Raw genomic sequence first — 144,179 nt, forward strand, 5'->3', positions numbered from 1 at the left:
CAGGTTTGTTATAATACCACTTACCTTGCCCTGTAGAGCAGAATTGTGAGCAGCCCCTGTTAATTTGTGGTACCAGGAAATCAAAATTAAAAATTTATCATGATTTAACCCCCCCACACACACACAAATAAACACCCCACAATTTCTATACATTTCTTGTTATGCATCTGTCCTAATTGCCATATACAGTGGTACCTCTGGTTACAAACTTGATTCATTCCAGAGGTCCATTCTTAACCTGAAACCATTCTTAACCTGAGGTACCACCATAGCTAATGTGGCCTCCCACTGCCGCCGCACCACCGCCGCACGATTTCTGTTCTCATCCTGAGACAAAGTTCTTAACCTTAACTACTTAGGGGTTAGCAGAGTCTGTAACCTGAAGTGTTTGTAACCCAAGGTGTTTGTAACCCGAGGTACCACTGTAAAGCAGGATGTGGAGAATTTCCGTGTTTAATGCTTCCCTTTGGAGAACTGCCAAAGTGAAACCTTTTCCATAGGTGATTCATTATTTCTTCATTTGTTGGAAACATTGTGTGACAATTACAGGGGAAACTTTAGTTGTATTTTAAAAATATCTTTTCTGTTGTCTTCCTATTCTTCTGCCTTGTATGGAAATACCATTAGCTATTTTGCAGAATGGGTCAAGTAAGTTTAAATCAGTTATACATCACAAGTGACTTGGCTCAATGCAGACTATGTTACACAATTCAACTGAAAAAGTCAACTGGAACAGGAAGGGCAAAAGCCACACTTGATTGCAGACTGGCAAAAACAAAAAACACCTCCTTACATCCTTGAAACTCTTGCTTGTTATTTGCAGCTGACATTCTGCATTTGACACAAAGTTAACATTTCATTCAGGTTTACATTGAGTGTGAGGTGTTAAAACCTCCTTTTCCCTTTGCTCTCTCTCTCTCTTGAATTCCCCAGGGGGATGTTGGCAGCCTGCTAAAATATTCAATGAACCAAAAACATTCCAAAGAGCTGCAGGTCCCAACCTCACCTCCCACCCGCTTCCACATGCTGCAGCCCTAGAAGCAACTCCTGCTGCCATTACATGAATGGAGCTGCCAAAAATATATTCAGCAAAAAGGGGAGAAGTACAGTAGGCTGAACGGGGCTTTCCTTGACCCAGAAATCACTGTCATACTTTTGGTTCACCTGCTCAGTGGTTTGATCTATGGGACAGATAGGGAAGCTGTAGCCCTATAGATCGGAGTTGGGCCTGCCCCACACTACAGCACTTTAAAAGCCATGGTTTTACCCAAATAATTCTGGGAAGTGTCATTTGTTGAAGGTGTGGGGATATGTTGGGAGATTCCTATCCCCCTCACAGTACTACAATTCTCCAAGTTCCCTGGGATTTGAACAGGGCCTGATTTAGGTTTGATGAGGCCCTAAGCCACTGAAGGTAATGGGGCCCTTTATGTCCAGCTGTCCTTTGTCAACAACAAATTGTAGCTGGTTTTTTGTGTTGAATATATGCTATATGGTAATTTATTGACCTAATAGCTTCACACAGGAAAAGGTTAAATATTGAATGCCCTCCCCCTGGCAGTCTGGCTGGTGTCAACACTGTTGGCATTTCATGGAAGGCTCTTCACAGTTTTCTATATATTTATACATATAATTTCCATATACATTTATATTTTCAATCATACATTTTAAATACATGTGTGTAAGATATAATAACAATGTATAGTATGATATACTATATCATATATATGTTATTTAAAAAAGATAAAGGACCCCTGACAGTTAAGTCCAGTCGTGAATGACTCTGGGGTTGCGGCACTCATCTCGCATTACTGGCCGAGGGAGCTGATGTTTGTCCACAGACAGTTTTTCCGGGTCATGTGGCCAGCATGACTAAGTCGCTTCTGGCGAAACCAGAGCAGTGCACGGGAATGCTGTTTACCTTCCTACCAGAGTGGTACCTATTTATCTACTTGCACTTTGATGTGCTTTTGAACTGCTATGTTAGGAGCTGGGACTGAACAATGGGAGCTCACTCCGTCACGGGGATTCAAACCGCTTACCTTCTGATTGGCAAGCCCTAGGCTTTGTGGTTTAGACCACAGCGCCACCTACGTCCCTATATATATGTTATACTGTGACATATAATAATGTTACTTATTGTACTTAAATATGTTCCCTCTGCATCCATATAATCTTCCCCAAACAAACCTGAACAAAACCTGAAAACCTACCTAAAAGCATATAAATATATGATTATTCAGATTCATGTTTAAAATCATCCACTTGTGCAGATCTGGGTCTAAATATGGTTTTGCTTTCTGTTGCTTGATTCCCCAAACCAGTCCTTTTGCACACTGCCATTGAACAATTCAGCATCTTAACCTAACTTCAAAAACGTTATATCCACACAAAAAGAATACTGCCAAAGTAAGATCAGCTCACAAAAGGAAGAAATTAGAGGCCAGATTAAGAAAACTGCCCCCACAAAGACAAATGGATGGAAGGGACATCCCAACATCTTTGCTTTTATGCAGGAAGCACAGGTGGTCATCTAATGTGAGAGACAAGACAGGAAAGGCAGCTAGAGAGCTTCTTTCACCTGCCATCTCACTTCAAGTTATTTCAAATTTTACCTTTGAAACTGAAGTTGCCGCATATAGATTAGGGATTGGGAACTTCTGGCTCTCCAGATGTTGTTGGACTCCAACTCCCTTAAGCCCCAGCAAGAAGGAGCAATGCACAGGAATTCTGGGAGCAATATCTAGAGAACCACAGATTCACTGTCTCTGATACAGATGGTTCCCAGTGTTTAAATTGTATCAACAAGAGCCATATCCCAATTCAAGTCTAATTAAAGCAAAACTATCAATTTACACAGAGCCTGTATTTGGCTCTTTCAAAGAGGGTTGCAGCCAAAAAGAACCATAGCAATATCCAATGTTGCACATATTTATGCATAGGGGTTTGCAGCTGGTAGCCCACAGGCCAAATATAGCCCACTGAGGAATGCTGTCTGGGCCCCCAATTGCCCTCTTTCCTCAGCAAGATGATGAAAGGCAGGCAAACACAGAAGAGCCATTGAAGGAGAAATATTTCTACATTCCTCACCCAAAGGCATATTATTATCTCTGATTTTAGGAGATGGAAATATTTGCAGAGATGATCAGTTTTCCTATGCTAAACATAAACTTGAAATGCTACACAATTGGGGGGGGGAGATGGTCAGTATTCTGGCTACTTATGCAAGACAGGTTATATTTTCAGATACAAAACAAGAAAAATGCATTAGGCCTGATCTCTAAAGTGACAAGATCTTAATCTCATAACAGAGCAAATTCTTTCTACACAGATATATGAAGGTTATCTGCTAGATCTGCCATCATTTCATAAGAAGAAAATCTGGTTGCTGTTCCCAACCCTTTAACTCAATCTCTTCAGCACACCTGAAAATGTGGCTCCTGTGGGGAATCCTTCCCTGGTGCACTCAGCCCCCTATCACCCCAAAATTAGGCTTGAAAAAAGCCTTCTGTGGCCAATAGAAGGCTTCGTTAGTTTGTAAATATACTTGGAGAGCCTGAAAGGCTGGTAAACCCTGATGTAATGTGTCCATGCAAACCTGTGTATCATATCATATATAATTCTGTGTATCAAACAGAATTAGGAGCAGCTGCAACTCCTAGCGAGTGTACTCTTTTTGGAAAACCTGGCTGTCAATGTGAATAGTACTGGAGATAAAGAGCAATGAGGAATCAAACCTGGTGCTTGGCCAGAAAGACGGATCAAATATGCTACTGGTCTACCAAGCACGCTGTTGCCCAGTGGCATCCCTAATCAATCTGGCTGAGATACAGTGGTACCTCTACTTACGAATTTAATGCGTTCCGAACACACATTTGTAAGTCGAAAAAAATTGTAAGTTGAAACCCATAGGAATGCATTGGGAGAAAAAAATTTGTAAGTCGAAGCAACCCTATCTAAAAATTCGTAAGTAGAAAAAATCCTATCCAAACCGCATCCAAGATGGCGGATGGAGCTCCATTTGTAAGTAGAAAAATTCGTAAGAAGAGTTATTTGTAAGTAGAGGTACCACTGTAGTCTTTTCTTGCTGCTACCATATATGGAAAAGCACATGAATCTGACCTTTGAAGGGATTGTAAGTAAACCTTTTTCAAGTTACCAAACGTATGGACTCTTTCTATGCTAAGGGAAAATAAAAGTGCTATGGTGTTTGGGATGCAGTGTATATTTCTGGTCACTTCAACTCTAAAATGACATTGTAGAGCTGGAAAGGGTTCAGAAAGGGGCAACCAAAGTGACTCCCCCATGAGGAAAGGTTGCAACATTTGGGACTTTTTTTGGTTTAGAGGAAAGAGGAGTCAGAGGTGACATGTATAAGATTATGCAAGGCATTGAGAAAGTGGCCAGAGAAAAGATTTTACCCCTCTTTCTGCACACTAGGTTGAGATGTTCGCTGAGCTCTGCTATGACCCCCCAGGTCTCGCTCCTGGTCAGTTACTGCCGGTTCAGACTCCACTTAACTCATGTTTACTGGTATATCAAATTGGCCCTCATTAAAGGCTTTTTGAAAGTCCAAGTACGCTATGTTCGCTGGATCACCTCTTATCTATATGCTTGTTGACAGCACAGTCTTTAGCATATGTGCCGCCGGGGTGCAAAGATCCCCCCAGTGCCCCCGAATTTAGTTTAGCCCCCAAATTAACTTTTATTATGCTTATGTCAGACACCATGCTTACGCCTTATCTCTTGTTTATGAAAGAAGGGAGGGAAAAGAAACAAACTTTTTTATTTACTCATTTATTTACAATACACTTATACTTAAGTATACAACACCACCACACTTAAACTTATAAGTATTGTTTAGGCACCTACTTAGGAGAAACATCAGTCGTGTCACAGGTGCCGCTGACCCCGCTACCGTATAGCAGCTCAAAACAATGTGTAACATAATATTTTGATGTAAGAGTTAATTTTGCGTGCACGGCGCCGTTGTGAATGAAAAGCGCCGCTGCTGGTGCGCCATTGGTAAATTAGTGCACAAAGTCGAAAGTCCTTTAGTGAAACAGTAGGTATACATTTCGGTAATACCTAGGTATATATGTATTTTGTTTTTCTAGCTTGATCAAAATTATTTATTATTTCATAACAGGTAGATAGTTAAGAGCTTAGGCGGCTTCAATGGTGGGCGCCTGACGCCCCCCAGAATTTGGCGCCCAGTGCCCCTGGTAAAAGATGGCCCTGCTTGTTGACACTCTCAAAGAACTCTTTAAGAAATTTGTGAGACATGACTTGCCCTTGCAGAAGCTGTGCTGCTTCTGCTTCAGCAAGACTTCTTTTATATGCATGGCTATTTTATCTGTATCCCTACTTTCCACCAGTTTTCTGGGACAGACATTAAGCTGAGCATCCTGTAATATACAGATCCCTTTTTAAAAGATGAGTGTTACATTGGTTACTTTCCAGTGCTCAGGTCTGGAGCCTTATCTGATGTCCTTTTGGTGTGTGTGTGTGTGTGTGTGTGTGTGTGTGTGTGTGTGTGTGTGTGTGTGTGTACACTAAGGCTAAAATCCAACTTCAGCTACACCGAACGGAATCTATTTTACTTTCAAATAGTGACGCATTGTGTTATATTGACTCAGGACCACCAGCCAGCCTTCTCTCTTCCCTTTACCTTTGCACTGAAAAAAATCGCAGGTCAGGATTAGGAGCTTGTATTCTAGCTAGTAAATAAATAACCAGATCAGTAGCTGAGCCTGAATACAACAGGCGAGATTCAACAAAATCCCGTAAAAAAAAAATACACCCAGAAACGGATTCTTTCTCAGGCCGCCGCTTTCCCCAGACATCAGGGCGACGATCTGCCTTCTTTCCTTTCTGGAGCAGCTTCTGTGGAATAACAATAATCCTCCTTCGCTCCTCGCGGGCAGATCTCCCTAGCTTCCTCCCTTCTCTCCTCCAATGGGAAGCCGGACCCAGAGATCCAACTTCCCTGGGGAAGGGAGCGCGCGAGGAGGGCGCACGGGGTCTTTGCCCATCTCCTCCGCGCTTCCCAAGCGGCTCTTCCAGTCGCTCTCTTTCGACGGTGGGGCGGGGCTGGGATTTTCCTTGGGGCCGCCCCACCACGCTCGCCTTCCAATCGGAACGCCGTCGCTGCTCGCTGTTTTTTTTTTTTTTCCCGTCGCTGTCCAAACTTCCTGTAACGCTGCGGGAGGGAACCGGGAGCGGGAGTTCCCTGGCGGGAGATGCCTGAAGTTTGCTGGCAGAGGGGGAGGTCTCTGCGGCGGGAAGAGCGACAGAAGCACGTCGAAGGAGCCGATCACCCCCAAAATGGGCCTCCTCGAGCTGCTGTCCCCTGGCACCTACGGCCTGGCGCTCGCTACTGCTCTGGCGCTCTGGGCGCTCTGTGTTTTCTGCAGGCGGAAAAGGTAAGAAAAGCCGTCGCTCTCCTGGCTACAGGGGATCGCAGCAGGGTTGTTGAGATCCTGCAGGACTGGAAGACCCGGCAGAGCGGAGGCGAACTTGGATCCTGTTTCAAAGTTGACTCTGATGCACCAAGGTTAACTTTGCAGAAAAGGAAGGGGGAAAGAGAGCGATTGTGCCCCGTAAAGATTAGCAAATTTATAGATCCACTTAACGCTGTTATCTTTTTAAACTGGCACCACACACACGCATGCTCTCTCTTATTTTGAGTTTCCTGCAACGACCGGGGGCGATCTCTCTGCTGGGACGTTTCCTACAAAGAGGCTCCAGGTTTTACCATGGAGTGTTGTAGGTTGTGGGGGCCTGGCAACATGATTTGGGTGGCCCGGCCTTCACCTTTCCACAAATCCCCAGAGCTACACCACCGCGAGAGAGTGAATGAGAGGGATTCCAGACGGTTGCTCAATGGTCAAAAGGGGCGTTGGCAACAGGTTTTCTTTAACATATCAGATTTCCCCATGAAAGGGCAAAACTGGATGGAGTGTGCCGAATGCAGCCTGGCATTTTGATGCCAGCAATGTTGCTGCAACAAAGTTGGTGAATGCATGAGAAGCAACCATCCCAAAATAAGCACCCATCCCCAAGTGAAGCTGTAGTGGCCCACTTGCTTGTGTGCCCCTCCTCTGGTCTTTTTATTTCAGTTCCTTTCCTGATGACTCCTAGCATGGAATTTGCCTTCTTCACATCTGCTGCACACTGGTTGGCCTCTTCATCAGTCTATTTGCTGTGACCCCATGATCTCGTTCCTGGTCAGTCACTGCCAGCTCAGATCCAATGTGCATTTGTTTACATTGAATTGCATTTGCCATTTTCCTGTCCATTCACCTGGGTTGGAGAGATCCTTTTGGAGCACATTGCAATTCCATTTTTCTTTTAATTTTTTTGTTTTAATCATCCTGAACAATTTAATCAGCAAACTTGGCTGCCTCACTGCTCACCCTGTTCACCTTGAAATCTATATAATTTATGGACAAGTTATAAAACACAGGTCCTAATACCAATCATTGGATGCCCATGGGAAACCCACAAACCGGGCAGCAGTGCTACAGTGCTCTCCCCACTTGTGATTCTCAGTAACTGCTATTCAAATGCATACTGTCTCTGAAAGGGGAGGTAGAACATAGCTATTGTGGCCACAGATGACCTTATCATCCATACATTTGTCTACCAATACTTGTGGGACTCCACTTTCTACACCTCTCCATTGGGAGAACTGTCCATATGGTTCTATTCTGTGCTTCCTGATTCTTAACTACTTCCTGATCTATAAGAGGACCGCTCCTCATATTCCAAGACTGCCAAGGTTGCTCAGGATATTTGATGAGACATTTTGTCTAAAGCTTTTCGGAAGTTCTACTACACTATATGTCAACCGAGTCACACCTAGCTATATAGAATCTTAGAATCATAGAGTTGGAAGAGACCACAAGGGCCATCCAGTCCAACCCCCTGCCGAGCAGGAAACACCATCAAATAATTCTTGACATATACCTGTCAAGCCTCTGCTTAAAGACCTCCAAAGAAGGAGACTCCACCACACTCCTTGGTAGCAAATTCCACTGCTGAACAGCTCTTACTGTCAGGAAGTTCTTCCTAATGTTTAGGTGGAATATGTTTTTCCACCAAACATATCTTCTATATGCTTGTTGACATTCTTAAAGCATTCTACAGAGATAGTGAGCCAGGACCTGCAGAAGCCATGTTGGCTGTGCTTTGGTAGGCTTGCCATACATTACGAAAATTCTTGACATGTCCTTGCTTTCGGGTGTAAAAAATGTGTCAGGGAAAAATTATGCTGAATTGGCAAAATGTCATGGAAAACCTGGATATATGGCAACGCGATGGAAAAAGCAGTTCAAAAAGCTTAGATTTCCCCCCAAAAAGCTTATTTCACGGGTGTCAGGAATTTTACTTTTGGCAAAGCTTGTTCTTCTGTGTGCTTGGTTATTTTATCTTTAACAATTCATCTATTAGGCCTAGAACATCATTCCTTGTCACCACTTTTTGTTGCAGTTCCTCAGACCCTCTCTGCAAAAGTTAGTTCAGGCACAGCAATCTGACAAATGCTTCTCTGCATTCTCCTTATCCTCCTTTATCACACCTTTCACTCTTTTGTCATCCAAAGGCCCAGCTCCCTTCCTAGATGATAATCTATTGCTGATGTATTTAAAGCATTTTTTTCTGGTTCAGCTTCTATAATTTTAGCAATGTGCTCTTCATATTTAGCATCCAGGACGCGAGTGGCACTGTGGGTTAAACCACAGAGCCTAGGGTTTGTCGATCAGAAGGTCGGCAGTTCGAATCCCCACGACAGGGTGAGCTCCTGTTGCTCAGTCCCAGCTCCTGCCAACCTAGCAGTTTGAAAGCATGTCAAAGTGCAAGTAGATAAATAGGTACTGCTCTGGCGGGAAGGTAAACGACGTTTCCGTGTGCTGCTCTGGTTCGCCAGAAGCGGCTTTGTCATGCTGGCCACATGACCTGGAAGCTGTACGTCTGCTCCCTCGCCAATAATGAGCACTGCAACCCCAGAGTTGGTCACGACTGGACCTAATGGTCAGGGGTCCCTTTACCTTTACCTTTATACCTCGGTCCAATATACCTGAAGGAGCATCTCCACCCCCATCGTTCCACTGAGGTTCAGCGCCGAGGGCCTTCTAGCAGTTCTCTCGTTGCGAGATGCCATTACAGGGAACCAGGCAGAGGGCCTTTTCAGTAGTGGCACCCGCCCTGTGGAACGCCCTCCCATCAGATGTCAAAGAGAAAAACAACTACCAGACGTTTAGAAGACATCTGAAGGCAGCCCTGTTTAGGGAAGCTTTTAATGTTTAATAGATTATTGTATTTTAATACTCTGTTGGAAGCCGCGCAGAGTGGCTGGATAAACCCAGCCAGATGGGCGGGTTATAAATAATAATTTATTTATTTATTTATTTGTGTTCCCTATAACACCTCACCCCCCCCCCCAGGAAAGCCTTAGGGACCCGTAATGATTCCTTAGTCTAGGTTTTGCTTTTGTGATTCTCATCACAGGATCCCTTTTATAAGTTTGCTCTACTTCCCCGGCTTGCCTCTGAATTGTATAACCTCGGACTTCCTCCTTCAGCGATCCTCTGGCAGGTGTTTCCCTTGTTTTTCTTGTCTCTCTCTGGGCTGCTTCTCCTAGCTACTTATCTCTCCTTTCTTTCACCTCACCTGCCTCCTTGTGGTTTTGCTCCTGCTGCAATCACACGCCCCCATGCCTGCCTGCCAGCCTTTTATCGCACTGCTGTGAGCGCGTGAGAGCATTGCCCATGCTATCTTCACACCATGCCACTCCCTGTCCATGGAAGTCTGCGTGCATTTCTTTTGCAAGTGTTAGCTTCTTTTTATTCCCATTCCATTTTCTAAAGGAAGTCTTGCTTCTGGAAATGTACTTGACTCTGCTTATTATCCACGCTTGCTTACCTTCTGTTGTGGGGATGCAGAGGGGAAAGGATTGGAGCCAGAGGTTTCCCTGCACACATCCTAGAGTGGGCCAATGAGAATAGGCCATGTCCACACCTCCATGCTACAGAGGTGGCTCTGCTTCTTCCTCTGTGCTCTTGCCCAGAGGATGAGAAAAGATGAGAGGTTTGCTCCTTGCATGAGCAGCTGCTTCTGTCTCCCTCTGGTCAGAGCAGTGGTAGGGATTTGGCCATGTGGGACCCACCTTCTTTGCTGCACCATCCAGAAAAAGGCAGCTGGAGCTGGTTATATCCAACAACATTTGGACGACAAGAGTTTCCCCATTCCTGCCCTAGAACATTTCCTTCTTTGTGACAAATTATAGGTCTACTAACATCTCTTTTAAACCAAATGAGCCAAAAGTCAAACTCCACTTATATAAAACATCTGCGTCTGTATTCATATAGGATAGTTTTTCTGTTTTGATCCAATCTCAGAAATCGTGGAAAGATGTAGCCTTCTGTCTTTTCATTTTTATGCCTTCGTTTTTATTGCCAGAATACCAAATGTAAATATATGGTTTGTGGCCATTGATAGCCTCTCTGAATTTGTCTGCTCCTCTTTTAAGACCACTCCAAGATTGTGGCCCTCACTGCCTCTTGTGGTAGCAGATGCCATAGTTTAACTCTGTGCTGTGTGAAGAAGTACTTTTTGACATCATCTCTGATGGTGGCTCTTGAAGAACACCAGAATCCTACTATAGGTAGGAATACTGCAACCTCTCCAAATATATTCATAGATCTCATTGCCTCAATAGCTTTGGGTATAAAGCTTGAAACCAAAAACATAACACTGTGTTTTTGAGAGAGCAGAGTTGTGTACCATCTCAGTGAAAACACCATTCTGTGTTCTCAACTATGAGCATTTATCCAGCAAATACATTGTGGTCTTATTCTTAAAGGGAGATTGCCATGTTTTCTGCTTACTTTTTTTTTGTTTCACACGTGCCAGGGACTCTTAAAAAAAATCCATCTATGAATATGTAATTGTTTCAGGATGTATTAGAGTGAGTTAGATAAACTATTGCCTCATTCTGGTTTAGTGCACACATTTGGAAATCCTGTTTGTATATTTTTGCAGCCTTTGGAGAGTGTCTGGGCTATTGGTATTACTTTTGAGCCAAGAACGCTTCTGCCATTTTTACCTTTCAAATTGTGTCTTTTAATATCTTCAGAGGCTCAAATGGCCCATTTAGAGGAAGGATGTGAATGGAAAATGACTAATTCTATACCTAAAAGGATGTTAGATGTTTTTAATTGAAAGGAAAATAGCAAGAAGGTTTTACTAGGTTATAAAATGTTAACGGCAGAAGAGAGTGTAGCACTGAAAACACTCTATTTTCGTTGCCATGCCATAGTAATGTACACTACTTATTGCCTTTTTCATGATCGTTCTCATTCAGTAGCTTATTGCTTTTCATGCTAGGTCGTTTATGCTCGAGAGATTAGATTTTGGTAGGAACATCCACCTAGAGAAGGGGTCTCCAACATTTTTCAGCCCAAGGGCACAGCTGGAATTTTGAAAGAAGGCGCCACCACCTCTGGTTTCTCCCTCCCTCCCCACCTAGACAAAGTGTACATGCATATATGCACACAAAAAATGATTTAAGTATTTTATGAAGCATGGGGAGAAGTGAGATCCAGGAGAAATAAAATGGATCCTCTTGAATTTGCATGATTTTACACAGAGCTATCCCCTACCCAAAAGAACACCATCAAATTAAACTATACATTGGTAGATCGCACAGTAAAAATTTCAGAACTTGCCAGCACCACAAAAACACTAACAAAAGGCACACATTTTTTACACAAGAAGGCAAGAAAACCACACACAAAAAGCCACAGAACACATTTGTGGGTCAAGAGGTGACCTGATGACCCATAAGATCCCATGTTTTTGCTGCATGGCAACACTGAAGAGTACCATATCAGTAATTTTTAAATGTTTGTTCAATGTTAGTTGGGCTATATGTGTGTGTGTGAAAACTACACAACTTCAAGATGATTCATTTAACTGAATCCAGTCTGCGTGTATGCGTGCGCACACATGCAAATCTCTCTCACTTAGCATCTCACTTTCTTCCCTTTGCCACTCTCAGTCTCTCATTACACCCTCCCATCAGATGTCAAGGAAATAAACAACTATCTGACTTTTAGAAGACATCTGAAGGCAATCCTGTTTAGGGAAGTTTTTAATGTTTGATGTTTTGTTGTATTTTTAATATTTTGTTGGCAGCCGCCCAGAGTGGCTGGGGAAACCCAGCCAGATGGGCGGGGTATACCGGTAAATAATAATAATAATAATAATAATAATAATAATAATAATAATTTTCTCCAAGATCACCCTCTTTTCCTTCCTACTCCACCCTATCCCCTTTTCCTGGTCACTCTTCCCTCCGTTCAACTGGTCTGACCCTTAAAAACACTTAGACTGAAAAAGGAAGTGGGATTGAGTGGCATTCTTTCAACTTCCTCCTTCAGCTTTAGACACTTTCCAAGGAAGAAAAAAGGAGGCAGTGAGGGGAATTTAACTAAGGATCCTGAGTGCTCTGGGCCATAATAGAATGTGGCTAACATAGGCAGATATATTAGATGACACTTGGATGTCCTGCAAGATAATTATGTGCTAGAAGTTTGAGGGACAACTTGAAAAGTGTTATAAAAAGGACAGCACCATTTCACACAGTATCTCCGCAGCAAACCTCTTTAACAAATCAGTTCTCTCTGCATCCCCCGCCCTCCGCTTTAATCAGGTGGCTAAATGACATCTTCATAGTTTCTCCTGTTCAGCCAGTCAAGTTCTCCTCTGCCTCTCTTCTGAATGAACCTGACTTTTCATTCAAGCGACAAAATGAGTTCTGACCCATGAAATGTTATGTTATAGTATATTTCTTAGTCTGTTAAACTGCTACAAGATTAACGTGTATGGAATTAGCCCTGTTTATATAAACAGTGGAAAACCTGAGGCCCACCAAATAGTGTTGTACCACAACTCCCATCACTCCCAGCCAGCATGGCCAATGGTCTGGGATGATGGAAGTTGTAGTTCAGTAGCATCTGGGTGGCCACAGGCTACCATCCCTGATGCACCCACTTGAAATTTCTGGGGGACAAAACGGTGTCCCCAAATAACCCATTATTTGGGCAAAGGGATATTTTTGATAGAATTAGGAGAACATCTCCAATGGCTTGTAAACATCTTGAGACACGTTTCTCAATTCTGATCACATATATTACCACAATTTAATTAAAGTACGTATTTAATAAATATTTCTATTGCGGCTTGCTTTAATGTCTACTGACAATTACAAAGTAGGTGATTTATACCTAGAAAGTGATGCCAGTTTTGATTTCTTCATTCTCTAATAACATTGTCCACAGCCTTTTAAAATCTAAGGCTAAGTAGATTAATTATGTTGCAATATATATAATTATAAACACCACATTTAAAGTAACAAACAAACACGCTGTTGGGCAATGTTCTTTGAAGTGACATATCTATGTCCTTATCTGCCTTCGTTGTTTTTGTTCTGCTGAGTTTCAGGGAATCTCCCATTCAACCAGTTCTCTGGTTATTTCTCTCTCTGAACTTTTGTTGGTAATTTTTTAAAGGAATCTTTCAAGGTACCCTATTTTTACGGCAGGAAAACAAGTGTCTCTTGCCATTTTGCTTTTAATAGTAGCTATAAAAATAATTCACATTAAATAAACTACTTGGCTGACATCTAGCATGCTATGCTTTTGTGTTTGCACAAATCAAAACTGAGAAGAGTGCTGCTTCTTGATTTGCAGTACTAACTTGTACTTGTGAATTCACATCCAGGAATTCAGTTTTCTGTGGGATTGTTTGTAATAGATCCTTTTGTTTATTTTGAATGGTAGGTTCAGGTTTTGACCTGTAAGATGCTTCTGGAAAGTGAGTTGATAGGATGATCACTTTTTATAACAATGCACTATTAATCCATTAATGGGTAAATTCCAAAGGCTTTCAGTCCTGGTTTAAACCCTGGCAGTCTTGTTCGTCCTGAAGAGGTCTTTTGCCCTCTATAGGCATGATGTCACCACACATAAACCATGTGGCCAGTGTCAAATTTAAGCACCACTGGTTCATAGTCTTGCCATCTTGATATGACAGCAGTCTGTGTCCCCTGGTATGCTTGCATACGAGAGTCTATGATAAACACCTTTTAATACATGCTGACCATGTTTTGGAACCATGTTTTTGAGATGCTCACCATTTAAACCCATCTACACAGGAAATCTTTTGGAAACAAAATATACATTTAAAATTCCTCTGTACAGTACTGACATCAAGTTAGCCAATGGTTTTTTGTTTTTTTAAAAGATTTTTATTAAAGTACGATAATTTTTACATACATTATATTCTCCCCTTCCAATTTTTAATTTCCCGTACCATTTTTCCTTTCTCTTCCCACCCCCTCCCCCACCCATAATCCATTGGAAGGGTTCAAACAGTTGTCCTCAGCCACGGGCACAATGTCTTTAATTTCCACTGAATGTCTTCTGATCCAGTAGTTCTTATCCATCGAAGATTGGGGTTCCATCTGGTCCTTATAATAGTAGACTTGGCCCTCCAGGTTATTTCCTGTGGCATTACTGCCACAATGTCTGACTGAATAAATTCAAACAAATAATTAGTCCAGACCTCTACTGTCCATCTTTCCAACCTAAAGCTATTGTTGCCTTTCCTGCTAGTATCATTGCTTTGAAGGTGTGCTGGTCACCTTTCTCTATGGCCGTGTTTCCTAGTATACCCATTGTCATAAGATTGAAGTCTATAGGTAACTTCACTTTTAAAACTTCATTAATAACCTTAAGGATTTTATTCCAAAATCCCCCTACCTCTGGGCATTCCCAATACATATGGGAGAACCATCCTTTGGCTTGTTCACAGTGCCAGCAGTTAGGGTTCAGTCCTGGTATCATATTAGCTAGCTGGGCCGGAGTTCTATACCAGCCAATGGTTTTGTGCATGTGGCTTTTCTAGATTCTCTGAATTTATCTCATTCTTACAAGGCAGGGCAGCAAGATGGTTTATGCGCTCTCTACTATCTTGAAGATTGAAATATCCATACCCTGCCTTCCTATCACAAACCTATTCCTTGTGGCTCACAATATTTAGCAAGACAAAATGCTAAAATGGTATCTTTTATGCTATACATTATGTGTTATTTTCACTGGATTGAAGGGTAGTGTACGAATGTTTTAACCAACAAATAAATACAAGGTAATATTTAACCCAGCTTTTCCAGTCACAGAATATAACCTGAGATAGTGGTTGACAGAAACTAAATCTTGAGTCACTGCTTTTTAGATCCCCAAGCTGAAACCTCCATTGCTTTTTCTTTTCCTCCTAAGGAACATGTACCAATCCATACATAACTATGGAGATAGGAGAAAGAAGCTTTAAATAGTGATTAAAATGTCTGTTATATTTAGTGGTGACACCTCGTAAGGTGCCACAGATTTGCATTGCTTTTGTTTTATTTTGGAATAACCCTAACATTCTCCCTGCAAGAAGAGTTTTGGAGCCTATGTCTGTGTATCTTTATTTGTGCCTGTATAGGTATAACATTTATTTTTATTTCCATGTATATTTAAATCTCGTTCTTTACTCGTTAGTATGCCATGCCATATGGTACAGAGCTGTATGCCAGTTGATAAAAATATTCCGGGAACATAGGAAACTAGCAGTCGGTTCAAGAAGGGTGATGCTTCTTGACCAAATGCTTGTGGGCTTTTTGCGTTATTTTTAGCACTTGTGTGCATTTTGGAGCAGCAAAGGTTTGTCCAAGAGGACATCCTGTGTCTCGTGATTTCCTTAAACACATTCCTTTAATATTTCTTCCTCCCTAAAAATGCAAAGCAAATGCATTTACAAGCCATATTATAATGAAATTTCTTTGCAGAGGGAAAAAAATAATCTCGGTCTTGCTGTATTAGTCTTCTCATTCTTCCGTAATTACTGTACTCATTTTTGTCAATGGTGCATTTTTATTCCAAAACAAGGTACAAGTTGTGACAAAGAAAATAATTAACCTGTTCTTCACAGTCTCTGGTCCCAGGGGAGAGAGGGAAAACCCACAAAGTGTCAATCAATAAGGTGCCCCCAAAATTCATTCTTGTAGGCCCAGACCCACAAACTACAGGGATGGTTTGTGATCTGATGAACTTACAGAGCCTGACACTGAGTCTACTAGGCTTCCCATATATTTTTGTGGCTAATCAGGAGAAGGCATATTTGCATGCAGATGTTGCCAAATTGTCCATGGCCACTTTTCATGCTTCACAAAGTTGTTTGGGTGAAGGGCCCTGCAGCTAGCATGATAGGTAAGCTGTACATTCTTACTTTCCTGTGAAATTAAAGCAACCCAGTGAGGTATAGCATACCTGCCAAGTTGCTGTCAGAGAAATAAGGGACCGGGCTGGAAATAGCAGGCCGGAAGTAGCGCTGCCGCCATTTTGGAACTGGGCGGAGCATGCTCAGAAGTGACTTTTGATGCTGCTTTGCCCAGTTCCAAAATGGCTACCGCGCCAGAAGTCACACTGCAGCCATTTTGGAACTGGGCAGAGCAGCATCAAAAGTCGCTTCTGATCAGGCTCCGCCCAGTTCCAAAATGGCCACCGCGCCAGAATAAACCGGGGGAAAACAAGAAAATCCATTTTTTCAGCTAGGAACAGCTGGAAAAAACAGGGATTTCCCGGGGAAAACGGGAGATTTGGCAGCTATGAGGTATAGTGGTTAGTCAAAATCATTCCCTCCAACTCCTGGATTGAAAAATCTGGGATCAGCGGCGGCGCAGCACCGTAGGTCGCTTCTATGCATGTCCAGACATGTGTAGAAGTGACTTCCGGTGCTGGGCTGCCTGTGTCTGCATATCTGGGCACCAGAAATCGCTTCTGGGCATGTCCAGACATGCGCAGACAGACGGGAGCTGGGACATTGCCGCCGGCAGGAGCTTTACGGGATATTTATGGGATATAATCAATTCGGGATAACAGTGGGAAAGGGTAACAAAATATGGGGGTTTCCCACGAAAAACGGGAGACTTTGCAGCTATGCTCAAAATAGGAACAGGGAAATCCAGCTTTCAGTTCCCAGTCAGCCATGAAGTTCACTAGTTGGCTTAGTCTGAGAGCCTGCGATTGGCCCAAATGTACATCATGGGACACTTGGGCTCCTCTCTGAGCTTCTTGTAGGGTAAGGTTTGGTAGAAATAATTTTATTGTTATTATTTTAAGATGTTCATTTGTATTTTTATATTCATTTAGATGTGGAAGCAAGGAGAAATACTGAAGTTCATGTTGCCCTCTATGTTGAAAGTCTGGCATGAGTTATATAAAAACCTGCTGATGCCAGTACAGTCTTCTGAGCACTGCTGATACTGGTGATGGCAGAAATATATATAATAATAATTTTGACTCTGCTCTCTGGAAGGTGTGTGCCCTGTTCATTCTCTTCAGTATTTAATGGCCTCCATAATATTTTCATTCAACCCATGAACCCATCAGCAATTTGTTTTTACAGGTTAATATACTTACAAATGATTTTCTAATAGAATATCCTCATCAGAGGGCAGATTTATTAACACTCCTCCTCCTCTTTTGATTGTCTTTTTTAAACCCAGCTCCATGTATAATTTACTTCTTCCTTGGTGAGTGCTTAGTCTGAAGAAGGCTGTCTTGCTGAAATACTTGAGCTTAGACAAATTTGTCTTATTCTCCTGGGCAAGATATGTTGGCTCTAAGCACCAATTCTTTCTGAGGTGAACATTAATTTTAATTGAAATCTTAGTGAGGTTAAAACAGAAGTGAATGGGTTAAGAGTAAGAGCCAGGTTCAATACAAGTTTCAACAAGAAGTTGTCTTCAGTGAATTCCACCGTAAGTGCCTATGCAGGATAGGAATCTCTTTGAACGGGTTTTAACACTAGTTGCGATCATACTGTCAGTGGATATTCTTCCTTGGGACGAGATCTGTGAGTATGTAGAACTAATCTTTCCCCCCATGCTTCAAGTCAGAGTTTTCCAAACTGTGTGTCACGACACATTATTGTGCCGGCTGCAGTGTGTAAATGTGTTATGCTCCTCCTGGGGCTGGAAAGGGGTACGTTTAACCTCCGGTTTGTTAGTAAAACTGAATTACTGCATTGCGAAATGATGCATGCCTAACAAGTGTGTCACCAACATGAAAAGTTGGGAAAGCTCTGCTTTAAATGCTTGATACTGTGTTCTCTGAGCTGCCTTGAGCAGGGGAAATATATTTTAAGGCAGTATATAAATAAATGCCACTAACAATAATAAGGCCGGTCCTGCAACTCTATCCCTAAACAAACCTGTCTAGCTTGTTCAGGGTGATGTTTTAGAAGAGCTGGGAACATGGCTGTAGCTCAGTGTCAGAATATCTGCTTGGCATGCAGAAGATGACTGCTGCCAGTCAGTGGAGACAATACTAAGCTAACTAGACCAATGGTCCGGCTCAGTATAAAGCAATTCCCTGTGTTCACTTTCTGTCATTCCCAAGCAGAACTAGAAAAGACGCTCAATCTGAAATACTGGGAAACCACTGCCAAACGGTTTAGAGATTACTGAGCTAGAGAGACCAATGGTCTGGATTAGTAGAAGACAATTTCCTATTTCAAATCAGACAGCAATTGCTTGGACAAGACCTGTGAAACTGGTTCCGCCATGATGGTGCCAGGCTTTCAAACATTAATAAAACACTGAGGTAATGAATGAACAGGCCCCAACAGAAGAAGGAAGGTGATTCCCTGTTACTGCTGTCTAGTGAATTTTCCTTTATGTGCACTCTGGATAATTTATCCATATGTGTTACAATTTAATTTGTATAGAAATGCTGCACATTTTCTGGTGTATAAAAAACAGATTGCAAATGAAGCATAGTGTGTGTTGATCCAGTGAGCATGACTGTCTGGTTCTGCTTAAAGTACAAAATGAGAAGGGAAACATAAACAATAGACAACGTATTAACACATTTTAAATCATCTTGGAGTATGAACCCTGGGTGGTAGTTTTGGGAGATTTAAACCACAGAGTCTAGGGCTTGCCGATCAGAAGGTCGGTGGTTCAAATCCCCGAGATGGGATGAGCTCCCATTGCTCGGTCCCAGCTCCTGCCAACCTAGCAGTTCGAAAGCACGTCAAAGTGCAAGTAGATAAATAGGTATCACTCCAATCGGGAAGGTAAATGGCGTTTCTGTGCGCTACTCTGGTTCGCCAGAAGCGGTTTTGTCATGCTGGCCACATGACCCGGAAGCAGGACGCCAGCTCCCTCAGCCAGTAAAGCAAGATGAATGCCGCAACCCCAGAGTCGTCTGCGACTGGATCTAATGGTCAGGGGTCCCTTTACCCTTTACCTTTACCTTTACCTTTAGATAGAATCACACCTGGCACCCATGACAAGGCCTTTGCTGTCTTGAATCCAGGGTGTGTATGCACCATACATTTAAAGCACTATACATTTAAAGCACCATACATTTAAAGCATTGTGTGCGCGCACACACACACACATCCAGTTTGGGCAACCATAATTGATAGGTGCTTTAGTTACACATAGGGGAGAGGGACTATGCTGGGGACTATCCCCCAGCAAACTTGGCATTATTGGTACCATACATATGTTGAAAATAAACAAATGAAAATAAATAAACCTTTGCTTCTCCCGTTCCTTCTGCTGCTATACCTTTTTGTGCTTTACTCCTTGTCACTTTGCTGGATGAGGTGGGGAAAATGTAAGCTTGCTGATCCAAACTACTTCTGATATGCTTTCAGGCTTTTCAGAACCTTCTCCTTTTACTTTTGGTTTAAGTCATGCTTCCAGCACAAAGAGCAAGTGCCAAGCCCCTTGGCATATTCTGGAGGAGAGGTTTACAAGGCAAATCAGCTGCATTGCCCATAGAATATTTTGGTGTATTCTTTGCACAAAGACACAATTGTACTAGGCCTCCTCTGAGGCATGCAGAAATGAGGCTCAAAGTGCACGTGGTTGGATTCTGCTGTGCACTCAGCACAGCCAAGAAGTCATTGTGAAAGGTTTCCCTCCTTTATTTCTGTCCTTGGATCCCCACACATTCATAAGATCTGATCTTGCAGTTAATTATATCTTGGATTTGTGGGACTTTAAAAGAGCATAATGATGAACCAGCTTCTGCCCCTGGGGAACATCTTTCCATATATCTAAAGTTTTACTGTAATTACTTTTGATATTGCAGCTCATGACAATAGCAAAGGTGCCTTCTCCTTTATGTCCTCTTCTTGATCCAATAATATATTCAATTTTAGTAGATGATTTGGGTTCTCAGCATTGGCATTAGATAGCCATGGACATCAGCCCAACACATTCTCTTGGGGTTGCTATTTAAAGCTATTATCTGGAAAATATACTGTATCTCTCTGAAGGCTGGAAAGGGCGATTTATCCCACATGGTAGATTCAAATGTTTGCCATTATCTGCATCTTACTTGCTACTCCTTCCCAGATTATTTACAATTCTGTGGCATAACACTGGTTATTAAATGCATGATGATAATTTTAGAAAAGAAGCTACATGAATTTAAATCTGATTTCCACACTGAACTAAATCTGTTCAAATTATGTTCATTTGAGGCCTTTAAGAAATTGATTTTAAAAGTGTTTTCTGGCTTCAGATGTCTTTCATTTATTCCTCATAACAAAAATGGAAGGCTAGCTTATAGTGTGTTCTTGCATGTACATACATAAACACACATATAGACCCAGTTCAGATGTAATTTTATGATTTGCTCAAGCAAACCCTAATCTTCTCATGCCCAGGATTGCAAACCAGGTTTGCAGGGAGCAGACGAACTACTGGTCTAGATGTCATGGGAAGTTATGGTTTAAAAAACCATGAAGTCTCCCCTGGGTATATGAAGGAAGGAAGAGAACAGGGAACGAGAGTGAACAGTTTTATTTAAATGTAATTGAGGAAACATTTGCATTTTGGAGGCTAAATAAATCAGCTAAAGTATTTATTTAATACCGGTAGTCCTAGTGTGAATTCATGGGCATTTCTAGCAGATCCTTCCTCAGAATCAGGAGGCTGATGGAAAGCCCAACATGGGCCATCTAACTAAGCATGGAGTTGGACTTGGGACTTATGATGGAACCTGGAATCCACAGTTGCAGGAAATCTTGGACACGACAGTTAGAGAAAGATATTGAAGGTCCAAGCCTGGAACTGAAGGAAAAGAGCAGTCTTCAAAGTTGGAAAGGCAAGAGCCAGGCCAAGAGATATGAGTTGAGAACAGGGTATTCATTCAAGATCAGTTATAAACCTCAAGCAGAAAGTTAAGAAGAAGAAAATGGAGCTTGAATTAGAAGCAGCATTGGGTCTGAGGCAGACAGAGGTAAGTCTTTCTGTCTCTTTCCCCCATAGTGTTTTGATGATCAGCAGAAACATCAAGAAAGATTAGCCAATCCAAGACAAGAGTAGGGGCAACATCTGTGGTTGTTCTTGGAAGCAAAACCAAAATTGGTAGAGGCATGCTGGTTTGGCTGCTGTGCAATCAAGGAAAGGGGAAGGGGAGTCAGTGGGCCCCTACATTGGCCCTGCACTGCTTTGGTGCCTGGTAAAATGCAGGAACCTCGTAACCTCAACCTTCCTTCCAACCTTGAAGCTGGGGAGGGAAAACAGGAAGCTGCCTTAAACAGAATTGGACCAATGGTCCATCATGCCCAGTATTGTCTACACTGGCTGGCAGTGACTTTCCAGGATTTCAAACATGGAGCTGTCAGAGATTAAATCTGGGACCATCTGCATGCAATGCGGATGCCCTATTGAGCTATGGCCCTTTTCCTAAAAGGCTGGGGATTATATAAGAACTGTCAGGCTGACACATGCCACACTCTCAGCTCCAGGCTTGGGAGGAATGCCATGGGTTATCATGCCATTAGAGGATAATAAATAAAAAAGTGAAAGGTTGCACAGGAGCAACATAGAGTGCCAGGAACTCTATGTAACTTGCTGTGTTAGGTCAAGCGAGTCTCTGCTCAGGTTAAGGATTTCTATATTGGAGTGTTTAGAGTAGCAGTAAGCAGCATGGTGCCTGGGAGTTTTGAGGGGCAAGTAGAGCAGACAGATGATCTTGTACTTGAGACAGTAAAAAATAAGTTTTTTTTTGGGGGGGGGAGTCTGGAAAACATGATTAGAGAAATAGTTATTCTATTCCATTCTGTTCCATTCACTTAAATTGTGTTTCTGGTTCATATCCAAGGTTGCATTTCCTGGACAGTAGAAGTCCTCTTTGTATCATATGGTAGAAGAAGCTCCAAGCCCATGGAATCTTTTTGGGTAGAACGTGAGAATGGGTCAGGAGAACAATGTAACCATGTAGGAAACATACATTGCCATTGTATTTCTGTGTTGCACTTATGTGAGATGTGTAAAAGTTTCAACTGAAAGGAAGGAAACTGTTTCAGGCGATCTTGTTTTCTCATGCAAGTTTTCAAAAACAAAACAACAACCCCCCCGAAAAACTCACTCACAAACAAATCTCTTAACACAGCTATTTTTGTGGATTCCCCTTAGGATAAAAAGTCACACAGTGAATATCTTGCAAACATAATTGCTTTTTTATTTGTAACAGCCGCTGCAAACAAAATGATATTTTACATTACAAATTCTGGGCAGGCAGTCAGATTTTGAACTTTGGAACAACACAGTCTCTCTAACCACTTTTCCCAGATGACTGTTATAGCAACAGTTGCTTTTAAAGCATATAGCAACTTGCGCAAGTGAGGAATTTTGAGAGGTTTCATCCAACTACTTGGAGAAATTGTGTTGGCCAGGAGTTTAAATCTTTCCCCCTCTTCTCCAAGAAATTGTCCCCCAGTCCACCTGCAAATCCAAACCTACACTACATGGCACTGAGACCTGTTGAAGAAGACATGGAAACAATAAAATGATGGTGAGTCTCAAATTGACTTTTGGTGGAAGAGAGCATTGCATCCCAGCTGGCTATATGTGCTGCAGGAATTAATGGTGAACAGTATAGAGAATCTTGATAGTTCATTTATAGCATGTCTCTTATCTAGACCTCCCACAAACACCATGGTCTTGGTGGAAATCAGACAAATGCTAGATGCTTTTAAACTGTCTACATAAAATGCTTCAGGTTTTTAAGACCACACCATCCCCTTCAAGTGGCCACCTGTGATTTCCCGGGTAATTCATAAAACTTTCAGGTTTTTGTTGTTTAAAAAAGATGTGCTCCCTGATACTGTTTGAATCTGACACATTTAGTTATTGCTTTGAAACCTTTCAATATCCTTTCCCCAATTGTGGATAGAACTAGTATGATCATGGGTTCAGGAACTGCTGGACCAGGAACTGCAGCTGCCCAATGTGATGGATCAGTGAATTGAAGCTGGCAACTTGACTGGTGAAGAACTTACTGGGTTCACTCCCCTCACCCACCCAGGCTGGCCAATTGATTCTTCTGGGCAGGACAGAGTATATATGGGGCTTCTTGTTCTACTGAGCTTTGCTTAAGCAACTCATTGAGCTCTCATATGTTCCTGCATCCTTGCTTATTCCTTAGTCAGATTTTTGATACTGGACCCTGCTTTGTGATTTGTCATTGACTTTCATTGACTTGGCAGTAATTTTCCTTGGCCTGGTAATTGTTGTTCTCTTTGACCTCTGGTGGGAGGGCATTCCACAGGGTGGGTGCCACTACCAAGAAGGCCCTCTGCCTGGTTCCCTGTAACTTGGCTTCTCGTAGCGATGGAACCACCAGAAGGCCCTCAGCGCTGGACCTCAGTGTCCGGGCAGAACGATGGGGGTGGAGACGCTGCTTCAGGTATACTGGACCGAGGCCATTTAGGGCTTTAAAGGTCAGCACCAACACTTTGAACTGTGCTCGGAAACGTACTGGGAGCAAGTGTAGGTCTTTCAGGACCGGTGTTATGTGGTCTCGGCGGCCGCTCCCAGTCACCAGTCTAGCTGCCGCATTCTGGGTTAGTTGTCGTTTCCGGGTCACCTTCAAAGGTAGCCCCACATAGAGTGCATTGCAGTAGTCCAAGCGAGAGATAACTAGAGCATGCACCACTCTGGCGAGACAGTCCACGGGCAGGTAGGGTCTCAGCCTGCGTACCAGATGGAGTTGATAAACTGCTGCCCTGGACACAGAATTGACCTGCCCCTCCATGGACAGCTGTGAGTCCAAAATGACTCCCAGGCTGCGCATCTGGTCCTTCAGGGGCACAGTTACCCCATTCAGGACCAGGGAGTCCTCCACACCTGCCTGCCTCCTGTCCCCCACAAACAGTACTTCTGTCTTGTCAGGATTCAATCTTGATCTGTTAGCTGCCATCCATCCTCCTTGCTAAAGTAGATTGGAGTTGGACAGAGACAGGGGAAATAATCTGCAGCTACCATTTCCTGCAGCACCCCCACAGTGGTGTTGTGTTCAATTGCACCCTGTGTTTCCCACCTTGTCTTCTCTTACAGCCTTGGCACAAGTAAAAGATTTTGTATCTCTTCCTCTGTATTCCTCCATGGTGCAATACTGGAACAGCTTCCTTCTGTCTGTCTGTACCGCTGTGTCTTGGGGTCACCTCCAGGTTGCTTGTATTTTGCAGGAGGGATTCAAGCAGATATCAGAAACTTAAGTTTCTGAAATTAAAGTGAATTGAAGCACTCAGTTACTTTAATTTAACAAATCTACTTAAAACCAACCAAGAAACCAGACCTTTTGTGGTTAGGAGAGTGCTGGCAAAATGCACTGGAAAATGCATAATGGGAAGACTTATATGGTAAGCATTGCACAAGCAAATTGGGATGGGTGCTTGTTGTTTGTTTGTTTTGTTAAATAGTATACCACCCTTCATTTGAAAATCTTGAGGCTGTTCACAGCATAAAAATGCAAGATAAAATACATAATAAAACAAAAGCAAAGCAAAACAATAACCAATCTCCCACAAATGCATTTAAAATGATATAGGATGTTAATCAGCCAAAGGTCTGGTTGAAGAGGAATATTTTTTCCTGCTGCCTAAATGAAGACACTAGGCGAGCCTCTCTGAGGAGAGCTTTCCTCAAATGGGAAAAGACCTGCTCTCGTGTTGCCACACTCCAGACCTCTTGGGAAGGAGGCACACAAAGAAGGGCCTCAGAAGATGATAGCAGGGTCTGGGCTGGTTCATATGGGGAGAGGCAGTCAAGCTATTGTGGTTTTGAGCTACTTAAGTCAGTATAGGTCAAAACCAGCACCTTGAATTGGGCCTAGAAACTAATTGGCAGCCAATGCTTCCCAAGACATCCCTTGTTCTCTGTTGTCAGTAGCTGACCTCTCTTCCCATTCCTTCCTTGTTCACCCAATGCAGGTATGTGGCCCTCCAGATGTTGTTGTACTCCCGTTCTTAGTAATCCCAGCCACCATGGCCAATGTTGAAGGATGTTGGGTATTGTAGTTCAACTTCTGGAGAGCCACAGACTCTCTATCCCTGACCTAATACAATCTGCTGTTCCTATGAATGACCACGCCACTTCTGTGTCCTATACAATGTACCTAGCACATTCTTAAAGGTAAAGGTAAAGGGACCCCTGACCATTAGGTCCAGTCGTGACCAACTCTGGGGTTGCAGTGCTCATCTCACATTAATAGCCGAGGGAGCCGGTGTACAGCTTCCAGGTCATGTGGCCAACATGACAAAGCCACTTCTGGTGAACCAGAGCAGCACACGGAAACACCGTTTACCTTCCCGTCGTAGCAGTACCTATTTATCTGCTTGCACCTTGACATGCTTTCGAACTGCTAGGTGGGCAGGAGCTGGGACCGAGCAACGGGAGCTCACCCCGTTGCGGGGAGTCTAACTGCCGACCTTCTGATCAGCAAGCCCTAGGCTCTGTGGTTTAACCCACAGCGCCACCTGCGTCCCATTCTTAGCACCAATGGTGAATAGAGCAGTGGCAGCTGTTTCTTGAATGAACGGCAGAGGGCAGATCATACAGAAATCCTCCTTCTTGGAATTGCCCTGTCTCCACCAGTCTTGAGGACTTGAGGTCTATTTTGTCATATTACAGTGTTCTAAATCAGCAGCTATAATTTAAAAGGACATTGTCAACCCCTTTGAGGAGCTTAATGTCCATTTTGGAGCAATTGGAGGATATGAGTTATGACTATGGGAATTTAATTTCTGTGTTTAGATTGTAAAACCCACAGCATAAAAGAAAAACCCACCCTGAACTGCAGCTATCGAGTAGCATGAAAATTATTATCTCTCTGCTGAATTTTGTAACATGCCATCATTCTTCCTGCTCTGAACTCCTATATCACTAATGGATTGGAGTTGTAGTCTGGAAAGTCATGATTGTTTGTTTAAATCTTAGGCACAATAGGAGAAACTGTTTATGACCACTTGATCACCAGCCTGCCTATACATCCACGCTTGCATAGATGCATGTAAATTCAAGGGTCTATTTTGAACTGAAGGAAGTCACTGTCTTTTTAATACGTACCTGCCTCCTGTAGTAATTGAAACAGTGTTTGTATTTCAGCTGGACAGAATACTTAACAGGTTCTGAATACAGGCTCAAATCATTGTCACATGTGATTAACTCAACAGGGGGGGGGGGGAAATGGTGGAGGTTTAAAGGAGTATTCTTCTTAATTCCCCTACTTTCTCTCTTCCTCCAAATACATGAGAAATCAAAAGGAGACTGCTTGTTAAAGGACTCTTGTCTTACCCATGCCAACAGATCTACAGAACCTTGTTTTTCTAAAGAAAAGTTATTTGTGATTTTGGGCCAGGCTTTCTGCTGGTAAGCAGTACTCAGTAATTAAACAACAACAACTTATAAATGTGTTTGTGGCAGGGGGTGGGGTGAGGGGTTTTATTGGTTTGTGGTAGTGGTTTTTTCCTTGTTCTTGTTATGTATTTTGAGTTTTTATCTCGTATATTTATGTTGTGAACTGCCCTGAGATCTATGGATAAAAGGAAGTATACACATCTAATAAATCACTAAAAATAAGGAATCACAACTTTAATGAAGTTAATTATTCATACGTCTATGTCTTCCAAGGTTCTATAATGGATATTACCAATTATTGGGAAAACTTTTGTATAAAGAAGCTGGATTTTCAGGTAGCAAAATTTACCTGTTAATTTTCAATGGTTAAGGAAAAGCAAGATTTTTTGGAAATAGGGTAACATATATGCACATCAAATTTTACAAGGAATAGAAATTTGATACAGATTGTTACCAGTGCTAATATGGCAGCTTCTCTGTGAATATTCAGTGAATACTTCTGTGCAGAATTAGCCCCCTAGGGCATAGAAGGTTTTGGTGTATAAGAGTTGGTGCTAGGGAGTCACATGGATGAGTTATTGAAAGGACAGGGTTCAGGGGTACTGAAAAGGCATAAGATTGGTAGGCAAAGCTTCAGACCCTTCTCTGGGGAGGAATGGTTTCTAATTGGGACTGCGGCACAAGGGAACATTTAACATTATCTTCCAAGCTGCAGTTTCTGCAAAAAAAAAAAAAAGCTCCCTGTGCTGCAATAAGTGATGGGGGTGGGGAGGCTTCAATGGGAGCTCCCTGCCCCATTGCTAATTGCAATGCAAATATGTCCTTTTGGGGGTCAGAAATCACAGCTGAGGAGAGAAGGGTAAAAGTCGCAATTCAAAATCACCCACACAGGCACACACATTTATTAAGTAAAGCAGAATGTCCTTTGATCAGTCATTCTTTTTGGACCTGAAGAGGGGATTTACGTGGCCGTTTAGCGAGGGGCAACTTGACATTTGCTATAGCTCATCTCTACTCCCTTGTTGAGGGTGGAGCCACCTGTCTTGGCTGCGACTGCTGTTGCTTTGACCTGACAGCAACAGGAGGTGGCAGTGTCCCCCGAGAGAATCTGGAGCCAGAGGTGGAGCAGGCAATCCTATGGGAGGGGGTGACAAAGGTGGACAATCTTGGCCCCAGAGGAGGATGTGCAAGACTGTAGAAGAAAAAGAAAGAGGTCAAAAGAGCTGAAGGGGTGAGAGACAGAGGGTGGGAAGCTTATAGATTTAGGGGGTCTGGGTGTTCCATGCCTGGAGAAGCGCACAATCATCAGAAACCAACAGAAGAACTATCAACTACCAGTCTTTTTAGGGAAATGAAGAAAGGGATTCAAGATTGCCAGGAGTTGCAGAATGAGGATGAAGAAAACTGCTGGCTGCATGACATCACTCCAGTTCTTACCAGCAAGCCTTGAATCCCTCTTTTTCAGAAAAGGGAACATATGGCTGCTTATGACTGAACAATCCCTGGAAAGATGATGGCGAAGGCTTGTTCAGATGTTACAATGAACACAGTTGTGTCTATGCATGCACAAGTGTTTATGTGAAAAAGGGCACAGATATTAGGGTTGCCATGCATCCGGAATTTCCCAGATATATCCAGAATACTGCAGCCGCAAGCAGTGTCCAGGCGGAAATCGGCTAAATGTCTGGGAAAATCCAAACGTATGGCAGCCCATGACGCAGTGTCGTTTTTGCCGATTTTCCTCAGAAATAGCTCGAAAACTTTTCTGTCCTGATTTTGAAATATGGCAACCCTCACACATACTGATTTGTACAGCTCACCTGCTGTGCACACAAATTGTACACTTGTTGAATGTGAACACCCCACACATTTTACTCCTGCAGTATCTGTCCTGAAGAACTTTGTGGGTTCAATTAAAGCAAGCATCCCAAACTGCGGCCCTCCAGATGTTTTGGCCTACAACTCCCATGATCCCTAGCTAACAGGACCAGTGGTCAGGGATGATGGGAATTGTAATCCAAAACATCTGGAGGGCCGAAGTTTGGGGATGCCTGAATTAAAGCATGATTTCCTTGATTTCCTTAAGAAAAATTAAGAGGCATTAGGCATGGAATGCACATTTGCAATGAAGGTAAATGGCATGTACAGTATTGTTATATTCTTTTTTTAAAAAATTAAATGGTAGAGTTTTCTTTCCCTAAATACAAGCTGTCTGAAATCAATGAACATTTCCCTCCAAGTATTTTACTTCCCAATAAATTTTCTAAGAATTTGAGCACACTTAAAAGGAAGTGGCTCATCTGATTTCGTTGAAGCTACTTCCTCATAAGTGTACTTTAACTTTGTATGCGCCTTATTAGTTGTACTTATTAGTCACTGCCCCCTCCCCCCAAAGAAACTTAAAAAAATAAAAAAAATGCACATTTAAAGCCAAGTATAAAACAAACTAAAATACATAAGTAAAAAAATATTTTTAAAGATATAACCCCACACACTAAAAGATAAGCATTATTAGGAAGTAAGGTCCTTGGAAGGAAGGCTCACTGATTTCGGTAGAACTAAATTGGTTAGAAAAGGATTACCATTTATTTTAATATGATTCTGTTTTATGTGCTTTTTTAAGCCTTAATAAAGGTAAAGGGACCCTTGACCATTAGGTCCAGTCGTGACCGACTCTGGGGTTGCGCGCTCATCTCGCATTATTGGCCGAGGGAGCCGGTGTATAGCTTCCAGGTCATGTGGCCAGCATGACAAAGCCGCTTCTGGCAAACCAGAGCAGCACATGGAAACACCGTTTACCTTCCCGCTGTAGTGGTTCCTATTTATCTACTTGCATTTTGACGTGCTTTTGAACTGCTAGGTTGGCAGGAGCTGGGACCAAGCAACGGGAGCTCACCCCGTCACAGGTATTCGAACCGCTGACCTTCTGATCAGCAAGCCCTGGGCTCAGTGGTTTAACCACAGTGCCACCTTAATAGGATAATGCATATCAGGAAGTGTAAGAAATTTTGCAATAAAAAGCAAGTATAGTTTTCATCAATGTGCACAGTCTGTGCTGAACCCTCCTGCCACCCATCCAGACTGGGAGTAGGGGCTGATATGGGTGAAAGGCCTTCCCTGTTGGTATTTTAAAGAGCACCATTTCAGATCCCCCTAAATGAGAACAATGTTTGTCTCTCTGTCTTTCGTTCTGTCTGGCTGCTGTGTGTGCAAGAATATTGGAGAAAGAAGTCTGAGGTGCAGAAAATAGCAAGGGATCCAAACAACTTTCCTCTTGCTACCCCGAAACTACTTCTAAACGGGGCAGCTGCATGCAGTCTTTCTCATTCTGACAGATCCTGTTCTCTCCTGGCAGCAGAGGGCAGTATGGAAGTAACTCTGGGGTAGCAATACCCATGTTTCAAGAGCTCATGGGATATGGGACCAATGTTGGCAATGCCTTCTTGCTTGTAGGTTCTCTTGTTGGTGGATGTTTGTTCAGTAGATTTGGGTGCCAGATCTTTCATCCTTTGGTAGTGAAGTGGAACTATTCCTTTGCTGTTGAATGAACTGAGAAAATAGAGGACATTGGACTGACAAAGGTGGGCATCCTCTGAGCCAGGGGTCAGCAACCTTTTCAGCTGTGGGCCAGTCCACCGTCCCTCAGACCATGTGGTGGGCTGGACTATATGGGGGGGGGGGAATTGAACGAATTCCTATGCCCCACAAATAACCCAGAGATGCATTTTAAATAAAAGGACACATTCTACTTATGTGAAAACACGCTGATTCCCAGACCATCCATGGGCCAGATTAAGAAGGCGATTGGGCCGCATCTGGCCCACGGGCCTTAGGTTGCCTACCCCTGCTCTGAGCTCACATCCCCTCTCAGTAGATACTGGGTGGGCAGCCCCCATCACAGCAGAAAAAATTCTATAGAGCAGGAGTGGGGAGAATCTTGCTTGGAGGACATGTTTCTATTTAGCCAACTTGTGTAACAGTCGAGTCATTTAAATGCAAATCGATAAAAGATGAAAAATAAAAAAATTCCTTCAGTAGCACCTTAAAGACCAACTAAGTTTTTATTTTGGTATGAGCTTTCGTGTGCATGCACACTTCGTGTGCATGCACATTTAGCCGATTTCCGCCTGGACACTGCTTGCGGCTGCAGTATTCTGGATATATCTGGGAAATTCCGGATGCATGGCAACCCTAATATCTGAAGAAGTGTGCATGCACACGAAAGCTCATACCAAAATAAAAACTTAGTTGGTCTTTAAGGTGCTACTGAAGGAATTTTTTTATTTTACTTCGATCCAGACCAACACGGCTACCTACCTGTAACCGATAAAAGATGGTAAGTGGACCCAGCTTCCTTTTAATGGGCAACACACAAGCAGTGTAGTTGAAGCCAAGACAAATTTTTCCTTGTCAGCGTCACTATTTTGCAGTTGAACATTGTGGTTGTATGTTTTAGGCAGAATGTCTTTGTGTGCAGTGCGCTCACAACACTACCTTGGTTCCTCAAGACGTATCATTAAAATGCTAAAAAGGGTCATTGGTTGATGCTAAAAATGCATTTAAAAATTCTGTTCACATACAGTGGCTTCTTCTTCTTCTTTTTTTTATAAAAAAAACCAGGTCGTGTTGTAACAAAATTCTTTATTCAGTGAAAGGGTTTTGTTACAACAAGACATTTTTTTAAAAAAAAAAACTTTAAAAAACCAGTCTGATGTCACTGTGTATGAGCAGAATTTTAACATGTATTTTTTATTTTTTTGCATCAAAAATGCTCTTTTTCTCAGCTTTGTGATACAATGTCTTGAATAGTTGACTCTGGGGTTTTCACTAAACTGCCCATGAATGCTGAAACCATCTGTTTTTCTGGACGTTTGTCAGGGTGAGTGTGGCAGAGGCAGCTGTCTGAAAAGGGACGCTTTGGATGATGAACCAGACCATTGTTTCGGAGCAATTCTCTTGCATTCAGAGGCTCTACCCAAGCGTGCTATGGAGCAATCAAAATCAAACTATTGTTTGTACCGATCATACTGAACTGAAAAGAAGGTGGTGGGATGACCCCATTGTCGATGCAAAGTCTTGTTCAGAGCATCTGTATCCTGGCCAAGATGTAACCGCAGTAGGAAACACACTTGGAAGCTAGAGGGCTCATGCACCCGGTGGGGGGGGGAGAGAGAGAGAGAGAGAGAGAGAGAGAGAGAGAGAGAGAGAGAGAGAGAGAGAAGATCATGCCAGACTAAGCTCTAGCTCGAAGCAAAAAAACTGAAGATCCAGGTCTGCTGGCATTGCCAGCAGTTTCCCTTTGCAAAAATTGTTGACATTAGCACTTATTAATCAATTAAAGCGGATTGGTTTTGCTAAATGCAAACTGGAATTGCTATAAGCAGGATAATTACTAAATATATTTGCTTGGACTTCTAAATGTCAGCGAAGTGGAGGGTGGTGGTTTCCCCCCCCCCCCAGCATCGGAAAATGACATTTTTTTATTACTCATTAAGAACCATTCACTCCAGTTTCATGCACAATTTAAAGATTTCATAATTTATTTATGATAGAAACAGCGACTGAATCAAAACATATTGTCATGTTCGTTGCTCTATTAAATATGGCTTTTATAAATAAATCAAAATCCATGAAAGATCATCTTCAGCTTATTCAATGAAGGTTATAGATTTTAGTTTAGAATATAGCTGCACTTCATCCATTAACATCTAAGCTTTTTCAGTTGGCCTTGTCACTTCATTGCTTGCATACTAATATCTCCTCATATAAAATTTAATCTGTCGAACTAAATGAAGACATTAGTAGCTGAAAGACATCTTTCATTAAGCAATTAACAAATCTTTCTAACAAATCTACAAAAGCATATGTGTTTATATTTAATAAGTATTTGTATGATCAGGCAATTACTATACATGAGGACATCTTGTTTTTATTTAGTTCTGAATATTTCATATTTTAAGCTCCAATTAAAATGGCAGTAATGACTTGGTAACTATAACTATACCATAAAAATCAACAAATTTCATTGGAATGGATGAAGTTACCAGTCGTCTTCCAAACCAAAAATCAAAATAATCATGCAATTCTGACCCCAAGTTGTAACTTACTTGTTTTCTCACAGATTTCCACTACCAGACTTTATTTGTTGTTGAATGAAAATCCAAAGGCAGAAATGAGTCCCACAAACCTGACTCCAATTGTAGTTAGGTAATGTACACTGAGGTTAAATTAACCAATAATCTTTTAGTAACCAAATTGTAGCGGACTGTTCACCACACTGTACCCAGTTCTGCTAAGTCAGGGAAAAGCACATGGCAAATTCTTATTTGAATGGTAGCATCTCAGAATGCAGATAATGGATGGTATGTTCAAGTGACCATCAGGAAGCATGGGCCACATGGCCTAGATCGGCTGTATCTTGCCAGCAATAAAGAACTGAAAGCTATACAATATAAGTGCAGCAGTAAAAATTTAAAGTACGAACAACTTTGTGTTGGTAACACTAAATAAGGAAGGTGGGATGTACTAAAATGATGACCATCTGCACTGACTAACATGGCATTAAAATAGCTTTGCTAATGCTTTCTGCCTCGTCTAGTCTGTTTATATCAGTTTCTGTAGGGAGAGTGTCATGATTTGCAGATTTGTTTGGGTTATCCTTTTATCTGTTGCCATTGGTTGTACTTCATTTTCCCACCAGCATCGTCTGTTACCAGTGGGGCTCCCAGCTGATGAGATACTTGATAATGTCACTGGTAATCCTTTAGTTCTTCATATGAGATATAGGAACATATAAAACTGCCTTGTATCAAGTCAGCCCATTGGTCCATTAAGCTCATCATAGTCTACACTTGCCCCCAATGGCTCTCCAAGGTTTCACATGGGGGGTATTCCCACTGCTACCTTGAGATGCCAGGGATTCAACCTCTGACTTGGACCTAGAGAAAAAGCTGGGATATAAGTACAGCCAATCAATCAAATAATTGGAGCATTCCTAGCTGAGATGTTCCATTCTCCCACCCCTTGTATATCCAGGGGCGGAGCAAGGTGGGTGCAGTCCGTCCCGGGTGTCACCTCTGAGGGGGGTGACAAAATACTGTGCGGCACTCAATGTCTGTGAGAGATGCTGTGGCTTTCGGTCCGCCTGCCAGCTCCCCCTCAGCTTTAGGGTGACAGGCAGACTCCTCGTCGCAAAAAGCTCAACAACTCTGGCTCCCCCCAAAATATGAAAGAAAGTAAAAAAAAAAATCCATGTGGGGGGATGACAATAAATTTTCCATGCTGGGTACCACCTGACCTTGCTACACCACTGTGTATGTCCCCCACCTTTCCTGCCAATTTTTACATCATTAGTGCATTACCTAGGGAATTTTCTTGTCCACTGTCAAAAATTCCCTTCAGCAACCCCTTCCCCCATCCCAACTCTTGCTTGGTGTTCCCTGCCTGGCCCCCAGTCTAAAGAATGCATTCTGGAAGAGCTAATATCCCTTAAGAAAAAGAAAAAGGAAACTTGGAGAATAACCGCTCTGTACTTAAAAGTAAGAAACATTTCTGGTTACAACTCTAACCAAAAGTGGATGAACACCTACTGTATTCTTGTTTTGTTTTAATGCATTTTATTGTACATTATATCTTGTATGTTGTAGTTTCTGTAATTTGCTTTGGGATTCTTTCTGGCAGTGGTGCATGAATTGAATGCACTGAAATTGAATTGTGAATTGAAATTGAATTGAAATTATGGTAGGAAACTATGCACCAGAAGTCTAGTGAAACCAGCCACCATATTTCTAGGAGATCTCCAGTTTTGGCTTTAGAAAAGCAAATGAAGCTAACAGCCTGATGCAGAGAGAAAAGCCCAGAACCAGCCAGGTTGGAGAGGGTGCCAGTCCTCTATCCCTTTATCTGTATATTACTCTAGTAACCACACTGTCCCATCTGTCTGCAGTCACTGCCTGGAAGAAGCAGACAGCAGCTTCAGAAAGTCAGGTGAAGCAGTACTTATGCACACCATGGCTTAGAAGACAACAGGTGGATGCAAGTCAAGAACCATGCCCTTTCTTGCACACTCTCAGGGGTGAGGGACTTTTTTTTCACCCCAGGGGCTGCATCATCTGCTGGTCAACCATCTGAGGGTTGTATACCAGTACGTACAGCAACAGATGTGACAAAAGTTAGCCCTGCAAGAGTTAGAGGTTTTTGGATAGAGATACACGCATACAGCTCCATTCTTCATCCAAACAAGCATAGAGTAGGAGCAGTGAGAGGTGTGACCTACAAAGGGGGTGTGGCCTGAGAAGAATCACACAGGCTACATGGAGAGGCCCAGAGGTCCACTTTGGCCCAGGTCCTGAGACTTCTCTTGCAGCCTAAATCATGGCTGCATGTTGTACATGCACCAACACGTATCCTGGCATCTTCTTCATGAATTGGACGTTGAAGCCATAGTTTGAAGGGGGGTTGCAAATAATGTTTTTGAGAGAGCCTAATTTGCATTTGCTTGCTTGTTTTTATTAATATTTTTTATTGAAAGAATTACAAATAAAGTAAGGGTGGAAAAGAACAAAGATGTGTGTGTGTGTGTGTGCGCGCGCGTGCACACACACACACACACACACACAATATACTCCCATACATTCTTACATAAACTGATATAGTGTCATTATCCCAAAACATATATATATATATATATATATATGTTAATAGTCTACTATGTTCTGTATAAACTCATTCCAGATGTATAAACACATCTCTTGCTCATACCCTGACATCACTCAGATTTCCTGGAATGCTCCTTAGCCAATGGGATATGATTTAGACTCATGAAGAAGCACTGCTATTTGAAGAACAAATCCAGGCATAGGGGAATGACATCTAGGGACTTGATGATATCGGCACACATAAGCAGGTAAACACATTTGATATTAACTAACATGTAGTTAATTTTACATACATGAAACACATGTACAATGTTGTATCTGCACAGATTTCCAGTGTTTCTGAACTGAGAAATTAATTCTCAACAAAGTTGAATAGCAATCATTTCAAAGAATATTTTTGATATGAAGAGAAAAGCTGTTACTTGAAGGGTATCCCAACACATTTTAAGGTGCAATGGATGTCCTGTCAGAAATTTACAATACAAAATTGTTGTTGTTGTTGTTTAGTCATTTAGTCATGTCCAACTCTTCGTGACCCCATGGACCAGAGCACACCAGACATTCCTGTCTTCCACTGCCTCCCGCAGTTTGGTCAAACTCATGTTTGTAGCTTCGAGAACACTGTCCAACCATCTCGTCCTCTGTCATCCCCTTCTCCTAGTGCCCTCAATCTTTCCCAGCGTCAGGGTCTTTTCCAGGGAGTCTTCTCTTCTCATGAGGTGGCCAAAGTATTGGAGCCTCAGCTTCAGGATCTGTCCTTCCAGTGAGCACTCAGGGCTGATTTCCTTCAGAATGGATAGGTTTGATCTTCTTGCAGTCCATGGGACTCTCAAGAGTCTCCTCCAGCACCATAATTCAAAAGCATAAATTCTTCGGCGATCAGCCTTCTTTATGGTCCAGCTCTCACTTCCATACATCGCTACTGGGAAAACCATAGCCATAGAAAACAATACACAATGAAAACAATACACAATGGAAAGTACAAATGAAAACTGGGGGTGGCCAACAGATATGGCCTGATATGAAATGAAGCTTCCCAAAATAAGCATTAGTGTGTTGGTTGTCTGGAAAGTGGAATAGCTCGAAATTAAACTGTATCTCTCTAAGTGCTCTAGTCAGATTATATACCAAGAATGAAATGCTTGTAGCCACCAAGCTACTAATCAGGAATGAGGCCTTCCCCAAAGCTTGGATGTGTCTAGCAGAGGTAGGCAAGTGACTCATGGGGGTGGGGAGACCTACAGCCATGGAGTTATTTACATTCAGCCACCAAGGATTTCTTTCCACTTACAATGCATTTGTTGTTCTTGCATCCAATATGCAAGTGAAATTCTAATATTCTCAACCACACTGCTAAACTGGCTGACACAATGGTAGCTTTACCTCGTAGCATTCTTACTCAGCCGAAATAAGAGTAACAATAGTAAACAAATGATCTTAGTAAAAAAGTAGGACGGAAGGGTCCCAGTAGTACTGGAACAAGAACACAGCACATTTTCTGGGGTTAGCACCCATGTCCCTCTATCGAAGACAGCAGCATTATATCCATAAATCTACTCGGCCCTTGCATACAAGAGATAGCTCAGTAAGCATAGAATTGGGGAGTGAGTAGCACTTCCCATTTCACCTCTAGGGGTGGAATGTGATCCACCGTCCCTGAAACAAGTTGTGGTGAAGCAGGAATGAGAAACGCATGGCCCCACAGATGTTTTGGGACTCCAAACTCCATCAGCCCCAGCCAGCATGGATAATAATGATCACGAATGATGGGAGTTGTAATCCAATAACATCTGGAGGCCCACATGTTCCCCATCTGGAGGGTCCTTGGGTTCTAGGACTACTTCCTTTGTAGAATGTCTCTTACATGTCATGTGTTGTCTCACATATTCCTACAACTAGACACACTCCTTGCTATCTCAAATAGGATAACAACAACAGTGTGAATGTAACAAGATATAAAATCAATTAAGAGAGTTTAGTTTTAGAATGTCGCTGCTATACACAATTGCATTATCACGAGTGAACAGGCAGAAGGAAGTAAAAATAATTTTAATGACATAAAAACATAAGACAAGCCTTTCTGATCAGGCCAGTAGCCCATCTAGTCCAACATCCTGCTCTCACACAGGCCAACTAGATGCCTGGAAGGGCCCTGCAAGCAGGACACAGCACAAGAAAAGTCCCCCCCCCTCCACTGTGTTTTCCAGCAACTGGTATTCAGAGGCATTACTGCCTCTGACCTTGGAGGCAGCGCATAGCCATCATGGCTAGTATCTACTGATATCCCTATCGTCCATGAACTTCTCTTTTAAAGCCATTTAAGTTGGTGGTCCCCATTGCTTCCTTTTGTCTTTCCTTTTCTCCCACCTCTCCTTTTACCCATCAAGTTTGGGAGCTGCAACAGTGGCATTCTTCTATATCAATCAGAGGGTACCAAAAGCAGATGTGCAGTGCCTTTCAGGGGCTGAATGTTTCCCAAAGCAACTCTGATTGTGAGTCAGAAATAACCATAACCAAAACATTATCTGCCGTTTCAAAGGGGAGACTGTGATATGCAGCAAATAATTGAGAAACTGACTCGTTGAGCAATTAAAATAGAAAAGTTCTTCAATCAATGTGGCAGTGTATTTAACCGCATTTGTATTTTTCCTCCTGTCTGCAGTGATCTAGTCAATCCAAGTGACAAGCAAAACTGACCAGCTCTAGCATGGCTGCCTCCACAGGATGAACCGCATCTGTCATTGAAAAAAATAGGTTAACTTTAGGATTTCCTGCTGCAATCACAGCAAAAATAGTTTCCTAAGAGGTCTCTGAACTTGCTACACTTGTTAGTGCCATCATTGAGGGTATGCTACCATTGTGCCCCCCAATGCAATGGCTAAATTGTTTATTTTTGTATTTACAGCATTACGATCCTGTCAAGGGCAAAACAATTTTATTTCTGCAAGCATAAAAAAAACACGTTTCTGATAAAAACAGCAGTCCAACAGGCATGTATTATGAAGTTAATAGTCTGTCAAGACATTAACAATGTTGATTCCTGAAGAGAAGTCGAGAATTTTTAAAAGACAAAACGGTGTTTATCAGATGGGACAGATTGCTGCTTGTCTGACTGACTTAGTTTGTGTGACAGAGCTACGAGCTGCCTTTGGGTTCACAAGTCCTTCAAAACCAAAGATTCATGCTAATAGAAAGCTTTTCAGTGGAAAGCTCCCAACAATCTGAATTAAAGTTTTATTTATTGGCTTTGACCATCTACTTCTGTTATCAACCATAAGGGCCCGCACACTTCATCAACCCTCAACAATAGCCGCAAGCTTGGACAATCTGTCTTGTGTCTTCATTGGGGTAAAACTTCAATGGAGCAGCATCGATTAAAGAGCAACCCACGCATAAAATGGAAACTCATTAAAATGGACTTTTTCAAAAGGGGGAAAACCTCCGTTCCAATTGAATTGAACTGTTTTTATTTCGGAGATGAAAGGTCCATTACCCAGCTATACATTCATGTGGTCTTGGCTTAAGTGCTTTCTATTTGACTTCAAACTTTGGTTCCTTCCCATGTCTTTTTGAGGCTTTCAGAGCACAATGAGAATTCAATCCTTACTGCAGACAGTGTAAACCTTATAACAACAACTCAGGGACCTTTTATGTTTATCATTTCGGCGACATCTCTTTTATCTGGGTGACTGGGGAAAGAACAACGGGGCTGCTTTCACATGTATTTGTACAGATTTTTAAACGTTCTTCCAAATTAGATGGATGCCCTCTAAATAGTAGAGGAAGCTAAACATAACCCAGGTATAGTCATTTGCATTATAGATGGAAGACTGCATAAGCGGTAGACGTCAAGATAGCTTTTCTGAAGTGTTTATATGCAAACTGACTTGCAGCTTACTGCCTGAAAACCTCACCTTGAACTTATTATGAGGGCAATAATAATATAAAAACCACACTTGGTAACCTGCGCTACATGGAAACTTTTATTTAACACACAGCATGCCTGTAAGTGTGCAATCTACAAAGCATGATCAAAGCTAAGTAATAATATTCCAATTGCCTTCGAAGGAGATGATTGAACACTAAATGAAATGAACTATATTCTCAGTTACATACATATACTGAATGTCAAGGGAAATTTGTTTAACACTGTGCAGCTACAAAGAAATATTCACTGAGTCTGCTACTAAAGAGACTGACAGTGGAGGAAAATGAATCCAAAAACATTATTTAAAAAATCATTACATCATGTCCTTATGTGTTCAGATGCCTTTCAATATACAGACTCTTAAGTCCACTGCTAGTCGATTGTAAGCAATTACAATCTTTTTCAAAGTCTTGCTTTCAAACCTCATTATATAAAATATATACTCAGCCCAAACACACTATTAGGCAACAGGATCAGTTCACTGCAATGCTATAAAATGACTTCATCAAGAATTCAGAACCAAACCGGTTTGCTAACCAGCCGGCTGTGTAACATTGCCATTGACTTTGAAGACACAAAACTGCTAAAATATAATACAGCAAATTCAACTTTTTGACAACATCCAAGGCCAAAATAAAATACTGTACTCTGTACAACACACATTTTCAAAAGTAAATAGATCTGGAAGGTTAATAGGATATTCCAATTCTATTTTAATATAAATCTATATATTATTTCCTAAAGCGGAACAAGAGATAATAAAAAGTAAACACTCCAGGAACTGCTTACCGCTGCCCTGTGTGGCAAAAAGTGTCACTACTGCTTCTCAGTCTGGCCATTGGCTCCTTCTGGGCAGGAAGGTGTAGAAGATGCCTTGCTGACTCAATGGAACTTTGCTTGAGCATCAATGTCTTCTAGCATGTCTTGTGTTTCTGGCCTTGATTCAGTCCTGACTCCTGACTTGTTCTACTGGTCCGGCTTTCTGGTTTGCCATCTGACTCTGAATATGATCCTGACTTCTGGCTTAGTATTACTGATCCTACCTTCTGGTTTTCCCTTGGATTCTGATTGCCCTCGGATCCTGACTCCAAGTTCCAGGCTCTTCATTCTTTCCAAACTGTTACCCAGTGGAATGATTCCTTCTCATGATCTGGACACTAAGCTTCTGTTACTGCAGTCCAAGATTGCATTTTTTTGTTCAAGCTCAGTTTGTGGCCAGCTAAATTGTGACTGTAGGATTATCAAGCTTCTGGTTGCTTCTCAGTTTCTCTTACCAGTATTAACACAACTTTAAACCTGCCAACAGTCTAGCATTGGTACAGTCCCAGCCTTAAAATGGTACTCTAGAGCAGGCTTCTTCAAACTCTGCCCTCCAGATGTTTTTGGCCTACAACTCCCATGATCCCCAGCTAGCAGGACCAGTGGTCAGGGATGATGGGAATTGTAGTCTCAAAACATCTGGAGGGCCGAGTTTGAGGAAGCCTGCTCTAGAGTGCAGAGGTAGAAGTTGGAGATAGAAAAAGCCCTGGTTTAGATATTTCTAAATACTATAACTTTATCACAGGGTTTGGGGGTTACTCAGGATTTCATGTGGAAGAAAAAGAAAAACCAGCTGGAGATTGGAGTTTTATCATAGCCCATAGCCAGCGTGGGAGCAAGCATGTAACAGAGAATCTTCTGTCAACAGTTAGAAGAAAATGGTTCAGATATGCAAAAACCAAACATAGGATTGCACATCATTTGCTCCATGGGATCTATTACTATGACGAATATATCTCAGCTTGTCCTGGGCTGGGCATCACAGAGGGCATCACAGAAGCACATCATGATCAGGGGACTCGCCTCTAGGTCTCTGGACAGCCCAGGCTGTATATTGCGTACCATTCATAAACGTGGCGCAGCAGCAAAGTTTGGGTGTTACCATGAGATGCTTTAGAAATGTATAAAAGAGGGAGGTCCCAATAGACTCCTTTAGTTGGAGTCAGATACTTAGTACAGGTAGAACAAACAGGGAAAAGGTGGCAAGATTAGTATCCCCAGTAAACTGGGGGTGGAACAAAAAGTAATTTGGGCACTGAGATGAAGGAACATAGTTATAGATTTGGGATTCAGTCTGGATGATATCCATGGATCTCTTCCAAACCTGTGATCATGTGTAGGTGATGGTAGAATAGGTATATAAGAGGAAATAATCCAAAGCAGTTCCTTTGTTAAGTACTGCCATTTATGTTGCCCTTACTGAGTTGATAGTGACATCACCTTGTGAGATAATAGAGTGTTAGCTAATACTGGGAACTGGAGACACAGGGACATGTCTTACTCTGTGCTAGACCTAAAGCCGAGTTTGCGACTTTCCTAAAAACTTCATAGGGAGGCAAGATCTGCTGGAATGTTAATGCAGTGAGCTCCCTAATCTTATGTTCTGTCTACATTGCTCTTCATTCCATACTAGAATCACAAATCTTTTTATTGCTCAGAGACTGGTAAGTGGGTGAGCAACAATGTTATTGCTGTTGCTGTTGCTATTGTTAGTAATAATACTCTGTCTTTTCCCCTAATGGGACATAAGGTGGTTTACGGATCAAAATGGAGGTCACCATGTTGGCTATCCCTCTCCTAATGGATAACCATTATTTCTCATAATACTTTCTACAGAAGGAAACTTAACAACTCTTGTTTCCAAAACCAAACCTACCAGAGGTATCACTTAATTCTGAATTCCTAGGTGTGTTCCAGGTACTGATCCTCACTTGATGACTGCTTCCAACAAGTATGTGTGAGAAATCATCTATCTTTATCATATTCTGCTTTGGAAAAATAAGTTTTCCATTGTGAAACAATCACTTCATTGTGCAAATTTTACCCTGCCACACTTATTCATTGGCCGCAGTGGTAACAAAAAAGTGTTTCTAGAGACTATTTACAGTACAGCAAAAACATTTAGTACCAGTAGCTTAATCAAATGTAAGAACATCAGACAGATAGGGTGTTTTTTCAATTGTCTCATTTAGTTTTGAAACATAAGGCCCTGTTCACTTCATTTAAGTCTCACAATGAAGGGAAGCCTGATCAATCTGTCTTGTGTCTTCTTAGGGCGAGACTGCAATTGAGTGGAAGCAACAGATGAACAAAGCCCACATTCAAATCTGTAGCTCATTAAAATATGTTAAAAACGGGGTTAAATCTCAATTGTAAGTGAACAGTGGTTCGCTCCTTTCAGCTACATACATTTGATTAATAAACCATACATTCATTAGCTTTGAACCAGTAGTCTTCCAAGTTAAATTTGAATAAATAGCTCTACTGTTTAGACCTTTAACTAGCCTTGAAAAATGTTTAAGCAGGCAAAGTTTTCTCCTTTGGTTGTTTTTGAGAGTCGTCCCCCCCCCCCCCCAATACTAATGACAAGGAACTCAAGGAGAAATATATCAAAATGTCAATTCCTTTTTGTGTCTTTTCTTTTTCTGTGGGCATACAACTGAGTTTAGATAGATGATTAGATAGATAGATGATAGAGATGATAGATAGATAGATAGATAGATGATAGATAGATAGATAGATAGATAGACAGTGTTTTTAGAATGCATTCAGTATCAACTATTCCACAAAAACACTGTCTGTGAGGAGTGACTGTAGCCTGCTTGTAAGTGAGGGCCTAATCACATGTAGGAGATTAAGGTGAAACAGAAAAGCATGTTGCTTGGAGAGCTGTCTATAAGCCAAGGAGGAAAAGACATAGGACAGGGGTGGTCAATGTGGTACTCTCTAGATGTTAATGGACTATAGTTCCCAACCCTGACCCTTGGCCATGCTGGCTGGGGCTGGGTGCTCATGGAAAGCACCATGTGGGCCATCCTTGAAGTAGTAGAGGAAGGTTCTCCTGTGCTTTCCTTTGAACCCAAAGAAGCATGGAGACAAGGATGAGTTTGCCAGAAGTGGTATATGTGCAACTTCTGGACCAACCTGAAGGGCAGCCCCGCATGTAATGCTTTATATTGCTGAAGCTTCCAATGCATTGCTTTCTGCAGCCAGGCTACCCCTGCCCACAAATGGATCTAGCCATAGCTGGGAAATGGTGATCTTAGCCAGTCAGGCTGCCAGTGATGATGTTGGGCAAAGGATATCTCTCTCTCTAGCCCAAGTATGCACCTGCTCCTCTATAGAGAGTGCATCCCTATATAGAAAGGGCAAATTAAAATACAGCTCAATTCCTGGACCCAGGAAACACATCCACAAGGCCTTTGTCTCCTCAGAACACAACCGCAGCGGGATTGTGTATAATTACATAAAATGCTAATGAACACTATTTGAGAATATGCTGGGTAACCCCAAAGAGACCTGGCGCAAAAAGAGCTTTTAAGCTCTCTGCCCTCCTTAGGACCTAACTTGTGCAATTTCAACCAGCCTGCTTCCGACGGTGTAGTGTTGAAACTGTGCAAATCAAATGTGCATCATATGGGGGATTTTTTGTACTTGCAAATGAAAGGAAATAATCTGAGTTTTTTCCCTCTTTTATAAACACAAAAGACTACATTTTGCTTTTTCTGAAAATAATAATCATTTTGTTTAGAAAATCCTTTCAGGAGCCATGGCATTCTTCTGATCACTCTGAAAAGACAAAAAGTTATATGCTGGTGTGTTTAGACTGTGATAGCCCACCCCACCCCTGTGTGCTGCATTGCTTTTCTCCTACTCGGCTCTTATTGATGACAAATGTGGGTCAAAAAGGTAAGACTGGTCCTCCTTTGCACCCAAGCAATGGAATAACGAGGACATCTGTTTTCATATGGTTCTTGACACAGACCACCAGAAATTTGGTGTCGTGCTGTCCAACCTTGTACATCACTGCAGAACAGCATCAGATTTTCTGATTGATTCTGACAAGTCACTGACAGTTTTTGAGGTGAAATGCATACATGACAAAGGGCAAGCAGAGGCTGCATATGACAGCCACAACTCAGCCTGGTTGCAAAACTGCATATTGCCTGTCTATACTTACCCCTATTTGCCTGTTTCGCCTTTTCCCTGTTCTCTCCAACAATACACGCTCTTATGCCCCCAGACTTTCCATGATAGGAGGTGCGTGGTAATTATTTGGGGAGAAACTCAGTGCTGCAGAATTAATTCTTTGCATGATTTCATTATTATGCCCATGAGGAATACTTGATATACTTGAGTCATGGAATTGTCGGGAAACATTTGGCTGTGTTTTCATATGATTTGAGGCTACAGAACTGCAGAGTTTTGTTGTTATCCCCATTTTAACTATGCAGCGCCAGCTGGTTCCAATTTTCCTAGCAGAAAGTGCCTGGGATGGGCAACAAGATCCCAACTGCTGATGTAAAGGGGTTAACTTGGGGTATGTTTCAGTAAAATATAGACATACCGTAGATACATCGGCTGACTTAACATGGGTTTACCAGCTTCAAAACAGCAGTTCATAGGGTTAGATATGTATTTTGTTCCCTTCCATAAAGCAGATGCTATTTTGGAATTCAGTAACCTGTCATTTGTGGTAAAGCTTATAAGCCTTTAGAGGCAAAATAGGCCCGCTGGAGCCTGCCATCCATTAATACCAATAGCCTTGCCCTCTTTGGCTAAGCAGTAAGAGCTAAATGGTAAGAACTGTTCTGCAGTGGACCAGACTGCCTTGAAACATTATGAGCTTTCCTTTGCTGGAGCTATTTAAGCAGAGGATAGGCAGCCATCTGTCAAGGATACTGGGGTTCCAGGATTCCTGCAGTGATCAGGGGCCAGACTAGAGGATCTCAAAGGAACCCTCCCAAAGTCTATCAGTCTAGGTTTTATCACAAGTAGACAGGGACTTGTGGCCACTGGGGTATTTTAGAAAAGCAGGGAGAAATACAGGACCGTTCCTAAAGTAGCAATGCAATCCTAGGCATGTTTTCTCATAAGTCAAATGTTTTTAGTCCCAAGCTGTCTGCCTAATTGTACATTTTGCTTGATTATTTAAAACCCTTGTAGCCAGGCACATCTCCCGCTGCTGTTCTTTGCTTTTGTAAGTAATATCCCCAGTGCTTGTTTCCTCTTTTTCTATGCAAGTAATACTCCCAGTGCATAATTTGTAGAAAAATAAATACCAGGATTCAAGTCTGTGCGGAAACACAATCCTTCCTGTAAATTTTTAACTTCTAGGGGCTATTTTAGTTGCCTAGTAATAAGTGGAATACACTCTGCATCAGCTCTGAGACATGCTCATTTCTTCCCTCCTTCATGTATTTATATGTTTCCAGGGTTGACACATATTGAGACCTGAATATGCCATCACAACCTTTGATGTTATCTCTTCTCCTTAATGCATGACACACTTTTGTGGCACTCTACATTGTAACAGTACAAATTACAACAGCAGCAGCAGCAGCAGAAGCAAATAATAATAATAATAATAATAATAATAATAATAATAATAATAATAATTTTTTTTATAATAAATAGTTTTGCAGCCTAATTAATCTGGAGCACATGCTCAGAAGGAAATCCCATTGACTTTATTGGGGATTAGTCCCTAGTTAATCATTTTAATCATTAATCACTTATACATTGCAACTGAACTTAGAATGTGGTCATACACTTAACTGTCATGCATTCTTCTTTTTGATCGTTTTGGGAGCATATAATCTTTTGTGGGCTTTACCTCTGGGTAAAATAGTAGCTTCTCCCATTGTTGTTTTAAATTCCTTATGTGCAGCTTTGCCAACGTTCCAACCACAATCAATGAAATAAAAATGAGAGCGTGAGGAGCATTGCAACTCCTTAACCCTTCATAAAATGCAACTGTTGCAGAACCAGTCACTGACATGACCATGATTTAGCAGCCTAAGAATGAGCTAGATACCTGCACATTGCCTGCATAGCTATCCCCCTACATGCCCAGCTTTGGTGCTTCTAACCTGAATTGTAAAACTGCATTACAGTTGAATGAGGTGCACACTGTGAAACTGTGATTTAATCACTGCTTACAAACCCGAGCATGCCTGGTTCAGATGCAACAATCTTGAGTGACAAAACTTCCATTAATCCCAAGATTTGTTGTCATTAATTTACACCACATTTATTTTTATTCAGATAAATAAAGTGACCAGGCTGATACAAACTACCATTCACAACATTTGTATACTTCTCCTCTTATCTTCTAACTTACTATGTAGCAGGTAGGTAGACATGTTGGTCTGCCGTAGTAGAAACAAAATTTTAAAAAATCCTTCCAGTAGCACCTTAGAGATCAACTAAGTTTATCATTGGTATGAGCTTTCATGGGCATGCACACTTCTTCAGATGAAGAAGTGTGCATGCCCACGAAAGCTCATACCAATGACAAACTTGGTTGGTCTCTAAGGTGCTGCTGGAAGGAATTTTTTTATTTTGTTTTTACTATGTAGCAGTTTTATCTGTAGCTACTTTTTCCTCACTTTGTACAACTTTTTGTTTATGTTTTCAAGGGAGTCTTTTTCAACTTTTGTTTTGTTCATTTGGCACTTTTGTCTGCTTACATTTACTTTCTTTATCCTTTTGTGTATTTCTGCAGTCTTTTGAGGAGTGCTCCAAGCTGCTCTGCCCCAGGCCTTAAAAGTAATGCAAAATGCTTTTTGCTTTCCCTCCTGAAACTGAATCTATCAGTTGGGGTGGAGGGGAGAGAGAGGAAGCATAATTTCTAAGACAGAGTTTGTTTTCCTTTGCTCTCAATTTGGAGAGCAAAACTGCACCACACTTTTGAGGTTTATTTTACAAAGCTAAATGAGAAGCAGCAACACAAGGAGAAATCACATATTCACCTCCCAGGAATAAACAAGAGCATTCATATCCTCTTAGCCGTGACCTCTTCAAAGCAGCGTTTCAGTTCAGGGAGTGACAGTTGGAGCGATTGGAGTCAGGCAGGCAACCTTTTTTTTTTTGGCACCACCTCACTTGGTTTCGATTCATTTGGAAGAGACTATATTGGCACGGCAAGTGGAAACAAGTGTTGCTAGACAGGTGACAGACTCCTGACTAATCTGTTTGGGGCTACACTTCCATCGTAATGTCTTAGCACCCGGGTCCCCTAAACCAGGCATGGGGAGTGTGTGTGGCCCTCCAGATGTTGCTTGATTACAGCTTCCAGAACCCCTGACCCTTGGCTATGCTGGCTGGGACTGATGGGAGTGCAAAGATACATGAAGGGTCACTGATTTCACACCATGGTGCTAAACTCATTTGCAGTCCATATTTGGCGACTTCCTTCATCAACAGTGCTCTCTCTCTCCCTTTCCTGGTGGCTGTGTTGTCTATCCCCAAAAAAGTCATGTCACATCCTCCAACATTCCCCAGATGAAAATAGGGACGTTTTTCACTCCCCTCCAACTGACCCTCCTCGAACTCCACCCCATTTTTATCTTCCTCTCCCCTGCACAGAGCATTTCCTATCAAAAGAAGAGCGAGTGGCTTCAGCACTAGGTGAAGGTGAAGGTAACAGACCCCTGGACGGTTAAGTTCAGTCAAAGGGGACTGCCGCACTCATCTTGCTTCAAGGAGAGGGAGCTGGTGTTTGTCCACAGACAGCTTTCCAGGTCATGCCTAAACCGCTTCTGGTGCAACGGAACACCGTGACGGAAACCAGAGCTCACAGAAATGCCGTTCACCTTCCGCTGCAGCTGTACCTTTTTATCTACTTGCACTGGCATGCTTTCAAACTGCTAGGTTGGCAGGAGCTGGGTCAGAGCAACAGGAGCTCACCCCGTCACAGGGATTCGAACCACCGACCTTCTGATCGGCAAGGCCAAGAGGCTCAGTGGTTTAGACCACAGCGCCACCCACATCCACTACACCAACAGGAAACAGTACACATGCTCTCCGCCGTCCTGAGAACACCCCTTAATTCCAATTTTATTTTATGCTTTGGTAGAGTTGCAAAAAGAAAAACACAGACCAATAAACAAATTTTAGAAAGGGGCAAGGTTAGACATGGACAAACACAGCATTTAAAAAAACCAAAACCAAAAACCAAGACTTCTTGGGCTCCCCTCTACTCACCCTTTCTTCTCGTCGAGGGCAGCCCTTTCCTCTGCTTGCCCCTCAGAGCTGGCACATCACACAGGGCTGGGCCTCGACAGCCACAGCCTCTCCTCCTCCTCACCTGCTCTCCAGCAGCTGCTCCAAGCTGCCCAAGGGAGGAGACTGGCAGCGGCAGCCTCTTCTGCCATGAAGATGCCATGGAAAGGCAACGTGATGTTCCCTCACAGCCGCCACTCAAGACACGTGCTGGCTCATATTGCTCTCCAAGCTTGATGGTGGGGAAAATAGAGACATTCTGGGATCAAATTAGAAGCCAGGATGGCTTTAATAATTCTGGGACTAAAAAAATGGGACACTTGGAGGGTATGTCATGTGTCAATGTAAAATAAAAAAATGATTCCATACATATATTTTAACAAGTGAGGATGTGTGCACTTGCAATCCAATTGTTCCTGCCACCTTCATTGCACAGAATAGCAGACCCTAAGCCATGCCCACCTGTCCTGCATAGGGCATCAGGTGTGGGGTTTCCAGGCAGTGCCAGTCAGGTGATCACCAAACCCCTGGAAAACGCTGTGCCTTTGCCTATGTGTTTTGATTTCAAGCTTCACTGGGCCAATGCAGCGAGGTTTGCTGGCACTGCCAACCAGCTGATCACCAGTCCTTGCAAAGCCCCGTGCCTTTTTCCCCACATGATTTGATTTCAAACTGCATGGTTAAAGGAAAACTGTGGTTGGCCAGTGAACAGGGTTTGGTGGCCAAAGGATCTGACCTATCCAATGCAAAATTCTTCATTTTGGATTAGCAAACTGCACTACTATGTGTTTAGAGTTTGTTCCATTTTTCACATAGCAAAAGCTCAAAGATCAAGTGACTGTCAGGTGTGGTGTCATCTGGTGAGTCTTGATCAAGCCATTTGTTATTCTCCTAATTGATTTGAGTTTGTTTATTTTTTTATCTGAATAAAGCACATAATGTCCATGTTACTACTTCCTCACTATAAGACTAACCTTTAGGATACTTTTGATATTAGGCAAGCGTAAGCTTAAGAGGAACTATAAATGTTTTGCATCTAAACCCCAGTTTATTTCTAAACAATTTACCCCGCTTCAAATAATGGCCTTCTAGCCAGAGGCAAACTGCAATCTGGCAGGCCCACAAGGCCCTGAAGACTCTACCCAAACAGAAAAGGGCTCGGTAGCTCATTTGAAAGCTTCAGAGTGGCTTGAAATCCTCACTCCTCTGAGAATATGTTTGCTTGAAAGGTTTGCCTTTCAATACAATGAGAGGGCAAAAAGGATTAGACAGGCATTTTACACTTTGATGCCTAATTTATTAATTTTGTTGTCATTGAAAAAGTTTGGGCTCTTCTATCTGTATATCTCCAAAACCTATGAATGAAACTTCATATTAGTATTTCCTTCAGAATGTCTTCTTATTTGTTTTGGCTCACCTACCTTTTGGGGATGGGGTGTGTGTGTTTTATTTCTTTGTTTTTGTTTTAAAGAAAGTTTGTCTAGCCATTATAACCAAGAAATGAGTTATCTAGTGTTGCTAGCTGGCTTCAAGTGTAATAATCTCCGAAATGAGTAACATTATGTGGAAAAAAGTGGGGATAAACACATGCCCTCTGCTGCCCTCTGCAAACTGGAGGGTAAACATTTGAAGCAAGGATGATGCTGTACTCATGGAGGGTCCCTGTGCAAATTAAAACCCCAAAGTATCAGGGTTGTAAATCACATAGAAGGCTACAAGGATTATGGTAGGAGGGTGAGACTGAGCACCTTTATTCCTTTATTCCCAACTGCCCCACATGATGCTATTTGTTCAGCACATTGAATTACCTGAAGAGGGCTAAAGTTTTGCGCAAAGAATACAACTAAATCCTTGTGGAGCATGCTAAGAGTTGTTGTTGTTGTTGTTGTTGTTGTTGTTGTTGTTGTTGTTGTTGTTTTATCATATATTAAATTTATATACAGTCATACCTTGGAAGCCGGATGCCTCGCGAGTCGAACATTTTGGCTCCTGAACACCGCAAACCTAGAAATGAGTGTTCCGGTTTGTGAACGTTCTTTGGGAGCTGAACGTCCGACGTGGTTCCCGTGGCTTCTGATTGCTTTCAGGAAGCTCCTGCAGCCAATCAGAAGCCACAGCTTGGTTGTGAAACATTTTCGGAAGTTGAATGGACTTCTAGAATGGATTCCATTCAACAACCTAGGTACGACTGTCCTGCCCTTCATCCAAAGATTTCAAGGTGGTTCACAAGTTTCTCTGTTATGCTTGTGCTAAATATGGCATAAACCAGACGTTTACTTTTTGTGGATGGAGCACTTCCGAATTGCATTTGATGTTCGGACCACATTAACCCCAAATAATCTGGTATCAAAATCACCAAGGACAAGATAGTTATGCTAAAGGTATTGGAGGAATATGCATTTGGTAGTTTAGTGACTATAGACAAGACCTGCGGCTGGGAGACTTAGAACTAAATCAGGGATAAGAAACCACTGGCCTTCACAGCCTTCTTCTGAAACCATCATAATTGTGACAGTACATCACATTGATTTTGTTAGGCTTTGTTGCCTTTAGCTCTGTGCGGGATTATGGTCAAAATATTCCAATGGTACGATAGGGCCTTCTCAGTAGTGGTGCCCTAGATGTGGAATCAGAGGTACAGCTGGCAACAAAGTGGCTTAGCTCTCAGCACCAGCTGAAAACATCTCTCTTCCTCAAGGCCTTTCATGGAGGTGAGAATTGATATATTCAGCGTTTTGTTTTGTTTATAAAGGAGCAAATTGAGTGTTAAGTGTTCTGTTCATGTGGTTTTAATTGTTATAATATTGTGCATAGTGCATCATTATTATTTGACTCACACTGAGATCACTTGCAATGATTTAAATTCCAGAAATAATGAAAATAAATAAATAGGAATGTTCTGCCTGTGATAATGCTAAAGGTTAAGTCAATGTTAACGATGTAGAGGCTTCAGATTCTGCAAGTAATTTAATTTGAGTAGATGAAAAATAGGGTTTATTCTAAACATAGGAAACATAGATTACCTTCTGTTGTGAAGTATTGTTTGGGGTGTGGTGGAGGAGTCAAGAGCTCAAATTATTTGCATACTCATGCATTATTTTCTTATGTTCGACAAAATGCAGTTGTTTGGCATCTCCCTTCTAGCTTGCAGCTACTCTACAGAATGCCCTTGACCTCAAATATGAAGTTTATAGCCAGCACAAGCATATTCTTGGCTTGAGTCTGATTTGCCCTAGTCCACTCCCAAAGCATGTTGTAAGATGGCAGGATGTCCATGGGTTTAAGAAGAACAATGTGAAATAAAAGGATTTATTTTCTATGTAAAAAAATAAATAGAGCTTGTCACAAAAAAGTACAACATATGCATCAAATTGGATAAAGCAAAAGCATTAATTCTTTAAGCATATTTTATGCATTTGCTCTAGTACTCTGATTAATTCACACCTATGTAAGTTCGACACAAGGCTACTTCAGTGTGGTTTGTCACCACTGGGATATTTAGGATACCTCGGAATTTATTTATTTAGAATTTTTATTGCAAAGTAAATACATCAATACCAAGCCATACATAAAGAATAATGTAATGAAAAAGAAAAAAAGAAAAAGGTGGGGGGAGAATAAAAGGGGGGGAATGTAAAGAAAAGTAGACAGTAAAAGAATAAAGAAAAGTATAATATTTCAATACAACAAACACTATTTTACAAAATAATATAATAGTAATAGACTTCCATCACTCTCACAACACTTCCTTTCACATTTCATATTTTATCTGTATTCCAGTATTATTTTCATCTTAATATATAGATGCGTGTATATATATATGTTTCCCCTTTTCCATTCACGAGGTCATTCTAGACACAGCCAAATTTTTACATTAGAACCTTGTCTTTCTAAATAATCATTCAAGCACTTCCATTCCTTCTTGACTGTATTAATTGGCTTTAATCTTATTATATCTGTCAATTTGGCCAGTTCCAAATATTCACATAATTTACATAACCATTCCTCTTTGGTCGGTACCTGGTTGCCCTTGGAAGGTTTGCTTTATTTTTTCTTTTTCAACTGTGAAGAAACATAACCCGCCATTTTATGTTCTGTACTTCATTGTCAAGTGGTTCCTTTCCATTTCAGAAGTTGTTACAACCATGAGGTTAAAATGAGCATAGGAGGGTCAAAGGTTCTGCCCAGGATTTTGACCCTGAAGGGGGAAATGAATCCTAAAGACTAAAAGGAAGGGGTAGGATGAACTCTCGAAACTCAGACCAAACTCTCTTGTCATTCTGATTGGCCAAGATGTTGAAAGAGCAGTAGATATGAGAGAGCCGGGGGGGGGGGGAGAGATAAAGCTGGCAAATACAACATAGAGGTGGAGTATGAATACTGCTGGAGAAAGAACAGCTGAAATCAGAAACCAGAGGACTACAGAAGATCCAGACTCCAGGAATGGGAGGTCTGCTAAGTGTTGACTTGGGTAGTAGATAGACTATGTTTATCAGAATACCTTTTCCTCCATTGTTTCCATCTTCTTTCCTGGTTAACTACTGTATTCAAACTGTTTTATAATTAGGTTCTCTCGCCCCACCCACCAAATCTTCACTGGCCATTTGGTTGCCAGGCAAGCAATGTTTAGCAAGGTGTACATTTTTTAATGCAGCTGTTTTCATTTTAATCTGATTTTGATGGGAGTTTTGCAGTTATGATTTTGTATGTTTCATATTTGTTGCCCACCCAAGTTTCCAAGATGGGCTTTAAATCAAAATTGGCCACTATTGTACTAGGTCTGCATGCAAAGTATTAAGCTGGGGAAGTACCCAAACTTACTTATCTAATATGAGAAGGCTGGTCCTTGCATTACTACTATTTACAGAGTCTCACCTTGTGGCTGAGCTTCATTGAGAGAGCAGCAGGACTTATGATGTAGCAAGTAATATGGATGTCAGTGGAGTTAGAAAGAAATGCTGCAGCCAGAAAATACTGCAACTCCCTCTTGCATTTTGAATAAGCAATTTTCCAGTCTGTTGTCTTCTGTCAAACGTGATGTTCTGAGGCATTTAAGCAAAGTTAATATTGCCATTGAGCTATAAATTGGGGTGGTGAAAGCTTCATAATGAAACTTCCACCCAGGCAGAATCAACCAATGTTGAAGCTTCAGTATAAACTAAAATCTGGTCCAGCTCTTGAACCTGTCAGTGGCACTGAGCTGATATCCAAATCTGATAATTAAACAAACCACAGAGCCTAGGGCTTGCTGATCAGAAGGTCAGCAGTTCGAATCCCTGCAACGGGGTGAGCTCCTGTTGCTCGGTCCCAGCTCCTGCCAACCTAGCAGTTCGAAAGCACGTCAAAGTGCAAGTAGATAAATAGGGACTGCTACAGCGGGAAGGTAAACGGCGTTTCCATGTGCTGCTCTGGTTCGCCAGAAGCGGCTTTGTCATGCTGGCCACATGACCTGGAAGCTGTACGCCGGCTCCCTCGGCCAATAATGCGAGATGAGCGCGCAACCCCAGAGTCGGTCACAACTGGACCTAATGGTCAGGGGTCCTTTTACCTTTATCATCATAATGGCATTATGCAGATGCAAGTGTCGCTGCCCTAAATCTGTTTGGCTGTGCAGTAGCTCATAGCTTAGCTTAGCCTCAGATTTGGGTGGTAGGTTTTACATTGAAGCCCCATGAGTCTTGCCACTGAAGAAAACAGACTTGGGAGGTTACATGTGATACCTTCTGTATCACTTCAGGTGCCTCTTTTTCATCCTACAGCATATGTAAAGATCCAAGCATAGGCATTATACAGTATCTCCATATATTTGTCCTCTGTGGGCTCCTTGATCCCCACAGGTCAAAACATTTATCAGATGGACTCCAAATAAGAGCTTTCAAATGGTCTCATTTATGTGTTCTAAAATGTAATTCTGAAGTCATCAGAAAACTATAGTATACTACATGGTTTGGTATTTTATATAACACTTTCTAAACAATGAAATAGGGAGAAAAAGGTAGGACATTGCTGTTCCAAACTGTTTGTCCATCTATCCCAGTATTGTCTACTGGCCACAACTCTCCAGGGTCTCAGCCACAGGGTATTTTTCATCACCTGCTGCCTGAACCTTTCAACTTGGGATGCCAGACATTGAACTTGGGGTCCCTTGTCTGAAAGAAATGTACTCCGCCACTGAACCATTCATTGTTCCTCCCTCAGGTAACTGAGGAAATCTTAAAAGATAACTTTGCTTTTAAAGTGTCTTGGCTAAAAAAGAAGGAAATGTGTTTGATGGCAGTAACAGAGCAGCTGTGTCTCTTTCATAATGAATTTGCCTCACTTAAATAAAGGGGTGCACCTAATTTCTAAGCCCACTTTTAAAAAAATCAAAACAGCATTTCTTCTGGTCAGGATACAATAGTGGGAGAGGGAGCCGAAATTTCCTGAAAGACTGAATAGTATTCTAAAGATCTGAGAGAGAATTTCTCACGCATGATGTGTAAAGCCCATCTCCAGACATTGTGACACTCACTGCTGCAGACAGTGTTTGCCATCCATAAATTTACAGCTTATTCTGCCCTATTCATAACTTGACTGGGTCTTCTTCTTTTTTTAAAAAAGAGAGAGGCAAAAATAAATAAATAAAACAATATATGTATAGATAGATAAAGATATAGGTGTATAAAATATATCCGGTTACAGGTTGTGTTCTATTTAGTCCTTGATTGAAACGTATTGCTCCTCAGTATCTTTTAGCTATGAAAATTATAATATGGAACAGAGATTAGAATGAAATTATCATGGCTTGAAGCCATTTGCTCAGTGCTGGCAGCCACATAAACCTGGGCCCTGAGAATGATGATAATACATTAGGTTCTGCATGCCTGATATTATTGCTGTACATTATGTATGTTTCATTTATACTATTTCGCATACACCAGCAATGCTGACAGATAGGTAATTACTCTCTGCGCCAATGAACACTTATCAGCACCGCCGCTGTTTATTGCTTGAATGAAGTGCGCTTGTCAGTCAAGGTCACTTGTTTGTGTGTCCTCTTTAATAGTTCTTTCACAGTTGTTGAACTTTGCATACAGTTCTTATGGCAGGGTTTCCAGGGGTTACTTTACTCCATAATGTGTTGCTTGTGTTATCAAAGTCACTTATATTTATCACTTTAATTGATAAACAACTGGGTTGCAGGAAGCATAGCTAAAGATGTGGAAAAGCATATTTTGCTAGTCAGCTGATCCCAGCAGGCACCTAGTAATGAATGACTTGAAGGTGGAGGTGTTCAGTATAGACCTTCCTTCGTAGATGATGATATATGCCACAAGCCTAAGTGGAATTCTTTGCAAGAAAGCAACACTTTCATTCCATAGCAGTGGGCACCAGTCCAGTTTTTCAAACAAGCCATAGGGAAAGATAGTCACTAAATCTGAATAGGATGGCTATTGTTTTCATCCTAGGGCATTTCTGTAGTAGGAACCAATCCCTTTTGGTTTACACATCTCAAATAAGGTTTACACATCTCAAATTAATATTGTAGGATGCCATTATTAATGCATTAATGATAGTATTTTATTTCTCACGGACAATCATTTGGTGCCAGATCAGTGACTCTTCTCCTTTAAACATGTCAAGGTTTTTTTCCCCCACTCTTTCTTTTGACGTCAAAGCAATCACAAAGGCATTATGTCAAGCTTGTAATTTCATGGTTGCAAAAGAGAGTGAAATTCTTAAGCATTTTCCCTCCCTCCCTTTTGCTTCACTGCCCGCCTAGCCCCCGTCCACAAACTGAAGCTTTATTAGAAAATCTGGAACAACCTTTAGGATATAATTTATCCAGTAAAGATAGCTGTAGCTATTTCCTTAAGCCTGTAATCAGCCTGAGTTTGTATGTCGTGAGATTTATATACAGTATATATATATATTGCTGGTGACCAAGAGGAGAGGGGAAGCTTAAGATAATTTATGAAGATCATATTTTGTGTCTCTCTCTCTCTGTGTGTGTGTGTGTGTTGTGTGCGTGCGCATGTATTTTCTTTACTTTTCTACCATGATGGCATTTGAGTGTGTTGTGTGTGCATGTGTACCATGAAAGACAGATTTTCTTCAGGCATTAAGGAAAAAATGCACTAAATTGTTAAAATAAACGCTGCTTTTGTCTAGAATGACATGCAGCTCAACACTATATCTCCTCATGTCTCTTAAAAATAGCTGTGGGTATCTGGCTCTGCAAAAGTATATAATTTAATTATTAAAGGATTTTGACGATTGACAAGGTGCATGGTGTCCATGAATGTTTCGGTTAATTTGATTACAGCCATAGAGAAAGAATTTGACTTGTGCTGAAAGCAGCAGATCTTGTATCTTCATATTGTGATTTGAGTACATTTGAATTTTAGCCCTGGATTTGAAAGCAACGAATGTAGATGTCGACAAGCAACCTGTCCCATTTTCAGTGGGGCTGGAGTGGGCGGCCCCATGGAAATGAATGGTACTTGCACAGCAACGGTACATGACTGTTTGCGCCCCGTATGGATAGTTTCTGATGTCTGAGTCAAGAGTGTTGTTTCTAACATGCTGGCTCTTCTGAATCTCTCCTACCTATCATACCTTCCCTATTTTCAAATCTATGCCTTACCTTGGTTCTTAGTTACTAGAACGTTACAAAGGAAGGGTTTTGATCTCATGTAGATAGCGTAGCATTAATTACCCTGACACTAATTAAACTGCATCAAACAAATACCACCGTGTTCCTCAGGGGGACAACAGAAGGCAGTTTAAAATAATTACTGGAGCTTCATGCATGTGTGAAGTTTTCATTACTCTTAGGACACGAGCAAAAGAGATTTCATATCATTAAACCCCCCCACCTCCCTCCGTTCCTTTAGTGTTTTGGATAAAATAAGGCTTAAAATTTCCTTGGAGCATATTGATGTCTAAATAGTAGCAGTTTCAGTTCCTGCATACAGTAACTTTCTCTAAGAAACGCAAGTCTAGGAAGCGGGAACAGGTGTTCCTGTCCGCATTCTGGTGTGCTTATGTATTAGCTTATGTTTGTCAGACCATTTCATTAACCACCCACTGCTATCACATATACATATACTTTGTTCTTTCTGAACCATGAAATGAAATGCATATATCTTCACTAATGCTTGCCATCAATGTAAATGAGGAAAGGAGGCTTATTACCAATCTCTGCTGCTGTGAAGCACATACCTCTGTACAGTTACAGGTAATAAACATCTTTTCATAAGTAGGAAGCAAGATATATGGAGCTCTGCATACAGTAAAACGGGGGTCCTTTCGAGCATACTCAAGGATCAACAGACAGCGATGCTTGCACAAGTTACACATTCAACAGGGCACCCAAAAAGCATTTTGTTAAAACAACAACAACAGCTTGGAACCATATATTTCACACAGTATTGAATCCAATGAAACTTTTTCCGGCTAATGGATCCCATATTTCAGATGGCAATTAGGAAACATGTGTGGCAATGGCTCTCTGCAGACTTCCTACGGTATTCCCCAAGAGACCTCTCAAGTCTTCTGGCTTCCACGTTCCTCCCACCTCCTCCTTCCCCTCCGCTTTCATCCTTCTTCCCTCTCTCACTCATGTTCTCCTTCTCCGCTCCCCAACTTAAATCCCCTCCCTCTCTTTTGCAATGCTATGTAGAGCGAACTAAAGGCTCCTGCTTTAAATCTGAGTTTGAAACCATGATTGGAAGTACGGTAGGTTTCCATCTCCATTTTAAAACCTGTGTTTGAAAGTCACTTTTCCAACCATAGGTTCAAACTCTGGTCTGAAACAGAGTATGGTTAGTTGGCCTCTGACACAAGGCTCACATAATGATAACCTTCATTCTCTCCGGAAGGGGAATTAAAAGGAAGGAGGGGGAAGAGCTTGTAAGAAGACAAAGGAGGATCAAAAACAGCTGGAGAACCAGGCCACGTACATGCAAACAGCTGTGCAAGTAGCTATTTAAGGTTTAGAGAATTATTCTTTGGGGCAAGGGATTTTCTTCAGTGTTTCTTGGGAAGCATACTCCTACAGCTCACCTAGAGGAAATCATTTGACAAAGAGACTGATTGATTGAAAACAGGCATTTTGTGTTGGGTTTTTAGTTTTTTTAAAAGAGAACATGCAAGCCATTTCCCCATTCTTAGCTGTGGTTAAGTCTACACTGTCCCATAGGCACTATAATAGTCTTGGTTCTGCAATTTTCTTTCTTCTTTTCTTTCATGAAATTTATACAATGTTTGATTTAAAACAAACAAACCCAAAAGTGATTTACAAGGTGGTTTATTTTCTGTATTGTTATAAGCAAGCAGAGTTCTGTGAACCCATGATTAGAAACTTGTCCTAAGCTCTTCTGGATCCCAAAGGTTATTTGGGATTTTTTTATATTTAAAAAACCTTTAAACCATAAAGAAGGCTGATCGCCAAAGAATTGATGTTTTTGAATTATGGTGCTGGAGGAGACTCTCGAGAGTCCCATGGACTGCAAGAAGATAAATCCTACCCATTCTTAAGGAAATCAGCCCTGAGTGCTCCCTGGAAGGACAGATCCTGAAGCTGAGGCTCCAATACTTTGGCCACCTCATGAGAAGAGAAGACTCCCTGGAAACGACCCTGATGTTGGGAAAGATAGAGGGCACTAGGAGAAGGGGACGACAGAGGACGAGATGGTTGGACAGTGTTCTTGAAGCTACGAACATGAGTTTGACCAAGCTGAAGGAGGCAGTGGAAGACAGGAGTGCCTGGCGTGCTCTGGTCCATGGGGTCATGAAGAGTCGGACACGACTAAATGACTAAACAACAACAAAGAGATAGTTAAATTGCTTATTGCGGGATGGGATACAAAAGTGGTCTTTTGCTTTCACACTAGGGCTACTCAAAACCTCTCCACCCATTTATTTGCCACCCTCATTTGCTCCTGAAGCTCACAAGGCTTTCCAGATCAGCACAGCTACTTGGAGATGCAAATCAACAGAGCACCTTATGAATGAGCATGTTGAGATGTTGGCAGGGAACACTTTAAATCACAGCCTGCATTCATCAGAGAAGACCCAGCTACAAAATAAAAGGCTTCGTTATTTATTTATTTTTAAAATCATATGCCTTGTGGAATATAGTGTGAACAATGTTAGCAAAAGAGTCAAATTTTGATACCAAATCTTAAGGTCAGGGCCGGATTTAGGTTTGATGAGGCCCTAAGCTACTGAAGGTAATGGGGCCCTTTATACATCCAGCTGTCCTTTGTCAATAACAAATTGTTGCTGTTTTTCGTGTTGAATATATGCTATATGGTAATTTATGGACCTAATAAATCTAAAGCCATTTGCACATGCAGAATGTAGGCACCCTATATATAGAAATGAGCAAACCAGTGATATTTTAGGGGGTAGGCTAGCAGGCAGGGCCCATTACTTACATCATAGGAGCCTACACAACACAAAACACTGTTGCTGTATGTAGGTTTTATTTGTTTATTATCTTATATTTTGGAAATGTACATCCAGGGTTTTTTAACCTTTAAATTTTGGGGGGGCCTGCAAGAGAGTGGGGCCCTAAGCTATAGCTTATTTAGCTTATACGTAAATCCGGCACTGCTTAGGGCTGAACGAAAATGATCTACCTTTTCTCATGCCCATTGGTGACTAGTAAAATTGGGGAGGGGTGGTATTTCTGCTATTTTTCGGGAAGAGAGGAAAAAATGTAGGGGAAATCAGGAATTTCACAAGGGGGTTGTTAATAATAAGAAGAATAAGAATAATACATTTTTATTTGTATCCCGCCCTCCCCAGCTCTCAGAGCAGCTAACATCATATACATAATACAATATGCGTAAAAACAAGCAATCAATAGATTAAAATGCACCCCAAATTTAATTCAAATAAATTAAAGTTAAAGTTAAAACTGGACAAATGACAATCCTCAGGTTAAAACAAAGTGGTTAATACTCGCCAGGCTATCCTAATGGCCACACACACTACTGAATTCTTTGGGAATGATGCTGTATCATCATTGAACATTGTTCCAAGGGAAATTGTGGAGAAATAATAGTAGGCAACCAGAAAGAGCTTTTCCTGTCACTGATGCTTCTGTAGAACTAGCAGCAGCATAGCTGTCAACTCTCCTGTTTTTCGCGGGAAACCTCCGTATTTAAATCCGTTTCCCGCTATTATCCCGAATTGCAAAATATCCCGTAAATCCCCCGGATTTATAAGAAAGCAGCTCCTGCCGGCCAGGGAGGTTCCTCAGCTGCATAAATGTCCCGGCTCCCGGCTGGCTGCTCGCTCACTTGGCGTGCCGAGTGCTGCCGGAAATCGCCTCTGCGCTTTCCGCAGAGAGCAATTTTGCGCAGAAGCAATTTCTGGTGCCCAGACATGCGGACAAGTGCAGCCCGGCACTGGAAGTCGCTTCTGCACATGTCTGGACATGCGCAGAAGCGACTTCCAGTGCCGCACCGCTGCTGATCCCTTATTTTCCAATCCGGAAGTTGACAGCTATGAGCAGCAGTATTTAAGGGGTGTGTGAGGCAGAGGTTCTCGTCCATGTATGTGTGATATGAATTCCGGATTAAAAGGAATAGAGGATTCCTTAAATCAGGGGTGGGAAACCTATAGTTCTCAGGATGTTGCTGACTCCAAGGTGTCATCATCCTTGACCATTGGCTATGTTGTCTGGAGCTTGAGGTTATCCAAGTCCTCCAACATATGGAGGCCCAAAGGTTTTAGATTAACTCCCACATGCGTCAAATTCAGAACCCCCTTTCTTCATTGTGAGCTGAGGCAGCTGATGATGGGAAAGAGGGCTTCCCCACCTACCTGTGGAACTCTTTCTCCAGAAGCACTTGCTTGGCACATAATCTTACGTCTGTTTGCCATCAAGCCAAAACCTCTTTGTTCTTTCAGGCTTTATGATGTTTTCATCAGCTCTCGGTTTGATTAATGCTGTAGCCTATTTTCTGTGTTAAGCTACTATATTGGTGTTGTTTTATTTTATGATTGTGAGTTAATTGCAAGTTCTAATTGAACTGAATTTTAATGGGATATTAAATATGAAGGACTGCACATTTTAAGAGAGCGCTGTCTAAAGAAACAAATGGAACGCCCTGATCCTGCCCAGGCTCTGAAGTTAAATGGTCCTGTGCCATGCTAACACATAGCTGAGAGCTCTTTAGGAAACTTGGTTTTAAATAAACAGGACCAAATTTCTGGGGGGAATGCTATAATTTAAAGAAAAATATCTGTAATGTTTCCTGCTAATATCAAAAGATTGCTCAGCTAGTTTCCTTAAATAGAGCACTGGGGGAAATAGACACATTGAGAGTGAACCTGTAGAAGGGATTCTGAGAATCCAGCTAACACTCAGGCTAGAGAGTTTCTGTTTCTTTATAGACAGATGGTTTGTCCTATTTTAAACTGATAGAGACTTCATACATTTCTTTTGGATGTCAGTGATTTAACTGCCAGACAGTATCTGCTTGTAAATTTTTGTTATTCCTAGATTATATCAAATGTATTTTTTGGCACATATGGGATATCATACTGTATGTGAAGTTGATTTTTTCCTTACACTTAGCTCATACTTGAAAAAGTGTTTATATAATATTTTTTAAAAAAACTGTCTAAAATGAACAGTTCATCCCCCCCCTTCTTCTTTTGACATGATGTTGACAGAAGTCGCTTTGATGTAGTTTAGAGTCATGAATTTTCTATCTGTTCTGTTTTTCCTGGGGCTCCATCTATTCAGACATCCTGATCTGTCATTTTGCAACACTTTGTGAAATGCTTGACAGAGAGTAGTTTTGACAAGTGCTGGACATCAGCAGCAATTCAGAATAAGCAGTGTATATTTCTCCAGGTAAAGTGACAAAACGTCTAAAAGCGTAAGAAGAGCTGTACAGTCTTCCATCACATTTAATGTTACCAAGCAAAACCTTTTATGTTTTCTATATTTGTTTGAGCAATTTGTAGCAGTTAGTTCTGGAGAGCATGTCGGAACCTGAGTTTCAGAACGGTCAAAATTAAATATAAAAATTAATTTTGAATGCACTGAAAACTTGCAGAAACCTTTCTGAAATAGAATGGAGATCTAAAATATATGAGGCAACCCAAATTGCCAAATTTATTGGCAGGCAGAATTTCTTATTTTATGCACTTCATCAGGACCTGTTCAAAGTTCAGCTTAGGTTTTATATATCATTCAACAATCATAAGAGTATTAGTTTGTTTTAATGTTCACTATTGGTAGATACCCACTTACTAATTATAGTGATTTGCAATTATGTAGTGTCTGTTGCTTTACACGGTTTTTCAATATTGAAAATGTAAAACATTTTTGTATAATTAATTTGCATCTGTATTCACTCAAGAAACAGCTGTTGAAAGTTGAGGGGGATGTAAAATGGCACAGCCTCAAGATGTCCGTGTTCATTCAACTAACTCCTTTTTGATGTGATACCTACTGGCAGAGTTGTGTGGTGAATTCAACTTCTTTGACAGCCATCAGCCCCACTGACCAGTAGTTTCAGGTTTTGTAGTTAGGAAAGAGAAAAGGGGGGGGAAATATTTCCATAATTTAGGTTTAGGGTTTTTTTTTCATCTGCCAGATCGAAAGGCCCTGCCAACAGCTATCTAAATCAACACCATGCCAACATATTCCGTAGTCCGAAGGTCACTCAAACATCTGGCCCCACAATCTTGTTCTTTAAGGTTTGTCACTGGGCAGCATCTGTTTATAGATGCTTTCTCAATCTCTCTTTGATCACTTTGACAGCAAAAAGAAGCTTCTATCATTCTTGATGTGTTAAGGAAAAATATTTGGAGCATGGACTGTTTAAAAATGACCACGATTTCTGAGAAGCAGTGTGATCTATGTTGTATATTATAAATCCTTCAGTGACTGCCTATCGCTACAGATTAATTTAGATATTGCCAGTATTGTAGCATAGGTGTGAGGGTGTTTTGGAAAGCAATTGCTTCTTTAAAAAAAGAGTGCAGATGGCCCTTTTGCTATGGCTTTCTGATGTACAGTCAGAATGCAAGAGATATCTAAATGAAAGAAACCTTGCTCAGCTAAGGATGGTTGTTGTTGTTGTTGTTCAGTCGTTCAGTCATGTCCGACTCTTCGTGACCCCATGGTCCATAGCACGCCAGGCACTCCTGTCTTGCACTGCCTCCCGCAGTTTGGTCAAACTCATGTTCGTAGCTTCGAGAACACTATCCAACCATCTCATCCTCTGTCGTCCCCTTCTCCTGGTGCCCTCCATCTTTCTCAACATCAGGGTCTTTTCCAGGCAGTCTTCTCTTCTCATGAGGTGGCCAAAGTATTGGAGCCTCAGCTTCAGGATCTGTCCTTCCAGTAAGCACTCAGGGCTGATTTCCTTCAGAATGGATAGGTTTGATCTTCTTGCAGTCCAGCACCATAACGCAAAAGCATCAATTCTTCGGCAATCAGCCTTCTTTATGGTCCAGCTCTCACTTCCATACATCACTACTGGGGAAACCATAGCTTTAACTATACAGACCTTTGTCAGCTTTTTAAGATGCTGTCTAGGTTTGTCATTGTTTTTCTCCCAAGAAGCAGGCGTCTTTTAAATTCTTGACTGCTGTCACCATCTGCTGTGATTGTGGAACCCAAGAAAGTAAAATCTCTCACTGCCTCCATTTCTTCTCCTTCTATTTGCCAGGGGGTGATAGGACCAGTGGCCATGATCTTAGTTTTTTTGATGTTGAGCTTCAGGATGGTCATAGCTGTTGTTTTTTCAAAGAGAAATTGCAAACTAAACTGTTCGTGTTGGCATAGGTCACATTATCCCCTTCTTAAATATGGAAAGCTGCTTCTGAAGGGACAGTTGATACCGAAAATGTGCCAGTGGGGTGCTTAATCACTTGCCCCTGAGTGGAGTTAGTTGGCCAGGGATGTTAGCCAACCATCTCACAGAGGGACAGTAATCTGGAAAGTGCAATAGGACTCAAGATAACCAGCTCTTTTCCTTTGGAGTGATGCTGACCTTGTTGAATATGGTCAAATGAAGAAAGCTTGAGCTAACCAGGAGGCGAGATTTTTGTGAAAGAATTAGGGGCTCAGTTGAGTTCTGGTACCCAAAATGAATGCCTAGGCCCAGAATGTACTCAGCTGCCCACCCCACCCCACCCCCATTCTTAACTGTGGAATAGGCTTCTGAGATCTTTGGAGCTTAAGAAGTAACCTACTGGATAAATAAAGGATAAGGTGGTCTCTCAAGTACCCTGGTCCTCTCGAGCAGCATAGGGCCTTGTATATTAGAACCGATGTCTGTAAATCCATTTTTTTCTGAATACACTTATAATGTTTGTCTTTTCCTATAGGAGTAATTACAAATCATACAAGAGTGCAGGCTAAAAATAAAATGGCTGTGGGTGGAAATAAAAAAGCGAGTGCGGAACTTTTTAAAGTGGCACCAGAGGGCAATTGGGAAAGTAAAGGTTCAGGAGGCAAATTGTGAGAAAACTGAAAAAAGCATCCTTGGAAATGCATCTTGTTGCACACATGGAGTTAGATTATCAAACTTTTATATTTATATGTGTGTGTGTGTGTCCCTTCTGCATAAGCAGAATAAATGTTCCTAGATTAGACAAACAGGAGCTAGATGAATGAAGGTGCTGCTGTGTTTCACAGACTATAATAAAGGGGTGGTTTCAGATCTGAGGGGGGCCCTCAAAATGTGCCTTTGGACAAGCCACTTTCTAATTTAGTATGCCCCTGCTCCACAAGCTTATTTGAACAATGGGGAAGTGAGCATTTTAATTTCCAGTTATGATATGGACACTGCATCCAGAGGCATAGTGGGAAATTTAAAAGGCCGCCTGTCGTTGCTGCCCTCTGGAAAATTGTATGAATTAAATAATCATACGTTCTCTCAGCCACAACCCAGGCAGGTATTAACATGCATAGATGCAACATTGCATTCACTTTTATTGGGACTATTTTCTGACTGAAGTATTTTAGGATAATAAATTGCTGGCTTTTTAAACTAATGAACTGATAAATCAACTAAATTTAAATAACTTTTCATATTACCAAAAGCTAATGCTTATTGTTAGTGCAATAGGAAATGATAAATGATTAAAAATGGCCTAACACACCCAAACGTAAATGGGCTAAAATAAAATAAAATAAACAAGTGTGTCCTTAATTCTCAGATTAAACCAGTTGGATTTGCAGTCCTGTTTCTTTTTTCTTTTTTTTCTTTTTACTAATACCTTAACTATAAGATGCCGTTTATTTAGATTCATATTCCAGGCAAGGACTGGAAATGAATCTAAATAAAAAATAATTACAGATGCAAATAGTTGTATTTATTTAGGATTTTGGGTGCTCAACTTGTTGCATTGTTTGTAGCTTTTATTACCATCTGTGTGCTGCTGCTGGCCCTTGATGCATATATATAGATAATTATCAGTTGCTAATTATTATTGATGGCAGAAAGTGAGGTGGAATTAAAGAACCTTTTAATGAGGGTGAAAGAGGAGAGCGCAAAATATGGTCTGAAGCTCAACATCAAAAAAACCAAGATCATGGCCACTGGTCCCATCACCTCCTGGCAAATAGAAGGGGAAGAAATGGAGGCAGTGAGAGATTTTACTTTCTTGGGCTCCTTGATCACTGCAGATGGTGACAGCAGTCACGAAATTAAAAGACGCCTGCTTCTTGGGAGAAAAGCAATGACAAACCTAGACAGCATCTTAAAAAGCAGAGACATCACCTTGCCGACAAAGGTCCGTATAGTTAAAGCTATGGTTTTCCCAGTAGTGATATATGGAAGTGAGAGCTGGACCATAAAGAAGGCTGATCGCCGAAGAATTGATGCTTTTGAATTATGGTGCTGGAGGAGACTCTTGAGAGTCCCATGGACTGCTAGAAGATCAAACCTCTCCATTCTTAAGGAAATCAGCCCTGAGTGCTCCCTGGAAGGACAGATCGTGAAGCTGAGGCTCCAATACTTTGGCCACCTCATGAGAAGAGAAGAATCCTTGGAAAAGACCTTGATGCTGGGAAAGATGGAGGGCACAAGGAGAAGGGGACGACAGAGGACAAGATGGTTGGACAGTGTTCTCGAAGCTACGAACATGAGTTTGACCAAACTGCGGGAGGCAGTGCAAGACAGGAGTGCCTGGCGTGCTATGGTCCATGGGGTCACGAAGAGTCGGACACGACTAAACGACTAAACAACAACAACAATTATTAAGTTAATCACACTTATCCCCACTGAAATCAATTAGCCATGATTTCACACTGAAGTGTGACTAATTTAGGTTAACTCCCAACTCAATGAATGCAACTTACACTTTTCCCCCCCATTCTGCTTTGTTATTATTATTAGATTGCCCATTTCTCTTAGCTTCATGTTTGTCTCGAGATTCCCTCTCCCTCCTCCTCCCCAACTCGTTTCTTCTAATACAACTAGACAAGACACATGCTGAAATTAACCAATAGATGGGAGATATTATCACTTCTGAGGTACAAGTGATCAAGGAAGCTGCTTTCCAGGGTCTTGTCAAAATATCAGGTGTTAACCAGTGTGTCTTCCTCCCCCCCCTTTAAAAAACACACACATTTATTCATTAAAACATCTATATACCAACCTTCATCCTACTTGAATTTCAGGGAGGTGCACAACAAAATATATCTCATAATATCAAATGATTAAAAATATTGTTTTCTGCTGATCCAAAGGACAAGACCTGAACCAATGGATTCAAATTACAAGAACGGAGATTCTGAATAAAGATTAGGAAGAACTTTCTGATGCTGAGAGCATGGGCATAGCCATGATTTTTGTTGAGGAGGGGGCAGGACTGTGATGGGGGGGCAGGACTTTTGTGGGGGGGGAGAACCAACGTGATTGGTCAGTTAGTCAAGTATTTCTATTTGTCTACGGTGGTACCTTGGTTCTCAAACTTAATCGTTCCAGAAGTCCATTCCAAAACCAAAGCATTCCAAAACAAGGCATGCTTTCCCATAGAAAGTAATGCAAAACGGATTAGTCTGTTCCAGACTTTTAAAAACAACCCCCAAAACAGCAATTACTGTAACATGAATTTTACTATCTAACGAGACCACTGATCCATAAAATGAAAGGCAATAATCAATGTACTGTACGATAAAATAAATAAGACAGTATTGTAGATGATAAAAATTAAAATTATTTTTTTTTCTGTCGTGCACTGATGACAGTCATTGTTTGGATGGTGGGGGGAGGGGCTTTTATCCATTTCCACAGTCACACAATCCAATCAATCAATCAGTAGCTGAACTGGGTTTCACACAGTCACAAAAACAAATTAACTGAAAAAGCCACAAAAACAAAAACGCAAAATAAATAGCAAAAGCAAAAGTGCCAACCTTAATCCATTCCGGAAGTACGTTTGACTTCCAAAATGTTCAAAAACCAAGGCGCAGCTTCTGATTGGTGCAGGTGCCCCGGAAACAATAGCCGACAACCGCACCAGACATTTGGCGGCTGAAAAACGTTTGAAAACCGGAACACTTAATTCCGCGTTTACAGCATTTGAAAACCAAGGCGTTTGAGTACCGAGGCATTTGAGAACCAAGGTACCACTGTATTTTATCTGGGGGGAGGGGGTAACTGCCCCACCCCGCTACCCCTTGGCTGTACCCATGGTTGAGAGCTGTTTGGCAGTGGAACAGGCTCCCTTGAAAGGTGGTGGGCCCTCCTTCCCTGGAAGTTTTTAAACAGAGGCTGAATGGCCCACCTGTCAGGGATTCTTCAGCTGTGATTTCTGCGTTGCAGGGGGTTGGACCAGGTGACTCTTGGGGTCCCTTCCAACTCTACAGTTCTATGATTCTGCGATACACACTAGCAGGTAGGAAAGGAAACATAACATAACTAATATTATGCCCTTCTTTTTGAGTACTGCATACATTTCAGACACATTTCAGAAAATACAAAGCATTGTCCACTGCTTTAAAATCCATTCTCTTCAGTGTCCATGCTTCCAAAATATCATATTAAAAAAACAAAAGGCTCTGCATCGTGTTTCTATGGCGTACCTTTCCGGGGCATAAAGCCTCTGGGTTCTTTGTACACATTACAGTCCCAAGTGTTCAATAATGTTAGAAGCCCTCGGGTCTCTTACCGCATGTCATGTTGAAGCTGTTTAAATATTATGATAGTGAGTGAAAATATGCAAACTGTTCTGACATGTTCGCATTAGCTTTTGCAATACATCTGTACCAGTGCATTGCCCCCACCCCAAACATACCCCTTTTAAAAGAGAGGGGAAAATACTCTAGATTGCTAGATTTATGTTTGCGTCATTTTTTGATGAGGAGAGGAAATGCCTTGCCTGCCTCCTGAACTGGAATTCTACACAAGAGTGATCTTTTCCACCAACTCTTTTCAACCCGTGTGATGCCAGTGCAAGTTTGTAAAATGAAAAAGATATTCTCCATGGAAATGCCTTTTTACTGGCTCTTTTTCAGGCCCTTTGCATCTTTGTTTTTCCCTCCTGAAAACTATTCAGAGAGATCACTGGTCCCCAACAGGGTGGCATCTCCATGGTGGGCAGTTTCAGTTATTTTTCATACCGCAAAAGTTATGTTAAGAGCAGATGTCAATCATCACTCACCACGAGTGGATTTGCTAGATTTAGGACAGGCAGGAGAATGAAGGTTAAGAACAGGGCACAACAGAGATTATCATAAGTAATGAACTTGTGTGTGTGTGTGTGTGTGAGTGAGTGAGTGAGAGAGAGAGTGAGAGAGAGAGATTGTGTGTATATGTATTGTAGACAATTTGTAGACAGATCTGGATTAATGTTTATCCCAAACAAGAGATTACTATATGTCTGTTTCTGGCTGTAAACAGACATTATTAAACAGAAGGTTTATGTTCATGAATGGCAACTACAGGTGTTGTGCATTTATGATGTATTATATTCCATGGGAAGAATTCACCTGTTCAGTTCCTGCTCCGAGAATTATATTGGAAGTGAATTACAAACACCATTTCCTCTTTGAGGAAACTTAAGTAGGAAAGATAGCAGAGTCTTTCCTATCTGGAGATGGCATGGATTGAACCTGAGACCTTCTGCATGCAAATAGATTCTTTTCTGCTAAGCTATGGTCCTTCTACACAGATCAAATAAATAGTTTCCATAAAGCTCTAAAATCTTTGATGAAACTATTTGCCTGGGCAGCCCTGAGCTATAAATACTTCAGCATCTTAAAACAAAATAAAAAAAAATCCCCTTCCAGTAGCACCTTAGAGACCAACTAAGTTTGTCATTGGTATGAGCTTTGCATGCACACGAAATGACAAACTTAGTTGGTCTCTAAGGTGCTACTGGAAGGGGGGGAATTTTTTTTTGTTTGTTTTGTTTTGGCTACGCCAGACCAACACTACCTACCTGTAACTTCAGCATCTTAGACATGCATAAAAAAAACTGGAAAACTGGCTAGTTGCCTGCATTGGAGGGAGTTGCACTCTCTCTAAATTAGCAGGTTGGACTAAATGACCCTCAGGGTCCCTTCCAACTCTACAATTCTATGATTCTAGGTTCATAGCCGCTAGATGCATAGTTGTCGTCAGAGGCCCAAGTGAGCTGTGTGGTTAGGAGTGTCTTTTACCGGCTGATATGGCAGATATCGACATATCTGGATCAGGATACCTTAAAGACTTCCTGAGCTTTTCTATCCCAGCTTGATCACTGAGATCATTTGGAAGAGGGGTATTAGTTGTCCCCTGTGTTACAGAGACCCGGCTGGCCTCAATCAGAAGCATAGCTGCCAAGTACCTCGTTTTCCCCGGGAAACCCCCGTTTTTTCGTACCATTTCCCAGCGGTCCCCCGTATTGGTTCCTCTCCCATTATTCTCCCTTATTCTGCTCCTGTCAGTGGCCTTTTTTCTTTTTCTTTTTTGCTGCTTTGCCCATCTATGGGCACCGAAAATGGCTGGCGCCGGAAGTCGCGTCTACGCATGTCCGGAAGTGCATAGACGCGACTTCCGGCGCCGGCCATTTTCGGTGCCCATAGATGGCCAAAGCGACACCGGAAGTTGCATCTACACAACTTCCATTGTCACACGGCTGCCGATCCCAGATTTTGCAGTCCAGGACTTGGCAGGTATGAGCAGAAGTCCACCATTTAGTGTCACCAGTCCCAAGCCATGGAACACTTTTCCAGCAAATAATCACCAGGCATCTTCTCTTTTGACTTTCAGGTGTCTCTGGAAGACTTGTCTATGCCAACAGGCCTAGGCAGCTGTTTAAAGCCTTTTGACTCACGAGCCAGCCATTTTAATAGTTTTGTTATTTTATATTATGTATACTGTTGCATGCTGTTTTATGAGAGGTCAGTATATAAATACTTCTGTAAATAAATAAATGTGGCATATCAATTATGAGAAGGAAATACATGCATGTTTATATTGTACTAAATATTGTAAGCCCTGTCTCTATCTCTGTTACAGCCTTCCCTTCCAGTCTGGTGACCTTTCGATTTTGCTAGACTACAATTGCCATCATCCCTGGCTACTGGCCATGCTGGCTGGGGCTGATGGGCAATGGAGTTTGTAGCATCTGGAGGATTACTGTATTGAGTAGTGACTTCTATACTTGCATCGTAAAAAAAAAAAAACTACTCTGTAATAGATCAATAAAATATAGTTCCGCAGAGGAATTTCCCAAATTGCTTTATGGTGCAAGTATCTACCTAACCTGCTGCTCCACTCCGGCTAGCGACTGAAATAAATCAATTCATCCTGCTTATTAACCTTTATAATGTGCTGGGGTGGGAGGTTATTGTTCTGGAGTTTTTTGTTCTTGTTTTTATTATGTATTTTGTGTTTTTATCTTGTATTTTTATGCTGTGCATAGCTGCCAAGTTTTCACTTTTCTCGCGAGGAAGCCTATTCAGCTTAAGGGAAAATCCCTGTAAAAAAGGGATAACTTGGCAGCTATGATGCTGTGAACTGCCCTGAGATATTTGGCTGAAGAATGGTATACAAATTTTATATATTTAATACCTGGGAGTAATTCCCACACAATATAGTAAGACTTACATCTGAGTAGAAGCAAGCGTTGCATTGGAAGGCTGCAACTCTGAACACATTTACTAGGGGAAAGTCCCCATTAAATACTTTGACACTTATTTCAGAGTAAATATGCATAGGCTAGCATTGCCTGTTTTAGAAATGTTCTATTCAATTCTCCCTGGGAATAAATTATTGCACCTGGTACATGTTGCGGCTGTTTCTTCAGAGTATTTTCCCATTATAGAACCAACAGCTTCACAACATTAACAAAAACATAGGCCAGCAGATGTTGTCAGCCAAGCTCCTAAATTCTATATTAAATACATGGATTTTGTGTTATACTTTCAAAGAAGTATAGGAATAATAGGAGGGCATAAGAAACTGAATCAGGATGTGCTTTATAAGTTTTGTACAGTGAAACATCTAATTCTAGCGCACATACTTGAAGGCTAATATATTAATATATTATTGATATAGTAGCATGCCATCTCGGCTCAGTTGGCAGGCAGCCATAAGTCATCAAAATGACCTCTATCCTCCTAAGCAAAGACAGAAATGAAGATGCATTTCTGTTATCAGTCTATTATGGGTCATAAGCGGTACCAGTACAGTATTGTACCTTCCTCTTGAAATATGCAAAGCCTTGACATGGTATTGCTCCACCTAATAGTGAATATCGGTCAGTGAGTGCTGCCAGGATTGTAGCAAAAAAAGGAGCTACAAGAAATAAGAGAGATCAGCATGCACAAGGGAACACCAAAGTTATTTAGGTAAAGGTTAAGGTACCCCTGACCATTAGGTCCATTCGCGGATGACTCTGGGGTTGCAGCTCTCATCTCACTTTACCGGCCAAGGGAGCCGGCGTTTGTCCACAGACAGCTTCCAGGTCATGTGGCCAGCATGACTAAGCCGCTTCTGGCAAACCAGAGCAGTGCACGGAAATGCTGTTTACCTTCCCGCCGGAGCAGTAGCTATTTATCTACTTGCACTGTGTGCTTTCGAACTGCTAGGTTGGCAGGAACAGTGACCAAACAACAGGAGCTCACTCCGTCGCGGGGATTCGAACCGCCGACCTTCTGATCGGCAAGCCCTCGACTCTGTGGTTTAGACCACAGTGCCACCCGCGTTTCCAAGTTATTTAGAGGAGGAAACTAATGAGGAAAAGAAGGCACATGATGACCTAGTCTGCACAACGGCCACAAAGTGCTATGTGTCTGTGGTGGTACTGGGATACAGAAACAGGGAAGGGAAGTGGGGCAGAACGGAGTGTCCTGAGAGAGGGTTTGACTTACTGGATGTGAGCACTGAAAGTGAGTCCAACACACTACCATATTTTGTTGCAGGCCCTCCTTGCTTTACAGTATTAAGCTTATCGCTGCTGAGCTAAGCTTGTCGGATGCAAACGATGGCCCTCACGTCTTTGCAATGGCAAGATGTCTCCCCGATGTGATCTTCCAGACTTGGAGCATTAAGTTAATTTCCTCCTGGATTTCTGAGCTGCGTCTTTTCTACCCGGTGGAAAGCCTGTGAAGAATACAGCTTTTGACCGGATGACAGAGCAGGGAGGTTGAAACGAGGTGCATTAAATTAGAATATGACAAACCGCCAATCTAAATGGATTTGTCACGATGTTACTTGAGCAATGTATTGTCCGAAAGCGAATGTTGGCCATTGCCACACACACACACACACACCCAAAAGGAATAACAGGTATACCATCTGAATAGGTTAGTAGCTTTGAGACACTAATTGTAGGTCGGATGTGGGCTGCCATAACGCGGCAGAGATGATTCCATCTATTCTCTGCTTTTTCTCTCGATTTTGTCATTTCACGGAGAATTAACCATTAGCAAGTTTTCTGTGTCCAGGGCAATATTTGTGCCAAATCAACAGACAGTAACTGCTAGAGATTTTCTAGTATACTAGCTCTATAAACTCAAAGTGTCAAAAACAACAAAACAGCTTGTTTTTTTCCTGCATCTGCTAGTCAACAGTCAGCCTTAGAGTACAGCCACCCAAATGAAAAATATTCTGAGGCACTCCCTAAACATTTGGTGATCCAAAGTTGGCAGTTAGTTTACTAGTTCTTGTGTTCCCCCTACACACCCCTTTGAAACCTCCCACTTCTGTTGTCCCGTTCCATCTTTCCCAACTCTCAGACTATGTATTGTAAGCTTATTGGGGCACAGCTGTTCTCGGTTTCATTGTGAAAATCCAGTACACTGACAGTTATATTTTAATAAAATATTTAGGGCAGGAATGTTTAAATCAATAGCTTGATTTGAGCTATTGATTCATTTAGCCATTTTGCTCAACCAGAAAGCTGCCCCAAATTAATTGGGTAACAGATTTTTGTTTAAATTCTATTTTTACTACAAGTACTTACTGAAAGTCTAATTGTGAAATGCCATCTTAAAAGAGGATTGTGTGAACAAGAAATAATGAATCTTCTATGATTATTTGTATCATCTACAAAGTACCTTAGAACTATTGTGTTTCTCATATGCAAATTTATGCAGAATTAATCTAGTAAATCATTTTTGTTTTTGTTAATTGATCACCAAAGTTTTTAAAATAGAAATAATATCGAGTTTCATCTTTCACCTATATTGTTTTTTAAACTAAATAATAGCAATATTAAGTAAAATGTTTACTTTTTATTTTTTTAAAAAATCTATGATTTCATGAGAGGCTATGATAGGGTTAATCCAGCCACATAAATTTCCATGCCATGTATGGTAGTAATAATGCTTGTCATCCCTTGATCTTTGATTAGATTCAAGCTAGTAAATATCTTGCGATTAATCAAATTGAATTGCTCTGTATGTAGTGTAAGTCACTTTTCCAGATGGGACTATAGTATCAGAGGCTTTTTAATGCATTAAATATATGTTCAAATCCTTTCTATAAAAGACTTGGCATCTTTGTAAAAAAAAAATCAGGTTCAGGAAGCTAAGCAGGGCTACTCAGGAGACAAATGTGAACTAGATAATGACTCAGGATTGTTAGCTATTGTGTTATTTAGCTATCACATTTCTATTTTAATTGTATTCAAGTTGGATATTTGTTTTAATCCCATTGAAATTTATATGTTCAGATATTTTAAAAATCAAGCAGGTATGGTTTGTACGTCTATGCAGATAAAAAATTATCAAGAAACCTGATTGTCTACATTTGCATATTTTACTTTAACTTGGAAAGTAATAGAAATAGAAATACTTTATTGTCACTGCACCACTTGTTTACAGTGAGATTAAACGAGCCCCTCCCCCCACAATCTCTCAGTCCTTCTTACACTGTGTTCTGTCCTACGACCACCAACCTTGAACCTTGAATGTCAGCTGCAATGTTGCTGTTTTCCATTCAGCAGCCTCATGGTCCATCGGTAGAAACTGTTCTTTAACCTGTTGGTGCGATTTATCATGCCTCTATATCTCCTGCCCGAGGGCAGGAGATTAAAAGGGTGTTGGCCAAGGTGTGAGTAATCCCTGAGAATGTTCCTCACTCTTCTGAGGCAACAGTCTCCCGTGATAACATCTAGCGGACTCAGGGGACAGCCCACAATATTGTGTGCTGTCATCACCACCCTCCGTAGGGACTCTCTGTCCATGGCTGTCAAACCAGCACACCACACCGTAATGCAGTATGAGAGAACACTTTCTATTGTGGACCAATAGAAGGAAATCACCAGTTGCTGTCCAACCTTGTTCTTCTGCAAGATCCTAAGGAAATGAAGTCTCTGTTGGGCCTTCCTAACCACCTGGGCTGTATTGACCTTCCAAGTTAGGTCTTCACTAAGATGGACTCCCAGGTATTTAAAGGAAGAGACTCTCTCCACACAGCCCCCCCCCGATATACAACGGGGCTATCTCGTTCCCTTAGATAGATTTTTAAAAGAAGCTGTGGGTTAATTGCAGTTATATTTCCTCCCCTTGAATTGGTCCCCTAGAGAATCAAGCTCTCTCTTCTTCCAATGTTTACTTTACACTGAAGATAATCGACCCAATCCTTGACACTCTTAGAAGCTTTGATGTATATGCAACTCCCACAATCACATGGGAATTCCTCTGTGGGGCTGCCCCATACATGCTTCTTCCTTGTATGTATAGGACTTCTCTTATGCACACCTGGAAACCACTGGCGGAGGAAGAGGAGTGCACCATCATAGCTGCCCCCTGCCTACGCTGGGCAGCACGCCCATGCAGGTGGCATGCCCCGCCCCAGGACGCGTGCCCCACCCCTGCGAGCAGTGCGCCACGCCACCAGGAAGTGCGCCACATCCCTGCAGGTGGTGTGCCATGCCCCCAGGATGTGTGGCATGCCCCTGCGGGCGGCACCCCCTGCCCCCAGGATGCATGCCAGCCCCGCCCCCGCCTGCTCTCTGCCCCCTGATACTGGCTGTAAACACAAAGAGCTTTGGACTAGATTCTCCACGCCCAACTCAGAAATTTATGAAATGTTCATCTCCTTAAGCAAATGAATTAACAATGCTTTCTATGTATCTATTTATTTTACAGGAGACCAGGAGAGGCACCCTTAATAAACGGTTGGATTCCTTTCCTGGGAGAAGCCCTGAATTTTAGAAACGATCCTACCAAGTTTTTGTTATCTTTGCAACAGAAATACGGAGATGTTTTTACCGTCTACCTTGCTGGTGAGAAACATGCTATTTAGTTCTTTAAGAGTGTGTGAAGATGATATGCTTAAGTACATGAGAAACTTTGGAGTAATCGCCTCATTGAGATGCCAGTCTCCTCAGGTGTATCTTTCCTCAGTGCTCTTACAAGAGGCAGGTGAAGATGTACTTCTTCCACTAGGCCAGGGATGTCCAAACTTTTTTCAAAGAGGGCCAGATTTGATGAAGTGAACATGCATGAGGGCCGACTAAAGTTGTTGACCTTTTTTTAGGATTTGAAGTTGTTGGGATTTTTCTCCAAAGTTGCTGAGCTTTTTTATTTTAGGATTTTAACCCAAGAAATAAACTGAACTGCCACAGGGGCCAGATTAAACCAAATGGTGGGCTGGATTAGGCCCCCAGGCCAGACTTTGGACATGCCTGCACTTTGAAGATGAGGAGGTATGATTTGATGAGGTCAGTTTGAATAGAGCCCATGGCTGCTTTATGCTATTTGCCATTAGTTACCTTTACACTGAGTCTATTTTGTATTGTACTCTTTAACGAACATCAGAGCAGAACACAATAGGATATGCAAAACTAACTGTATAGTTGGGTATTTGCACATATACACCACATATGCATAAAATGTATAGATACACAATATATTTTGTATACTTGGTCTACCAAACATGAATTATCTGTACTGTATTTTCTTTACATTCTGCTCTCTGCTAAAGTGATAAATTACATCATCTACAGCAGAAAATGCTAGATCATATTTAGACAATGGCTATTTTTTATTTAAAAAAAGCAAAATGTCTTTCTGTCTAATTTTTTACAGTGGAGTTGACAGTAGCACAGAAAAGTGACTGACACATTAATTCATTGATTCATTAGAATGAGAACAGCGAAACTACTTCTCCAATGACCCATAGCTCTGAACACACATCTTCATAAATGCAGAATAACAGGAGCTGCTCCTATCTCTGTAAGCTTTACTTTATACACAATTCTGTAGTTACACACCATCATGCATCAAAGTTACACAAGTTTTACTGTCTGAGGGTGCACCTAGGTTTGCAAACTTGGATTTGCTCTCCCCACCCCACCCCAAATATCAGAGCTGTGATCCAAAAAAAAAAACCTGCTTAAATTTACTGACAACAATGGAATTTAAGCATCCTAACATTGCACATTGCTGATGACACAACCTTGATGGCAGAAAGTGAGGAGGAATTAAAGAACCTTTTAATGAGGGTGAAAGAGGAGAGCACAAAATATGGTCTGATGCTCAACATCAAAAAAACCAAGATCATGGCCACTGGTCCCGTCACCTCCTGGCAAATAGAAGGGGAAGAAATGGAGGCAGTGAGAGATTTTACTTTCTTGGCTTCCATGATCATTGCAGATGGTGACAGCAGTCACAAAATTAAAAGACGCCTGCTTCTTGGGAGAAAAGAAATGACAAACCTAGACAGCATCTTAAAAAGCAGAGACATCACCTTGCCAACAAAGGTCCATATAGTTAAAGCTATGGCTTTCCTAGTAGTGATGGATGGAAGCGAGAGCTGGACCACAAAGAAGGCTGATCGCCGAAGAATTGATGCTTTTGAATTATGGTGCTGGAGGAGACTCTTGAGAGTCCCATGGACTGCAAGAAGATCAAACCTATCCATTCTGAAAGAAATCAGCCCTGAGTGCTCACTGGAAGGACAGATCCTGAAGTTGAGGCTCCAATACTTTGGCCACCTCATGAGAAGAGAAGACTCACTGGAAAAGACCCTGATGTTGGGAAAGATAGAGGGCACTAGGAGAAGGGGACGACAGAGGACAAGATGGTTGGACAGTGTTCTCAAAGTCACAAACATGAGTCTGACCAAACTGCGGGAGGCAGTAGAAGACAGGAGTGCCTGCCGTGCTCTGGTCCATGGGGTCACGAAGAGTCGGACATGACTAAACAACAACAACAACATTGCACAGGGTTGCAGCTGAAGTGCTTATCACAGGGAACACTCTGTATTCAGCATGCATCATAAAATAAGCAGTCTACTAATCCAGTGCTTTGTTTTGGTGGGCACAAAATGATGGTGGTGGGGATTTAGTGATTTAAAGGAAGCAGGCTTTGTGGATAGAAGGGGGAGTCAGCAGTGGTCCCTTGGGTGCTCCACATCTGTTCTCCTGTGGAGAGGCTAAGGTCTCCTCATCAGCTGTGGGGAGGAAAAGGGGGCAGATAATGTTGTGGGCAAAACTACAAAATATAAGCCAAAGTTCAGCTTGCAAATTTTCATCAGGCTGCTAAATAAACACTCCAGCAAGGTATCTAATGTAAGAATTGACAACCAGACAAAACAAAAACATTTTGTACTTCTGAACATATCTTTAATAAACTATTTTAAATTAATTTTAATTGCAAATTATGAAATGTTGGTCAGTAAATTTGTTTTAGAAACTCAACTCCATATCCCCAAATCTCCAAGAGTAGCATTTCCTTTTTAATATAGGCGAGTGAGAAAGAAATGATGTAAACACACTATAGGTGTGTGACAGCATCCTCCTCCTTTTTTTTGTATAGTTACACTTTCAAACATAATGATTTAATTTCTCATTGTTAAGCCAAGTCACTTTTTAAAGTATTGCATTATGATGCCATGTAAGCAGAATAGACTGAGTTATAGATGGTGCACCATGACCCTCAATACCAATATACGCAGCATCTCGTGATGTCTTTTTGAATTGGCAAAATTGACAGATACAGAACAATCAAATAATCTACAGCAGTACTGATGTGTATGCTCTATCATTACTTTCTCTGCCTGGTGTGTAGCTAAAGGTCCTGTCAAAAAATACTGTCAATATATATTGTTCTAATTATTGGTTCCTGGAGTAGTTCATTTGGAAAATGTGGAACGATGCTTGGAGTTTCTGGCGTTGCCCTGGACTGGTAACATGATTTCACTGATTGTACTTTCCCGTGTGATGAGCAAATGATTGTCATCCCGAAAAGTCTCAAGGGACATGGATGTCATCTTAATAAAGAAATTAAAAAGCACATCTTTCCACAAGAAACAATGTAAATTCCTGACCTGTCGCAGAAAATAGTTCTCTAATTGGTTTTGTGTGGTGGTGCAGCAGAATCGTTTTCTCCAAACGTCATTCCAACGAATCGCTACTGTACATCATTGTCAGCAGTTCAGCAAAATCTTCCTAATAAGACCACTATTACATAAATGTGATCATCTTCCCTATCTCCCCTCCAAAAAAAACCCCTGTCATTTCTATACAATGGTACTTAAAGACTCAACCTGTACTTCTTGATCCTCCAGGTAGATGACAGCGCTGCAAATCTTAAAAGTTTGCTCTGTTTGTCATAAAGCCATGTCTGCCTACTGAAATGTTGCGAAGAATCTCAAAGGGGAAGACAAGTTAATCTGTCATAAGAAAAGCAACCAAGAGCCCCATAGGTGCCAACTCTCTGGGGCCCTAGGTGCCCAAGCCTCCACTCCACAAAATTCCCCTTGAAGGGGCCGGGCACCCATGCATGCTGCATGACACCCACAGCACTGGGCACCCACAGTCGCAGGGCCAAGCTGGCACTCCTGAAGAGTCCTGTGGTTTGTTAAAAGAGTAATAAATGTATGTTGGCACAAGCATTCGTGAACTGGAGCCCATTTTCTCAGATGCAGTATTTGTGATGAACCTATTGCATATTTTGCATAAATCAAGCCTTTCATTACAGCCTTGACAAAAGTGCACTTTGTCACCTGATATTTTTAAAACACCTTTGCTGTTGTATCTGCCTGAAACAGGGTTGGCCAGTCATGAGGGGTGTGTGTGTGAGAGAGAGAGAGAGAGTGCCTCAGGTGGCAGGATCCACAGGGTCAGCAGCTCCCAACACAGATATTTATTCCCTCCTTATTCCTGATGTAGGTCTTCACCCAACCCTTCTTCACTGGCAGAGATGGGGATGCCATTTTGTGGTTCATTCTCTGAGAGTTTGTCCTTCTTACCTTGAATTGTAACTCTTTCTGCAACCATAAAGACTTTACTTCCAAGTTAGCTTGCTTTGTGCTAGGGAGCGTGTCCTATCAAGTTGTTCAGGAATGGGCCAGCTTGATCATGTCCATACCAAACATTCCATTATATATAGACCCTGATGTTGGGAAAGATTGAGGGCACAAGGAGAAGGGGACGACAGAGAACGAGATGGTTGGACAGTGTTCTCAAAGTCACCAACATGAGTCTGACCAAACTGCGGGAGGCAGTGGAAGACAGGAGTGCCTGGCGTGCTCTGGTCCATGGGGTCACGAAGAGTTGGACATGACTAAACGACTAAACAACAACAACAACAACAACAACAACAACAACAACAACAACAACAACAACAACTATATCTATCATCTCTATCTAGCATCTATCTATCAACTATATAGCTACAACTATATGCTATATGTGGTGTTATTCTTAGCAGTACAGTCATACCTCGGTTTGCGACCGCAATCCGTTCCGCGGAGCCGGTCGCTCCCCGAATCGATCACTCTCCGATGCATGCTTCTGTACATGTGCGAAGCACCAATAAAGTGCTTCTGCACACACACATGCTGTGCAGATCGCTTCTGCGCATCTGAGTGCCGTGGAACCCGGATGTAAACACTTCTGGGTCCGCGGTGGTCGGAAACTGAAGTGGTCGCAAACGGAGGCAGTCGCAAACCAAGGTATGACTGTACAGTGGTACCTCGGGTTGAGTACCCAATCTGCTCCGGGGTGCCGTTCGCATCCCAAAAAGTACTCAACCCAAGTGGCACTTTAGCGCATGCGCAAAGACCAATAGAGTGTTTCTGCGCATGCGGACGTGGCGGAACCTGGAAGTAAACACTTCCAGGTCCGCCGAGTACGCAACCCGAAAGTACGCAACCCGCAGCGTATGTAACCCGAGGTGTGACTGTATTAAAATACTGCACTACAAAATGACAGGATTCTCCTGTGACTTCGTTTTTCCTATCTTGCACCCTATGCTTTTTTTGCTACAAAGATACAATACAAACTAGCAGTTGTGAAGTCTTTGTAACAGAGACTGTAGCAGAAGTCAGAGGTTTGGGAGCAAATGGGCAGCGTCAATAAACAGAAACAAACCAAAACACAAAACCCCTTAAGAGCCATTTAGTATCCAGGATTAGAAGTGGCTTTCCTTTTTTTCTTCCTTGCTTCTTTTCATGCAATTAAATAGAAGCGCTGACTCTGCTTATTAGGCAGTAAGGAGTTTCTACATGGCTGTCCCATACAGACATGTCTCTTCATATTCCACTGGGGAGAAGAGATTTTAGCATCAGCAGACATTGCCAGACTCGTAAGGGGAACTTAAGGGGAACTTCATTAAACTGTCACTGTGGACCTAGTATAAATGGATCTAATACAGAAAGCAGCAGGGGCGTAGCCAGGATCAAAACTAGGGGGGGCAAGCCATGGTCGTTCAGGGGCGGGGCCAAGGCACAGAAGGGGAGGGGCCACAAAGTGGGCGGGGCTAAAGGGCCAACGGGCCTGATGACATCGTGGCGGTGGCAGCAGCGGCCACCTTGTGCTTCTGGGGCTGGTAGCGTTGGCGGCTACCCTGCTTGGCTGGAGAGGACGGGAGGGTCGGGCAGGCGAGAGGGGGTGGCAGGGCGGGCGAGGGCGAGGCAAGACATGGCCGCAGCCACGACGGCTCCGAGGCGTTGCTGCATATCAGCATAATATTTCAACCATGGTTCAAGCCCCACCTTAGGAAAAAAATCCTGCATTGCAGTGGGTTGGACTAGATGACCCTTGTGGTCCCTTCCGACTACAATTCTATGATTCTATTGATATATTACCATACCATATGCATCGTTCTGCTTTCTTGAATTGTCCTACTCCTAGGCATAGCAGCCAACTCCTAGAGGCCTAGGTGCCTCTCCCCCCCCCCCAAATTACTGGTAAATACCGTATTTGAAAGAGTCATCCCCCCATGTTGATGGGCTTTCTATGTGGGGCTTATCTGCCCCCCCGTATTTTATTAAGGATGGAAGAGGGAGGGAAGGAAGGAAGAAATAGAGAGAGGGATAACTCATATTTGTGGGTGCCTCTGGGTGACGCTGTGATGCTGGAACTCTGCATGTACAGGAGCCTTGTAAGCAGCTTTCGCTCTGCTTGATTTACAGCAGGCACGTCCAACAGGTAGATTGTGATCTACCAGTAGATCACTGGATGTCTGTGGTAGATTACTGGTAGGTCACTGGCACCCCTAAAAAAAGCTCACCCAAAATTTTCCTCCTCCCTCAAAAAAGTTGAACTATGACCTGAAGCCCTAATCAAAAATGGGCCTCCCTCCTAAAAGAAGCTCAACAAGTTTGACCTAAACCCCAAAAAACAGGGCTTCCCTTCCTTTTAAAAAAAACTCAATAGCTTTGACCTGAACCCCCCCAAAGGGGGTAGATCACCCCCAGTTTTAAACTCTGAGTAGATCAGAGTCTCTTGGGAGGTGGCCACCCCTGATTTACAGTATACAGATGCAGGAGGAGGGGCAGACTAGAACACCAATGCTTTTTATAAACATCACTGTGTCTGTCAAAGCTACAGCCCCCCCCCTTTCTTATTCACTTCTTTTTAGCCTTGCAGAGCCACCTTATTCAAATTGAATCCTCTGAGTCTGCACCCTCATTAAATCGCCAATAGAACTCTTAATGCTCCTGAATGCTCATTAACAACTGCCACTTAAGAACAATAGGGTGAAATGGTCAGCTATCGAATCTTGCCTGGGGATATATGCTCCATTGTCTTAACTGCTTAACTACTGGTAGCCACTCCCCCCCAGCAAGCGGAGACTTAGCTGCTCTTGCTAAAGCAAAGCCCTTTCCACTTCAGTTTTTGGAGGGGAAAAGTGCTGGTTATGGTCTGTAAAATACATTAATTTTTTTGCTTCTAGGGGGGGGCAGCTGCCCCCTCCTGCCCCCCCTGCCTACGCCCATGGAAAGCAGGCTGCTTTTAGGAAGACTTGTGCTCTGATCCCTTGAATTCCTTGGCAGATGTGGGAACCTGCTCCCACAACCAGTCAGATGGGTACTGTGGCTTGTGAGCTTGCGGTGATGGATTTCGGTGTTTTAAAGCACAAAACAGAGCTCCTCTGAGGTATTTGTGGCTGAGACTGGACTGGCCAAGTGGCAGGATGAGTTTGAAAGGAATGGGCTTGTTTTGAAGTAAATGTAGGGAAAAGAATCTATTTTCACCTATTTCCTGGTGGGGAGTGGAGTGGAGTGGAACAAAGTCTTTGCAGCCAACAGAAATAAGCATGGCTAAGTTATGTTTGTGTATGCTTTCTATTGCCTGGGCTCATTTTTATGCTATATCTTTTTATGTGAATCACCATGAGCTATGGAAAATGCATATACTATAACTGTATTATAATGTTTTAAAATTGTTAAAATTAATTAAATTATTTTTAATTACATTATTTGGGGTGGAATAAATACAGTATCTAGTGTCTGCTGTGACAGGTTTTTATGTGTAAATAAAAGCAATAATGAGATTACTGTGGTGCCCACTCAATTCTGTAATGCAAAGCAGAATGGTCAGGTTGACATAAAGGACTGTTTTAAACAGGCTGATTTGCCCAGTCCAGAATGTGCTGGCTTCAACCCTGAGAGCCAGGCAGGACTCACAGAGTGCAGTGTGCATTATTATTCACATGCTCAGTCCAGCAGACCTTGCCCCTAACATGCTTGTGCTTTCAAATTTAGGGCTGGGGTAATGTGAAGTTTGCTTCTTTGTGTCAAAACAAATACAATTATAAACCATATGGGTATGATTCTGATCAAAGCCTTTAAATGAATTGACCATGCAGCAATTTCCTGGACATATTTACACAGGAGTATGTAGCGTTGTAGCCTTACCCTTTTCATGTAATTGGTTTATAATAAAGGATTTGATCTGTGTAACTTTGTGCAGAGAGATTGTGCAGGGAGATTGTCCCCAAATGCTATGGTTGTGGGTTGTATTCTCTTTGTCAGGATTGCATTGCATGCTTTTGAATGTACTTACAATGAACAAGTGTTTATAAAGATACTGAAAGCTCCATCCTAAACAAATTTACTTGGAAACTGTTTCAGATATTTCCTAGGGGAATACAGTTTAGGGGCTCATATTAGTATCATATAGGACCTTATTACAAGCAAGTGCATTCAAAACAGGGGTGATACTGTACTAGAATAGTTACCCATCCTGGAATGATTATTCACTTGAAATTATGTTGATATTTAAATATATAAGAATTGGGAATTGTTTTGCAAAATGTTGGAGTGAAGATCACAAAAAAGCAGCTCATTTTTTTCATCTGAAAATAGCAGATGGTGGACAGATGGTTTAAATTAATATTAATTAATTTTTAAAGAAATCTTAAATTGTTTACCCTGAATGCTCAAAGTTGGGAAGCTAGCTGACATCTTCAGGTTAATAGCATTCAAAATCAGCTTGTTAAATACCAGAGCAGAATGTAGTATTTTCAGTCTCTTGGTCACAACTTTAATGCCTATAATAAAAAGCGACTCCAGGATGAATTCATTGTAAAAGATTGGGTTGGAGCCAGGAAAAAATAATAATGCTCAAGTCTCTCAAGAGTTTTGGGCAAAACTCTGAAGATGTTTCTTCTTTATTTTTTTTCTGAATACAAACTGTTCAGAGATGAGTATTTTTTTTTTTATTGTTCATATGCACTGAGATTGTATTTGAAAGGTTGCTTGTACCAGTTTGAGTCATTTTGCACAACAGAATTAGTGGTCAGGATCCCAGGGTTGCATAGAAGAGGGGTAGGGAATGGTCTGAATAACTTGCACTTCAGGAGGTGAAGGGATAAATGGTAGGATACAGGGGTTCTCTTTTTGCACCTCTCATCCTATGTCTAGAAACTGTAGCAGTGTCCCAATATCCTGTGCTAAATCTTCGACCAACCCCAACCAGAACCTTTATTATTTTAAGATAGACATAACTACACTGTTCAGAGAAAATCAGGAGGAAAACAAAGTATGGAGGGGGAGGCAATAAACTTTGTTGCTGGGGTCTACCTGCTTGAAGGCACACAGTACTTGCTGAGGGCTATTTACTTAGAAATAAGAATTTAGCACTTACTAACTGGCAGAATATTCTAAACCTCATTTATGCCATGTAGCAGTGTGTGTGTGTGTGTGTGTGTGTGTGTGTGTGTGTGTGTGTGTGTGTGTTGGAGGTGTCAAGTTCAGAAAGGATAGCACACCCTCCAACATTTCTCCAATGAAAATAGGGATGTCCTATTCCAGGGGTCAGCAAACTTTTTCAGCAGGGGGCCGGTCCACTGTCGCTCAGACCTTGTGGGGGGCCGGACTATATTTTGGAAAAAAATATGAACGAATTCCTATGCCCCACAAATAACCTAGAGATGCATTTTAAATAAAAGGACACATTCTACTCATGTAAAAACATGCTGATTTCTGGACCGTCCGCGGGCCGGATTTAGAAGGCAATTGGGCCACATCCGGCCCCCGGGCCTTAGTTTGGGGACCCCTGTCCTATTCCATAACAACAACAACAACAACAACAACAACAACAACAACTTTATTATTTATACCCTGCCCAGCTGACTGGGTTGCCACAACTATTCTGGGCAGCTTCCAACATACATAAAAACATAATTAAACACTAATCATTAAAAAAAAACCTTCCCTTTAAAAGGCTGCCTTCAGGTTCTTCTAAAGGTTGTATAGTTGCTTGCCTTCTTGGCAAGGGGGTCACGTAACTCCATACCCTCCAACATTTCCCTGATGAAAATAGGGATGTACTAAGGAAAAGAGGGATATTCCAGGATGGAATCTGAAACGGGACAGTTTCTGTAAATCTGGGTCTGTCCCTGGAAAATAAGGGACATTTGAAGGGTCTGGTACAGAACTCGTGCAAGAGAAAATTCATAGCTTGTCAACAGGTGCAACATGCAAGTAATGAAGTTATGTTTTGAGGCCTATAGCTGACATGTGAAAGTGGAAGATTTTCTAAAAGTACATGTGTCGGAGTACAACCATTATAATAATGCTTTCCTTAATACTAGTATGACTATTATTTGTGCATAGATATTTCACTGTCGTGAGTGGTTAGCTCACCATATCATCCCGGCTAATTAGCTAAATGGCAAGATTTACTGTGGCAAATTGTATGGTGGAAATTTTTATTTTATTTTTTACTGCTGAGGAATACTTAAATGCTTGAAATACATTTGTTTTTAGGCACAATTTATAGTTTGTCACATTAGTTTGTTGATTAGGCATCCATTTGTATATACTGTTTTATTTATTATTAGATGTCAGCCTCTGTATTAATTCAATGTATTTTATTTGAATGCACTGTATCTGTGGCACACATCTTGCATATGATCTCACTTCTCACACGTGGAAGATAGTGATTATTCCACCACTGCCACATAGGCAAATCCTCAAACAAGAATGGTTGCCTTAAACTGTCCCACTGAGTTTAACCGTTCTCTCTCTCTCTCTCTCTCTCTCTCTCTCTCTCTCTCTCTCTCTCATTCAGGCAGATATCTTACATTTATAATGAACCCCCTGCAGTTTGTTTCTGTGGCCAAAAGCAGCAAGTACCTGCAATTTAAAGAACTTTCTGATCAGATATCGACCAATGCATTTGACCATCCAACCACCCTCGATCACAATCTCCCAGACCTGCATGAGAATGTACACAAGGCTTATCAGTATCTTATGGGCAGGCCATTGGACGTGCTCTCGGACAGCATGATGGGAAACCTCCAGGGTCTATTTGAGAAGATGTGCTCACAAGCAACAGACTGGGAAATGGGGGACGTGAACAAGTTCTGCTTCTCCTTAATGTTCGAAGCCAGCTTTTTAACACTGTACGGAAAGGATCCTGGTGCAGCTGACTACAGCATTACGGAAGCAATTGGCGACAAGTTTAATAAGTTTGACGCCAGATTTTCCTATTTAGCTACCAATGTACCCATTGAGTTATTAGGTGCGGCCAAGAGAATCCGGAAAGAACTTATCAATGTGTTTTTACCTGAAAACATGGCAAGATGGTTGGGGACTTCCGAAGTGGTCGAATTCAGAAAAGATTTATTTGAGATGTATGAAGTACTCAGAGATTACGACAAAGCAGGTAGCAAACTTTTTAATGATTACTTGTCTAGAATCAGATAATTTACTAGAGACCTTTGAAATAAAACGGCAAAATGGCGACCTTGAACATTTTTAATGTTTTTTCTAATTGGCTAATGATAAAATGTTTTACTCTTAAACAACCCTGTATGATAATTGATTCTCTCTCTGTCTTTCTTTCTCTCTCTCTTTTTGGCTGAGGTGGTAAAACAAGATACTTAATGGTGATAATGAGAGAGATTATAACTCAGCTGCATTTCCTCCCTGTATTTCGCCCCCACCCTGAAATTACATTTCAAACTATTCTCATTAAGCAGAAAATTAGACTTCAGAAGCCTATTGGTCCTCATTAGCATTCACTGATCCTTGGCTGGGTCTGTGTCCTAACATCTTTTAATTAGCACACTGCAAATCTAATCAGTGTAATAAACGCTATTAATCTTCCTTTTCACTTATTTTCTCCCAGCACATCATTTTGCCTTCATGTGGGCCTCTGTAGGAAACACGATTCCAGCTACATTCTGGGCCATGTATTATCTTCTGCGGCACCCAGAAGCTCTTGCAGTGGTGCGTGACGAAATTGACCATTTGCTGCAGTCAACAGGTCAAGAAAGGAAGCCTGGATACAGCATCCACCTCACCAGAGAACAATTGGACAACCTGGTCTACCTAGGTAATTTATTTTATCCCTCCTGAAGAAAAGTACAGTAGGTATTTCCCTGTAAACTCCGTTTATCACTCGTTCTATTTAGTGAGAAGGTGGAGAACACAGCTGCTTAATTGACATAATAACAACCATTTACATCAATTATGAATTATGTAGTTTATAGCTGGAGATACACTTGCTGCATGTAAACATAAAAATCCCAGGTAATTAACTAGGCAAGGTATGGAAAAGGCTGAATCAAAGCTTTGCAGTTATTTACCAAAAGTTTATGCACATGAAGTTTGATTCTAAACATCTGCTGAAGTGGTAATGCATTTCAGAGACATCAGTGCTATACTGGGAAGACAAACTGAAAAGAAGTATTTGGAGCTATCAATTTAGCCCAAAAAATATAATTACATTTTACGATGATAGCTTTTAAGTCATAAAAGAAAGTGTGTTTTCTAATTGAGCCACAGATTGGCAGCTCGCAAGCTTAGCAGAAGAAAGAGAAGGAAATATCTTCAGGACAAAAATAGCTATTTACAAACATTAGGTGTGTGCAGAGTGTGAGGAAACTTGGCTAGCCTCCCATTTTTTTAAGCATGGTTACTTGGAGGGGAAGGGTTTTTGTTCTGTTTTTTTTTTTTTGCTTTGTAGCTTTTCTAGATAGAAAGGGATTATGTACAGTACAATCCTCATCTGTCTTTAAGCAATAAATAATTAGCATGAAATGTGACGCAATGGAAATACGAAAAAAAACCACACACAGAGACACACACACACCACTGCATGTGAGAAACCATGTTTAGCATGCACAAAACTAGGTCAGGAGGTCTGATAAGTAAGGAGGGGTTTTTCCCCCTGTCAGGTCACTTTTCAATGACTAATTCCTGTCACCTCTTGTAGGGGCGGAGCCTGAGGAATGGGTGTGCGGTGGGTGCGGATCACCCCGGTTGTCACCACTGAGGGGGGTGACAAAATGCTGGGGGCGCTTGGGCGTGCGCAGGCTCCACACTGCCCAAACGGTCCGCCCGCTGCCTCCCCCCAGCTGTAGGATGGCTGAGTGGGAGGAGGCAGCCCCGCCCTCGCCCCGCTTCTGGGCGCACTGCCCCAGGCGCCTGAGCAGCTTCCTCCGCCGCTGACCTCTTGCATTCTGAAGTAGTGCAGTGCCGTTCTAAGTATTTGAATTGGTTCAAAGAACCAATTGCAAGTAAGTAGGGTAGGAATGTAGCCTCAATTCAAGTACTCAGGTATATCTCCAGAAACAACTTTTCCTGGTAATCTCAGTACAGCTCAACAACTCTGATGTTCAACACAGTTATGCCTAGGTACTTTGGTACTTGGTACTACACCAAATGTCCGTAGCACCGTATTTGGTACTACACCAAATATGCTTGGTGGTGTAGCCATGGGATCAACCAAGATCATGGGTGCATTGCAGACTCCACAACTCAGGACCGCCTCTGGACTGAGACATTTTAGCAACAAGTTTACACCACTGTCACTCATTCTATGCTATTCTTTATGTACTGAAGAATTAGCTCATTCTCTGTATTTTTAGGGGTTAATCAGTTTATTTATTTATTTGAGTAAGTCTGTTAAATATATATACTAAACAGGCTAACTCTAATAAATAAATAGTTTGAGCTTTCTATTACAATGCAAATAAGATTTGATTTAATGGCTCTAATATAATATTTTATGCACTTGATGAGAAGTGCTGTTCAAAACATGCCCTCAAGGAATGATTTTCCCACAGTGTATTGGCCCTGAAATAAATAAACGCTTCTTCTTTGCTTCTGGAGAAGATGGGGAATGCTATCCCAGCTATTACTTAAGTATTTGACTAGCTAAAGATAAAATATACTTTATATGGGGGCTTACATAAAACTATTTCGAGCAAGTTCATAGGATTATAAGAAATCTGCCAATGAAGGCTAACGCCAGAGTGTAATTAGCCTGTATTGTAAGAGAAGACAAGTGAAAAATGTGAGAGGGAGCAATGAGACTGGACTGTGATACATTCTTCATGGGGCAAGTGATCTAATACTCATCAGGACTTGTAATATACCCTCTCTATATAAAGACCTTTGGCATCAAATAAAGCATAACTGTTGGGACATGCAAATATCTGTGTAAGGGTATGTGTCTTAAGATGTGTACAATTGTATAACACCAGTCTTGCTTCTCTGGCTTAATGAGTGATAGTACTCTGCGGTCCACAGTATAGCTACAATCAGGAGCAAGGTTCCTGACCATACAAATAGAGTCAGATTTGTTTTGTTTGCAGAAGAACTTGTAGAGACCTCATGTAAGATAAAGGTAAAGGGACCCCTGACCGTTAGGTCCAGTCGCAGATGACTCTGGGGTTGTAGCGCTCATCTCGCTTTACTGGCCGAGGGAACTGGCGTACAGCTTCCGGGTCATGTGGCCAGCATGACTAAGCCGCTTCTGGCGAACCAGAGCAGCGCATGGAAACGCCGTTTACCTTCCCACCAGAGCAGTACCTATTTACCTACTAGCACTTTGATGTGCTTTCAAACTGCTAGGTTGGCAGGAGCAGGGACCGAGCAACGGGAACTCACCCCATCGTGGGGATTCGAACCACAGACCTTCTGATTGGCAAGCCCTCGACTCTGTGGTTTAACCCACAGCACCACCCGCGTCCCATAGAGACCTCATGTAAAGGTAAAGGGACCCCTGACCATGAGGTCCAGTCGTGACCGACTCTGGGGTTGTGCGCTCATCTCGCATTATTGGCCGAGGGAGCCGACGTACAGCTTCCAGGTCATGTGGCCAGCATGACAAAGCCACTTCTGGCGAACCAGAGCAGCACACAGAAACGCCGTTTACCTTCCCACCGGAGCGGTACCTATTTATCTACTTGCATTTTGATGTGCTTTCGAACTGCTAGGTTGGCAGGAGCTGGGACCGAGCAACGGGAGCTCACCCCGTCACGGGGATTTGAACCACCGACCTTCCGATCGGCAAGCCCTAGGCTCTGTGGTTTAACCCAAAGCGCCACCCACTGAGAGACCTCATGTATTGCTGCCTAAATCAGTGTTTCCATTTTGCAAGACCCTGAATGCACACATTCCCCTTTACCATATGTTCCCAGGGCACATCACAACAATATATACAATTATCAAACAGTTACAACCATAAAACAAGAAAAGTGTAAAAATCATTGAAAGCAGTTTAAAGCAATTCCATATAGAATCCCATATAAAACATGTCTGTTTCAAACTTTTTTATGGTTTAGATTTTATAGTTTTATTTGATCTTTTAAAAAGACACAGCGGTATCCAAATATTTTTTATAAATAAACAATAAAACAGTACAGATGATCATTTGTCATTGTTTTTCACAATTTATATACCACTTAACTACGATAATCTTTTAAGTGGTGTACAAGTAACCATATATAAAAACAGTTAGAAACACTGTGCAACTCTTCAGTCAAAGCTTTTCTTCTATCAAAATAATCCTCCTTACGTACATGTTCTTGTTTGTATATATAAAGAATTCAAACAGCATTTTTGCCCTTTGTTTTTAGTTTTCCACGCTGTGATTCCTTCATCTCCATTCCACCCCTCTAGACATAACAGTCTATGACTAAAAAGATGGTGAATCCATGCTCACCACTGAGCTGTGGGGAGCACTGTGCGTCAACTATCAAATCACCACATGGGTGATGCTGAAAGCTAGTGAAAAGAAAAGAAAAGAAAAAAAGCAGTCTTCTGTTGATTATTTACTCCCAAGTGTTTCTAAATTGCTTGAGAGCCACTACAGAATTACTTCTTGGTACAAATAATATATATTCTTGAAGCAGATCAGGAGCAATCTTCCAGGTGCAAGCACATTGTTTTTTAGGAATCGCTGTAGCCAGCTTTATCACAGAATTAAAAGTGTCAGGAAAATATTACTTCACCAGATCCCATTTGCTAGCTTACATTCCCCCCCCCCTTTCAGGGATCTCCATAACTCTCCAGTCAACTTTTTTGGTGCTACATGTTCTTTTGCAAAGAAATCAGAAAATGACTTTTGCATTCCCAGTGACATGTATTACTGGCCACTATGACTGGCTGCAGAGCTTTAATTTAGAAACTGATACACAGAAATGGTCTTTTTTTTTTTTACAACTACCACCAAGATTTAAGGAAGCAAAACAGACTAAACAGTTATGCCTTGTCACTGCGCATTTAGCTTGGGTCATGTTTTATTTGCATAAATTTTAATTGCTGCATACATTCCTATTGTGAATTATTCTTTCCCTGGAGCATTATTGCATTCCAGGCATTTCCATCAAAAAAAAGAGAGTGCTACTTCAATAATGACTTTATTTTCAGCAAGATGTAGAAGAACAAAAACCAGCCGGTATGTCAGGGTGCAAACACTTCCGAAAGACTGAACGGACATGTTATGGGGATACATCTGTATGCTGTAATGTACTTAGGTTTTTCCAGTTCTCAGCTACAGAATCACTTCTCTCTCTCAACATTATGGAGTCACATCATCCTGGATGAACAAAATACATATCTAGAATATACTGTATATTCCTGCGTATAAGACTACTTTTAACCCAGGAAAATCTTCTCAAAAGTCGGGGGTCGTCTTATACGCCGGGTCGTATTTCTTATACGGCGAGTATATCCCAAACTCTATATTTTAACTGGAAAAGTTGGGGGTCGTCTTATATGCCCAGTCGTCTTATATGCCGGAATATACGGTATGCATGCCCAAACAACTTTTTTTCTTCCACAGGGTCCTCCTATTTACCTGCTGAATGCTTAGTATAAAATTAACTCTCCATTATCTGCTGTAAGGTTTATTATTGTTATTATTAAACAGTTACAGATCTAGATCATGTTTAATTAAAATTAACTTGCTTGCAAAAGCCAAATGCACTAATGATTCGCAATGACCTTTTATTACCTGCAGTCCCTTGTTTTGGCTGGATGATTGACAGCTTGCTGTTTGGCTACCGTGTTGTATTTCAGCTGACAAGACTTTTCATTTTAACTCAATTTGCCTGCCTATCACAAGCTGGTGGCAGGCCAGGCGCAAGTCGCCCAGCTTTGCCTCAGCAGCTTGCTCTATTTCTCATTAGTACGCATTTATTCAGTGGAAATTGGAAGACAAATGCTTGAAGGCATGTGAACTAAGTATAGCAAATTAGGTTTAAAGACTGAATATTTATAAGTATATTGAAACGGCTTCAACTTTTAAAAAAAGATCCAGGGTGAAACTGAAAGAGTATATAAGAGTGAGGGGAGTTTGGGGGGGAGAGACAAGTGGGAAAATTCCAAAAACACTGTGAGGTGCCGGTGGTCTCTCGATGCATAGAAAATGCCGACTTTCCTGAAAACCCCTTTTTGTGTGCATCGAAAGTTTCGGCATCTTGTGTGTCTGTGTGTGTAGGAAGGGGGGAAGATGAGGGTCATGTTCATTTGCTGCTTGGTTATCCCTTGGTATGCTTTAAATTGCCTTGTTTGTTCGGCACTAGCACAGAAACAGATGTTGCTCTACCGTGCTGGATAATTTACTGTACCTCATGGTGCAGAATGGAAGGCCTCCCCAGCTACCCAGCTGGTCTGACAGGAGCACTGGCTTATGGCTACTGAAGTATGACAACAGCAAGTACAGGCTGCAGTTTTATCATCCAGTTGTCATTCTTCTCGACGTGGATTTTGGGCATCCGTACAGAGGCTGTCGGGGAAGGGGGGTTTGGGGGGGGAAACATCGAAACAAACATCCTTTTTGTTTGTTTATTTTAATGGTGGGCTGCCGCAGAGCCACACAAGCTCCATCCTCCTTTGTTGATCATAATGTGACTCATTACTTTTGTCATCTAAGGATTATCGGCATGATCGCTCAGAGCTAGAGCCAAGCTCGCCTCCCCCCACATAGCTGGTCCTGGAAGGTAAAACAGATTTGTCATTTATGATCTGACCACTAAGCCACACTCTGAGCTCCATTATTGTGATTAGCTCCCGCATCGGATGTGCTTGCCCCATTGTCATTTGCGATACCGCAATGGGCAACGCGACTTGCCATGCTTCCTGAGAGGCTGTCGGCCAATCTGACATGGCTGCGTTGCTCGTGCTACTCAGCATAAAACCTATTTTAGCGGTGGCACTTTTGCTGTGTTTTGCTTGTTCGCTGCTGCTACGGCTGTTGTTGTCCTCTTTCTTCATTCCCCTCCCACCGGTTTGGACCCATCAGCGCACAATGGTGTTACGTATGTCAGCTACCATTTCCACACTGCCGACTTAAAAGGGTGTTATTGGCTTCGCATTTCCTCGGCGGGAGACAGCCGAGGAGTGGAGTCTGGACCTTTTTCCTTTGTACTGCGTAAAGTTTTTTGTTGCCAGAGTGCTGCCAGTTGAAATCTATCGTGTCAGGTGCCTTGTGGCTATCTGCAGTGGAGGCCGTGTTCTGGAACCAGAGTTCTTTTCTGGCTTCGTCACCAACAAGCCGATTTGACTCTCCCTGATTATAGTAACGAAGGCAGTCCAAAAGAATATGCACAGCCTCACTGTACGTCACATTGAATCACGGCGCTGGCCACACAGAGCTGACCGCAGCCTCATTTCTTTAGACAAATGCACGCTTAAGGAAAAAACTCCTGCGAGAAAGCATCCAAGGCCACTTTATTTGCTATGCGCCCTGCAACAGATTTAATTTTTAGTGAAAGAACGTTTGTTATTATCTTTTTCAGATGTTTCCATGCTGGGGATGCTACTATCTCTAGTAAACTAGCTGTTGGGGTCTACCATCTCTAGTAAGCTAACTGAGTGGGTAGGTCGCAGGGCTTCACATACCACTTAGGTTTCTCATATATTCCAAATTAAAAAATGAAAGCAACCATCTATTGAATCTTTGGTGAGAAGGAAGCTCTGCTTTCGGGCTTTTCATAGGGTTTTTTTTTTTTTTTTGTAAATACTAATTTTCACACTGATGGCTTGAAGGAGTCATGCCGCCTATTACGGCGCCCAGCCTCGCTGGTGGAAAGATAGTCAGTTTTGATTATAAAGTCAGAGATGCAGGCCCAGACAGCAGCTACATGCTGGCATGCATGCTATCAGAATGATTTATGCAAATTATGCATATTATTCCCAAAGGAATTCCTCCTCAAACTGCCAGGATAAATTGCCGGAAATTAGCCATAAAATCTGTCGTGCTAGGAGCAAGAGGTGAAGGCCACTGGGAAAGCAAGGACATTTGCCTTCTAGAGCCTTCCAAGTTAAGGTGGGCTTCTGGAAAAAGGTTTGGGATTTGTGTCAAAACGTTGTGCTGTATATGGGCTTCCCCCCATTAACTTGTCAAAGCTCCACACCTAATTTGAATTTGCTCAGCCGGCAGTAGATATTACGAAGGGTTCCTTAATTCCCAATATTCTTGCCTCGCATATGACTGTACACCGTATTCAAGTAGAGTAGATGGTTTTGTAATGCATGGCTGCAGTCTTGCGTGGTTGTTTTTGTTTTTGAAAAGCAGGCAGAACAGAGCCATTGAAGCTATGCCTGGTATTTTCTCCCAGTCCCTGAAATGTATGGAAATGCATAAAAGCATTCATCTCTTTTGATTGTGGCGTTTTCAACATGATGCCCAAATAATGGTTTTTCCACCCAAAACCCACCACACTGCCTAGAGCCTAACTAAATTCATTGGCTCTATCGGGAAAGATTATATTTAAAAGTTCAAAAGTGCTTAGCTTCTTCTCTAGCCCTCTGGGAAAGTTTATTACCTCTTTTTAACACACACACACACACACACAGAGAGAGAGAGAGAGAGAGAGAGAGAGAGAGAGAGAGGAGAGAGAGAGAGAGAGAGAGAGAGAGAGAGAGAGAGAGAGAGAGAGAGAGAGAGAGAGAGAGAGAGAGAGAGAGAGAGAGAGAGAGAGAGAGAGAGAGAGAGAGAGAGAGAGAGAGAGACTGCTTTCATTGCTAGCCTGCTTTAGTAGACCTGTCAATTTTTGGCAGCTGTAGCTGCTTATAACTTCCAATCTCCTTCTATATCTTTAATGCTTTGGGGTTCTTTCTCTCTCCACCCCCCCCCCCCAATTCCTCTTTATTTATATTCAGAAAGTGCTATCAACGAGAGTTTCCGATTTTGCTCATCTTCCACAAACATCCGCATTGCCAGCGAAGATTTTATTCTCAAGCTTGAAGGGAACCAGGAAGTCAGCTTGAGAAAAGGAGATTGGGTAGCAATTTATCCTCCAACTCTGCACATGGACCCCGAGGTCTACGAAGATCCCAAGGTAAACATTCAGCTGCTATTAGACATACCACTTCAGGCACATTTCAGCAGCCAGGCATTTTGTAATATAGAGAGCTTTAAATAAAAAGAAGAAAGTGGGGGGGGGGAGAGTGCTGTTCCTTCTTGTGGAACAAATCTTCCTACTTTCAGATCTTTTCAAGGTGCCTTCAGGTCAAAGGATTTGTGGCCCAAAGAGAGAAATATGGTGATGAGGCTGACTGCTACCCCTTTGAGAGAAACTGACAATTGTGCCTTGACTACCATAAACTTCAGGCTAAATGTAGGCTTTGTTTGGAAGTGGATCATTGGATGCCCAAAGAAGGCTGGATAATAGAAGGTGGCTTAAAGAGCAAATAATGTCGGCCATTTAGCTAAGTGCCCCCAAAGCATCATTGACTCTCTAAAGCCCCTGTAATAGCGGTGTCTTCTTGAGCCTTATGCTTTTTCACCTCTCTTTATAGGGATTGGCCCTTTAGTGGTCAATTAGTATGGAGTTGTGAACTCAAGATTGTAAAGCTGTTGCTCTGCAGTGAAGCTTTGAGGGTAATTGTGTCATCTCCTTGTCTTTTTTCCCCCATCTGAAGCTAAAGTTAATGAATATCAAAGGCTGGAAATTAATCCACCCTGGCTCAGCCTTAATACAGCTCCAGAAGTTCATCACCTGCATGCAAATTGCATAGTCATGTTCCCTAGATTTTGACTGAGAAATTCTTGCTAGTTGGAGGAAGATGACCACAGGCAGACAAAGATTTATGTATTTATGAAACAAACAGAGCCATGAAATGACTATTGTGGATTTACATATGTCATGTATGACTCTGAAGAGTTTTTTTCCCTTTTATGATACATAAAATAACTGATTATATACAATATGAAGGTAAAGGGGCCCCTGGCCATCAGGTCCAGTCGTGTCCGACTCTGGGGTTGCGGCGCTCATCTCGCTCTATAGGCCGAGGGAGCCGGCGCTTGTCCGCAGACAGCTTCTGGGTCATGTGGCCAGCATGACAAAGCTGCTTCTGGCGAACCAGAGCAGCACACGGAAACGCCGTTTACCTTCCCTCCGGAGCGGTCCCTATTTATCTACTTGCACTTTGATGTGCTTTCGAACTGCTAGGTGGGCAGGACCGAGCAACGGGAGCTCACCCCGTTGCAGGGATTCAAACCGCCAACCTTCTGATCAGCAAGCCCAAGGCTCTGTGGTTTAACCCACAGCGCCACCTGGGTCCCTTATACAATATACAATATACTGACATGTAAAACCCTAAACAACTTGGCACCAGGTTACTTGAAAGACTGCCTGCCACTGTATAGACTTGTAAAATCACTTGGATTATCTGGGGAAATTTTACTTGTGGCATCACAGGGCTTTGATCTGAAAATAGGCATTATAAGTTGTTTCAAAAGGTTTTTAATGTTGTGTTTTAAGATGGTAACGTGCCCTGAGCCCCGGGTGAAAGGCAAGTGATAAATTAAATTATTATTATTTTCCACCATTGTTCTTGCTTAAACTCAGAAGGCAGAAAAAGCTCTTCTTACATTCTTACTACTGCCTCTGTGTGGCTTTTTGGCTGAGTCTGCAATCACACTAGTTATGGCATATGAACATACCAGTAGCATTACTTAACACTTTTATTTATTTATTTATTTATTTATTTATTTCATAAAATTAAGACACTGCTTAATTGTAAAAACAAAAACCACCTTGACCTGGTATACAAAGAAAATAAAACAATAAAATTATCAGTAAAAAAAAAAAACCCCAACAACTTTGAGACATTCAAATGCTAAAATCAGCAATAAACTAAAAACAGATATATTCACATGCATCCATCTTCTACATGTCTGGGGAGGCTTGTCTAAACAAAAATGTTTCCAGCAGATGCCAAAAAGAGTACAGCTGTACCTTGGAAGTTGAACACAATCCGTTCCTTAGGTCCGTTCGACTTCCACAACATTCAAAAACCAAAGCGTGGAAGCCCCATCGGATGTTCGGCTTCCAAAAATAGTTTGCAAACCAGAACACTCACTTCGGGTTTGCGCCGTTCAGGAGCCAAAACATTCGAGAACTAAGCTGTTTCAAAAACCAAGGTATGACTGTACAGTGAAGGTTCCTGCTTGGTGTCAATAGGCAGAGTTTCAGAGTACGTTCTGCCACGCTAAATGATTCATTTTGGTCCAAGCAACAGACCTTATAACAAAACAGTTAGGTTTATTCACACAGCAACAGTGTCGGATTTACGTATAAGCTAAACAAGCTATAGCTTTGGGCCCCACTCTCTTGGGGGCACCCCAAAAAATTAAAGGGAAAAAACTGGATGTACTTTTCCAAAATATAAGACAAAAAACCAAATAAAATAAAACCTACATACAGCAAGTGTTTTTTGTTGTGTAGGCTCCTACGATGTAAGTAATGGGCCCCGCCTGCTTTGATAAAATACTTTTTTGGTATGTGCAAATGGCTTTAGATACCTATTAGGTCCATAAATTACCATATAGCATATATTCAACACACAAAAACAGCAAAATGTCACATACATAGGTAAACTTGATTTAAATGCAATTCTCCCTTTCAAGAGTCAACTTCTGGATAAACCCACAAAAGCTAGCTGTGAGTACAATTGAAAATTGATAATAAATAAACACATATTGTGGTTATTGCAATGGGAATTCGACTTTCCTCACTAACGAAGCACTTCCTGGACAGAGGAAGTCTGCATCTTTCAGAACATCTTGAAGGATACACATTGTTTACATTTTTAAAAAAATCTCTCAAAGTTCCTACTGTAAGAGCCACTATGGGCGGTACACCATTGCCACTTCTGCTTAAGTTGAATTTGTGTATAATCGATCAAATTTGAATTATTCTTTAATTCTTTAATTGCTTTAAATTAGGTTCCTGAAAACAGGACAAATGGAGATCAGACTAGAGCCATTTAGTATTTGTAGGCTTTAGGCTCCAATAGAGGGAAATATGGTGCTTCAATCTGGGCTATTACTTTTATATATATTTACAGTAGCTCATTTTTCACACAAACTGGCGCTGACATAAGGAACTAGAGAAGTCAACTTCCTTCTGTGTCCTGTCTCTGATAATTTGTGATTATCACTTTGCTTCCTGATTATTTAACATGAAAGTTCTCCAATAAAGAGGTACTAGCCCTTACTTAATTTGGGCAAAAGTCTCAGAGTTCCTTATGCTCAATGTTATTCCACCCCGAATCCTTAAGTTTTCTAATTTTGCAGTAACTACTTTTCTAATTTAAAATTAACTAACTTGGATTGTTGAGGGGAAATTAGCCCCCACTTTGGATTTTCCTAGCTACTTCACAGAGAGTCACTTCAATACACCCTTTTCACATAAAAATTCTTGTCTGTGGACACATGTGTGTTTACAGGGTTGTACAACTATTGTAACTGTTTTCCATTACTTCTTTGGGTGTTGTGTTCCATCTTTTCATGTAAAATGAATTCTAATACCGTGTTTCTCATATTATAAGACATGTCTTATATTTATTTTTTCCTCAAAAAAACACACTATGGCTTATTTTCAAGGGATGTCTTATTTTTTTCCTCCTCCTCCTGCCGCAGCCGGCATTGCTGCTGCGCCTATCACTATGTCTTATTTTCGGGGTATGGCTTATATTCCTTGAATGCTTAAAAATCCTGCTATGGCTTATTTTATGGGTATGTCTTAAAATATGAGAAACAGGGTAAGTGACATTAGGTAAAGGTAAAGGGCCCCTGACCATTAGGTCCAGTCGTGACCGACTCTGAGGTTGCGCGCTCATCTTGCATTATTGGCCGAGGGAGCCGGCGTATAGCTTCCAGGTCATGTGGCCAGCATGACAAAGCCACTTCTGGAAAACCAGAGCAGCACATGGAAACGCCGTTTACCTTCCCGCTGTAGCGGTTCCTATTTATCTACTTGCATTTTGACATGCTTTCGAACTGCTAGGTTCGCAGGAGCTGGGACCAAGCAACGGCAGCTCACCCCATCACAGGGATTTGAACCGCTGACCTTCTGATCAGCAAGCCCTAGGCTCAGTGGTTTAACCCACAGCGCCACCTGGGTCCCTTAATAAGTGACATTAAGTAGAGTCAATTCTCCTTTTTTATTACAAGGATGTATTATAATTTTTGGAATACTAATCTAGCAAATCATAGTTTTTAGTTCTGGAAAGGATCTGATAAAACCAGGATCATCACAGCTCAATAGCCTTTCTGCCCAACATCATTTGTCATGAATGGACTAATGCAGCCTATAAATAGTGTACTAGGGCTGCAGTCCTATGCACACATCCCTGAAAGTGCTATTCAGCTTAATTGTGGAATGATATGCATCTGGTTGTGTTGGGAAAATGAAAGGATGTAGCCAGTGGCAGAGGAAGGGGGTGCGGTGTGTGTGGGCCGCCTCAGGTGTCATCACTGAGGGGGGTGACAAAATGACAAAAATATGAGGGTTATTTTTTTTAAAAAAAATGTGCTCACTAATCTTTTTAGTTCAGTCAACAAACGTAACGAATCACGGCTGGCACTGGGCACCACACCGCAGGGGCCTACACTTACCGTGGGGCCTGCAACTTGCCCAAGCCATGCCTCTCTCCTGGGAGTGACGTGGTGGCTTGGGTGCCTACAGGCTCCACGGTGTCTGAAACAGCAGTGTGGGGCTTGCATCTGCCCACTGCCTCTCCCTAAGCCACCCTACAGCTGAGGGGGAGGAGGCGGAGAGGCTCCATGCAGCAGGCCCCACCCCCACAGGCAGCTCACCCCGTCCCCGACTGCAGAACGTGCGTGCCGCACTGGGCACCCGAGTGGCTAGTTATGCCGCTGGATGTATCTTGTCATCAACTGTATGTGTGCCCTCAACTCAGGATCAGAAGGAACAAAGTCAGTAAGAGTCAACTTGTGTTGACCACATTCTGGGAAACAAAAGTGCATGAGTTGAGTCTAAGATATGTGGGGAAAGTAATATGGCAAAATGTGCAGCCTCTGGATGTGATTCCAGAGTTGGACTCATAGCTGTCTCCCCAGAGCATTTTCACAGTGCTTAAGACAGAGGTACAACCTTGCCTTCTAAAAGCAGGATGAGTAAAAAAGAAACCCACAGCTTATTCTTTTTTGCTTTTCAGATCAATCTTGGCATCGTTGTAATCACTATACTGTAGTTATACAACTGTATTAATGTTCACATTCTCTACTTTTCAGAAGTATAAATTTGATCGTTACATAGAGGATGGCAAGAAGAAAACCACCTTCTACAAACAGGGAAGGAAGTTGAAATACTTTCTGATGCCTTTTGGCTCTGGAGTCAGCATGTGTCCTGGCAGGTTCTTTGCAATGAATGAAATTAAGGTGTTCTTGGTTTTATTGTTAACATATTTTGATGTGGAAATAACAGAAGATAAGCAAGTTGGACAAGACAAGAGTAGAATAGGTCTTGGTATACTTTTGCCAGACACTGACATTGCCTTTCGTTACAAACTAAGAAATTAATACTCTAATACAGTTTCCAACATTACAAATAACTTGCTCAGGTTTTGTTCTGTCTTTTTGCACTACGGTTGCCATATCTTTCTGGTGTCCTTACAATTGTGGATGAGGCCTGCCACATTTTGATGAATATTCTTTTCATATTGCTGCCATTTTAAGTTAAACTTTTGATGGGATGGGTGAAATATTCTATTTCTACAAGTTTTCTATCTACATCAGTGCCCTCAGTGTGGCTACTTTTTTGTAGCACAATGCTGTATGGCAGTGCAGGAGATCAGAAGGTGCACCTATTGGATTGTGTGGCATAGCTGCTTGGGCTGGCAAAGTACCGTTGTCTGCCTCTTCCTCAAACAGCCTCTCTTATTTTGGCACTTGCTATTATCCATAAGAACACTACTCGACATCAACAAAACTTGTTTCTAATGCCCATTCAGTCCTTTTACACAAATTCATCAAAGAATCAAATTCACATAGAATCTCATTTGGGATTTTGAGCACTTTTCTAGTTGGAAATTAATATAGTGGAGGGACTGGGGGTTTTGTTTTGCTTTACCCTAAAAATTTGGGGGCAGTGATTGATTAAGGGACCCAGGTGGCGCTGTGGGTTAAATCACAGAGTCTAGGGCTTGCTGATCAGAAGGTCGGCGGTTCGAATCCCTGCAACGGGGTGAGCTCCTGTTGCTCGGTCCCAGCTCCTGCCCACCTAGCAGTTCGAAAGCACATCAAAGTGCAAGTAGATAAATAGGTACCGCTCCGGCAGGAAGGTAAACGGCGTTTCCGTGCGCTGCTCTGGTTCGCCAGAAGCAGCTTTGTCATGCTGGCCACATGACCCGGAAGCTGTCTGCGGACAAACGCCGGCTCCCTCGGCCTATAGAGCGAGATGAGCGCCGCAACCCCAGAGTCGGACACGACTGGACCTGATGGTCAGGGGCCCCTTTACCTTTACCTTTAAATATTTGTGTTATGATTAAATGGGCACAGGATCTGGGCAAACCAATCTATAAAGTACAATGGGAAAATTTGTTTAAGAGAACAATGAAATTCACGGCCTGCGAAGGAATCAAAGAAAATATGCTGAAAATGCTTTATCGTTGGCACCTCGCTCCGGATAAGATTGCCAAAATATATAAAAATACCGATAAAAATTGTTGGAAGTGCAGTAACAGGATAGGGGATTATATGCATTGCTGGTGGGGTTGCATAAAAATTAAAAAATTTTGGGGGGAGGTCTATGAGGAATTAAAAAAAATAGTGAAAGTCACTTTTAAAAGAAAACCGGAATATTTTTTATTAAGTTTGCTTCCAGATAACCTCCCTAAGGATAGAAGAGACATTTTTCTTTATGGATGTGCAGCAGCACGATTATTGATAGGTCAGAATTGGAAAAAGGAAGAGGCACCAGGGGTAGCAGATTGGCAGATAAAGCTAGTTGAATTTATGAATCTTGACAAAATGACTGCCGTAATTAGAAATGTATCGAAACAGAAATTGATTAAAAAGTGGGAATATGTGGAAGAATATTTTAGGAAGAAGAATATCCAAACGGAGTTAAGGGTCTGTTTAGGTTAGAAGAGAATAGGGGTTTTTTGTTAAAAGAATCAAGTGAAAAGGAAAGGGATTTATATTAATATGATATAAATGGAGAAATGACAACGCAAGAATATAGTGAATAGGAGAAATAAGCGACACGTTAAGAGTTGGGAAGTGGTTTTATTTTCATATTTGTTGTTTGGATTTTGTGAACATATAATTTTATTGTACATGCTTTTAAAAATGATTCAATAAAGTTTACTTTTTAAATTGAAAAAAAAAAAATAAATAAATATTTGGGGGCAGTGATTGACATATATATATATCTATATGTATATGTAATATATATATATATATATATATATATATATATATATATATATATATATATATATATATGATTGTCCAACCCATTCCTAACATTTCTCCTTGTAAATGTATAACCAGAAGATTAAATATTGATTGTGTGGATCTAAAAAAAACTATTGTGATAACCAGCCCTTATGGAAACAAAACTATACTAAGTGTATATCCACTAAATTTAAACTCAGAACTGATTCATCATAGTGCCTTCACAGACATTTGGTGCAGATCACACACAGTTGTGCATATTACTAAGCAGGCCTTCTCTTCCCCCTTTAACCTGCCCATTCAATGCAGTTACATCAGCTTGCAGGAGGAGCTAAGTTTTAACTTGGAACCATCTCCAATGGCTCTTCCTTGTGGGGAGTAACATTAGAAACTTTTGTTGTCTAAAAAGCAATCGTCAACACAAGATTGGGGAACTTCTGAATTGATGGAAAATCTATCTGTGGCTTTTGAGACACTTGCACTATGAAATAGGCTTTGCTTTTTTCATATAACTTTCATGATCATATTAGACACTGATGGTGTTGTAAGTCTATGGACAAATAAGTTCTACCACTACATATCCAATAATAGCTCACATCTGTTACACCCTATTATGTTGAGCACAGACACTGTTGTGTCAGTGTGGGCTCTAAGATGTCTCTTACTAGAGTTATGATCAATCCTTCTTTGGCATCCTTTTTGTTAGCAACTGTGAAAAATGAAAGCAGGTATTTGTTTTCAGCACAACCTGTATTTTGATTCATGCTGTGCTTTTAGGATTTTGAATTTTAATATAATATAATATGATAGGATGTTATGGCACTTTGTCAAAGGCAAAGCATACATCAGATTAATCACTGCTCTGAATCTGAAGTGCCTCTGTGGGAACCAATAGTAGAGCATTTGTAAATGTGCAAATGAAAACTAGAGAAGAGATCTCTGAAAGCACAATTGGCTGCTAGGTGCCCAGCTGCCATTCAAACCCTCTCTGCACATAGAAACATACTGGGAAGTGCTAGACAGAGCCCCAACCCTACAGAATAGACTCATCAGATCTCAAAATAGATTTTGCTGAAGTGCTTATGGCTGAGTCTTGTATTTTTATAACTGCTACCAGTTTGCCAGCTCATGAATTACTAAGTTTGTGGAAATTCTTTCAACAACCTTTCTCTGTAACAGGGGCGTAGCCAGGATCAAAATTAGAGGGGGCAAGGGGCGGGGGCAAGGGGCGGGAGGGGAGGGGCCACAGCGGAAATGTGGGCGGGGCCACGTGCCCTGCGCCTCCCAGGTCTTCAGAGGAGGCAGCCCCAGGCTCCCGCTCCCGGCGCAAAGCTCCAGAGTCGCGCAGGGAACGCGAGCCTGTGGCTGCCTCCTCCGTGCCTCCCAGGTCTTTGGAGGATGCGGCCCCAGGCTCGCATTCCCTGCGTGACTCTGGAGCTTCGCGTCGGGAGCGGTAGCCTGGGGCCGCCTCCTCCGAAGACCTGGGAGGCGCGGAGGAGGCAGCCACAGGCTCGCGTTCCCTGCGCGACTCTGGAGCTTCGCGCCAGGAGCAGGAGCCTGGGGCTGCTACACTGCGCCCCTCAGCCTTTGCTTCTAGGGGGGGCAATTGCCCCCTCCTGCCCCCCCTGCCTACGCCCATGCTCTGTAACTTAAATTCCAGGACTGGTCTTCTGTTGTTGTTGTTTTCCATGGCAGCCAGTTTATGGCAAGAGCCTGTCCTTTGACAGAATGAAGGGGTGGTAAGGGAGAGGAGTTTCACGAGAGGAATTTTTTGGGAGGGTCTTTCCTATTCCCTGGCATGTGTGTCCTCTTAAGGATACAGGAACACATTCCAGGTGAGCATCTGCCAGCCTCGCAGAGCAATGAAGCTAAATGACAGAAATTTATTATTATTAACATTCCCTTGAGCATTCACAAAAATCAAGAAGTCCAGTGTAAGGGAAAGTAAAACTTTTTGAAACAGTAAGAATGTACAGATGCTAGCAAAACAGTTGTCCTAAAACTTTTCATAGGCAGTGTAACTCTAAGCACATCTACTCTGGAGACCCACTGTGTTTATCAGGACTTACTCCCAGATATGCGAGCATAGGATTACAGCCCAAACTTATTTTGGGATATTTGCTTAGTCTTATGAAAATGAAAGGCACAAAATGCGGAGTACGTATTAAGTCATTTATTTCAGTAGGAGAATGTAGCAAATATATGCTTTGGCTTAGTTTTCATTGGACTCAATAGTGCCTTCCTTTGACTGCATCTTCCTCTAGAGTTTTATGTGTTTATGTTCGCCACATCTCTAGCAGAATGTTCTTACAAACTGACATAAGTTGTATCAAATCTTTAAAGCTAAATCAATCAATGGCTTACTGTTTTTTCTACTAATAAAGTATCTCTGACCTCATAAAAAGTTTGCCTCATTATTATTAACTGTTCTGCCATTAGTAGACCCCATCACAAACCGGCATTTCTAAACAATGCCATTTGATTTTACTTTTCATTGGTATCATGACAAAAAGGTATACTTGAACATTTCTGACAAACTAGGCTGAAACTGACATACACATCTGAGATGCTAATTATCTATTTTAAAATGCCAGCCGACTGACCAATTCCTCCATACCACTATTAATGTGTCAATATAATATTTATATGCAGCAATATATAGGCAGATAGCATGAAATATAACCAGTTTCTGGAGGTAGTAGTGATGGTGATCATACTCTAGCACATAGTTTCCCAAACTTTGGGCTCCAGCTGTATTTGGACTACAATTCCCATCACCCCTGACCATTGTTCCTGCTAGCTAGGGAAGATGGGAGTTGTAGTCCAAAAATGGCTGGAGACTTGTGAATTACCCTGAGAATATGATGCAAGGAGGAGATTAAAAGATACTTTGAAAAATAAACAACTGGTATGCCCTTGGATGAGGAAAAAAGTACTCCATTTGGGTGGAGGAGCAGGGTCCAAGGCTGCTGGCTGAGCGATCTTCCACTTAGAGAAATCTCAATGGGGGCATATATGTGCTTCTGCCTTCCAGGGATCACTTCAATATAAAGGTTATCTTTCTGCATCCTTTACCTGTGGACATTTTGCTGTTGATGGTACATGTGTTACATTCTGCCATATAAGTCAGTAAAATAAAAAATAACATTTACTTGCAGTTCTTATACCATAAGCATACATATATACCTGTACAATCCACAAACTAGTTTAGTTGGGAATAGTTGTGACTCCAGCCTGCTTAATCCCATTGACTTTAATAGACTGATTACTTAAATCCAGGTAGCCTCATACAATAAATGGTGAGAATCCAGCTATTGATGAGCCATTCCATAATCTCTCCCATGCCTGTAATCTTGTGGCCTCCGTAATAAAATATAGCCTTTACTGATCAAGGCACGCAGGACTAGATATCACTTAGCCATTTAAAAATATACCATTTGTGTATGCCAGGTGAGCTGATAGAAAAATTATTTGTTTGCCAAACACCATGCATAACTTTGCAACAATTAATAGATGGACTTACATTTTGAAAATGATTTCATGCTAAGCAAGTCATTAAGCTACCACTGTAACTTTATACTAAAGCATGAAATGCTAGTGAATTCTTAACAAACTGCATATTTTGGTCCTATTCATATAGCCAATGTATTTTGGTCTTAATCATACAGCCAAGATCCTAATCATACAGCCAAGGCAGAAATAAACATAATAGTAATTTCCCTGTATGATATTCATAGCTAATATTTGCCTTGACATCATGTTTACAAAGTGTAGTAAAGTATATGTTATGCGCAAGATAGCTTTACTTTCATTCACTGAAACTAAAGGTCTAAATAGCTTACAATACCACGAATAAAAAATTTACACTGGGTGCATTTATATTTAAGAGTTGGAAGTTTCCTAGTTATAGGATATTTCCCCTCAAAATGATGGCTTTACATAAGCATTCGTCAAATGTGTCATATAAGCAGGTAAAAATCATTTTTCACTTTTTAAAGGCTTTATAATTTCTAGCTTACCATTTATTCTATGCCAGGAATGACTGGGTAAAAATATGGAGAAGGCAATGTGGTCATAATTAGGCAATCATATTAAAACAATTCTATCCATATTTTACTATGGATCACATCTCTCACTGTGAAGTCTCTGCATGTTCAAACATTAATCTGGTCTCTATGATAGCAGATCTGTTTGTGCCTGCATATTTTGTAGTACCTAAAAAACAAACTTCATTTCTAACTTGTGGTGCAAGTACATGAAAGAAATGTCTTTTGAAACCACAGCTCTCATTTAGAATGTCAATCTATTTTAAAATGGGTGTAGATGCTTGGCCTCCTTTCTGGAACAGGAGTGAGAACAGGTCAGATACAGATTGGTAAGTATATCACACCGCTATGGGTGATATATTTTCAGCACTTGCTCTTATCACTTCACCAAATAATTGCTGTTTTAATCTCAAGTAGACAGGAAGTCAATACTTTTGCTATTTCTTGCCTTATGAACTACCCTAATATCCACTCAACACCATCAATTTGGCCCCAGTTGATTTCTAAAAGTGAATTATATACGGAACGGACATGTATGATTTGTTTAAAATGTAACATGAAAGTGTCTTAATAACCTTTATGAGATTTTCAGCAGCGCTTCCCTGTCTCCTTTTTACAGAGGAAATGTCATAACTTGCAATGCAACATTCTGATAAATTTACTCTCAGTTCTAGGAACTAATAGTTAAATGATAATTTACTCCTATAAATTGCTATGTAGCAAAACAGCACTTGCATCTCAAGGTATAGCATGTTTTCCAGTTATGCAAGCTCAATGTTTTCTCCAATACTTTGCGTATTGTTGTATACTGCAATATTAGGATACATTGTCAGTCATTCCAAAACATACCACTTTTATTTAGTAGCATGGAATAATTTTAACAGACTTGACCTTCCAGAATGTTATCCCTGAATTCCTAAATTTTAAAAACTGACATGGATGAGAAGTGGGTGAGTTAAAATGACAATAGTAGGAAATATTTCCCCTGCCCCACCTAGAGGACCCTATTGCCATAACCCCAATAACAAAATAGCTCTTAAGTGCTTGATCCTTTCTTAATATTTGGTTGGCAGATGACTAGCAAATCTACAGCCCAATTCTATGTCCTTTTCCTCAAAAGTAAATCCTATGGAGCTCAATGTGTCTGGCTCTCCAGCGAGTGAGCACAGAATTGCAGCCTCCAACTTGCTTAATGTTTGTGACCTTTTTCGAAATGTGTTTTTAAACATTTTAAACAATTACATGAGACATGCTTCCCTTTCAGCTAAACTATTTCCCCCTGCCACCTACCATTTCAAATTATTCACACATCTTAGTTCTTATGTGTGTGTGTGTGTATGAATTTTAAAATGCAGCAATAAAAGTGCTTGGAACACATCATAAATTTACTTGCTATTTTACTGCATAGCTCTGAATCGTGTTGAGCCGACAAGGGCAACCGTAGGGCTATTGGGGGGGGATTTAACTCCTTCCGAGGCAGGGCGTTTCTCAGGAAAGCTAAGCCCATTAAGAGACGCTTTCTCCTAATGGCACTTTGCAATTGAGCTGATCTCTGGCTTACACTTCGCCACCTCTTCCTTTACTACCACCCTAACCAAGTTCAGTTGCGGTCCTTGCCCTGAACCTGGTTACTAGTCCTCCTGATTTCAGTAACGTCACGTTTTTAATACTTTGGCTTCTGGCAGCGAGCGTCAATAGAGTTTGCAAAACAATGCAAGAAGTAAGGCTGTGGGGGACAAGAAAGTAAAGTAAACTATACAGTGACCATTTCCAACCCACCGAAGTAAAGGAGGGCGTAGCTGGCCTGGACTGGGAAGCCAATGTGGCTCCTTCAGTGTTGGGGTTTCCTTTCCTTTAGGTTTAGGCATGAATTCCATTGGAATCAGCTGTGCTTAGTCCGGTGCAAGGCACTTGGGGGGTCGTCGCGGGGGGTAAGTCGGTGTCCCACGTGTTAAGCCTGCTAGCGCGGGGTTACTTATACTGTACTTATTAGAGGACGGGGCCCGAGAGAGGAGAATAGACTCATCGTTGCAAGAACGAAAGTGAGATCCCCTGCGCTTTGCAAAGTGGGAGCTGTGAGCTGAACGCGAAGCTTAGAGGGGGAAAGTTAGGAAGATCTACAGCAACGAAGAGAGCTGCCCTTTTGGCCTGGCCTTTGCTAGGCTGGCAAGTCTCGTAGGCGGCGCTGGAAAGAAAAGGAAAAACGCACCCCTCAGCTATCCAGCCCAAGAGGGAAATAATGGACGAGCCGTGCGCCAAGGCGACGGGAGCGAAAGGGTGGCTCGGCGAGCGTTCCAAGGGGCGGGAAGGAGGCGCTTTCCGGCCCCTCATTGGAGGAGGAGGAGGAGCCCGAGGGGAATCTCCGAATCCCAGGGCAATTAGCAGCGCCGCCAGCGGGGAAGGAAGCGGCCACTAATCGCTTCCTGGGGAGCCGCAATGGGCTCCGCTCGCTGGCGCAGCGCTTCTTCTGCAGGTGCGGATCCACACGGACCGTGCCTAACACGCCTCCATGGAAAGCAGGAGATCGGAAGCCGAGGAGTTAATGAAAACTGCTTCGCCACCTCCTAACAGCCTCCTGATGCCCATAAGAAGTCAAAAAATGATGGTATCAATAGAAAGTGAAAGGTGTCTGTAAAGTTTCTTCTTGTCTGGGCGTTGCTAGGCTTCCTGGTTCCAAAAGGCCTTTCAAGACCAAAGGTGCAAAATCGGCGAAATTTACTATAGCAGTCGAACCTTGCAAAAGCACGAGGATTCGGATCGCCCTCATATTATGCCCAGAAACCATCCACCTCACTCTCCTTCCTTTTCCCGGGGGCAGGGACAGGATTGCTGCTAATTGCTGCGAGGTGGCCTGGCACGTGGATAATTCACCTTACTGCCTTTTGCTGGCTTTCTTTATTTTTTAAATTAAAGCATCTATATTTATGTTCTGCTGCTTATATTGCACTTTTAATTATGTTTAGAGGCAGCATTCCGCGGGTCTCGTTCTCTTCTCCCAAACGGCCCCCCTCCCCGTATCCTAAATCACATTTTCATTAAAGGATTTCTTAATAAGAAAGCTCGACCGCTATTCATTATCTCATCCCTTCTACGCGCACTAGTTCACTTACCCATCCGTTCATTTATTCACTTACTCATTCCAGCAGATCCGCCGCAACTGACTGCTAGCAGGGATGTGAACACTCATAATTATTTGTCAAAGTCTGCAAAGTGTATTATCCCTTTTTCTAGTGGTAATTAGTTACCATAGCATCTAATACGTAAATGTGCCCAGAGCACACCATTAACAGTTAAACGGAGGATTCAATTTAACACATGATTATATCTTTCATAAGTCATTACATTAGGAAAGTCAATGTCACTCATGCTGGGACAATCGCAGGATTAGAACTGGGGCTAAGGAGGGAGGGGGAGAGAAGGAGGGAGGGAGGGGAAGCTTGCCTTGGCAACCAAGGTGAAAAAGGAAGAAGAAGAAGAAGTAGCGGGGGCGACGCTTGGACGGACTAAACGGTCCTGGTTTGGAGGGGTGGCTTGAAATGAAACAAAAGCTCTTCGAGGGGAATATTCATTTCTGATTAAGTGATCCATCAAGCAAGAAATGGGAGGGGGCAGCAGGAGCCACACGCAGAGAGAGACGCGTGGAGAGGGAGGGAGGAGAGAGATCAGATGCGCCACGCAATTCTCAATGCTCGCTCCCGGTTCAGTGAGTGCATCGACGAGCCTTTGGTTCCCTGTCAATTCCCAGCGACGCTGCTGATTATACAAAGTAATAGGAGCGAAGTGTTAAAACGCACCAGAGTCTCTGCAACAGTCTCGGGTTCCTCTTTCTCTCGCTGTCTCTCTCGCACACAAGGGAAGTAAAACGCAAATAATTACACGAGGGTTATTGTGGGTGGGGAGAGTCTTCAACCCTGGCTGGCCCTGGGGAAGAGACCCGAATCCTAGAGAATACTTTCGCTCTCTAGGTAGATCAACCGGAGTAAGGGCTAAAAGTTGACGCGCAGCAAAAGGTGCGACCGGAAAGGGGAATTCTCCTCGGCCCATTCCACTCTTCATCGAAACTTACTGGAATTCGGCGACGCCTAAGCCGAGTTACTTAAGGTCGGTGACATTTGTCAGAGAGGGGGCTCTTCCTTATCTCAGCTGACAAACTCCGTCGCCGAAATGTCAAAAGCCAGAGGGCTCCACCATCGCCAAGGGGAGGCCAAACAAGTGGTTGGAGCACTTTTTTAGCGAAGAAAGGAAGAAACGATCGTTTATTCCAAGAAGCAACACGCCGAACTGTTCCCACCAACATCTCAGACTTTGGCTGTCCAGCTGCTGTTAGAAAAAGCCAAAGCCAGGGGGAATTTCGCCCATCCTGCTTCCGCCACAGGTGCGATCTGCACCGCGTGAAAGTCGAAGCCCAAAGTCCTGAACTGGTTGGGCTACACTTCCCTTGTTTGAATCGAGAAGCGCAGCAACTCAGGCAGTCAGTGCCAAGCAGTGTAAACGCTTAGCTGCAGGCTTCGAAGTAAAAGCTGGTGATCTAACGCTGTCCAAATTCCCTTCGTAATGGGATTCAGGGGAAATGGGATAGGGATGGTTGCTTCCTTATTTGGGGTATAAGATATACCCCGCTCCTAATCCGACTTTCTTTGGGAGCAAATCCCAAAGTGGGACTCACTTTCTTGAAAGTGTGCTGATGAGGACTCCAGCCGCGCGTCAAGCAGCGTCACTGGACACATTTACGCGCCGCTGAATTAAAACACCCCGGAGTCATTTTTGCCTGATCAGGTTGCACGTTTATCAAACCCCCATCCTTTGCCTAATATTGTCCTCCTTCCTGTCCCTGGCAAGAAGGGAAGGAAAAGGCTGCCTGCTCCTTTGGAGGGCACCCTTTTTGTGCGAAGGGGAAAGCCTGCGCGGTGCTCTCATCCAAGGAGCCTGGCGATGCTCACACTCGCACATCTAGAAAGAAGTGTGCGTGGGGAACTGATGGTGGTGTTGGTGGTGGTGGAGGAGGAGGAGAAGGAGGGATAGTCTGGTTTCTGGCTGTGCTTAATTCCTAATCAGGATGATGGACAGCAGAGACAGAACAATACAAACTAATGGCTGTGTTGCTGATCACTTTACCCCTTGATTAAAGACACCCAATTATGGCGCAGAACAGTGTCGTAATTATGTTCCTTAATCACATCCAGGAGGTCTAATTGCCTTAACGATGTGTTTCATTAAATGAATTTAGGTATTATAGTCGACAGTTTTCATACACAGTTGTTTTCAAATTAACATAATATTAGACATCGTCATGGAAATTGTTTTAATAATCATAATTAGACGCACCCAGGCTTTGTCTAGTAAATACTGAGAGACGGTTCCTCCCGGCGCCTGGGGGCGAGGGAGCTGCCTGCCTACCCTGTCTGGCCTGCCTTAACCGCGCTGGACAGTTATGAATCCTGAAAAGTTACAGGTTCTGATTAATCTCTCTCTCTCTCGAGGCCAAGTGGGGCAGAAAATATTTATCCGCTGCCCACCTACCCCCCGCGCGCCTTCGCCTGTCGCGCCATCTGAGGGCATTCGCGGGGAGACAACAGAAGGGCGCCACAAACAGAGACCTGCACTTAGGAGCGGGCAGTGGCACCGGGCACCCAGCGCAGCTGCAATCCGGAATCTGTGCCCCGCAGGCACCAACACATGCGGGACGTTCACACTGCCAGAGCAGCCTCCCCGACAGAAGAGATGTATTAGCTGCTCTGTGGGAAAGGGGAAGGCTTGCTGGCGTTTGGGGGGGGGTCAAGCACCTGCGAGCTACAGGTAGGGCAGAGCCACCACCTAGAGCGTTTTGGAGGTGCCTTTTAATACCTGTACCTGATTCGAGATCTTAGCCGTATTATCTACGGGCATTTGAGGACCATACAAAAAAAGGTGGAGTTTTTCCACCCCAGAGAGTCTCCTTCCCATAGGTAGTGTGAGGACAGCCTTCAATCTTCCTAAAAGCAAGAAACTGACGGCCTTTATCCCCTGCTCCTGAATGCGTCCTGACAAGAAGCCTTACCTCCCTTCTAAATATGGACCAAAAATAGGCAAACAACAAGGTCACCTCGACGCCTTATGCCTTCATACAACAGGGGTCTCCCCCTTTTTTGATCTGCACAAAGCAAATAGGAAGAGGGCTGAATGGGGGGTGTATTCTTTCGCCCCTCTTACAAAGCACAGGGAGGTAAGGATTTGTTCAAAATATTTTAATAAAGATTCTTTCCGACATAGATACACATACAAACCATCATACATCGCTGTCATCATCTGATTGACCTATTTAACATATATCACTCTTTACACATCCATGACCTGCCAACAGATCCAACACGGCTCTCGTTTTGCCATCCAGAGCTGACAGACTGAATTTGGATTATCAGCAAGTAGTGGAAAATACCAAGCCCCGTCGAGGTGGGAAGAAAGCGTGGGGAGGGGAAAATAAAGATTTTCGGGATCTACGCTTGATTGGCACCATGATTCACAAGCCAGTTTTGTCAAAGTTAAGAGATAAGGCGTCTCAAGTCCTATTGATGCTCATCCTACCCACAATGCAGAAGTTTAAATGCTGATATTAAGGCCCAGACTCCAAACTACACATTTTCCTTAGAAATAAGTTTATTTGACTTCCGAAGGGATTGACTTTCAAGACAGTGTGTTTAAAGCAAGATTGTACAGCCTCTGCAGAGGCTGGTTGCCCCCCCCCGTCTACTCCAACCCCGTCTGGCTAGAACAGATTTAAACCTGTTTCACTCTGCAATGTTGAGCACTCTTAGGCAAAAGAAAAATCTACTGAACTATTGGGATTCTCCTCCAGGTAAGTGTGGTTAGAGTTAGGGTGCAAACTGTGGAAAAACAGACTTCCACTTAACTGAGTTGTTCTGTTAAGCACCTTCACCCCCAGTACGTCAACTTGAAAGGGTTGTGGGCTGGTTAAGGAAGCCACCCATGTACAAACTCATTTTGAATTCCACATTTGAGGGAAACAGAAATTCATTTACTCCTGGGCCTTATATCATCATTCTGGGTGAAATGCATGTGAAACAACAGCTAAGGTAGATGACCACCTTCAGCTTAAATAACTTTCATAAGCAATAGTCAAAAATTCGCCTTATCCACTCCTTTTGAGAAACCAAACACTACCATCTGAAAAACAAAACAAAACCATGTTTTGCAAATTCCTGACAGGAACTATTGTCTGATGCCTTGTTATCACAGTAAATAACTAGAAACAAATCCCTTCATGCTGCAAAGAATTTCTAGTCACCAACAGTCCAGTTCATTAAGCAATTAAGAATACACCTCTCCTCTCATTTTTGGACTGAAGCAATTTATTAAAGCTCAATTTATAAATACAGGGATGATGCAACTTAAAACCCAGAATGACCTTTTCATAAGCCTCAGCAGCTCCGATACATCAAGATTTCTGGTTCACATGTCCTTGGCAAATCAACGTTTTATAACACTTGGCACAAAGTTTTAAGTTAATGGGAATTTTAAGAAGCATTTAAAAGAAAATTCACAGAAGACCCATGACCTCAACACAGGATGGATACTGTTGGCGTGAAAGGGCCATTGAAATAAATAGCGTGTCCTCTTGTACACAGGATTGCAAAGTGAAAAGAAACAAGGTGCACGTCTTTTAAAAAATAAAATAAACCTGCAATACTTCAGCCACACGAACAGTTTTGTTGCATCATTTTAAGCTCACTCCCCGCCCAAACTTTGTGCATTTTCACAAGTTCAAAAGTTCAGAGAAAATAAAAAAATACAAGTATTTTCAGAGCAATTTTGCGCGCGTCTAATCTCAATTAGTCTACATTTCAAGTTTGCTTGTTTCCTGGCTCAGAAGCAATAAAATAAAACAACATTAAAAAAAACTTTTTAAGTGCCCTTCTTGATTTGTCTGAGTTTACAATCCAACTTGCTTCCACCACATCTATCCCTTGCCCAAGCCCAATCAATCCCCACTCCCCGCCCTTGGCTGCTTATCGAAAAAGTTCCCAGTACAGTACTCGGAAGTTTTTAAGAAACCATGTGGAGGACAGAGGATTTGTTTTTTCTCCCGATCTGCTATTTCTCTTTGCGCACACTCACCCAAAAACATACACCCCTCAAAAATTGCGATTTTGCGTGCGTGTGTCTAAATTTCGCTGAGGTCTCGGTTGCACTCAAGTCCCCCTTTTGCCCCCAGATCCTCCTCCCCCTATCAAGGCTGCTGCTGCAGCGAAAGTCCTGCCCAGAGGGAAGGAAGCACCACGGAGAGGGATCGGGCTGTGGAGTCCGCGACATGTCTCTTTCTTTTTAAGGCTTCTCCGTGCACTGTTTGCAGAGGCTGGACGAGACGCTGTTGAAAAGGGCACATTTATCCGGGCACGAGGTGGCGGGCGGCAGGCCGGCGCTGAAAGGGTAGCCCGCCGCCGCCTGCTCGTAGGCCCCGAGCGCCGGGTGCAAGGCGGCCGCCGCAGCCGCCGCAGCCGCCGCCGAGCTGGGCAGCGAAGCAGCCGAGATGGCCTGGCCCTGGTTGAGATAGGCGACGAGGCGGCGCATCTCGTCGAGGGCCTGCGCCTGCATGAGGATGTAGTTCTTGGCCAGCAGCAGCGTGGCGATCTTGGAGAGCTTCCTTACCGAGGGGCTGTGCGCGTACGGGATGACGGCCCGCAGCTCGTCGAGCGCGTCGTTCAGGTCGTGCATGCGCCGCCGCTCGCGGGCGTTGATGTTGAGGCGCAGCGCCTTCTGCTCCTTGGACTTCTTGCCGCCGCCGCCGCCCGGGCCGTGGTGGCTGTTGGAGCAGGCGCCGCCCTCGGGCGCCTTGAGCAGGGCGCCCCCCGCGCCCACCACCACGCCGGCGCCGCTGCCTCCGCCGGGGCCCCGCAGCAGCAACTCGCAGCGCCCGTCGCTGTCGTCGTCGGGGCTCTGCTCGCCGCCGCTGCTCTCGGCCACCGAGCTGCGGCTCGTCGTCGGACCCGGCCCGTACTTGACGCACACCGAGCCGCCCAGAGGGTCGCCGGCCCCCGCGCCTTCCCTCAGCAGCACCTCGGAGTCGCCCGGCTCGTAGCAGCCGAGGGGAGACGGCGGCGCCTGGCGGGGCTCGCGCGGCAGAGGCGCCTGGTGGGCGACCAGCTCGAGCCCCGGCGGCGAGCGAAAGGCGGACTCCATCCTCTTGGCCGACGCGCTGTAACTCTTGTGGAATATGTCCTCATCGGTGGGCAGGTTCAGAGCCCGCTCCATGGTCCCCGCCGCCGCCGGGCTCCCCTCCTCCAACTCCTCGTGCCGCTGTCGCCCTCCCAGGCCCCCTCCCCCCTCTCCTCTCCGCCGAGGCGCCGGGCCGGGGGTCGGGCTGCGGCGGGCTCTGAGGTGGCTTCCCTTTCCCCCAGAAAGCGGCTCTTTCGCCGCCTGCTCCCTCTTCTTCTTCTTCTTCCCGCCGTTCGCGTGTTTCTGAGGCGAGGCAGCTCGGCCGGCCTCTTTGGCGCGCGTTCTTCCTCTCCCCTCAGCGCGCGTCGCTCGCTCTCGGTCTCGCTCGCTCTGCGCGCCTCTCTCCTCTCACCCTGTGAAGGGCTCAGGCATTGTGAGCTGCCAGCGAGCCTCTCGCACCGTTTATCTTGCTTGGATTCACCTTCAAGAGATTTCCGGGACCCATCAAGGGAGGGGAGAAAGGCAGGGGAGGGAGGGGGGGGAAAGGAGCAGCTCTCGCTAGCTCGCTGCTGCTGCTTCTGCCGCCACCCGCCCGTCACCACTACTGCTGCTGCTGCCGCCGCCGCCGCCACAGACGGGGGAGTCTTTTACCTCATTATCTCGCCGAGAAGGTTATTATGAAGAAGCCTCGCCTGTTGGGACAGAGCTTTCTACCCAATCAGGTTAACGTTTTAATTAATAGGATTAAAACGGTAACAAACGAGCCCAGGCGCTAGGCTTGGCCCTGAGTCGGAGGAGTTTTCATTTCACACACAGGTCTGGAGGAGAAGACGACAGGCAGCAGCTCGCGCTTTATAAAAGGCGCCTGCTCCATTCTTCTCGCTGCCATCTGTAGGCACAGCTTCACGCATATGTTTGCAAGGCGTTGTGTCCTATTAGGAAGCCAACAACTGCCTTTAAAGCTTGACATGTGTGGCGACTTTCACTCCTCAATGAGCACTCTTAAAAGCCCTACTTAGGGCGAATAATGCTCTTAGCCTCCTTCAGCAAATTATAGAGCGGCGAGGCCGAGGTGGGGGGAGAAAGGGGGTCGGTGGGCGGGCGGGCTGCACACTTTTCCTGCCAGGGCTGCCAGCGGACTTCTGCGAACTTTGCGCCCAAGCCAGAATGACGCTCTCCACGCCAGCGCTGTTTACGTCCAGCTCGTGGCGAAGGCGGAGGGGGGTGGGGAAGCGGGAAGGAGCCGCTTGCTTGTTTATTGGCCCTCGAACTTCACCTTGGGCTCAACCCATTTCTCGCAACTGCCGTTCACTTTTGAGCACACGCTCCCTAGTCTTACTCGCAGTTTTGGCAAAGTGATGTTTCCTATCTACCGCCATTTCTTCATCCACTCTTGTCCCATCTGCCCGCGGTACCGGCCTCGTTTGCAGTGGATAGGCGTAAAACCCACTTTTAGGCTGCAGTGAACTGATGTGGAGGTGAATCCTCCTCCCTCCACACCCAACTTCCAAACCAAGGACTTGGGTGTGAAAAGGACCAATTTCGCCTGAAGCCCTAACCTTGGAAGTAAGCTCCACTGTTGAAATCACAGAACCCCATTTCCCCTATTAAATTTGTTTTTCAGATTGCCTTGCCAATTTAGTCATCTTAAATCAAAGAGCCACAGATTTACAGTTTGTGGATGGCGTTTCTTATTGCCGGGCATTTCTAAAGGATGGGACTTCATTAATTTCGGGATAGATGGATAGAGAGCTATTATTCTAAGTGAGGAGCAAGGACTGCTTGTGTAATCCAGTATTTACTTCATATTATTCTCATGTTTTATTCGAATTGTTGTTCTCAAACCCACCCACCCCCTTCATACTTTTCGGGCAGCAGGAACGTAACAATGAAGTCAAGGAGCGAGACCCTTCTTTAAAGTGGTTCCATCTGATCCTCTAGTCTAGAAGGAAACTCCCCCTCCCCCAATTCTGTTTGTATTATATCCCTTCTACAAGCCCGGGGCATATTATAGCAGGGTTTTATATGTTCCCCCCCTTCTTATGACATCACTAAATAATATTTCCCAACACTTCCTTTAAATCATTCATATGCGACAGAATAACTGAAGGCTATGAAACTTTGGGTTTCTCTGGTTTCATTAAAACCCTTTTAATTGTGTCTTTCACAGTTGGCCCCAGGTGCTGGACTCTTTTCATTACATTTTGCTCTAATGTGATGAAATTCTAATTCTCTCCTTACCATATGGTTAAATTTCCCCACTGAGAATTAGTTGAAAAAGAAGAAATAATCTATTAATCTCTGTAATAGATTCACAAATGAGGTTTGCCACAGAACCTTGTTTTTGAATGGCGATATCAGAACAGTTGGGTGTCTTGTTTCAGCAGAGAAAAGGAGCAGGCGACAACAGACTCCATTTGAATTTTTCACCTGGAAAAGAATGAAAAGAAGCCCAGCCGCAGCCTCCATCCCCCTTCCCACTATTGACTGGAGATTTACATCTAGCGAGGACTCGAGTATGATACACACAGTCACCCTGGTGTCTCTCCATTTAATGAGAAGCAAGTCAAGCCTATTAAAGAGACCCACCTCTCCTCCCCCCCGCAAGTATAATTTGACTCCCACTCAAGTCCCTGGCGGGTTCCCAAACTCCCCACCTTCTTACAATCTTCTTACAAACGGCTCTGCCCATGTCTATCACAGCTGATTGTTTCTCAGTTAGCAACTTCATTTTCACTGGAACCATAAATTGAAAGCCCTGTTAAGTATCAGAGCAAGCTCTTCCCTATTTAATATCAACTTCTAAAAGTTCCGGGATATGGGAGACTTGTTACTATAAACGTGATGATGGAGACTCTCCTTTTCATCTGCTAATCACTTTAATTTGTTTTGGAAGACAGACGGCTTCCTCTTCATTGATCTGCGATGCTTCATTTACACGCATCCTTTGTCGTTGCTGCTGCTGCTGCTGCCGTTGAAACTTTTTGGATGGCGGCTTACCTTGCTCAGTGCACAGTTCGAGAGAGGAGAGACTGAACAGCTCAGATTGCTGTTAATGGTGCTGAAAGCGTTTCCTCACCACCAGCATCCAAGCTCTTCCTGATCGCGAGGAAAAATGAGGGACTGGTTAGCTGAGTGATTGATGCCCTGTCACTCTCTGGACAGGTGGACCACTCTGCAGCGAGCAGGTGGGAGAAGTGTAAGGTCACACCAATTGCAATGAGATTCGAGGCGCCGAGTGCCTTTCCGTTTCCCCCAGCGAGTCGATCCTCCTTTCCTCGTCATAAAGAGGGTCAGTGACTTGCTGATTAAACACAGCATTACCCTCTCTGCGAGCTCCCATCTAGTCCCTCCCTGCCTCCCCTCGCCCCTACACGCTGCCTGCCACCATCTCCAGGGCTCGTCCCGCTGCCTTCAGAAGCTGCAGGCTTCCTGCAAACCTCCGAGAGCTATACACACACAGTTCCCAACCATTTCTGCCCCCGAACTTCTCGAGCTCCCCTGCTAGCAAACTCTTTTCCCCTTGCATTCCCCGGAGGAAGGTAGCTGTTTTAATAGTCGCTACTAACTTTAGTTTGGAAGCCGGCAGAAGAATTTATAGAAGCTTTAAATGCGGGGCATATAAAAAATACCCAAGGAATTGGTCTTTGTGGTTTATGCACTCGTAAACTTTTGCTGATTGCTTCTGGGAAGTTGTCAGGCATTTAACACTGCATTTATCTTACAGTGCAATGAAAACACATCTGCCCAATGTCTCGTTACCTGGTTTAATTGTAGCGCAAGCCCTATGTCACTGACGAGGCTCCCTCGCTTTCATTATGTCGGTGGTTGCAGGCAGCCTGCTGCCCCGGTCTATAGGGCGAAGCAGGCGCGGAATGCGCTAACAAATCAAGCAACTTGGCCATTATGCCCAAGAAACGTAAACTGCCGGTGAACTCTCCTAGACTCCGGGGCGGTCCTTCAATTTGCAACTGGGGCGAGCAGGCAGGGCTGGGAGAATTATGCCCCATCACAAAAGCAAGACATTCAATTCACGATGTGCAAAATGTCTCCCTAGAACAGGCCGTGGTTTCCCCTGACGTTAGGCACGGCCCAAGGAAGGCAAAGAGGGGTTGGTGGGCGTTACAGACTCCTCTGAACAGCCAAAACCAGGCCCAGGCAGGTTGTTATGGAAAGAGCGAGCAGTTCCAACCCCTCTTTGCCTTCCCGTGGACCGACTGCCAGATCACATTTGAATGTTTAAAACGCGTCAGGGCAACGCCACAACCTCAACACACTTGACTTATATGCTCCAAGTAAGTGCTAAGACTCCAAGAGTGAGATCGCATATGCGTAGTTTTTAAAGGAAATCAAACAGTATCTTGCCCTTATGAGAAGAGCGATTAGGACTGTGTTGCGCCTTCTAAAACGCAAATACCCACCCACAATATTTTTAATAAACGTAGGCCGTTCACATGTGCACCTCCGTGTCGAAAGAGTGATGATGAGGCACCCGAGCCATGCATGGCATGTGTGAATCCTAACAGACTGCGATAGATAACTCTTATGAAGTGACTCGAATAGGACACTCATAGCAACCCCTATGCATGTTTACTCCGAAGTCCCATTGTGTTCAATGTGTTTAGTTAAGTGTGTTTAGGATTGTAGCTTTAGTTTTCAAACAAACAACTACCAGCAAGCAAACTTGTGTATCCCTTTCAAAATCTATGGAATTGCTCTAGCTACTGCCCTATTCAACTGGTATTCCCGAGACAACTCATGACACTTCAGTGGGACTTTCTGCCTGCAGACTGTGGTTAGAACCGCAGCCCAGGACCCACAACCCCTTCTTCAGACTTCTAATAATATCAGAGATAGTCCCGATTCCTCTGATATCAGTTCGGGGTGTGCCATATGGGGATTGCAGTCCCACAGATCTACTTTCAACATAAATGCCTACGTTTTTTAAAAAGGAAAAAGTCTCCAGACAGTCCAAAAAGTTGTGCTTTCTTTCGCAATGAAACCCCCGTGATGAATGTGTAGCCGTAGGCAGGTTTATCGGTAACAGGGCATATTTTATAAAGATTAAAGACAGCTTCACGGCGAGCGGAATAGCACCTATCCCTAAAGCTGTGCAAAGCTTGGGAAATATTCATCGTTTCTTTGACATCTCGAGAATAGCTGATATTAAGGGGTAGTAGTAGATCCAAGGTTTGATAGTCCCCCCCCCCATCTCATCTGGACATTTCACAAAGGGCGACAGACCCGAATGCGTGGATTCTTTCTCGCAACTTGCTTAAATGAAACGAGGTGCCCCAAGCTGAATCAGATTCACCTGGAAGACGCGCCACCGATTTCTCAACAAAATGAGGGAGGAGGCTGCAAGCCTTCGAAGTCAGTCACACCTCTTGCACGTCTTACTTTTGAGTAAACATATTTTAGAGTTCGGCTACCTGTCAGTGTGCTAGGTACCCTGCCATAAAATCATTGGAACTTGCTTTCCTGGTAATATAGGAGTTCGCTGCAACTGAGGCTGTAAGTGAAATGCCAAGATTCCATTTCTTTTCCCCAGTCAAACGCACTTAAGTGGTTTACTGAGCTCTCTCTCCCCCCTCGTTTAGATTTCTTGATGCCAAACTAGGTTGCCAAACGCATTGTTCCTGCGTGCACGTTTTGGGCCCGATCCACTCGCGACGAAGGCTGCCATGAATACTTACCTGGGAGCAAGCCCCATTCAATACGCACAGGCTCCTGGGTAAACACTCTTAGGATTGCGCAGTAATAAGGCTGCAACCCTACGCACATTTTCTGTGGACTGCGCGTGAGCCAAATTTCTAAATGAAAACCGCCTAGGATCGTGCTGCACTTCTCACTGCAGGGTATGGAGCAGACTTGTGGATCCGTGGTTAATTTAAGCCCCATGGCGAGTGTAACGTGTGGGGTTTTACCTGTGTGATCAGGGGGCGAGGAAGAGGAGAGAGAGAGAGAGAGAGAGAGAGAGAGAGAGAGAGAGAGAGATCTCCAAGGCCTTTTCTGATAAACTGTATCAACCTTTCATGGATTCAATGGCGCTAGCACTGCTCGCCAAACCCTCCTATGAGCTCACCAAATGGTTACTTGTGTGTCTCCATAGCCAGGTCACTGGTTAGGGGGGAAGAGAAGCGACCGACAAAACTGTATTCTAATCGGGGGAATCTAGAGATCCACAGACCACAAAGAAGATCATCTCATGTGGGGAAATGCCCCCAAGAGTCTGCATCTAGGAAGCTCCAAATGAATTCTCCCAGTCCGCACACTTCCCCTCCTATTTGCTTCGTTGAAATGATCCTTTTCATTTAAATTGCCTGCCTTTGGGCGTGCTGGACAGCGACAGACTCTGAAACAGTTGCAGCCTTTGCTTCTTGTTCTTCTGTCGAACACGCCGCGATGCCCTCACGCGCAGGAAAGTTGTGAAGAGCCTGGCGTGCGCGCCACGGAGAAGAAGGAGGAGACGCGCAGGAAGATGTGTCCTCCTCGCACCTTTCCTTTGGAAACTGCTTGCCTTTTTATCCGCCTACACAAACAGGGTTAAATCAACACGACCCCCAGGAACTGATCCCGTAATTAAAACAATCCCATTAGCTGTGCATTTTACAGTTTCGTAAGCACGAGCTCAAGAGGGGCAAAGAGCGCCAGCGGAGCGAAAATTTCCTGTGCAGGTTGGGGGTGGGGGTGGGGGTGGAGGAAAGCACCATTTTAGAAGGCAGAAAACATATTTTAATAAAAGTAGTCAAGGTATGCTTAGTTGTCCGACCCACAAGCCCTCTCAAACCAGGTTTATGTGGACTTAGGTTGATTCTCACAGCTCAAATTCTAAATCAATACCTTCTTGAATAACTATTTAAAAAACCAGTGTAGCATCAGTTCTCTTAAATTCTGGTGCAGAACTCTCTGTAAGCAGTTCGTGGGTCCTGCTGGATCTAGGGCGAGGCAGAGCATCGCCAGGACAAAGTGACCAAGGGACCTCGGTGGAGACCACGAGAGAAAATATGGATGGGCTTAGCTGAAGAGTGGTAAATTTCTGTCAGCAGACCAACACCCGCAACTTCTGCTGCAACTTTTGCTGCGTTATAGAAGCATTAAACAAAACGGTAAAGGCTTGAGACTTTATGCTGTAGATCCGTTTAATATACACACAAGCGTTATCAATTGGGCAAGACTGTGTGTGTGTGTGTGTGTGTGTGTGTGTGTTAGTTTACAACCAAGACTTCTTCTGGCGAGGCCTGGGGAAACTGGCTACAATACTTTTATTCCGCCCCGTTTAACGTCTGTATTACCTTAAAAAACCAAAACAAATGCACAATGCCCACGTGACAAAGAACAAATGAACACATTTATTCAGTTCTCTGTAAACTGTCATTTAAAAACGTGTCAGAAAAGTAAAGAGGCTGATACATGCATAAAAATAAAACAGTCCCGAATACAGTACATTTGACATGGAGGTAATAATAATATTTACAGATCACGTGCATGTAATTAGAAACTCTCTATCCTCCCGCCCCCCCCTTAACTACATGTTTATACATTATTAAATGTGCCTCTTTATTCTCAGACTAAAGTTATGAAGTGGTAGTTTTTCTTTTTAATGTATTTTTCTCCACTGAAGAAAGAAACCTGGACGTGAACTTCACGGCCTTTCCGGTATATGTTCGGGCCAGCGATTGAAAAACCACAGCGCCATCTCCTGGCCAAAAAAGAGTATCGCTTCACTTAAAAAGGAACCATCAATTTGAGTTTGGTTGATAAAGTTCAAATCAATAAAGCCAGTCTTTGTGTGTCAAGTGTCATTTTGTCTAATATTTTGAAATAGAACATCCTGATGTTAAGGACAAAAATGCTGCATATCCCGAGTCTAGTTCCCATGTATGCGCTGATACCTCCTGATTTAGATGGGATTAACTTTCCTCCTAAAGGAGAAGGTATACTGTAGCAGTGGACGTTCTGGATACCTTGCTACAGACTGAAGCAGCAACCACTGTTGTTTTCCCCAAATTTAGGCTGCTGAGCTGACTGTGGCGATTTCTCCAAGGATTTTGCCTCAGTCACTTATGGTTTTGTAACCTCTCAAACATAGGTTGCCAGACTCAATAGAGGACAGGACTTCTGTGCCTTTAATTGCCCTGCTCTCTTTTGAGTCTGGAAACCTTAAAGAGAAACCAGCAGACCATTTGCTTGGAAATTAAACAAAGGGTCTGCTGGGTTCTCTTTAAGGTTTCCAGACACAAAAGAGAGCAGGGCAATTAAAGGCACATAAGTCCTGTCCTCTATTGAGTCTGGCAACCCTACTCAAACAGATAACAACAGAGAGCTTTTCTTTTGGGAATTATAGGGCCAGAACTACCTAAATTGTATATAAATTTATTTATGTATGCTACTACATCTACTTGCCCCAAAATAGAAAGAAGCAGAATTCCCAGCAAAGGAAGAATGGATGCAAAAACTTATGGAATATGCAGAAATGGCAAAACGTACTGGAAGAATAAGAAATCAAGATAACAAACTTCTTATAAAAGAATGGAAATGGTTTATTGAATATTTACAGATAAATTGCAAACAGATAAAAAAATTGGCAGGATTATTGTCATAACCTGCAGTTTCATAAGAGTATATATTTAAAGTAGATAAACAAATGAGCAAATTAACTGAATTTGGATATGCAGAAGATATTAATAATAACGTTAATGAACCGCAGAAAGAGGGCGAAAGGAAGTCAAGTTTACAAATGTTAAAATGATTGTAAAATTAATGAAATGTATAAACCCGAAATGTATATATATTTTAAAGAGTTCTATGTGACTGTCTATGAAGATAGTTCAGAAATGTCCACTATTATATAATGCTGCAGCTCACTTTAGTATTCAGTTATGCTTCTGAATGCCAGTGGACAGTGGCTGGGAATCATGTGGGGAGAGCATTGCTGCATTAAGGCCCTGCTTGTGAGCTTCCTAGAAGCATCCTGTTGACACCTGTGAGAACACGATGCTGGATTAGATGGGCCTTTATCCTGAGCCAGCAGGACTGTTTTCATGTTCTTATGATGGGAATAAGTTCCAGGGAGTATATTTCCAGTTTATGGAATATCCTTTCTGTACAAATGTGGCTGTTCCCCACATTATTTCATTCAGATGTCAACTCAAGACCTTGCGAAGCCTTCAGAGCATAGCAAGAGTGATGATATTGTTGATACAACTGTATAGGTGGTGGTCTTACGTCTTGGATTTCATACTGTCGTTTAGATTATGTTTTTTAAGCGTATGCTTGTAGATTTTGTAAGCCACTTTGGAGTCTGTGTGGGCAAGGGAGGATACAAGAAATACTAGTGACTTGGCTTTGCTTCTATGGCTTCTTGTTAGCTTCCAGGCCCCATTCAAAGTTCTAGTGAAGTCCTTTAAAGCTTTATATGGTCTGGACCCTGTATCCTGTACTCCACTGAAACAAAAATGGAAAGATCTTGGAACCACACCAGCTGTGTGAATGAAGGTCATATTGCAGAATACTTTGCCAGAGGAGCATGGCTGGTTCAATTGCTTCTCGACTTGGGAATCTAGTCAAGACTAGCCTCATCTACAAGTTGCTGTATTCTTCTATGTATAAGATGCCCCCTTGTATAAGACGAGCCCTATTTTTTGAGCCCAAAATAAAGACACAAACATTTTAAACCCCAAACAGAACAACTTTGATATTTTATTAAATATTCAAAACACCAGTATATTTAGTACCATATTTTTAAACATCAAACAGAGCATCGTTGCCAATATATTTAGTATTGTCATTACAGTAAGTAAATTTTGGGGGGGGCTAGTCAGTATTATTATAATGTACAGTATAAGAACTGGAGCGCTGGTGGTGCAGGCGCAGAGCCGGGCAGCTGAGCTGGAGCAAGAGCGTGTCCCCGACGGCTGGGAACTGGTCAGCGCCTCAATGCAAGAATCATAGCTAAAGAACCCTTTAAGAGGGAATTTGTATGATGCAGAAATCAAATTGCTTTTTTCTGCTGCACTCTCAAACATCCAGGGGAGCGAAATGCACTCTGCCCCTTGGGCCCAAACGGTCTGCCCGCTGCCTCCCCCCCCCAGCTGTAGGGCGGCTGAGTGGGAGGAGGCAGGCAGACCCCACCCCCAGGCACCAGAGCGGATTCCTCTGTCGCTGCGAGGAGCTGTGACTGCCAGAGCTGCCTGAGTGAGTACGCTTGGGGAATAGGGGGGTCTGGGTAGCCAGGGGGCAGCTGAGGGAACCGGATGGAAGGAACAATGTCCTGGGGGGAGGGGAGTACCAGACCAGGGTTTGTCATGAGGCCAATAGTGAGGGGAGGCTGGTGCGGGAAAGAATATGGATGGCGGCATGTATTCATTTATATATTTAATTGCAACATTCCGTGTATAAGACAACCCCCAATTTTAAACTTAAATTTTTTGGGGGGGAAATGTCGTCTTATACATGGAAAAATATGGTATATCTTGCTTGATATCAACAGCTGTATTTGGTACTTTTCTATTTCCCCTTGAAAACATTTCAGCATTAATTTAAGCCTGCTACATTTGAATTTTGTGTTATGTTGGGGGGGGAATACTTTTTGTTCCAACTATTTTATTATTTCTGCTCTCTTTTGCACTGCTTCAGATGCAATGTGCATAACATTCAAGAATGAAAGAAACAAGACTTTCAATGTTGATATAATGCTTCATTCTAACAGCTTGTTTGTTGATGCCATTGCCCATAAGGAGAAATGTTTCGGCACACTAATACTATTGAAAGTGATATGTCTTTTTTTTTTGTTACTATAAAGGCACTATGAAAAATTGGACAGAGAAAATTGTTAATGCTTTTGGAACAGAAAGGACCAAACTTTGCATGCTTATCCAGTAGCACAAATCAGTTTCAAAAGAGGCATGAAGGTAAAAACAAAACACTTCAAACAATTTCATGAGAAATTAAGAAATGTAGATGTCTTATCTATTAAGGATGCAATTTTAACATAACCATTCTTTTTTACTTTCTAGGAGACAAAATCCATCAAGCTCAGTGGATTTTTGAATACATGCACAATAAAATTAAAACAATCCGCTGATAAATAATACAAAAGGTCTAACAGTAAAAATACCATAATCCAGATAATAGCAAGAAAATAAGAGCCCGGCTAGATCAGTCCAAAGGCCTAAGTCAGCATAAGACTTTCCCCCCACGATGGACAACAAGATGTGTATGGAAAGAAGACCACAAGCAAGAACTGAGTGCAGTAGCCCTCTCCCGATGATGTTCCAGCTCCTGGTATTCAGAGGCATGCTGCCTCTAATTCTGGAGGTAGCAAATAGTCACCATAGCAGGTAGCCACTGATAGAGTTATCCCTTATGAACTTCTCTTAATCCTCTTTTGATGACCATTACTACATGTTGTGGATTCCACAGTTTATCTAAGTGCTGTGTGAAGAATTGCTTCCCCTTGGCAGTCTTTTTCGATATCTCTGCCAAAGGGCAGACTTAAGGTTATACAAGTAGCTATTATTGCTAATTGGACCAATCCTTTGGGTACGACAGAGTCAATACTACAGTAGGTTTCTGCAACTGTTCTGCAACTGTTTCTGCAAGTGCTTTTAAGAAGGATGCCCTATAGAGAGACTGCTCTGCCATTAACTTCGCTGGCAATTAAGCTGCCGAACTGTGTACTTGACATCAGCAGTTGGCCCATGGGGCCACATACAGTAACTCACAATGCCAAGTGAATAAAGACAGATCATGTCAGGTCACTTTGCTACTACGTTCTTGTAAGCACGATCTCAACCAAAACAGAGACAGTTTATGATACTTAAATCTCTGTTAGAACAAGTTAAGCAGGATGACTAACTTTCTCCAGATTAGAATGTCCTTAAACTGTCACCAATACAGTAGTTGTCACCTGGCAACCTCTGCATGAGAACATAAATGGGACGTACAATAAAATGCTGCAGCGGGCAGTGCTTCTGTTCATTGGTCCAGCCAGCCAGCCAGCCACACCCTCTTCCAGGATGAATGATGTCATACTCACCCCTGGCTGGCTTTCTATGTTTTGCACCATTCCATAGCTCAATCCTCAGTGGGCTGTTCTCTTTTTTTTGGGGGGGGGGGGTTGCTTTACTGTTTCCTCTTACTTTCCAATTAATATAGAGAAGCCAAATGCACACCTGCCTGTTTTTTGTTTGCTTTTCTACAAATACGGCCAAGCCTCCCTCTGTGTATGAGATTGTGGATGGTGCCATTTTGATTACATAAGGATCTGTATTCACCTCTGAACTACAGAAATACAGGGGGATGATCAAGTGTCATACATCTTTCCATAAAATCCAAGAAAGAGAGTGAGTGATTGTTAGGCTCCCAAGTTAGAAGCATTCATGAACCCTGTAAAATAATGTTATATGTTTAATAATTTACTGTGAACATTATATCTAAAAATGATGCAAGGAATATATCTAAAAATGATGGAAGAAATATAGTTATATGAGAGCCATAGTTCCATATTTTTTTAAATACAAATACACTCCTCCCCTTTACAGTTCAACTATTCTTTTAAAAATTAAGTTATATTCTTTCTCCTGTCATCTCATAGTGTCTTATTAAATAACAGAAATAAAACAGTGGATTCTCTGTTTGATCACTTGGCTAAATTCATATTATAATCTTTTAGTACATCGAGTTTTTCAGATGCCTGATTGTCAGCTTTATATTTCAAGAAATGTTACCAGCAATACAGGTACACTTAAAGTGTTTCCTTGTAGCAAACCCTAGGTCCCATATAAATTTTATAGTGATTATAAAAATAATTTATTGAAAAACTTAAACCTTTTCCAACTCAGCTGACTTTTGATTTAAATGTGTGGGCTCCGGTATGGTAATCGGTTGTGCTGGATGCTCTTCCTCCCAGAATTAGGTTTTGCTGTTTATATTGCGGATTTTGAAGATATGGGAATGGAATTCCCTAAAAGGGAGTTGGTGAACAGGCACAGAAAAATCTCACTCTATATTTTACAATTATACCATGTGGAACTGCAGACTGTACCAAATATTTCTCCTGGTATTTCAGTATTTTAACTTCACTGTAACGATGATAAATGTATTACAATTTTTTTTTTTAAAAAAAACCCCAACAAATAAAAACAAAACATAATAATTAGGTTGAAGTTGGGTGACTGTCAGATGGAAATAGTAACTAGTCATAGACTGAATATGATTTGCTTTGTAATTCTTATTTTGGAATCAACATTTGAGCCCAGTGCACTGTGCACACCCTCTGGGTGTAGCATTGCATGTAGAAGGGAATCAGTATCTGGATTAATAGAGCTATATGGTGCTGTGGTCTAAGCCACTGAGCCTCTTGGGCTTGCCGATCAGAAGGTCGGTGGTTCAAATCCCTGCAATGGGGTGAGCTTCCATTGCTCTGTCCCAGCTTCTGCCAACCTAGCAGTTTGAAAGCACGCCAAAAGTGCAAGTAGATAAATAGGTACCACTGTGGTGGGAAGGTAAACAGCATTTCTGTGTGCTCTGGTTTCTGTCACGGTGTCCTGTTGCGCCAGAAGCAGTTTAGTCCTGCTGGCCACATGACCCGGAAAGCTATCTGTGGACAAACACTGGCTCCTTCAGCCTGAAAGCGAGATCACAACCCCATAGTCACCTTTGACTGGACTTAACCGTCCAGGGGTCCTTTACCTTATAAGCATGAAGGTATCTGTAAGGGGAAAGGCTTATCGGGAACAACCCCCCCCCCTCATCCGGTTGAGTCCCTCTCCAAGCAGTAGGTCAAGCACAGGATCAGATTACAAGAGCCAGGAAACAGAAAGAGAGAGCCGAGGCTCGAGCAGCATCAGGCAGCCCTTACTCCAAGGGGAGGGAGAAAGGGAAAGGGAAAAAGGGGCCGACAGCCAGTCGGTCGGAAGGCCATTCTCCACCACGTCGGAATTGAGGCGTCGGAGAAAAGGGAGGCGCTTCACAGTTCCCAGGCTGTTATGCTGGGCGAGGAACAGGAAATCCGCATTGCGAGATTCTGACTCAGACTGAGGCAGACATGCTTTCTGGACACTTTACACTGTAAATAATATGCACAAATAAAAACATCTGAAAGACAAGCAGATGTGGAGGGTCGTTACTCAAGAGTAGCCACAACAACCTCTGACAGTATCACTTTCCTCAACAGGGGTTGGGCCCACAGGTTATTCATGCACAAAATGCTAATTCCCTCCTGCACATGTAGCTGCACTCGGATGAGATGGATTAAGCCCTTCAAATGGAATCAATCAATCAATCACTCAATTACAGGATTTTTCACACTGCATCACTATAGATCACCATAGCTCACAATAATTCCAGATCAAAACTCACATGCTCAACAACAGCAAACAAACTAAAACCTAATAACAAGAGCAGAAAATCCATATTTATCTCATAGCTGCCAAGTTTTCCCTTTTCTCGCGAGGAAGCCTATTCAGCATACGAGAAAATCCCTTTTAAAAAGGGATAACTTGGCAGCTATGATTTATCTACTCAAACATAGCTGCCAAGTTATCCCTTTTTTAAAGGGATTTTCCATTATGCTGAATAGGCTTCCTCGCGAGAAAAGGGAAAACTTGGCAGCTATGTACTCAAAGCCCACAACCTTAGAAAGAATAGTTGCACAACTTGGGACAGTTTTACATATGAAACTTTAATGCATCTTTGAGTCGTCCTTGAAGCATTGTGCAATTTATGAATGCATAAAACATAGAAGAAAATAATATGTACCCTTTTGCTAATGTAAGTTTTACAGAAACCATTTTTTTTTTTTAAAAAAAGTGCATTCCAGTCTTAGTTACTGATTAGTGATCTTCCCTTGCCTAGGTTTGGAACAGGTTTTATGAGTTCTTTCAGAAAACAATACCACCTGTTTTCAGAAAGCCCAATCCCAGTTTATCATGTTTGTGGCATGTATGATGATGAAACTAGTCACAGTATGCCGTTTCATGTCTAAATGTGCTTTATGGAAGCCAGTTCTAAGAAGTGGGCTTCCTACAGGCTAGCTTAGAATGGCATCCTCTGAGTAGGGATTAGACACAAAGGTAGGACCAGGGAATTTTAGCTGGAGTGCTTACCTTTATCCTGGTTACAGGTAGGTAGCCGTGTTGGTCTGGGTCGAAGTAAAATAAAAAAATTCCTTCAGTAGCACCTTAAAGACCAACTAAGTTTTTATTTTGGTATGAGCTTTCGTGTGCATGCACACTTCTTCAGATGAATTCTTCTGAAGAAGTGTGCATGCACACGAAAGCTCATACCAAAATAAAAACTTAGTTGGTCTTTAAGGTGCTACTGAAGGAATTTTTTTATTTTACCTTTATCCTATTAGTCTTCCTGTTTCTTGGTGTACTAATATGTATGCATATTGTCAAATGCTAATCAGGCCGAGCTAATCAGGCTGCATTTAGGCTTATTGTACAACTCACGCTATAATACACTATAGGCAGGCTAGTCCTGTGCAATGTGCTCAGAAGCAGGTGAGTTGTGTGCCTTGCTATGCTTCTTTCTTGCTGTGTGTAGTCTTCATCCAAAAATGTCCTTATTGCCTGAAAAAAAAAAGAACAGCTGACCTTTGGTAGAACAACTAGTTTCCCATTTTTCTAGTCTCAAGTTCAGTTCTCTGCATTTCCACATCAGTTTGTGAATCTTTCTAAAAAGTCCTCATGAAAATTCATCTGCATTTTAGTGCAAATTTCTCCGAAGACACACATTTTTCTATACAACTTTGCCTAATATACTCATTTTTCCAAACACATTTCAAAACTATAATGCATTTTGGTATGTTATTATAATGGATTAATGTATTTTTATGCACACTTTACCCTAGCATATGCACTTTTGTACAAATTACTTGGCTGAGAACCATAATGCAAAATTCAGAGAAGTCTGAAGTTCAAAGGGTGGCCATTTTTTGGTTTGAATATTGTTTTGAAAAGTGTAGCTTTGGTACATTTACCTTTAAATATAAGCTGAATTGAATTTCTCCCCCAACATTACACATATGAGATATATCAAATTGTGCATCAGGAATTTTAGTTTCCAGTACCAGCCAAACATCTTATTGGGAATTCAGCCACAAAGTAAACTCACCTGGGAACAGCAGTGTCCACATGATGCTATGGGCACCAGAATGTTAGCCAGTCCCCCTCACTGCATTCAGTCCAGTTTTACCCTTTCTTTGGAATATCCAATAAGTAAAATCCCACCTAAACCTGTTGCCAATTTCCAATATCTCAATGACCCATTTTCAGTTTATGCCACCTGGAAGCATCCTGGAAGAACTGGTGCAAATAAGGAGCATTCTCTCCAAGTAAAAGGCTTATTTGCTTGATTTTTTAAAATTTGGACCATTGTTTTTCCCCTGTGTTAATTGTACATCTTCTTGACAGATAGAACTCTGTTTAAACACACACATACAGGGGCGTAGACAGGATGAAAATTAGGGGGGCCAAGGGGCTGGGCCAAGGGGCGAGGGGAGGGGCCACAGTGGGGCAAGGAAAGCTCCCTTCTCCCTTGCCAGCTTTCCCTCCACCCGCCCCGGCGATCGCGGAGGGGGAGGAGGGGATCGGAGCAGCCCGATTTCGGGCTGCTCCGACCCTCTCCTCCCCCTCCTCGAATGGCAGGGGCGAGGGGGCGCCAGGATCAGCCCGAAAATGGGCTGCTCAAATCCCCTCCTCCCCCTCTGCGATCGCCGGGGCGGGTGGAGGGAAAGCCCCAGAGCCGCACAAAGCGGTTGCCTGGCTTTCCCTCCGCCTGCCCCTCAGCCAGCCAGGGAGAAGGCTAGAAGGGACGTCTCCCTTCTCCCTTGCTGGCTGTGGGGCGGGTGGAGGGAAAGCCAGCCAAACGCTTTGCGCAGCTCTGGGGCTTTCCCTCCACCCGCCCCACAGCCAGCCAGGGAGAAGGGAGACGGCACCGGGCGGGCAGCGGGGCAGGCTGGCCAGCGGCCCTGCCTCTAGGGGGGGCAACTGCCCCCTCCTGCCCCCCTGCCTATGCCCATGCACACATACACACTTTCCATGAATGAACCTGCACATGTGCCTGCAAGCCATCTTGCTTTGCAGTGCACATCCTTCCAGAACAATCTATAAAAGCTTCCGCAAGAGAAATGGATATTGTGTCAAAGAACTCTCCTGCATTTTGACAGTAGCAGCCTTTGGGTGCCTGTCTGTTGCGTACTGACTGCAGGTCCTGTGAAGTTTAGGTTCTGGCATAGAGAATAACTTCTCAGTTCAGTTTGGAATACGCCCAAGCTTTACAAGCCAGTTAAACCTGAATTCAAAACAATAATCATGAACCAGAAGCATATTTAGCTTTGGTCTAGGTTAAGGGTCTTGAATCACACATCAGTTCCAGAGGAACATCTTCAAAGGAAAAGAGAAGCTGGAGCAAAGCAGGGTAGGGGATGGGGTCGGTGCACACCCCTAATGAGAACCATTTTCATGAACATCCCTTATGTCTATTGAATTAATGTTACCTTTCGTTGTGGGGAAATGATAGGTCACTAGGTACCCAAACTATTGTGCAAGTTGGACGGAGAAAGAGGAGAAGCAAAGACTGAATGAACATTGGAACACCCTCCCCCCCCAAAAAAAAACACAGTGGCTGTTTGTCAGCAGCATTGCATTATTCTCAATGAGATGCAAATTCCAGTGTGTATTCCCACTCAAAATTAGCACCACTAGTCAACAGTGCTAGCCTGTGGCTATAATGTATGAGAGTGTACAACTGCTTTTTCAGATGGAGACCCATGAAAATCCCACCTGCACGGAAAACCAAGGGTACCAAGATTCCATGGGTACCCAAGAAACACAGTGGAGAAACTCCATGGAGATAAAGGGATATGTTTCACCCATCCGTACTTAATGCTTATTTACCCATTGGACCATAAGGTATTCAAATTTTAGAAATTAAAGACAGAAAAGACCTCTTGGGTCATCTTATCCATCTGGAAGTCCTTCTGCTTGCTTGGACACACTTCTGGAATAGATTCTGAAAACGGCCTCTTAGAGAAGCTTTGCTTTCTTGACCTGATTTATCTTTCTATGCCTCCAGTTTATACCACCATGGCTGTGGCTTAAATGCATAATGTTTCACGTTGATGGTACCAGTATAAAACTGAAGTATCACAATGGCAAAGCAGCTTTATTTCTTCACGTTGCATAGGGATAACAGAGGAGCAAGGGAAATTCACTCTGCAGCACTTTTTTCAGCTTTTGTTTTTAGAGATGCATACACTGCTTTCTGACTAAGGGCAGCTAATTCCTTTCCCAACTCATGCAGACCACATCCGCACTATACATTTAAAGCACTATTACACCACTCTAACAGCCATGGTGTCTCCCAAAGAATCATGGGAACTGTAATTTGTTAAGGATGTTCTGGTGTGGATGTGACATCTTAGCAGAGGTCAAAATTCAAGTAACGCTAGGTCTACATGTGCTACTTTGGCCAGGCATTGGTGAGATCCCAGTAATGAAAAGCTATTGTTCTAAGATGTTGGTTAATTGATTATCTGTAAGAGCCAAACCCAGATTTAGACCTTGATGATGCATTATCTAGCTCAGATAGGGTTCTCAATTTTTTTTAATGAAAAACAACAATTGGTATCTGTCGGTAGGATTCTGTGGTAGCTAATGGTGAGCATGAAAAATGCTCTGCACACATAAGGTGTATAACTATTTCATGTGCTTACAAACTCCCAGGTGCCAAAAATACCACCTATGCATAATACCAAGTCCCTTACAGATTACAGCATAGTCCAGAATAAAGCTCGGTCACAGCTAAAAAGCAGGAAATAACTGGTGTGCAAGCAAGCAGAAAATTCAAGAAATAAAATCAATTCCCCGGCTATAGGGCAATCTGCAGATATTCAGCATGTGAACAAGGAGGAATTAATAATCCAGAAAATATTTACTGGTGGGGAACACTGAGGTTGGGCTAATACAAAGGTCAATCAGTTAATCCATGAATTCAAAACACTCCAAGGCAGGGGACAAGCCTGGACTGGATGAGGCCACAGGTGGCTGTTCCATCTGGACTTTCTGGCTGGTCTGGTCAGGATCAGATTTGTTCTTCTACTATACAAATCTTGTCAGACCTGGAAAACAGATGAACCTGACCTGACCTGACAGTTGTAGGATTACTCAAGCAGGAGCCTGGGCTTCTGGTATTGGAGATTGAGGGTTGCCTTGTTGTCATTGTGATGGGAAGAGATAAGGAGTGAACTAGCCTGACAATCAGCATGGTTCCTTGGGGTCAGCCTTGCTATGCAGCCTGGGTGAAGTAGCTACTTTTTAAAGAGAAAGTTTTTGGAACATTAGATTTTTTTCAAATCTGTTTTTGTTTAATAGACATGGACATTCACAGCACAATATTTATTTCAATTTTCTTCTGCTTAGCAATTTATAGAAAAGGATTCAAAGAGTAATAAAAGGACTATGAAATCGTATACGAAATCAAAACTTCATATAAAAATAGGGCAGAGCACAACACTTCCATCGCTGTTCCTAAACTGATCCTTTGGTGATCAAGATTTAGGGCCCACCCATACCTCGGATGACTGTGGATTGTGAACCCCCTTTAACTCTGCCTCATCCATGTGGCATTCTCCAACTACTGCTGTCCCACACTTTCGGCTCCTGAAATCAAGAGATTCCCCATGCAATCAATGTAGCTGCCGTATTCAGATTTTCAAAGCATAGGGAATCTCTGGATTTAGGGAGGAGAAAGTGTGAGACAGCAGTAGTTGAAGAATGCCACGTGGATAAGGGGGAATTTAAAGAGGCAGAAGGGGTTCACCACCCACCTTATACTGTAACTGAGGTATGGATGGGCCTTTAATGATCCCTTTGTATGAAAGCTGAGATTTGATCAGTCAGCAGTGTGTGAAGGTGTGAGGTTGGTAAGCCCAAAGTCTTCCAGTGATGTTTTCTTTATCTGATCTTATTATAAGATTAAGCAGAAAACTTAATGTTAGAAGATTAGCATTCCCCTAATTTATACAAATACAGAATTTGTGAGAAATAACGCTTTCCCACAACCAGACATATAAAGATGCGTTCACCAGACAAATGATAGAGAACTTTACAGCCATGCATAAACCATTATATATAACTCAGTGGCAATTTACCCAAATCAATTAGTTAATCAATTAATTGATAGCTGAAGGCCTGTCTTAAAAGTGCAAAGAGAGGTCACATCTGTGTACTCATTTTTGCATCCACTGTTACCCCTGCCCAAATGCACACCATTAATCCTTAGATTCTTGTAGAATTCATTTCTGCATTCTTAGGTTCCTTTTTTTGGAAGTGACAAACTACTTGATATGCAGCACGCGTACCATGCAAATAGTGTTCAAATTTAATTCTGCACCAGCTGCACATACATACATGTGGCATGCAAATGTTGCTAACTGCAAATGGTGCTTATTTTGATTTCAAGTTGATACCTAAAACTGTGAATTATTGCTTGTATATGTATTGTTTTGCTTTCAATTAGTAAATCCTATCTGTATTAATGAAAATAAATACAAATGCCTGAGGTGGAGCCGCAATTTGACTTTCTTCCAATTTAGGTTAAAGTTTCACGCAAGAAGACACGCTGTTCTAAATGGTCCCTCTTCAGCAGAGAAAAAGGGATGGCCGCATATTGACAAGGAGAAAACAGAACATTAAAATAAGGCTAGCATCACAGCACAGACAGAGACTCTCGCTGCTCCTCTTGCACCAAATACATTGATGCAAATTCCCTGGATTTGTTCCAAGAGGGGTGGCTGTTACACAGAGGAATTATACACAGAGGAATACACAGAGGAATTATACCAGAAAGATATGGAGGTCTCGTACACCCCAGGTAGTGTGGTTGCTGACCTTGAGCCAGACATCTTGGAGAGTGAAGTCAAATGGGCCTTAGAAAGCACTGCTAATAACAAGGCCAGTGGAAGTGATGATATTCCAGCTGAACTATTTAAAATTTTAAAAGATGATGCTGTTAAGGTGCTACACCCAATATGCCAGCAAGTTTGGAAAACTCAGCAATGGCCAGAGGATTGGAGAAGATCAGTCTACATCCCAATTCCAAAGAAGGGCAGTGCCAAAGAATGCTCCAACTACCGCACAATTGCCCTCATTTCACACGCTAGCAAGGTTATGCTTAAAATTCTACAAGGCAGGCTTAGGCAGTATGTGGACCGAGAACTCCCAGAAGTGCAAGCTGGATTTCGAAAGGGCAGAGGAACCAGAGACCAAATAGCAAACATGCGCTGGATTATGGAGAAAGCTAGAGAGTTCCAGAAAAACGTCTACTTCTGCTTCATTGACTATGCAAAAGCCTTTGACTGTGTCGACCACAGCAAACTATGGCAAGTTCTTAAAGAAATGGGAGTGCCTGATCACCTCATCTGTCTCCTGAGAAATCTCTATGTGGGACAAGAAGCTACAGTTAGAACTGGATATGGAACAACGGATTGGTTCAAAATTGGGAAAGGAGTACGACAAGGTTGTATATTGTCTCCCTGCTTATTTAACTTATATGCAGAATTCATCATGCGAAAGGCTGGACTAGATGAAACCCAAGCAGGAATTAAGATTGCCGGAAGGAATATCAACAACCTCAGATATGCAGATGACACAACCTTGATGGCAGAAAATGAGGAGGAATTAAAGAACCTTTTAATGAGGGTGAAAGAGGAGAGCGCAAAATATGGTCTGAAGCTCAACATCAAAAAAACCAAGATCATGGCCACTGGTCCCATCACCTCCTGGCAAATAGAAGGGGAAGAAATGGAGGCAGTGAGAGATTTTACTTTCTTGGGCTCCTTGATCACTGCAGATGGTGACAGCAGTCACGAAATTAAAAGACGCCTGCTTCTTGGGAGAAAAGCAATGACAAACCTAGACAGCATCTTAAAAAGCAGAGACATCACCTTGCCGACAAAGGTCCGTATAGTTAAAGCTATGGTTTTCCCAGTAGTGATGTATGGAAGTGAGAGCTGGACCATAAAGAAGGCTGATCGCCGAAGAATTGATGCTTTTGAATTATGGTGCTGGAGGAGACTCTTGAGAGTCCCATGGACTGCTAGAAGATCAAACCTATCCATTCTTAAGGAAATCAGCCCTGAGTGCTCCCTGGAAGGACAGATCGTGAAGCTGAGGCTCCAATACTTTGGCCACCTCATGAGAAGAGAAGAATCCTTGGAAAAGACCCTGATGTTGGGAAAGATTGAGGGCACTAGGAGAAGGGGACGACAGAGGACAAGATGGTTGGACAGTGTTCTCGAAGCTACGAACATGAGTTTGACCAAACTACGGGAGGCAGTGGAAGACAGGAGTGCCTGGCGTGCTATGGTCCATGGGGTCACGAAGAGTCGGACACGACTAAACGACTAAACAACAACATGCCCATGATTTTATAAGAAAGATGGAACAACTCCCATACGAGGAAAGACTGCAGCATTTGTGACTTTTTAGTTTAAATAAAGAGGTGACAATAGAAGTGTATGAAATTATGCATGGCATGGGAAAAGTGGAAAGAGAAAAGCTTTCCTCCCCCTCTCACTGGAACTCATGGAAAATTCAGGACAGATAAAAGAAAGTACATGTTCATGCAACACATAGTTAAACTGTGGAACTCACTCCTACAGGAGGCAGTGATGGCCACCAACTTGAATGGCTTTAAAAGAGGATTGGACAGATTAATGGAGGACAAAGCTATTAAAGAATGCTAGTCACAATGACTGTGTTCTATACAATCAGAGGCATTATGCCTCTGAGTATTGTGGGAATGCTGAGGAAATAGGTTCATTAAATATTATCCCTCCTCACTCATGCTAGTCAGCAGAGCACATTCCCTTGCACATTGCTGGAAGTAAGTTGATGGATTCGTTAGAATCATTTAAGTTAAGCAATTCAGTCTGGCTTGTCCAGTCTGGATTGTTTCTGGTATGTTTCCCTCTTAAAATAGTAAGAACACGACAGACTTGTTTAAAAGTAAGAGTAAAGTTTACTTACATTCAGTTCACAGTAGTTATCTGAAAGAAGGCTTTGTCTTGTGGTTACAAGTTACATTTGTAGAGACTTTCTCAGACTTTCTACCTCGTGGCTTCCATCCTCTGTAAGAATGAGACATGTGCTGCTGGCTAAGAGCCAAAATAGAGGAAGTCTGAAAGGAGAAAATGGAAAAAGGGAAGATGGCTGCGTGGCTAGCCTTTTACAGGGTCTGCTAGTGTCACACCCACCTACCTGGTCATACATGGGGTGGGTGGGACTCCAGAGCAGGTATGACAGGAAGTCCTCCCTGTCGGGAGCAACATTCCCCTGTGTGTCCACTCTAGGCAACAGGAAATGTCATATTTGACTGCTTGATTGATGGTAATAATAATAACAATTATTTATTTATTTATTTATTTGTACCCTCCCCATCTGGCCGGGTCCCCCCCCACCACTCTTGGCGGCTTCCAACACACATTAAAATACATTAAAATATCACAGATTTAAAACTTCCCTAAACAGGGCTGCCTTTAGGTTTTTTCTAAATGTCAGGTAGTTGTTTATCTCTCTGACCTCTGATGGGAGGGCGTTCCACAGGGCGGGTGCCACTACTGAGAAGGCCCTCTGCCTGGTTCCCTGTAGCTTTGCTTCTCGCAGTGAGGGAACCACCAGAAGGCCCTCGGTGCTGGATCTCAGTGTCCGGGCTGAACAATGGGGGTGGAGACGCTCCTTCAGGTATACAGGACAGAGGCCGTTTAGGGCAGGCATCCCCAAACTTCGGCCCTCCAAATGTTTTGGATTACAATTCCCATCTTCCCCGACCACTGGTCCTGCTAGCTAGGGATCATGGGAGTTGTAGGCCAAAACATCTGGAGGGCCGCAGTTTGGGGATGCCTGGTTTAGGGCTTTAAAGGTCAGCACCAACACTTTGAATTGTGCTCGGAAATGTACTGGGCGCCAATGTAGATCTCTCAGGACCGGTGTTATGTGGTCCCGGCGGTCGCTCCCAGTCACCAGTCTGGCTGCCTCATTCTGGATTAATTGCAGTTTCCGGGTCACCTTCAAGGGTAGCCCCACGTAGAGCGCATTGCAGTAGTCCAAGCGGGAGATAACCAGAGCATGCACTACTCTGGTGAGACAGTCTGCGGGCAGGTAGGGTCTCAGCCTGCGTACCAGATGGAGCTGATAGACAGCTGCCCTGGACACAGAACTGACCTGCGCCTCCATGGACAGCTGTGAGTCCAAAATGACTCCCAGGCTGTGCACCTGGTCCTTCAGGGGCACAGTTACCCCATTCAGGACCAGGGAGTCCCCCACATCTGCCCGCCTCCTGTCCCCCACAAACAGTACTTCTGTCTTGTCAGGATTCAACCTCACTCTGATGGTACATCCCACAAGTATCAGTTGCCGGGAATCACAGGTGGGATCATGTCCTGCTTGCAGGCTTCCCATAGGAATCTGGTTGGCCACTATGAGAACAGGATGTTGGACTAGGTCAGCCTCTGGCCTGATCTGGCAGGGCTGTTACTGGTATTACTTTATGAAGAACTGCTCCTATGAGTTGTCTTGTGCAGTCCAAACCAATCCCGATGCAACCAAGCATGCACCAATGCAGGTGTCTAAAGCAGGTGTCTAATGCATCTCCCTAGCTAGATGGCACACCATGTGTGCAAACCTACACGTTCCTCTTCCAGTCCACTGGTTGTTTGGAAGTAGGAATGGTACAGTGGAGATTATCATCTTAGCTGCTTCTCCCTGCTGAAATGCTGAACAATTTGATTGCTAATAGTCTGGAGGGCTCTTCCTACATTGTAGGATTGTCAAACATTGCTGTTTCTCTGCAAGCCCCCTTCCTGCAATGCACCCTACAATATTCATTTATTTATTGAACATGCCGCCCTTCGTCCAAGTACCGCAGGGCAGTTTACAATATAAAAACACAATACCTAGCATAGTAGCAAACAAAAGCAATACCAAAAAATTAAAAAATGCCCCATGGTCGCCATGACAGCCATGAAGCTCTGAACCACCCCATAGTCAGTTACCTCGAAATGGATATTGAAGTCTCCTCAAACCAGCCGTCTGGGAGTCCTCAACAGCACCTCTGAGACTCAGTTCAGGCAGGGAAACTGCTGGGCAGGAAAGAAGACGGTAAAGCAGCAAAATCCCTAATCTGTCCTAATTGCCCAGTGCCAGGAAAACACACTCTGAATCCCCACAACTGCACAGAGAGCGGGCAGATTTCTATATACCACAGCAATTCCCCATCCCCAACTCTCAAGTTTACCCTGAAGCTGCATTAAGTACACAGGTGGGCACAGCTGGGTGAGGCCAACTCCATCCTGCTCACCCACCCAGGTCTCTTCATCCGCAATCAGATCATGAATAGGTAAAGGGGCCCCTGACCATTAGGTCCAGTCGTGACTGACTCTGGGGTTGCGGTGCTCATCTCGCATTTTTGGCTGAGGGAGCCGGCATACAGCTTCCAGGTCATGTGGCCAGCATGACAAAGCCGCTTCTGGTGAACCAGAGCAGCACATGGAAACGCCGTTTACCTTCCCGCTTGGAGCGATACTTATTTATCTACTTGCACTTCGACGTGCTTTCGAACTGCTAGGTTGGCAGGAGCAGGGATTGAGCAATGGGAGCTCACCCCGTCATGGGGATTCGAACCGCTGACCTTCTGATCGGCAAGCCCTAGACTCAGTGGTTTAACCCACAGTGCCACCCACGTCCCAGATCATGAATAAGGGAGAGCTTATTCAGAGCTGACCTGGCATTCAGCAGCAGCAATAGCTGCAGACTCAAGGGCTGGCTGATAGGACAACCACAATTGTGCAGGTTGCCTGTTCTGTGTGCCCCTTACTCTATCTGCCCCATCACCATACCTCCCCCTACCCTGAACCACTAAAATTGAGCTTCCCTGCTCTTTCCAGCTCAGCTCAGCTCAGCTCCAACAACAACAACAACAACAACAACAACAACAACAACAACAACACCTCCACACAAATTAACCCCCTAAACAACACCCCAGCCCAAAATTCTGTTCAGCAGCCTCAGCTTTTGTAGCTGGAGTGAGTCAGGGCCCCATCCTCCCAGGCCATTTGGAAAAGAGCCTGTAAAACAGGAGGCAGGTCTTCCACAACTCACAATCATGATGGTCTCTTGGATTCAATCTGCAGAACATGCACTTTTACAGCTGCCACATAATGTCTAGTCTGCATTTCACAGAATCATAGAATTTTAGGATTAGAAGGGACCCCAATGATTTTCTAGTCAGCCTCTGCAATTTGCAAGAAGCTGATCTTTTAGTGCGACAGTGCCTGTGCTGTGGAACTCCCCGCCTATTTACCTTAGGCAGGTACCCTCACTGTATTGTTTTAGATGCCCGCTGAAAACATTTTTTTACTTTTTAAACATATACTTTAATTACCTGCATCTGGTTGTAAAATATAATTGATTTTGCCTGTGCTTCCAAGATTATAGGCTGATGTATATTTGTTTTCAAATTGGTTTGTGGATTTTGACTTGGTTTTATTCACAGATTTATTTGCACACTGCTCTTGCAGGGATCCGTTGAGCAAACCATTTATAAATACTTTAAATAAACAAACAAATAAACTGACAATAGAATTTAATTGCATTTGCATCAGTAGGGTATTTTTTTAATGTTTAAATACTCAGAAAAAAACCTACGGTGATTTTTGCATAAGATTAAATTTGTATTAGAAAGAGTATGAAGTGCTATCTTTGTAGTTGTCTTTTTCTTTTGGATGGACCTGCTATTGTCTGATCACAGCTAATATCCTGCTAGGCAACATTCACTTTACCACAGAAGACAGACAAAAACAAAGACAAGCAAGCAAGCAAAAACAAACAAACAAACAAACAAAAGCATCTTCAAAATGAACCAGGAAGTCCTTCTCCAATGTCCAAATCTGGAGAGAAAATCCATAGTAACACTAGCACTAAGGAAGACTCAGAAAATGGCTTCAAAATTATCCAGGAAGTCCCTTCTTCAGTCACATCTCTGACTTCACTTATTGTCTAAAAACACTGAAAGATGGGAGCAGACACCTATCCCACAAAGCAATTGCTTTGAAAGGTGCCTGCATATTTTCCACTACAACTTTTATTTGACATGGACTAGAGACTCACTTCTTCTTCTTTCTTTTTTTAAAAAAACATAATGCTCAGCATTTGGCACCCCTGCTGGTTTTGGGCCTGGTACAGTTGTACCCCTTATGCATTCATCCTCTTGGCAGGCCTGTGTATCACTTTTCCAAAGACAACAGTGTCTCCTGCTCCTTGGTCTAAGGTCAGGAAAACAATGCAGGAAAAGGGCAAGAGTAGGAAGTGGGAGAGTGGAGGGAGGAGCATAATATTGGTAGCAAACAAGGATGAAAGAAAACAGAGGAATCTTGATGCAGGCAGAGATATCTGCTGACAAAGAGCCAGCAGAGAGAC

General features: G+C 42.7%; 2 protein-coding genes across 2 annotated transcripts; one reads left to right on the forward strand and one right to left on the reverse strand.

The window, feature by feature from the left end:
• Positions 1-5,839: 5,839 nt before the first annotated feature.
• On the forward strand, positions 5,840-103,432 carry LOC118089647 (cytochrome P450 7B1). Its single transcript, XM_035124415.2, has 6 exons — positions 5,840-6,425; positions 75,957-76,093; positions 86,618-87,214; positions 87,680-87,886; positions 95,950-96,128; positions 101,333-103,432. The coding sequence occupies exons 1-6, from the start codon at positions 5,959-5,961 to the stop codon at positions 101,618-101,620; spliced, it is 1,875 nt and encodes a 624-aa protein (XP_034980306.2). The 5' UTR covers positions 5,840-5,958; the 3' UTR covers positions 101,621-103,432.
• Positions 103,433-115,863: 12,431 nt separating this feature from the next.
• BHLHE22 (basic helix-loop-helix family member e22) lies at positions 115,864-116,790 on the reverse strand. Its single transcript, XM_035126298.2, has one exon. It carries the CDS (start codon positions 116,788-116,790, stop codon positions 115,864-115,866), a length of 927 nt encoding a protein of 308 aa, XP_034982189.1.
• Between the last annotated feature and the right edge of the window lie 27,389 nt (positions 116,791-144,179).

Source organism: Zootoca vivipara, chromosome 8, assembly GCF_963506605.1.
Source record: "Zootoca vivipara chromosome 8, rZooViv1.1, whole genome shotgun sequence".
In the NCBI taxonomy this organism is placed as follows: Eukaryota; Metazoa; Chordata; class Lepidosauria; order Squamata; family Lacertidae; genus Zootoca; species Zootoca vivipara.

Excerpts from the sequence above, each read along its gene's own strand:
- LOC118089647 (XM_035124415.2), top strand. The coding sequence starts at position 5,959 with ATGGGAAGCCGGACCCAGAGATCCAACTTCCCTGGGGAAGGGAGCGCG. Across the intron at positions 6,426-75,956 it reads GTTTTCTGCAGGCGGAAAAG|GAGACCAGGAGAGGCACCCT; the intron begins GTAAGAAAAGCC and ends TTTATTTTACAG. Across the intron at positions 76,094-86,617 it reads TTTTACCGTCTACCTTGCTG|GCAGATATCTTACATTTATA; the intron begins GTGAGAAACATG and ends TCTCTCATTCAG.
- BHLHE22 (XM_035126298.2), bottom strand. The coding sequence starts at position 116,790 with ATGGAGCGGGCTCTGAACCTGCCCACCGATGAGGACATATTCCACAAG.